The 114971-nt window shown below is 41.1% G+C and overlaps 1 protein-coding gene across 1 annotated transcript; it reads right to left on the reverse strand.

Moving 5' to 3' along the window:
• Positions 1–38151: 38151 nt before the first annotated feature.
• Positions 38152–97636, reverse strand: LOC139381339 (V-type proton ATPase subunit B, brain isoform-like). Its single transcript, XM_071124793.1, has 14 exons — positions 97334–97636; positions 61567–61622; positions 60890–60988; positions 60712–60805; positions 60066–60143; positions 59234–59373; positions 56532–56633; positions 55592–55689; positions 55296–55419; positions 48578–48728; positions 47818–47900; positions 47494–47598; positions 45870–45999; positions 38152–44293 (listed from the first exon to the last, which is right to left on the reverse strand). The coding sequence occupies exons 1-14, from the start codon at positions 97437–97439 to the stop codon at positions 44151–44153; spliced, it is 1509 nt and encodes a 502-aa protein (XP_070980894.1). The 5' UTR covers positions 97440–97636; the 3' UTR covers positions 38152–44150.
• Between the last annotated feature and the right edge of the window lie 17335 nt (positions 97637–114971).

The following is a 114971-nucleotide window of genomic DNA, read 5'->3' on the forward strand; positions in this document are numbered from 1 at the left end:
AGAAGGTAGAGAGGAGGGAGTGGAAGGATGATAGGTCCTCCGGAAGTTAAGGGTGCGTTCCTAAATTCACTCTGGCTATCTACTCTGATTTCAGAGCACTTTCGTCTGAGTGTGCCAGAGCACAGAATAACTGAATTCATGAACGCGCAACACCCACTGAATATGACCGGTGTCAGTAAAAAGTAATTAAAACAGTTGACAGCAGCACAGTTACAGTCATTAACGCTCTAGTTCACATGAAAACAGCTTAACCAGCTCTGCTAGGCCAAGGAAAATGGTCAGAGGGAGGTCTCTCATTTGTGTCTGGAAGTAGCTAGTAAGCTAGTTAATTTTAGCCAATTAGCTTGGGTGCTTTACTGCAGTTATGAGGTCAGAACGCTCAGATCAACCCTACGCCTCGTCCATAGCGTCCAGTATGTGCTATGAATGCTCCGAGAGCGAAACGGTCTGAATTTACACATTATACATTAATTAATACCTTTGTAAGGCCGGTTAATACTTGCCTTTGTATAATGATTTAACTCTCATCGCTTGTGGGACATTTATTTTGAAGGCAAGTATAAATAACAACTGCACGAGGACAGACATTGACAGACAGGCTAACACACACGTTAGTTACAAATAGCAGCTAGCTAGAAATTGCGCAAAAATGTGTTTTTCAAAGATTTAAAAGAAGAGGAAAGTAGACAGTGAATGTAGGGTGTTCAAACAAGAGCGGAAATCAAAATGTGTATTTATTGAGGTATCAGGGAAAGCTGTGTGCTTAGTGTGCAAAGAGAGCATCTCTGTCTTGAAAGACTACAACTTGTCTCGACACTTCCAGACGAAGCATGCAGAGAAATATAGGAATATGTCTTCTGAGCAGAGGGAAGGTGCATCGAAATAGTTGCTTTCTCAGTTGCAAAAGCAGCAAGGACTTCTCACAAAACTGCATTCAACAAACAACAGAATTGCAAGAGCTAGCTTTGTACTGTCCCACAAAATTGCTAATCCTTGGCCCTAGATGAGAGCAGTAATGCATGTGACACGGCGCAGTTGCTGATATTCCTACAAGGCATAACACAAGACTTTTAAATTACAGAGAAGCTTGCTTCAGTGCAGTCAATGAAGAGCACGACCACAGGGAAAGATTTATTGGAGGAGGTTAATAAATGTGTGGCAAAGCTGGGACTGAGTTTTGGAAAGTTATCTAGTGTGACCACAGACGGGTTCCCAAACTTGACAGGAAAAAACATTGGCCTTTTGAAAAGGAAACAAGATTTTATTTATTTAACCTTTATCAAACTAAGCAAGTCAGTTAAGAACAAATTCTTATTTACAATGACAGCCTACCAAAAGGCCTGGGCTGGGTGTACTGGGGCTGGGATTAAAAATACTTAAAAATATATAGATATAGGACAAAACACACATCACGACAAGAGAGACAACACTACACTACATAAAAAGAGATCTAAGACAACAACATAGCAAGGCAGCGACACATGACAACACACCATGGTAGCAACACAACATGGTACAAACATTATTGGTCACAGACAACAGCACAAAGGACAAGAAGGTAGAGACAACAATACATCACACAAAGCAACCACATCTGTCAGTAAGAGTGTCCATGATTGAGTCTTTGAATGAAGAGATTGAGATAAAACTGTCCAGTTTGAGTGTTTGTTGCAGTTCGTTCCAGTCACTAGCTGCAGCGGACTGAAAAGAGGAGCGACCCAGGGATGTGTGTGCTTTGGCGACTTTTAACAGAATGTGACTGGCAGAACAGGTGTTGTATGTGGAGGATGAGGGCTGCAGTAGATATCTCAGATAGGGGGGAGTGAGGCTAAGAGGGTTTAAAAAATAAGCATCAACCAGTGGGTTTTGCAACAGGTATACAGAGATGACCAGTTTAAAGAGGAGTATAGAGTGAAGTGATGTGTCCTATAAGGAGCATTGGTGGCAAATCTGATGGCCGAATGGTAAAGAACATCTAGCCGCTCGAGAGCACCCTTACCTGCCGATCTATAAATGATGTCTAGCATGGGTAGGATGGTCATCTGAATCAGGGTTAGCTTGTCAGCTGGGGTGAAAGAGGAGCGATTAGGATAGAGGAAACCAAGTCTAGATTTAACTATAGCCTGCAACTTTGATATGTGCTGAGAGAAGGACAGTGTTACGTTTAGTCATACTCCCAAGTACTTGTATGAGGTGACTACCTCAAGCTCTAAACCCTCAGAGGCAGTAATTCTTCTTACCAAACCACATGACCTTTGTTTTGGTGTTCAAAAAAATGTTAACAGTGGACAAAGCTTGTTGGACATGAAGAACGCTTTGTTGTAGAGCATTTAACACAGAATCCGGGGAGGGGCCAGCTGAGTATTAGACTGTATCTGCATATAAATGGATGAGAGAGCTTCCTACTGCCTGAGCAATATTGTTGATGTAAATTGAGAAGAGCGTGGGACCTAGTAGCTGAGCTGAAACCAATTTTTGTTTTCCTGCGTTGCATTATTCATCAGGAGGTGCTCTGTAAATGTGTTCTGAAAATGAGCCATGTTGGGGATACAGTCTCTAAAGTGGTAAACTTCATAAGAGCAAAATCTTTAAACCACAGACAGTTTGTCTCACTGTTGGAAGAGACAGAGTCGGGTCATGCAGATCTCCCCTACCACACAAACGTGAGATGGCTGAGTTTGGGGAAGGTGCTTAAAAGGGTGTGGGACCTGAAGTCTGAGATTGCTGAGTTTTTTCAAATGAAAGGAAAACATGTGGATTTCCCTCAACTGCAAGATAAAGAATGGTTGGCTGATCTTGCCTTCACCGTGGACATCACGGCCCTAATGAATGAACTGAATTCTGAACTACAAGGGAAGGGCCTTTTTGCACAACATAATTTGTACACATCATTTTTGTACATCCTTGTCAAAGCCTTCAAAAATGACTCCTCCTGACCCGTTAAGTAGAAGCCAACAATCTCACCCAGTTTCCGACATTACTCGTTTGTACCCTATCAGATGGCCAGCGGGGGAAGTATACATCGCTGCTGTGTGCTTTGAACGGTGAGTTTTCTCGTCGTTTTGAGGATTTCAAAGTGTTGGAAAATGACATGCTGTTGGTTTCCTCTCCTTTCACCTTCCATGTGGATTACGCTCCCACTGACCCATTACTTCAGTTTATCGTTCTTCAGTCTGATGCAGTGATTGGTGAATTATTCAAAACAATGTCACTGACCAGGTTCTATGCATCTCTCGATGAACAAAACTTTCCAAAGATTAGGAGTCATGCTCAGAAGATTTGTACTGTTTGGGTCAACCTATGTATGTGAACAGACATTTTCAGTGACAAAATATAACAAGTCAAGGCACAGATCATCTCTTACTGGCTCTCACCTCTCAGCAATCCTGCGCATAGCGACTTCAGAAACTATACCTGACTTCACTGCTCTAGTCAATGCCCATCAGAGACTTCACTCCTCAAAACTGATTGAGTAGTTTAAATGTAATGTTAAGCTCTCTCTCTTGTGCTTTTGTACATACCCGTTAACAATTGTTCTGTCCCCATCACAAGGTGCACCTGTGCGTATGACTGATTCAACCTTTGAACACATATTCTCAACATTAAACAACCGTGTACTATTGGATACTGGTGTACAATGTTACAGATCAAATGCATGTCTGGGTGACATGTCTGGTGAGTATGCAGGCCATGGAAGAACTGGGACATTTTCAGCTTCCAGGAATTGAATACAGATCCTTGCGACATGGGGCCGTGTATTATCATGCTGAAACATGAGGTGATGGCCGCGGATGAATGGCACGACAATGGGCTTCAGGGTCTCATCACAGTATCTCTGTGCGTTCAAATTGCCATCCATAAAATTCAATTGTGTTCATTGTCCGTAGCTTATGCCTGCACCATACCTTAACCCTACCGCCACCATGGGACACTCTGTTCACAACGTTGACATCAGCAAACTGCTCGCTCACACGACACCATACACGTGGTCTGCCTTTGTAAGGCCGGTTGGACGTACTGCCAAATTCTCTAAAATGACGTTGGAGGCGGGTTATGGTGGAGAAACCTCTGGCAACAGCACTGGTGGACATTCCTGCAGTCAGCATGCCAATTGCACGCTCCCTAAAAAACTTGAGACATCTGTGGCATTGTGTTGTGTGACAAAACTCCACATTTTAGAGGGCCCTTTTATTGACCCCAGAACAAGGTGCACCTGTGCGTATGACTGATTCAACCTTTGAACACAGCAGCATCACATATTATCAACATTAAAAACCCTTGTACTACTGGATACTGGTGTCCAATGTTACAGCTGAAATGCATCATTCATTTACAGATAAACACAGCCACCTCGTCTGAGATTAGGGAAATGGCCTGATTCCATTGTTTACTTGTTGGGAAACAGCCATGGTGCGTCATCATATGTGACTGACCGTCTTGATTTGGTCTTATGTAGCAAAATTTGAGGTAATTCCGCTTTGAAAGTTGATTAACTTGTAACCCCACTTTTGAGAAAATGGTCCTTGAATGTTTTTGTAAACCCACTGGAGAGCTCTTCTTCGTCTACACCCATTCAGTATTGTTCACACTGTCTTAAGCCAGCCCCACCCATCTCTTTAAGAATTCACACATGAGGTCATGTGCTAAACAGTGAGTAGTGTAGTAAAGATTAAGACTAAAAGTGGTAAAAGTAGTAGCATCAATAAGGATAAATTCCAGGTGAACAGAAAGTGTCCAGATAAAAATATTTTATAAATATTAGATGACGCTTACCCAGACACACTTATCTAAATCGATGAGTCATGTGAAATAAATGTTATATCCCCCAGCAACATCTTGCTAAGTGGATGGGTCTGTACAGAAAGTGTAAATGGTACAGCGAAATGGTTCCTTGCATAGTACCAATATCAAAAATAGACACTGTCAATATAAAGAAAAAAATAAGAAGTGTTAATGCCAGTAGAGAAAGAACAAAATAATATACAGTATCTACAAGAACAATATTAATAACGACATCAGTGATATTGGTGATAGACGAGGCAGTTATATGCATACAATCAGGGGTAAAGTGGCTGAGCAGCAGGATACAAAAATGAATAGTAGCAGCAACGTATGGCGTGTGTGTTAGGAGAGAGTCATGTGAATAGAGGCACTACAGATAGTGCTGATGACTGGGAACTCGCCCCCAGTGTTGAACTGGTCCGTCTGAACAACGCATGAACAAGGGAATCCATATTCGGAGCCTGTTTCTGTCCTGCCCTTGACCATAGTGCTGGGCATGTGATGTCCATAGCTTCATCGTCCCAAAACTGCCCGATCTTCTCAAAACGATATGTTTTCCAGCTGTGTCCAGTCCAGGTGGTGCTTGTACAGGCAGACAATATATGTGAGGAAGGATGTCAGGGTTGTGCAGCAGCTGAGTCCAAACGCTCCTTGGCGACAACAACACCAGGCTCCAGATCATTGAAGCTGTAAAACAGGAAATAACACATTTTTTTTGAAGACGTTGCAAACTTGCATCACATCAATTCACCTCCCAAGTTTAGATAAGATGGAATAACCTCATACAATGCAATGAAAATTATATTCACCTGAAGTACTGGTACTGCTTGATCTGTGGCAGCGGCCAGAAGTATGGAGTCAGGTGTTGTTGCCAGCCATAGCTTTCCACCAGCACCATACCATCCTCCAGTCCAACCAGCTGTGGGATGTTGACCCCTGTCACAGTGATGCCCTTCACAACACCAGCAATCTCAGACAAAGTCTTCACTCTGGTCTATCTGAAGTGCTGCTTAATGAGGCCAAAGCACCATTCTGGGGGCACACTTGGTGTGGCCTGTGATCAGGAAGTGAAGGTCCTGACTGTGGCGGTGTTTGTGTATGGTCCGCCAGGCACAATATCAGAGCACAAACTTGTTTGTGTTTTGGCCACTTGCAGTTTTCACGATTCAGGTCAACATGTGTTTTCTCAACTCTGTAGTTGGTGAAGAAATGGTGCATGCAGCTGATGACTTGATGACTGCACTGCTGCTTTTGCTGGATGACATGCCTTCATCAATCAAGTAGTTGACTTGTTGTGGTATTCCTTCACAGCAGACACCAAACAAGCCACACTTGCAAGGAGTTAAAAGTAGGTGGGACCTGGCTGCATAGGGTACGAAGGATAGTGCACTTGCAAACAACAAAAGAACATCAAGATACATTTAAATTAATTGGGTCTATCTATATATCTATCTATCTATGTCCTTAATCAGTATAAAGGAGGAAATGTTGCTTACTTGTTTAGCAAAAACAAAGTTGTAATGCATCCTGATGTCTTTGCTTGATGGTTCAGTAGGGCCCCCAGAGACAACTGCAGGTCTTGACAGGTGGTATTGCAGTCAGAAACCATATTCTAGTAGACAGACCGCTCACTCTGAACAAGTGCTTGCTTTTCCAGCTCTTTTTTTGATGGGAGGCATTAGACCATTATCCTTGTATGACTTGTGGAGGAGAGTCAGACATGTTCTACTGATTCCAGATTTTGCATTATTATACAATAGATAGTCGTAATAACCGTCGGACACACCCGGCTAACTTGATGGGTCATGTAATCATCTGGCGAAGTAGAGTATTTTCTTTAGGCATGTAGCTAGCTAGCAAGCTAAACAATTAACCATATTCCCAATCCATAGAGTACTAGCAATATAAATCGATTCTCATAGCTAGCTAAAGTTAACCAAATAGGTTCACTGTTAGCTAGTTAGCTATCTAACATTAGGCTATAACTAGCAATGAAAATGGCGCTCTGAGATAATATTACTTCACAGATCATCATCGTAATGTTAGCTAGCGAGCCAGCCACCTAACGTCAGCTAGCTTGCTAACAGTAATCTTTAACTTGGGGTCTAAAGTTTAGACATGTAACTAGCTAGCTACCTAAACGATTAACCATAATCCAAATTCAGAGTACTAGCAAATGCAAATTGATTTTCATAGCAAGCTAAAGTTAACCAAATAAGTTCAATGTTAGCTACCTAACGTTAGGCTATAACTAGCAACACAAATGGCTTTGTGAGATTATATTACTACACAGATCATACATATAATGTTAGATAGCCAGCCACCTAACGTCAGCTAGCTAACAGTAAGCTTGAACTTGCAATGAAAATAACTTTGACAAAATTAGAAATGTATAATATCTGATAACTGTAGCTAGACTCTTACCCGTATACCTGGATGAATGCTTCACGGCAAACTGAAACCTGTCATTAAATAAGACTTCCTGTGTGGTTTCCGTTTTGTTTGTGCAGCTTGCTTGGCCCGTTGTGTCAAGTGACTCTGGTTCACATCATCTGATTCGTTTTCAGAGTCAGAGTGAGTCAGCATGGTATGATCGTCCTCCTGAAAGTAGTCCATCACAACTTTTTCCTACTCATCTTCGTCGATAGCGCCTGATAAATTCAGGGAAACAATGCTATTGAGAGCAGTAGCAACACATTTGCAGTTTTTCATGGCTAACGTTATATCTTTTGAAAAAACTGCAGTAAAAAGGATTATCTACACATAATGAGCAGCTCATTTTATAGACAGCAGACGCTTGCAGACCAATCCGAAACTCATCTCTCGGTATGTCCAGCCCATACATTATCTCAGCCAATCATGGCTAGCGGGAAGGTTCCTCTCTTGTTCTGTGGCTAAACCAACTAGGCTTGTAATTTAACAACTTTATTCGTATTTACAGATGGCATACATTTGTTATTAAAGGCACATGGAAATTAAACATTTCAAGAAGGCATTTCTGACAAAAAAACACATTTTGATAAAAAATGTAAATTAACGTTCAAATGCGTCCCCTGTGAAGTCATGACTTGCGACACGCCTAGTTTCCCGAAAGTAGTCACATGTTAGTGTCTAAGCAATGAGTCAGTAGGAAAAAAGGTTCAGGATCAGGTGCCTGCAAAATGTGATTGGGAACCATCATATTAATAATCACAGTTGAGGAGACATATCGAGCTGACAGAAATACCCACCCACAGCTGCTAAGTCAATTATGGGTGCCTAGAGAGAGCTCACCACTTGTTCAAAGTTCTCTGGCTTTGCCCGGAGGTGTCTCTCCAGATCCAGGTTCTCCTGCAGGGCCTCGTACTTCTCGATACTGAATGCAGAAAAGATCTAATCAGAACTTATAAAATCTGCACGTGTTTCTGTTGAAAGCGCACCCGTTTCACTTACATAGTTTTTTTTACACATCTAGTCTGGTTTTGTGGTTGGCCCTAATATTATCTCTGACCCTAACCTTAAATCTGACCTTATTCACAACCTTTAACCTTAGTCTTTACCCTTAACCTTAGCACCACATCTTCAAACAAAGCTTAACTGCAAACTGGTAACCTGAAATATACATTCTGCAATTTGCATGCAGTGTAAAAGGTTATGGAAAGTCGTGAAACTCAAGCCTGCCAAATTACCAAATGAATCGTGATTTTATTTTTTGATAATTTTCTGTACGAAATATGCCTCCAGTCATTAAGGATCACCCAGCACTCACAGCACAGTGAGGGGGTTCAGGCTTCACTTGACTCTTCTTCTTACAGTCAAATGTAACCCTACTCAAGGTTGCTTCGCAAAAAAAAAGCTACAGAGAGAAGGCCGTCCTAATTGCTTTGCAGAAGACTCTCTGACCTCTGTTGTACTTCGCCAAGAGCTTCTTTAGTTGGACTGTCTGCAATCAAAACTGTATTAACTACAGTGACGAGCAGCAACTACAGTGAAGAGAAAAATGAGAGAGTAAATTTGATTGTGCTGTTAATTGATTTCACAAATAATTCAAAAGCGATACTATTTTGTAGAACACTGTAGATGGAAAGCATCCATTTATTTATTTAGCTAATTGTACGAATGTGCATAGGGCCTACTCTATGACAACATAATAGAGACATCTAGATTATGCTGTTTCACCAAGAGGATCAACACGGATTTTCAATTTCAGAGATGGATTTTGAAACTTGTAGCAACAAAAAGTATTTTTAAACCACCCCCAAATCTATCAAATCTATCAAATCTATATTCTCTGATGTCCCTTAGTTCCGCTCTTATAACCTCAAGGTCAATGGCAGCTTGCTTTTTCTACGTGTGCTTCCCCACTCTCCTCCTCCTCCCTTTCTTCATCCTCCAGGCTGATCGCAGCGATGGTCTCTGGCCCCAGGTGGGCCAAGTACAACATACTCTTCCTCTTTAAGGAGCGGTTCTGCCGGTACAAATGGAGGGAGGAAGAGGTCTGGATGACCTGATTCAGGGATGTGTGAATGACCATACGGATGTCCAGCAAGAACAGAGCCAAAGAATGTCAGGGCACATCTCATAAAAGTGACTGATGCCCTCCCAGTCACCCCATCCCAATCCCACGGCTAAAGCCCCTCGCCATTCTCACCAATAATCACCAGTGAATCTAATTAATTATGACAAACAAGGAATAATAATGATTCAACATCCTTTCCTAATCTGTCCAGAACTCATATTAATTGTACAATGGGTTTCCAAGTCACAAGCTTATCGCACTCTCTCTTCCTCACCCAACCTTGGCCCCCCAAACCGAGCTTAACACCACCTCCCATCCTTGTCCTCTCTTACCCACCCAGGCCAAGTTCATCCCAACCTCCCGTCTTTCCCCCCTCCCTGCTTCTCAGACACATTTACACCCCTCTATACATCTACTTACTCATCCATTCACACACAATATATACCCTATGCCTCCGCACACCCATTCTCTCCCACCCTCCTACACATATTCATATATTTATCCTCCTTCAGTCAACCATTCATATGCACAGCCACATATACAGTACACACACACACACACACACACACACACACACATCCATAAAATAACTATCAACAGACATGCTATATTTCCTCTTTTATATTGTATTTTCAATGTCCATGTACAGTACCAGTCAAAAGATTGGACACACCTACTCATTCAAGGGATTTTCTTTATTTTTACTATTTTCTACATTGTAGAATAATAGTGAAGACATCAAAACTATGAAATAACACATATGAAATCATGTAGTACCCAAAAAAGTGTTAAACAAATTAAAACATATTTTATATTTGAGATTCTTCAAAGTTGCCACCATTTGCCTTGATGACAGCTTTGTGCACTTGATGACAGCTTTGTGCACTCTTGAAATCCTCTCAACCAGCTTCATGAGGTAGTCACCTGGAATGCATTTCAATTAACAGGTGTGCCTTATTAAAAGTTAATTTGTGCAACTTCTTTCATTCTTAATTAAGGATCCGCCCCTTTCTTCAATTTTCGCCTGAAATGACATACTCAAATCTAACTGCCTGTAGCTCAGGCCCTGAAGCAAGGATATGCATATTCTTGGTACCAATTGAAATCAAACACTTTGAAGTTTGTGAAAATGTGAAAGGAATGTAGGAGAATATTGCACAATAGATCTGGGAAAAGATAATACAAAGAAAAAAAAAACGTTATTTTGTATTTTTTTGTACCATCATCTTGGATATGCAAGAGAAATGCCATAATGTATTATTCCAGCCCAGATGCAATATACATTTTGGCCACTAGATAGCAGCAGTGTATGTGCAAAGTTTTAGGCTGATCCAATGAAACATTGCATTTCTGTTCAAAATTTTGTATCAAGACTGCCCAAATATGCCTAATTTGTTATTAAAAACTTTTTATGTTCAAAATTGTGCACTCTCCTCAAACAATAGCATGGTATTCATTCACTGTAATAGCTACTGTAAATTGGACAGTGCAGTTAGAGTAACAAGAATTTAACCTCTTGAGTGTAGGGGGCAGTATTTTGATGTTTGGATGAAAAACGTACCCATATTAAACTGCATATTTCTCAGGCCCAGAATCTACAATATGCATATAATTGTCAGATTAGGATAAAAAACACTCTAAAGTTTCCAAAACTGTCAAAATATTGTCTGGGAGTATAACATAACTGATATTGCAGGTGAAAACCTGAGGAAAATCAAACTAGGAAGTGGCTTCTATTTTGAAAGCTCCATGTTCCATAAACTGCCTATGCTCCATTTAAAGGGATATCAACCAGATTCCTTTTCCTATGGCTTCCCCATGGTGTGAACAGTCTTTAGACATAGTTTCAGGCCTTTATTTAGAAAAATGAGCGAGAAAGATCACATCGCGTCATTGCATGGCTGTGTGCCAGCAGCGTTTTGTATGCGCAAACAGCCTGGAGCATCCATTTTCTCTCTCTCTCTAAAGAAACTACATTCCCGGTTGATATATTATCAATTATATATTGTAAGAATAACCTGAGGATTGATTCTAAAAACGTTTGACATGTTTCTACGAGCATTACGGATACTATTTGGAATTTGTGTCTGCGATGTCGTGACCACTCGAGCCTGTTGATTTCTGAACATAAGGCGCCAGCAAAATGGAGGTATTTTGGATATAAAAAATAATCCTTATGGAACAAAAGGAACATTTATTGTGTAACTGGGAGTCTCGTGAGTGCAAACATCTGAATATCATCAAAGGTAAGCAATTTTATTTATTGCTTTTCTGACTTTTGTGACCAATCTACTTGGCTGCTAGCTTTTTGTAATATTTTGCCAACTGAGAGAGATGTGCTTACATAAACGCTTGGTATGCTTTCGCCGAAAAGCTTTATTGAAATCTGACATGCCAGGTAGATTAACAACAAGCTAAGCTGTGTTTTGCTGTATTGCACTTGTGATTTCATGAAAATTAAATATTTTTAGTGATTTAATTAGAATTTGGCGCTTTGCAATTCAGCGTTGGTTTACAAAATCCCGCTAACTGATGGGTGCATCAAGAAGTTTTTAAGCTTTCTGCCATCATCAGATATATCTATGTCCTGGGATATTTTCCTGTTACTTACAACCTCATGCTAATTGCATTAGCCTACGTTAGCACAACCGTCCCGTGGAAGGGACACCGATCCCAAAGAAGTTTATGCGTTTGAGCCAATCAGTTGTGTTGTGGCAAGGTATGGGTGGTATACAGAAGATGGTCTTTTACCAAATAGGGCTAAGTCAATATTATGGCAAGAACTGCTCAAATAAGCAAAAATAAATGACAGCCCATCATTACTTTAAGACATGAAAGTCAGTCAATCCAGAACATTTCAAGAACTTTGAGAGTTTCTTCAAGTTCAGTCACAAAAACCATGATGATGGAAATGGCTCTCATGAGGACCGCCACAAAAAAAGGAAGACCCAGAGTTACCTTTGCTGCAAAGGATAAGTTTATTAGAGTTAACTGCACCTCAGAAATTGCAGCCCAAATAAACGTTTCACAGAGTTCAAGAAACAGACACATCTCAACATTAACTGTTCAGAGGAGACTGCTTGAAACAGGCCTTCATGGTCGAATTACTGCAAAGAAACCAATACTGAAGGACACCAACAATAAGAAGAGATTTACTTGGGCCAAGAAACACGAGCAATGGACGTTAGACTGGTGGAAATCTGTCATTTGTTCTGTCATTTGGTCTGATTCCAACCGCTGTGTCTTTGTGAGACGCAGAGTTTATTTATTTATTTTATTTAACCTTTATTTAACCAGGAAGGGCTCATTGAGATTTAAAATCTATTTTCAAGAGTGTCCTGGCTAAGATAGGCAGCACCAAGTCATTACACATTTACAGATAGACAACATGACAACAAGTAATCTAGTAAAAACGATAGAATTCACAAGAGTATAACAACATCATAAAACAGCAAATTAAACACATTGACAGGTCAGGGAACCAGCCTCGAAATCCTTCATCAGTGATTTAAAAGCACCAATCGGGACAAGGCACTCCAAGCCGATGGCGCAGAGGACATTAAAGCCCTTTTACCAAATTCAGTTCGGACATTTGGAACAGTTAGCAGGATAAAGTCCTGCGAACGAAGAGAGTACCCACCACATTTCTGAACAATAAAAATGTCCAAATAAAATGGTAGTAAACCCAAAATGGCTTTGTAAATAGAAGCATACCAGGGTGTCATGACGTTGGCCTGGGGATAGGCAGTCATAAAATACCTCTTCCTCCCTTTTTCCTCTCTCTACCCTTCTGATGTGACATTTGAAAACCCATTGGTTAACATAGAGATTCTGGGAACATCAGAAGGTGGGGGAAATTAACTATATTCTGGTAATCCGACCAATTGAACATATGCGGTGGTACTTAATGAATATTATGTATGTTTGGTTGCCATCTGAGACATTCTCATCGATGATAGGATGACATAAACTCTACAGTGGAAAGTCTACACATCACAGTTATCGGATTCACATGGAATTGTTGTTCAATTTAAATGTTTGAATATAAAATTATTGGTGAAAAGATTAAATGTAATTTTAGCTTCCAAATGAGAGATTCTGCTCAATCAGTGACCCGCCCCTGTGAAGAGACATGGGCTGTAAACTGTGAAACACACCCTTCTCCCTCCACTATATAAGCCCTTGACTACAATATAACCTCTGTTCCAAGTACGTGAGGTCTGCAGCCTCTGCGTTAAAAGGACTAACATGTCAACTACAGAACTAAGCCAACCTCAGCGTGAGCTTTGGTTGCGAATGGTATGAACTTCGAACTCTTATTCACTACAGAAGTGATACCTCCTAGCCGTTGAGTTAGCAACAGCAGCTGCAAACACGGGCTAGGAAAGAACAGACAGAGTATCCCGACCACACAACGACGTTACTACAACGTATCCAATTGACCACCAGAGACATTCTTCAAAGGACAAAGGACTCGGTTTGGCAACACGGCCTTCCATCTACCACCAACCTACTGAAGCACAGCTCAGAGTAAATATTTATTGCATTATCCTTTTCCAAATGGGTAGTAATTTAGAATTCATAAGACAAAGGGAGATAGCACAGCTTCTCCATTTGTCCCTCAGTCTTCCCGCTCTTTCACTCAAACCCAGCCCCTTTTCTTTTGTGTAACCAGCTGTCCTATCTGTTTCTCCCGCTAGGGACGTGTCCTTTATGACGTAATTTGTAATCAAGGTATGATTCATTCTTTGTATATGTAACTCTGTGTGATTAGTTAGGTATTTAGTAAATAAATAATTAAACCCAATTTTGTATTGCTGATTCAACTTGTTAGCCAGGGTTTGTGAAGATAACCAAGAATTTACAACTTTCAGATGAGACTGAATAAAGGTGACGATTAATATTGACTGCTATTGATGTAAAATATTACTAGGTCTTGAAGAGTTTATTCGGAAGATAACAGCTCTATCAATATTATTTTGTGGTGCCCCAACTCTCTAGTTAATTACATTTACATGATTAGCTCAATCAGGTAATATTAATTACGGAGAAAGGATTTTATAGAATAGCATGTCATATCACTTAATCCGGCATAGCCAAAGACACGACAAGGGACTGAGCCTACTAGTGACTAGAGAAGGCCAGCCAACCCTGGTATATAAAGTGGAGTGGTGCGTAAGGGTTTTGCAGTTTAAAATAAATCTCAATGCTCCATAGTAAAGGGTGTCTAGTAAAGGCATACATGTAGCTGATACTAGCCTCCTTCTGGCTTCAAAAGAAAAACATGCCTTATTCCTAAAATAAAATCCTAACTTCAGCCTAGTTTTTTTGTAAGTTGTTGAATATGCAGTTTAAAAGAGAGGCCGTCATCAATTAAAATTCCAAGATTGTTGTGGGGGCTGTGTTTCTGGATCTAAGGAAGGCTTTTGATACTGTTAACCATGAGATTCTCATCACAAAATTGTCCAAGTTCAACTTTTCCCCTGATGCCTTGAGATGGATGAAATCATACCTTGAAGGCAGAACTCAGTGTGTCAGAGTGAGCAATGAGCTGTCGCCCACTCGTAGCTATGATGTGGGCGTGCCCCAAGGGTCAATACTGGGGCCCCTCCTGTTCAGCCTGTACATTAATGATCTGCCTTCTGTCTGTACTGGGTCTGAAGTTCAAATGTATGCAGATGATACAGTGATATATGTGCATGCAAAGAGCAAACAACAAGCTGCACAAGAACTCACTACTGTAATGGTCCAGGTTACAAAGTGGCTCAGTGACTCGTGTTTGCATCTCAATGTGAAAAAAACTGTTTGCATGTTCTTCACAAAGAGGGCAACAGATGCTACTGAGCCAGATGTCTATGTGTCAGGGGAGAAGCTCCAGGTGGTATCCGATTTTAAGTACCTTGGCATCATACTTGATTCCAACCTCTCTTTTAAAAAGCATGTGAAAAAAGTAATTCAAATAACCAAATTCAACCTAGCTAATTTCCGATTTATACGAAATTGTTTGACTACAGAGGTAGCAAAACTGTACTTCGAAACTATGATACTCCCCCACTTAACATACTGCTTGACTAGTTGGGCCCAAGCTTGCTGTACAACATTAAAACCTATTCAGTCTGTCTACAAACAGGCTCTCAAAGTGCTTGATAGGAAGCCCAATAGCCATCATCATTGTCACATTCTTAGAAAGCATGAGCTCTTGAGTTGGGAAAATCTTGTGCAATACACCGACGCATGTCTTGTATTCAAGATCCTTAATGGCCTGGCTCCCCCTCCACTCAACATTTTTGTTAAACAGAAAACCCAGACATATGGCAGCAGATCCACAAGGTCTGCCATGAGAGGTGACTGTATAGTTCCCTTAAGGAAAAGCACCTTTAGTAAATCTGCATTCTCTGTGAGAGCTTCCCATGTCTGGAATACACTGCCATCAGACACACATAACTGCACCACATATCACACTTTCACAAAATGCTTGAAGACATGGCTAAAGGTCAATCAGATTTGTGAACATGGTCCCTAGCTGTGTGTTGCCGCTTTCCATGTTGTCTGTTGTCTGTAGCTTGTGAGGTGTGGAAACACTTTGTTGCTTTTATGAATTTTGTCTTGCTGCTTTTTGTTTTATGTTGCTCTGTCTGTATGCTACGTCTTGCTTGTCCTATGTTGCTCTGTATGCTATGTCTTGCTTGTCCTATGTTGCTATGTCTTGCTTGTTCTATGCTGCTATTGTCTATATTGTAATTGTTTTTAATAACCTGCCCAGGGACTGCGGTTGAAAAGTAGCCGGCTGGCTAAAACCGGCACTTTTACTGAAACGTTGATTAATGTGCACTGTCCCTGTAAAAATAAAAATAAACTCAAACTCAAACTCAAGATATTTATTTGAGGTTACAGTCTCAATCTCATTTCTCTGTAAGGTAGTAATAGTTGAAAGGTTCAAAGGTCTATTTCTTGCATTAGAAAACACCATTAGCTTAGTTTGGTCAGTATTGAGGATAAGCTTCAATTGACACAGGGTATGTTGAACAGTATAAAAAGCAGTGTACAAGTTCTGGAAAGCTTTTGTGAGAGATGAGGCACAACAATAAATAACAGTATCATCAGCATTAAAGTGAAGTTGCATATTTTGCAAATTTTTGTCTAAATGATTTATATAAATAGTGAATAAGAGGAGACCAAGTACAGAGCCCTGGGGCACACCATTACAGACAGACAATTTAACCAACATGAGACCATCACATTGAGTGCACTGAGTTCTATCAGACAGATAGTTAGCAAACCATGCAACTGCATGCTTCGAAAGACCTACACTTGACGATCGCTGCCTGAATATAGCATGATCAACTGTATCAAAAGCCTTAAAGAGATCCATAAAAGTGAGACACAGTGCTGTTTTTTGTCAAGGGCTTCAGTAATATAATTTAAAACCTTCATGGCTGCTGTAAATGTGCTATGCTTCTTCTTGAAGCCCGATTGGTACATTGATAAAATATAAAAACTATTTGAACTGTTCCCTCACAAGGGTTTCAAGTATTTTCGCCATCGGTGACAGCTTTGAGAGTGGCCTATAATTATTTAAAAGAGTTGGATCTCGCTTTTTTAAAAGTGGTATGACAAATGCTGATTTCCAGATCTCTGGAATTTCATTACATTCCAGGGTTAGATTGAACATATATGTAAGTGGTTCAGCTATGAAATCAGCTGCCAGATTTAAAAAGAGGGGATCAAGAAACTTTCTCTGATCTAAGGATTTCAGGGCTTTATGTACAGTACCTCCTGCACTGAGAATGGCAAAAAACTAAAAGTTTGATCAGCTCTCACTGGTTCCTCCACACAGGGTTGTACAGAGACAGAGGACACTGAATCAAACAGCCTACCAGATGATACAAAGTGCTCATTGAAACAATTCAGCATTTCAGTTTTGTCATATACAGCAACAAAGTCCTTCAATACACATGACAGTAATTCATTAACATTACTGTTTCCAGACATAGACTTCCAAAACTTTCTTGGCTCATATTCAGACTTGGCCATCCTGAGAAGAAAGAACACTTGTTTCGTAACTGCCAAAAAATAAGCCAATCAGCATCAGAACATGATTTGCATGCTTTAGCCCAGGCTAGATTACATTTGTGTATAATACAAGACAGCTCAGAAGAAAACCATGGATTATCCCACCCTTTAACCCTGAACCTGCGGAATGGGGCATGTTTGTTAACTATTTGGCAGTTTCCACATCAGGAATAAGCTCAATCTTGCTCCAGTCAAATTAAAACAAATCATGAAAGAAAGCCTGCTCATTAAAACTCTTGCCTGCTCATTTCTCTTACGAATAAAGCGTGGGTTTGTCTTAGGAACCTTAGTATTTCTAACAGCAACAACAGCACAAGGGTCACTTAAATCATTACAAAATAACACCAACCGCAGAATATTTATGTGAAACATTTGTCAATATCAAATTAATCAGGGTAGATTTCTCTGGACATTTGAGATTTGGGCGAGTGGGTGAGTTAATCAACGGGGTAAGATTCATACAAAACATTTTTAAATCATCAGACACCGGCTTTAATCAACACCACTTGAGATCACCAATCAAGATCATTTCACTGTAAAGAAGTTTAGACATAAGGTGCGTCAAAGAAGAAAATGCATCACCGAGAGCAGAGGGGGGTCTATAACTGCCAATCACAGTTATAGAGAGACTCTTTGAAACCTCAATATTCAAAGCAAGACATTCCAGCTGTTTACAAATAGTTTCAGACTTTGCCACACTTATTTATTTAGTCTTTACATATATAGCCACACCCCCACCTTAACTCGATCAGTGCGATACACATTGTAACCATTTATACAAATATCCTTATCAAGAACAGGCTTGCTGAGCCAGGTTTCAGAACACACAATTACATCAGAATCAGTTGATTTAGCCAAAATACAAACCCCATCCATTTTTGACAACAGGCTGCGTACATTTATTTGAAAAATACCAAAACAAGATCTAGATTTAAAATGCGAGGGGGTTTGGAGACATTACTTATCAGGGCCAGGGTTAGGTTGCACGTTACTTGATATCAACAAAAGAAGAATAACTAGGCACCTCTGTTTAATAACCTTGCACGGCTTCTCTTTTTTAAGAGACCTACTGCAAGTGAATTCTACAAGTGAGTTTCCAGACAATACAAAACAGTCATTTAAAACCATTAGACTTTGGTAGTGACAAGTTCATACTGTTCACATCATGCCACAAATGCATCGACAAGTGGACGGGGTGAAAAAGAGCGAGCCCGCAGACAAAATGTCTGCTGGACAGGAGAGCACATTGTCAGATGTACTCACCGAGTGACAATGTTCGTTTTCTCCAGAGTTCAGTAAAGTCAGGCACAAAGCAAAACCGTGAAAATTGTCATTTTCTCTGAGAGATGTAAGAAATAGAGGCCAAGGAAAGATAAGGGGAGAGAGGGACAGTGTGTATGTATGAGTCTGTATGTGAGTGTGTGCGCATGTGAGTAGATTGGGTGTGGGGGTCGATTGAGAAAACGGGTTGGGGATTGTTGAGCTGCCTCTGACAGCCAGGCTGAGAGCGCTCTTCTTGGACCGGACACTCCTCGGAGGGAAAGCTGAAGGAAGAATTTAGGCCAGTCAGAGATAGGCTTACTTTTGTAAACTTCAAGTAAAGAAGTGTAAATAGCAAGACAAATTCACATTTTCAATGTCTCCCTGGCCGAGTCTGAAATACCTACATGTTTCAAACAGACCACCATAGTCAAGAAAGCGAAGGTAACCTGCCTAAATGATTACCGTCCTGTGGCACTCATGTCAGTAGCAATGAAGTGCTTTGAAAGGCTGGTCATGGCTCACCTCAACACCATCATGCCAGAAACCCTAGACCCACTCCAATTCGCATACCGATCCAACAGATCCACAAATTACGCAATCTCAATCGCACTCCATACTGCGCTTTCCCACCTGGACAAATGGAACACCTATGTGAGAATGCTGTTCATTGACTACACCTCAGCGTTCAACACCATGGTGCCCACAAAGCTCATCACTAAGCTAAGGACCCCGGGACTAAACACCTCCCTCTGCAACAAGATCCTGGACTTCCTGGAAGGCCGCCCCCAGGTGGTAAAGGTAGGCAACAACACATCTGCCACGCTGATCCTCAATACTGGGGAATCTCAGGGATGCGTGCTTAGTCCACTCCTGTACCCCCTGTCCACCCACGACTGTGTGGCTAAGCACAACTCCAAAGCCATCATTAAGATTGCTGACGACACAACAGTGGTAGGCTTGATCACCGACAACGATGAGACGGCCTATAGGGGGGAGGTCGAGATCTGGCAGTGTGGTGCCAGGACAACAACCTCTCCCTCAATGTGAGCAAGACAAAGGAGCTGATCGTGGACAGGCACCCATTATTTTTATTTGATTTTATTTAACCTTTATTTAACTAGTCAAGTCAGTTAAGAACAAATTCTTATTTACAATGACGGCCTCCAGTGGGGACAGGGAACTGGGATTAAAAATATAAAATAAATACAATATACAGTTGAAGTCGGAAGTTTATATACAACTTAGCCAAATACATTTCAACACAGTTTTTCACAGTTCCTGACATATAATAAAAATTCCCTGTCTTAGGTCATTTTATTTTTAGAATGAGAAATGTCAGAATAATAGTATAGAGAATTATATATTTCAGCTTTTATTTCCTTCATCACACTCCCAGTGGGTCAAAGTTTACATACACTCAGTTAGTATTTGGTAGCATTGCCTTTAAATTCTTTAACTTGGGTCAAACATTTCAGGTAGCCTTCCACAAGCTTCCCAAAATAAGTTAGGTGAATTTTGTCCCATTCCTCCTGACAGAGCTGGTGTAACTGAGTCATGTTTTTAGGCCTCCTTGCTCACACACGCTTTTTCAGTTCTGCCCACAAATGTTCTATGAGGTTGAGGTCAGGGCTTTGTGATGGCCACTTCAATACCTTGACTGAGTTGTCCTTAAGCTCGTCGCCAAACCCACTGGATACAGGTTATCTACAAGTCTCTGCTAGGTAAATCCCCGCCTTATCTCAGCTCACTGGTCACCATAGCAGCACCCACTCGTAGCACGCGCTCCAGCAGGTATATCTCACTGGTCACCCCCAAAGCCAATTCCTGGTTTGGTCGTCTTTCCTTCCAGTTCTCTGCTGTCCATGACTGGAAAGAACTGCAAAAATCTCTGAAGCTGGAGACTCACATCTCCCTCACTAGCTTTAAGCACCAGCTGCCAGAGCAGCTCACAAATCACTGCACCTGTACACTGTATTTATTTATTTATCTTTCTCCTTTGCACCCCAGTATCTGTACTTGCACATTAATCTTCTGCCGATCTACCATTCCAGTGTTTAATTGTTATATTGTAATTACTTCGGAACCATGGCCTATTTATTTCCTTAACTTACCTCATTTGCACTCACTGTATATAGACTTTTTGTTTTCTTTTGTTCTACTGTATTATTGACTGTATGTTTTGTTTATTCCATGTGTAACTCTATGTTGTTGTATGTGTCAAATTGCTAGGCTTTATATTGGCCAGGTCGCAGATGCAAATGAGAACTTGTTCTCAACTAGCCTACCTGGTTAAATAAAGGTGAAATAAAAAATTAATTAAAAAAGCAATTTTGCCACAACTTTGGAAGTATGCTAGGGGTCATTGTCCATTTGGAAGACCCATTTGCAACCAAGCTTTAACATCCTGACTGATGTCTTGAGATGTTGCTTCAATATATCCACATCATTTTCCTGCCTCATGATGCCATCTATTTTGTGAAGTGCACCAGTCCCTCCTGCAGCAAAGCACCCCCACAACATGATGTTGCCAACCCGTGCTTCATGGTTGGGATGGTGTTCTTCGGCTTGCAAGCCTCCCCCTTTTTCCTCCAAACATAACGATGGCCATTATGGCCAAACAGTTCTATTTTTGTTCCATCAGACCAGAAGACATTTCTCCAAAAAGTACAATCTTTGTCCCCATGTGCAGTTGCAAACCGTAGTCTGGCTTTTTTTATGGCGGTTTTGGAGCAGTGGCTTCTTCATTGCTGAGCGGCCTTTCAGGTTATCTCGATATAGGACTCGTTTTACTGTGGATATAGATACTTTTGTACCTGTTTCCTCCAACATTTTTACAAGGTCCTTTGCTGTTGTTCTGGGATTGATTTGCACTTTTCGCACCAAAGTACGTTAATCTCTAGGAGACAGAACGCGTCTCCTTCCTGAGTGGTATGATGGCTGCGTGGTCCCATGGTGTTTATACTTGCCTACTATTGTTTGTACAGATGAACGTGGTACCTTCAGGCATTTGGAAATTGCCCTCAAGGATGAACCAGACTTTTGGAGGTCTACAATTATTTTCTGAGGTCTTGTCTGATTTCTTTGGATTTTCCCAAGATGTCAAGCAAAGAGGCACTGCGTTTGAAAGTAGGCCTTGAAATATATCCACAGGTACACCTTCTAAAGCCATGACATCATTTTCTGGAATTTTCCAAGCTGTTTACAGGCACAGTAAACTTAGTGTATGTAAACTTCTGACCCACTGGAATTGTGATACAGTGAATTATAAGTGAAGTAATCTGTCTGTAAACAATTGTTGGAAAAATGACTTGTGTCATGCACAAAGTAGATGTCCTAATCAACTTGACAAAACTATAGTTTGTTAACAAGACATTTGTGGAGTGGTTGAAAAACAAGTTTTGTTGACTATGTAAACTTCCGACTTCAACAGTAAATATAGGACAAAACACACATCACAACAAGAGACAACACTACATAAAGAGAGACCTAAGACGACAACATAGCAAGGCAGCAACACATGACAACACAGCATGGTAGCAACACAACATAACAACAACATGATAGCAACACAACATGGTAGCAGCACAACACATGGGACAAACATTATATGGCACAGACAACAGCACAAAGGGCAAGAAGGTAGAGACAATACATCACGCAAAACAGCCATAACTGTCAGTAAGAGTGTCCTTGATTGAGTCTTTGAATGAAGAGCTTAAGATAAAACTGTCCAGTTTGAGTGTTTGTTGCAGCTTGTTCCAGTCGCTAGCTGCATCGAACTGAAAAGAGGACCCAGGGATGTTTATGCTTTGTGGACCTTTAACAGAATGTGACTGGCAGGACAGGTGTTGTGTGTGTGGAGGATAAGGGCTGCAGTAGATATCTCAGATAAGGGGGAGTGAGGCCTAAGAGGGTTTTAAAAATAAGCATCAACCAGTGGGTTTTGCAACAGGTATACAGAGATGACCAGTTTAAAGAGGAGTATAGAGTGCAGTGATGTGTCCTATAAGGAGTATTGGTGGCAAATCTGATGGCCGAATGGTAAAGAACATCTAGCCGCTCGAGAGTACCCTTACCTCCCGAATGATAAATTATGTGTCTGTAATCTAGCATGGGTAGGATGGTCATCTGAATCAGTGTTAGTTTGTCAGCTGGGGTGAAAGAGGAGCGATTACGATAGAGGAAACCAAGTCTAGATTTTACTTTGGCCTGCAGTTTTGATATGTGCTGAGAGAAGGACAGTGCCCCATCTAGCCATACTCCCAAGTACTTGTAACTCCCTCAAGCTCTAAACCCTCAGAGGTAGTAATAACACCTGTGAGAGGAGTGGCATTCTTCTTACCAAACCACATGACCTTTGTTTTGGAGGTGTTCAGAACAAGGTTAACGGTGGAGAAAGCTTGTTGGACACTAAGAAAGCTTTGATGTAGAGCATTTAACACAATATCCGGGGAGGGGCCAGCTGAGTATATGACTGTATCATCGGCATATAAATGGGTGAGAGAGCTTCTTACTGCCTGAGCAATGTTGTTGATGTAAATTGAGAAGAACGTGGGGCCTAGGATCGAGTCTTGGGGTACTCCCTTGGTGCCAGGCAGTGGCTGAGACAGCAGATTTTCGGACTTTATACACTGCACTCTTTGAGAGAGGTAGTTAGCAAACCAGCCCAAAGACCCCTCAGAGACACCAATACTCCTTAGCTGGCCCACAAGAATGGAATGGTCTACCGTATCAAAAGCTTTGGCCAAGTCAATAAAAATAGTAGCACAATATTGCTTAGAATCAAGGGCAATGGTGACATCATGAAGGACCTTTAAGGTTGCAGTGACACTTCCATAACCTGAGTGGAAACCACATTGCATACCCGAGAGAATACTATTGTCACGTCGTGTATGTAGGTGGCAGGGAAGTCAAGCGCAGGTAGAACTGGAGTATTTAATAACTCAAAACACAAACTCCAAAACCAAAGTCCATGATAAAATAAATGTGGGTACAAGAAACCCGTTGCACACCAATCCATAAAACATGAACATAACAATAAACAATCTCTGACAAGGACATGAGGGGAAACACAGGGTTAAATACACAACAGATAATGAATGGGATTGGAACCAGGTGTGTAAGAAGACCAGACAAAACCAATGGAAAATGAAACATAGATCAATGATGGCTAGAGGACTGGTGACGTCGACCGCCGAGCACCGCCCGAACAAGGAGAGGCATCGACTTCGGCAGAAGTCGTGACAACTATAGACATCAAGGAAGCCAGTCAGTTGATTATTGACAAGTTTTTCTAACACTTTGATAAACAGGGCAAAATAGAAATAGGCCTATAACAGTTAGGATCAGCTTGATCTCCCCCTTTAAACAAAGGATGATCCGTGGCTGCCTACCAAGCAATGGGAACCTCGCCAGAAAGGAGAGACAGGCTTGGCGATGACAGGGCCAGCAAACTTAGAGGAAGGTGTCTAAACTATCTGACCCAGATGTGTTTTTGGGGTCAAGTTTAAGGAGCTCATTTAGCACCTCGGACTCAGTGACTGCCTGCAGGGAGAAACTTTGTAGCGGGGCAGGGATATAAGTGGGAGAAGCATCGGGGATAGTCACATTAGAAGGGGTGGGAGATGAGAAAATGTTGGACGGCAAGGAGACATGTCTGAGTCAAATAGGTATCCTGACTTAATGAAGTTGTGATTAAAGAGCTCAGCCATGTGCTTCTTGTCGGTAACAACCATATCATCAACATTAAGGGATGGGCAGCTGTGAGGAGGAGGGTTTATTCTCCAGGTCTTTAACCATTTTCCAGAACTTCTTTGGGTTAGACCCACAGAGAGAGAACTGCTCCTTAAAGTAACTAACTTTGGCCCTCAAGATAATCTGAGTGCACTTATTTCTCATTTGCCTGATCGATAGCCAGTCAGCCTGAGTATGCGTGTGCCGAGCCTTTTGCCAAATGCAATTCTTGAGGTGGAGTAACTCTGCAAGATCCCGGTCGAACCAGGAGCTGAACCTATTTTTAATTCTCAATATAACAAAAAGAAGGTCCAAGCGTCTTCTACAGAGGGGATTGAGCTTTTTTTTTTTTTTAGCAAGCATCTATGACAAATTAGGTCAGGTCGTTTCACTAAGCAGCCATTACAAACACAAGCTGTAAAACAGTGATCACTAAGGTCATTACAGAAAACACCAGACTGATACCTATCAGGAGTATTTGTGAGGATAACATCGAGGAGAGTAGCCTTTTCTGGGTGTTTGGAGTCATACCTTGTGGAATTGGTAATAATCTGAGAAAGATTTAGGGAGTCCCATTGCTTTAGGGCTTGGTCAGGTGGTTTAAGCATGTTCCAGTTTAGATCACGTATCAATTTAGACTCAGTTTAAGGGGCCAGGAGAGAGCTTAGGGCAGGTATTGTATGGTACAGGCCGGTGCTGATGGAGGACGATAGCACCCAGCAACAGTGAACAAAGAGCTATTTGAAAGTTTAATGCTTAAAACCAGCAAATTAAATTGTTTGGGGACAGACTTGGTAATCCTTGGTAAAGATTGCCAATCCCCCACCTTTGGAAGATCTGTCTTGCCGAAAAAGGTTATAACCAGCAAGGTTAACATCAGTATTCAAAACACTCTTCCTGAACAACTTCTCAGTAATGACCAACACATCTGGATTGGAGCTGTGAACCCACACTTTCAATTGATCCATTTTAGGTAATAAGCTTCTAGTGTTAACGTGCAGAAAACCCAGGCTTTTAACATCAATGGGACTGAAGTAGAGCGGGTCAAGAATATCAAGTCACTTGGTGTCCACATCACCAACAAACTATCATGGTTCAAACACACCACGACAGTTGTGAAGAGGGCACGACAACGCCTTTTCCCCTTCAGGAGACTGAAAAGAATTGGCATGGGTCCACAGATCCTCAAAACGTTCTGCACCATTGAGAGCTTCCTGACCGGTTTCATTACAGCCTGGTATGGCAACTGTTCTGCATCTGACCATAAGGCGCTACAGAGGGTAGTGCGTACAGCCCAGTACATCCCTGGGACCAAGCTTCCTGACATCTAGGACCTATATACTAGGCGGTGTCAGAGGAAGGCCCAAAAATTGACTCCAGTCACCCAAGTCATAGACTGTTCTCTCTGCTACCGCAGGGCCAAGTCTAACAGCATCTACCCCCAAGCCGTAAGACTGCTGAACAACTAAACTAAATAAAATGGCCACCCGGAATATTTACATTGACCCCCCCTACCCCCTTTTATTTACACTGCTGCTACTCGCTGTATATTATCTATGCATAGTCACTTTACAAATGACCTCGATTAACCTGTACCCCCGCACATTGACATGGACTCTGTACCAGTACCCCCTGTTTATAGCCTCGTTATTGTCATCTATATGTCTTTTTTTTTACTTTAGTTTATTTCGTAAATATTTTCTTAAATCTATTTCTCAAACTGCATTGTTGGTTAAGGACTTGCAAGTAAGACTTTCACAGTAAGGTTGTATACCTGTTGTATTCAGCATGTGACAAATAAAATTGTATTTTATTTTATTTGAATGGAAAATTCAAATGCTTATCTAAAAATGTTAAGTGTGCAGGCTACAGAGAGAAACAAAATGCTGCAGTTTGAGGCCATGTGACAAAAAGTGATGCGGGCACTGGAGATGGAGGTGTGTACTCGTGCTTCTGGGCAGGTGTAATCAAGTTGATGTTTGTATGTGTATGTTTTGTATTGTGTATAAAATATCAAATAAAATCTTCCAAAAATGAAAAAAAAAGAAATGTGGCTACTTACATGTTGTATCAACACACAGTACCATAGCAAACACTTTTTTGTCGATAGCTCTGCTTCCATGTGTCCATTTCCTCCTCTTTATCAGATAAGTCATACCCAGTAGGCAGACACCAGCAAGGTAATTGGAGGACTAAATTGTGGTCTGTAATGGCCTTTTTAACAGAGAGTGAGAGAGAAATAGATGCAGAGGAGGCTGACTGAACTCTTTCACATAGAAAGAACCTGGTGCTTTGGATTTACTGTCTTTGGCATTTCTCATCTTTCTGATGGTATGTCAATAGTATTCAATTATGGTCAAACTATTATAGTTATATTATAGTAAACTGTCATGATGTTCTGGTTCCTAAAGCTCATATTGCACAGAACGGGCCCGGCATCACGAGGGTGCTAAAGGGGGATTAGCCCCCTCAGTTCAAAATTGAGCCCCCTCAGTTTAATTTTATTGTCCCTATATCAAAATAGCAAATAGTTTAAATGATTGAGCGACAGCTTGGCTCAAAAACAAATCTGCATCTCCAATGCGCTGTGTCAGCACAATGGACAGGGCACGGTGTGGTGTGTGTAAGGGGGCTATGGAAAGCAACTTGGCAGTCAAGTATGATTCCTTTGGGTTTCCAAAAAAAGCGGGAAAATACGCTTTCAGTTCTTATCGCTGTGGTAGGCTAAGTGAACAACATGATATGCCTGGTTTGGTCTTCATTTACAAGGGAGCGGTCAAGTTTACCTTTGAAGCTGCTTCACTCAATTCTGTCTCGGGGCCCCACCACTACCGAGTGTAGTTAGCTTCTTAGCAAACTGTAAAAAGCTTTAGTGTTATTAGCCGTAGCCTATTTAGCTAGCTCGAACCAGCTAATCTGTCACGGTAGATATCAGAAATCGGCTTCGCCAAAGTACCCAAACAAAGGAGAAGAAGGACAGCGATGAGCAGCAGAAGCAGCATCAAACCACCGCCTAGCACAGCAGTGATGATGCTGCCGAGTTCAGCTAGTTCCGTGTGCAGAGCATACCCACCCCCACAAGTGCTGTCAGTATAATGGCTCCACAGCCACCTCCACCTCCGACTGTTCCTGAAGCAGGGGAGCGAACCCAAGTTAACCTAGAATCCTACCATAGCCGCAGGTTTTCCAGTTCTTTTTTCTCTCCAAAATCTTTAATTTAATAGCAACTGGTTCATAGGAAGAGAGTGGCTGGAATACTCGGTTACTGCAGATGTGGCATGTTTCCCATGTTGAAAATTCTGTGTTGGGTCCAATGCTAACACAGACAAGGCCTTGACCCAAGATGGGTATTCTACCTGGAAGAATGCTATTGATAGTACCAAAAGAGTTGATGCACCACCAACAGCTCCAAGCAAACGACAACGTTATGTAAGTAACAAATCTCCAGCAATACGTGGTGGACAGTACAGTAGGCCAGCAGGACATAGGAGAAGAGACTGAGTGTTCTTCGGCACTTTGGATGCGTCATTGGTGAAATGTCAGAACGATTCTGCAAACCCAAGAACCAACTGGTTGGAGGCCCTGTGTGCCCTTGACCCAGAGAGATATTACTTTCTAGATGTGAACAAGGTGAAATCACTGCTGGATCTAAGCAAAATAGATTTGGTGGAAGCGGAGTTAGAGTTGCTCGCCAGTTTTTGCAGACTGAAATCACCCGCTCTGGGACAAATGGACCCAACTTGAGGAGAAATAGACCCCACTTGATATCCTGATACAATTTTTGGAGCCTCTCTCCGCTTTGCAGACTGTGCTTACTGCACTGATACATGGACTGACTTTTGGGGCGTTCACATCTACATGGAATAACATATTTTCAATTTTCAGAAACGTGTTCAGTCAGCACAGAAGAAGCATGCTACACCCAAGGAAAGCTCACCTAAACCAACTGACATTTGAGGGGGATCTTACAAGAAGATTTTGGGGAGAATGGAATGATCGATTACTCAGGAAGGTCCACAGAGCATCAAGGAGGCTGCATTGAAAAGGTAAGATTGAAACAATCTAGCTGGTTGGTTTTTATCAAAATCTTGCTTTATTGTGTAGGGCGCTGTCCACGGTTATGATAATGCAGAGCTGAGATTTTGTGCCATCGAACCCGTCACTTCTTGGTCAAAAACATTTGAACTTTTATGTTTATAGTGGTATAGTGTGATATAAGCAAAATTCTATATATTCCAATGCAATAACCCAAATGACACTCCTGGGTATAACTACAAATCTGTATTTTTCATCATAGAAATAGATACATTCTATTATGGTTTTCTTGGTAGCCTATTGGTTATCATTGCTGTAAATGGAACTGTACGTATTTATGATAGGCTGGCAATGCTTAATTGATTACGTGGGTCGAATTTGATTCACAGAAGTGTATTGTGCCATATCACAACATGTTGCTTATCTCATGACCGAGCAGCATGATTTTCCATGTTTGAAGGGGGGCTGTATAGGCCTATATGTATAGGCCTATAAAGGATGCACAAGCAATAATCAGGTGTGAAATAACAGCCATGGCATTAGAAAGAGCCAGGGGAAAAGGCCTTTCTCACATTAATTCATGAAACAAATGTATTTACATCCCCCATTCCTATGGCACTTTGGACTTTGTGTCCTTTTTCTTTTCAAATTCCATACAATTTCATCAATTCAACCTAAGTCACCCATATTGAACTACCAGTATGAGACGTTCAAATTCTAAAGTTCTATCATCAAGATGGCCATATGTGTCAATTATGGATACTACTACTAAGTAAAGACTAATGAAGCCTAAGGAAAGAAAAGGGGTGCAGATGATGCACATTTCTTGATGTCATTTCAGACGGAGAGTGTGGTGAGAGAGAAAAAAGCAGAGCTATAATAGAAGCATTTATTAATGACATCCCAGTCAGGGCAGATTGCAGCAATTCCATTTTCCGATGGTGCTCTTCGAAGTGCATCTTTTAAAAATGCAATCAACAATACATAACACAGAATCACAGTCTTTGATAAATTCGTTCTCATCAATAGCAGATTATTATGAAATTACATACTCAAAGAAATCAGTCTGGCTTGCAGGCAGGCTATCCGAGGCGCTTCAGAGGTCACCATTACAAAATCATGGCCCCCTCATCTTCTTTGATTAAACATCAACACTAAATGCTGTTGTGATTTGACTGGTGGTAAATTGTAAGTACCCGCTATTATTGATTTTTAATTTAAAATGTTGGAGAGATTTTGATATAACTTTTTTTTCCTTGGGTGTTGTTAGCAGTCAGAATTACCAGCGTTGGGCTCAAGAAAATGAAACAAATGACTCACAGAAGTCAGTTTGGCTGTCTTTTTACATGAGACCTACCAAAATATGTTGTGTTCAATTTAAATGTAAATGAGCTGACAATGCTGTCATCTTCAAAATGGCACTGTCTTTGGATTCAAACACATTTAATTCATTTTCTGTTATTTATTTTTCACACTATATCCTAATACCTTCCATATTGGAAAAAATAATGAATTAGTTGGATCTCACAGTATCCCATTAAGATGTCTACCACCTCACACATACTCCTTGTATTGGGAAAAACTGTTTGTCAGACTAAAGTGGTGTGCAGAGCACTATGACAAAACCATAGAAGGAAGGCTGTGCCTACGGAGATCTATGCCTGATTTAATCATCAAGCTCTTGATTAGTGAATCAGGTGAGCTAGTTCAAGGCTACAACAAAATAGTGAAACATCTGGGGATACCCGAGGAGGGGTTTGAGAGGCACTACAAAGGTAGTGCCTAAATATAAGGGAAGCTCATCATTTGACATGAAAATACATTTCACGGGAAAACAGTACAATATTTCCAGGTGGTTGTAATTGACAACAATGCATTTGTAATCATGTGTTCTAAATTCTTTACTCTGTGTTTAGGCCGTCCTTTAGACTTGTATGTCCCCTGCGTGAACAATAGAGGATTATACAGTGACACAGTATTCAAGGTTCTCTGATATTTTAGTTCATTCTGGAAGATTCATTTTATGATGTTCCAGTAAAGCACATTTATCACAGTAAGAAAAGAGATGTCTTCATTTTTCTCTTGCATTGTTTTCACCAGAGAGAGAAGAGAACAAAGACCCCTTTACAAGGCTGGTCTGACCCATATTGGAGCGCTTTTATAATGCTGTTCTCTCCATGGTTGTTGTAAGCAACATCTTTTTCTCTCCCCTTTTTTTTTAATTGAAGGAGGGCTTTGATTCATCTGCTAGACCTTCTCTTATCCTTCTCTCCCTCTTTCTGTCTTCCTATGTGGTTATCCAAACCTGTAAGACCACAACAACCAGATTCAAATGGTAAGCCAATTAATTAATCATACAAAAACACGTGAGCGCTCATACACACATGCGCTCATACACACATGCGCAAGTACACACACACACACACACGTGTAAATCTACAAAGAACTCACACATTGTATAACATGCTGCTACAAGGTTAAATGTTTGCAATTTATATATATATATATATATTTCTTTGGTGAAGCTCAAATTGGACTGGACTGTTAGGAGGAGGAGAAGGAGTAGGAGAAGGAGAATGTGTTGTACAGAACTGCCAGGCTTCTGTCCAAAAAAATGTGTTGGTAATGATTAGACATAGAAGTTTGGCAAGCATTTCACAACAATAATTGTGCACTGGATTACAGGACCAATTTTACCACAGAAAGTGTTAGTAAATTAGGACCAATATTTGGTTTAAGGGAAGAATTGTGAGCATACAAAAGTTAGAATTGGAAGAAAACAAAGGGCAATGCTCATTAGGCTGATCTACCTTGGAGGCCATGGCTTCCACACTGTGTCTGCATGTCCTCTCTATGTCCAGGTTCTCTTGAATGCTGTTGACCTCTTCAATGACCATGTGGGACACTGTTGGAGAGCGACAGAAACAACACTGTTAATCATCTCCAAACCAGCATAAACATCGCGCATCGCAGTTTTCCTTTATCCGTGATTAATTGACACAGGGAATGGCGCTGCAATGGCTAGCAGCCGTTTTACGGGTTCCTGACCAATTCTGCTATTTTGTGTTTTTTTTTTTAGCTGATCTTAACTGTTTTAGTACATAATGTTTCCGCCATCGTTTTCTATGGCCGAAAATAGCTTCTGGACATCAGATCAGCAATCACTAACCTAGATTTGAATGAGGATTTCTACTTCAACGAGTCGGAATCACAGCACACGCTCACCCCGGACCAGGCCGTAATGTCCAAGACCGGGAAAATGCGGCTTAAACGAAGCCATGGGGGGGGGACCCTGATGAAACTACAGTATGTCCGCTAGTACATAAACCGCTGCAACCCTCCAGTCTATTGGCGGACGTACAATCACTGCAAAACAAACAGTACGAGCGCCGTTCGAGACTATCCTATCAAGAGATTTTTCATCTATATTTTTTGTGGGCTGTTTATTTACCCCCACAAACAGATGTTGGCACTAAGACCGCACTCAACGAGCTGGCCAAATGCAAACAAGAAAATGTTCATCCAGAGGCGATGCTCCTAGTGGTCAGTGATTTTAATACAGGGAAACGGAAATCCGTTGTACCTAATTTCTACCAGCATGCAACTAGAGGCGAAAAAACTCCAGATCATTTTTTACTCAACACAGAAACATATAAAAAGCTATCCCTCGCCCTCCATTTGGCAAATCTGACCATAACTCTATCCTCCTGATTCCTGACTACAAACAAAAACTCAAACAGGAAGTACCAGTGACATGCTCAATATGGAAGTGGTCCGATGAAGCAGATGCTAAGCTACGGGACTGTTTCCATAGCACAGACTGGAATATGTTCTGGGATTCATCCGATGGCATTACGTTTCCCACATCAGTCCCCGGCTTCATTAATAAGTGCATCAACGACGTCATCCCCACAGTGACTATCAAATCAAAATCAAATCAAATGTATTTATATAGCCCTTCGTACATCAGCTGATATCTCAAAGTGCTGTATAGAAACCCAGCCTAAAACCCCAAACAGCAAGCAATGCAGGTGTAGAAACACGGTGGCTAGGGAAAACTCCCTAGAAAGGCCAAAACCTAGGAAGAAACCTAGAGAGGAACCAGGCTATGAGGGGTGGCCAGTCCTCTTCTGGCTATGCAGGGTGGAGATTATAACAGAACATGGCCAAGATGTTCAAATGTTCATAAATGACAAGCATGGTCAAATAATAATAATCACAGTAGTTGTCGAGGGTGCAGCTAGTCAGCACCTCAGGTGTAAATGTCAGTTGGCTTTTCATAGCCGATCATTAAGAGTATCTCCACCTCTCCTGCTGTCTCTAGAGAGATGAAAACAGCAGGTCTGGGACAGGTAGCACGTCCGGTGAACAGGTCAGGGTTCCATAGCCGCAGGCAGAACAGTTGAAACTGGAGCAGCAGCACGGCCAGGTGGACTGGGGACAGCAAGGAGTCATCATGCCAGGTAGTCCTGAGGCATGGTCCTGGGGCTCAGGTCCTCCGAGAGAGAGAAAGAAAGAGAGAAAGAGAGAATTAGAGAGAGCATACTTAAATTCACACAGGACACCAGATAAGACAGGAGAAGTACTCCAGATATAACAAACTGACCCTAGCCCCCCGACACATAAACTACTGCAGCATAAATACTGGAGGCTGAGACAGGAAGGGTCAGGAGACACTGTGGCCCCATCAGATGATAGGACAGGGCCAAACAGGAAGGACATAACCCCACCCACTTTGACAAAGCACAGCCTCCATACCACTAGAGGGATATCTTCTACCACCAACTTACCATGCTGAGACAAGGCAGAGTATAGCCCACAAAGATCTCCGCCACGGCACAACCCAAGGGGGGGGGGGGGGCGCCAACCCAGACAGGAAGATCACGTCAGTGACTCAACCCACTCAAGTGACGCACCCCTCCTAAGAGCACCAGTAAGCCAGTGACTCAGCCCCTGTAATAGGGTTAGAGGCAGAGAATCCCAGTGGAAAGAGGGGAACCGGCCAGGCAGAGACTGCAAGGGTGTGTGAAGGTGAACGGAAAGAGGAACCGTTGCTCCAGAGTCTTTCCGTTCACCTTCACACTCCTGGGCCAGACTACACTCTATCATATGACCCACTGAAGAGATGAGTCTTCAGTAAAGACTTAAAAGTTGAGACCGAGTCTGCGTCTCTCACATGGGTAGGCAGACCATTCCATAAAAATGGAGCTCTATAGGAGAAAGCCCTGCCTCCAGCTGTTTGCTTAGACATTTTAGGGACAATTAGGAGGCCTGCGTCTTGTGACCGTATCGTACGTGTAGGTATGTACGGCAGGACCAAATCGGAAAGATAGCCCATGTAATGCTTTGTAGGTTAGCAGTAAAACCTTGAAATCAGCCCAACAGGTGTCCTGTTGAGCTGAGTGCTGAAGCGTGTAGCGCGTAAAAATAGTCTGTCCTCGTTTGCAACACATACTACCGATTCCAAATGGCCTCTGTAAGCAACGTCAGCACAAGAACTGCTCGTTGGGAGCTTCATGAAATGGGTTTCCATGGCTGAACAGACGCACTCAAGCCTAAGATCACCATATGTAATGCCAAGCGTCGACTGGAGTGGTGCAAAGCTAGCCGCCATTGGACTCTGGAGCAAGTGGAAACACGTTCTCTGGAGTGATGAATCACGCTTCACCAACTGGCAGTACAAGGAGAATGCCCCAAATGAATAGGGCCAACTGTATAGCTTGGTGGAGAAGGAATAATGGTCTGTTTTTCATGGTTCAGGCTAGGCCCCTTAGTTCCAGTGAATGGAAAGTTTAATGCTACAGCATACAATGGCATTCTAGATGATTCTGTGCTTCTAACTTTGTGGGGAAGGCCCTTTCCTGTTTCAGCATGACAATGCCCCTGTGCACAAATCGAGGTCCATACAAAAATGGTTTGTCAAGATCGGCGTGGAAGAACTTGACTGGCCTGCACAGATCCTTGACCTCAACCCCATGAAACACATTTGGGATGAACTGGAACGCTGACTGCGAGCCAGGCCTAATCGCCCAACATCATGACCTGACCTCACTAATGAATGGAAGCAAGTCGGTACAGCAATGTAGTGGAAAACCTTCCCAGAAGAGTGAAGGCTGATATAGCAGCAAAGGGGGGAACAACTCCAAATTAATGCCCATGATTTTGGAATGGGATGTTTGACGAGCAGGTGTGAGTAAAACCTTTAAACAGGTTAACTTTCACAAGACCGCATGGTGGCCCGACGGAGCTCTAGTGGAGAGGGTCGAGAGCTTCAAGTTCTGCGGTGTCCACATCACCAAGGATCTATCATGGTCCACACACACCAACACAGTCATGATGAGGGCACGACAACACCTCTTCCCCCTCAGGAGGTTGAAAGGATTTGTCATGGGACCTCAGATCCTCAAAACGTTCTACAGCTACACCTTTGAGAGCATCTTGACCTGCTGCATCACCGATTGCTATGGCAACTGCTTGCCATCCGACTGCAAGGCGCTACAGAGGGTAGTGCTACGGCCCAGTACATCACTGGGGCCGAGCTCCCTGCCATTCAGGACATTTATACCAGTGATGAAAAGTACTTAAGTAGAAATACTTTAAAGTACTACTTAAGTTTATTTTTTACTATTTCTATTTTTGACAACTTTTACTTTTCCTCCACAAACATGTACTTTTTACTCCATACATTTTCCCTGACAGCCAAAAGTACTCGTTACATTTTAAATGCTCAGGCAGGACAGCAATTCATGCATCTACTGTATCAGGTCCTATTTATGCATCTCTCAATATAACGCTTTGTCATCCCTACAGCCTCTTATCTGGCGGACTCACTAAACACAACTAGTGTGTTGGTAAATTATGTCAAAGGGTTGGAATATGCCCCTGTCTGTCCGTAAAAATAAAAAATTAAACAATTGCGCGGTCTTGTTTGCTTTAATGTTAGGAATTTGATCTATAGAATTTACTTTTACTTTGTAGTTGTACTCAAGTATGACAATTTAGTACTTTTTCCACCACTGCTCTATACAAGGCAGTGTCAGGGGAAGGCCCAAAAAATTGTCAAACCACCCAAGTCATAGGCTGTTCTCTCTGCTACCGCAACAAGTCCGGAAACAACCGGACACTGAACAGCTTCTAACCCCAAGCCATGAGACTCCTAAATAGTTACCCAGACTATTCTCTTTCAGACTTTTTGCAGAAACTCTTTTGACTCATCACACACGCTGCCTGCTACTGTTTATTATCTGCCACTTGATTCCAAGTTATATGTACTGTATCTACATCAATTACCCCGTACCCCCATACATCACCACGGAACTCTGGTATCCCATGTACAATACCAGTCAAAAGTCTGGACACACCTACTCATTCAAGGGTTTTTCTTTATATTTACTATTTTCTACATCAAAACTATGAAATAACACATGTGGATCATGTAGTAACCAAAAAAAGTTTTAAAAACCTCTAAATATATTTGATATTCTTCAAAGTAGCCATCCTTTGCCTTGATGGCAGCTTTGCACACTCTTGGCATTTCTCAACCATACTCATGAGGAATGCTTTTCCAACAGTCTTGAAGGAGTTCCCACATATGCTGAGCCCTTGGTGGCTGCTTTTCCTTCACTCTGCGGACCAACTCATCCTAAACCATCTCAATTGGGTTGAGGTCGGTGGATTGTGGAGGCCAGGTCATCTGATGTAGCACTCCATCACTCTCCTTGGTCAAATAGCCGTTACACAGGAGGTGTGTTTTGGGTCAATGTCCTGTTGAAAAACAAATTATTATTATTAGGTGCAAACCAGATGGGATGGCGTATCGCTGCGGTAGCCATACTGGTTAAGTGTGCCTTAAATTCTAAATACATCACAGACAGTGTCACCAGCAAAGCACCCCCACACCAACTCACCACCACACATGCAGAGATCATCCGTTCACCTGCTTCGCGTCTCACAAAGACACGGCGGATGGATCAAAAATCTCAAATATGATTTGATTCTTGGCCAAACAAGTTTCTTCTTCTTATTGGTGTCCTTTAGTAGTGGTTTCTCTGCAGCAATTCGACCATGAAGGCCTGATTCATGCAGTCTCCTCTGAACAGTTGATGTTGAGATGTGTCTGTTACTTGAACTCTGTGAAGCATTTATTTGGGCTGCAATCTGAGGTGTAGTTAACTCAAATGAACTTATCCTCTGCAGCAGAGGTAACTCTGGGTCTTCCTTTCCTCATGAGAGCCAGTTTCATTATAGTGCTTGATGGTTTTTGCTAGTGCACTTGAAGAAACTTTCAAAGGTCTTGAAATGTTCCGGATATGTTCATTGTTTTATTTTACCTTTATTTAACTAGGCAAGTCAGTTAAGAACAAATTCTCATTTTCAATGACGGCCTAGAAACAGTGGGTTAACTGCCTTGTTCAGGGGCAGAACCACAGATGTTTACCTTGTCAGCTCAGGGATTTGATCTTGCAACCTTTCGGTTACTAGTCCAACGCTCTAAGCACTAGGCTACCTGCCGCCCGGATTGACTGACCTTCATGTCTTAAAGTAATGATGGACTGTCATTTATCTTTGCTTATTTGAGCTGTTCTTGCCATAATATGGACTTGGTCTTTTACCAAATAGTGCTATCTTCAGTATACCACCCCTACCTTGTCACAACACAACTGATTGGCTGAAACGCATTAAGAAGGAAAGAAATTCCACAAATGTATTTTTAACAAGGTACACATGTTAATTCCAGTTTACCTCATGAAGCTGTCATCAAGACAAAGGGTGGCTACTTTGAAAAATCTCAAATCTCAAATATACTTGTATTTGTTTAACACTTTTTTGGTTACTACATGAGTCCATATGTGTTATTTCATCGTTTTGATGTCTTCACTATTATTCTACAATGTAGAAAATAGTAAAAAATAAAGAAAAACCCTTGACTGTGTGTCCAAACTTTTGACTGGCACTGTATATAGCCAAGTTATCGTTACTCATTATGTATTTATTATTTATTCTATTGTTAATAGAGAAGTTTTAGTTATCTATTATTTCTCTATCTCTTTGCATTGTTGGGAAGGGCCCGTAAGTAAGCATTTCACTGTTAATGTACGAAGCATGTGACGAGAACAATTTGATTGAATTGAAGCCCAAGAATTACATCTATTTTTTTATTTTGATCAATAGCAGAGCTACACTACAGCGGTAGGCCTACAGTAGCTTGGTTGTTGGCATACTGTAGACAACACAAATGTTGCCATGTTGTCTGATCCTAAGGTTCACCTTATTGGAACTCATCTCTTTATGTTTCAATCTTGAATATCATACAGATACAATTTTTTTTTTTTTTTTTTTACATGTCTTTGGTTGGTCATGTTCAGTTGCTTTCACAAATAGCTTTACATCTCAAGGACAGAGGTAACGCTGAAGGATGAGACGACTAGGACTTTTACGCTTTGTGCACTTCTTATGAGCTCTTTACAAAACAAGCAGAAACACAAGCATTTCTGTAGGCTCGCTTACTGTGAAATCTGAAACTTTACTAAGAAAGTACTTGACAAACTTGACAATATAAGTATGTGTGTTTGCATTTTTCTGTTATGTCAAAGCTTTGCCGTGAACCACATATGTTCTCTTTTCAATTGAAAAGGTGAACTAATATTACCACTGCGACTGAGGTGTTAACTATTCTGCTTTCTGTGAAAGCCACAACATCAGCGGAACTACTTGAACACATTTGAGACTACTTGAGACCACTATACAAAAGGTCAAAGAAAACAACCTCCTTGCAACAATGGGTGCATTTTATTACAACGTAATTAATGTCATTGTGTGATCAAGGTCAGAAAGGCAAATTATTATAGAAACATAATAGATCTTATCACCAGAATGGTTCTAAACTGTTGATGGAAATCAAAGAACAAGAGATTGAATCTATGATGAATTATTCAAGTTATTTAGGGAACATTTTTTAGACCCTGATGTTAGACTTTTTAAAACATTGAAGTATAAAATCTCACTTTAGCCAGTTAGAGTTGTTGTAAAAACAGAAACATTCAGAGACACACTTAATACTATAAACATTGACATAATGTGCAGGCGTAATCACAAACCCCAGTGAACGAGTCTTACTGCCACTTAACTAATTAAACATTTTGGTCGAAGGGGAAAAATAGGAATTAAGGTCGTTAACACGGGCCGTTCCCTTCCCAATGACACCTAAATTAAAACTTGATGAACGTCTGTGCCTGCGATATCAAAGTTCCTCCTGCAACCTCTCCACGTCATTCATTCATTCAACAGCACTTAGCTGCCAGTTTCATCCCAGCCTCTCTCTTGCACTTCTCTTTCACAGATTCCATAATGCCCAACTCACTCAACACCAGAAAAGGACGTCTTGAACTAAATTACACATTAATTATAATTGCTGGTAGACATGGTAAATAAACAGGCCTGGAAGTGCGGGGTGACAGGGGTTCTGACACGTCAGATTTGGCAGTCTTAATTGTAAGTTTCGGCCTCACCATCGTCAGTCCCGTCTTTTTTTTTCTCCCCTCTTTTCCCTCCTATCGGGGAAGACAGTGATTACCCCTGTGCCGACGCGCTGCATAATGGTATCAGCGCAGACAGAGAAGTGAATTAAATTGTATCTGCAGCCGTACAGAATCCTTGATGAGGGGGCAGATGCCTTTGTGGTGTTATCATTATAGTACAATGGTCATGTTGTCATCAACCTTGCCATCGTCAATTGAAAAGACATGATTGTGTGTTGGGGGCTTTTTTTCTCTCCCTCTGTAGCCCCAGTGTTTCGTCGTGAATAGGAGCAATTTTCTAAGAGCTATGAAATCACGTAATAGGTCCTAATATGCAGCTGCTTGGCATAGCAAGGCAGCCTCTTAAAGTGGAAGTCAAACACAATATGTGTTTTTTTGACTGGAGAAACACTGGATGTATGAGCAAAGGCCACATTTATTCAGATAAAAATCCCTCGACTGTAACGATTACAAAGAACTATTTCAAATATCTTCGATATTTTTCTAAAACTCCAGAGATCAAAATCACTGGCTTGAGTGATGCATTTTTTGGTTTTAAGAAAAACTGCCCCTGCAAAATAACACAGAAATACATTGTATTTCAAGCACATTTGTATGTGTATGTGAAAAAGGAAAAGTAAACGCCACAAGGAGAAGTGGCAGAGATGCTTTAGGTGTCATTTTGCATTCTGAACACTAACATCTACAAAAGAGAATCCAGTTAGTGTATGTTTCTCTATTAAACTAAAGATGAATACGTTTTGCATTGACAAAAGTGGCAAAAGGGGCAGCAAGAGTAAATAACTCTGTGCTAGGGTGTGCTTTTTACCAAAGGTAAACGTCAAACATACACAGTTTGTCCAGCACAGCGAGTCCAGGTTTCAAAGGTCACAGCAGCAGAGATTGTGTGGTTGATAGTTGGCATAGTTGGCAGAGAATGCTATCAGTAAACACTACACAACAGAACTGAATGTGTTAACAGTCACAACATTCCCTCCTATACAATCACGGACTAGTTTCCAATATGATGCAAATGTTGTCAGGGGGGAAACAATATCAGTCTGATATGTAAGAATGCCGTGTTAATATTAGCTCAAATCATCTTTGTCAATCATTTTTAAGACTGCCTCGTCTCTTGCTGCCGGCATCGGTCGACACCGATACGACCAAAAGCACAAAAGAGAACAAAAAACACTGACAATCTCTTTTTCATTTGTGACCTACTTTCACTGAGCCAGTCAATGCAAGATCAGACTCCACTTAAACTCATTCTGAGTTAGATATTCAGAGGGAGAGAAGCTGAGGTCATGAGGATGATGGGCTATGTAATAAATCTTCCCAATTTGAATGAACCTTATGTGAACCTTAACAAGTGCTATATAAACCGCTGCCGTATGGCTTTAAAGTGAAATGAGAAAAGCAATATCATCCAAAGTCAAGACTACATTGATGGTCCTAAGGCACAATGCATACGCTCTTAGAAAAAAAAGGTGCTTTCTAGAAACTTATGGGTTCGTCAGATGTCCCCATAGGAGAACCCTTTGAATAACCCTTTTTGGCTGCAGATAGAAAGAACCCTTTTGGTTCCAGGTAGAACCCTTTCGATAGAGGGTTCTACATGGAATCCAAAAGGGTTCCAACTGGAAGCAAAAAGGGTTCTCCTATGGGGACAGCCGAAGAACCCTTGAAGTATTTCAAATGTATTTATTTTTTAAATTGAGGATAACTCTGACTTACATGTAACATTATCAGCATTGGTTGCTTAGTAGGTACCCTACTGTGAAGCACTGTGCAGTCATATTTCAAGCTACACACCAGGTCAAGTACTATTTCCTTTAGGGTACAACATTCAGGTCACATGTGCTTACTCAACACTGCTGCTCTAACACATCATGTTGGCTAGCACCCTACCCCCAAACTCATCCTCTCTCTGAATGCAGTGATTCATTTTTGCTGGGATTTCACACTCATAAAACATATAATAAAAAGTAATAATAAAATAAGCAGTAGGCTGTGTAAGTGCAATTTCATAGTTAAAGTACAAGCGTTAAAGTGCAGAATTGCATTCGGAATAAAATTATACTTGGCCCTATTTTTGTTTTTACCTTAGGTAGTTTGTACCTGCAGCCAGAGAGAATGAGCTGGAATTTGGGGTTGAGTGGGTGAATAATGGGGTGAATAATGTGCATTCACCGTGTTCCAAATAGGTGATTCAGAGGGCACCTCAGACAGACTACATTGACATCATACGTTCAGTAGTAAGTAGTAGCTAGTATGTATGTGTATATATACAATATAATTAATAAAATATTTAACCAGTCGCCTTCCTCAATTTAAGTGGATGATGACGCAATCTTTGCAAGATGGAGGGAATCTGATTTCATTGGTCCACAACGCAAGGCTCAGTAATTTCATTCAGGGTAAGTGGAGTTAGCCTACCACGGAGCAGGTTAGTTCTGAAAGATGTGGAATGTTGTCCAACTCCTCTTCAATGGCTGTGCGAAGTTGCCGGATATTGGTGGGAACTGGAACACGCTGTTGTACACATCAATCCAGAGCATCCCAAACATGCTCAATGGGTCTGCTGAGTATGCAGGCCATGGAAAAACGGGGACATTTTCAGCTTCCAGGAATGGTGTACAGAACCTTGCGAAATGGGGCCATGCATTATCCTGCTGAAACGAGGCCATGCATTATCCTGCTGAAACATGAGTTGATGGCGGTGGATGAACGGCACGACAATGCCTCAGGATCTAATCACGGTTTCTCTGTGCATTCAAATTGCCATCAATAAAATGCAATTGTGTTTGTTGTCCGTAGATTATGCCTACACATACCATAACTGCACGACCACAAAGTTGACATTAGCAAACCGCTCACCCACTGGATGCCATAGAGTTGAAATAGGGATTAATCTGTGAAGAGCAGACTTCAGCAGCGTGCCAGTATCCATCGAAGGTGAATATTTGCCCACTGAAGTCAGTTACAACATCGAACTGTAGTCAGGTCAAGACCCTGGTGAAGATCACACGCAGGCAGATGAGAATCCCTGAGATGATTTCTGACAGTTTGTGGAGAAATTCTTTGGTTGTGCAAACCCAGTTTCATCAGCTGTCCGGGTGGCTGGTCTCAGACGATCCAGCAGGTGAAGAAGCTTGAGGTCCTGGGCTGGCGTGGTTACAGGTTGTCTGCTGTTGTGAGGCCAGTAGGATCTGGTTTATGGTAAAGAAATTAACATTAAATTCTCTGGCAACAGATCTGGTGGACATTGCTGTAGTCAGCATGCCAATTGCACGCTCCCTCAAAACCTGAGACATCTGTGGCATTGTGTTGTGGGACAAAACTGGACATTTTGGAGTGGCCTATTATTGTCCACAGCACAAGGGGCACCTGTGTAATGATCATTCTGTTTAATCAGCTAGATATGCCACACCTGTCAGGTGGAATGATTATCTTGGCAAATGAGAAATACTCACTAAAAGGGATGTAAACAAATTTGTGCACAAAATTTGAGATATGCTTTTTGTGCGCAAAAATTTGGGGGATCTTTTATTTCAGCTCTATGAAACATTAGACTAACACTTTACATATTGCGTTTATATTTTTGTTCAGTATAGTTTTATTTGATTTAGTTCCTCTGGGGTCACTATTGCAAGAAATTCTAAAATTACAGTAGTGAGTAGGCTACACATTACTGCACGTGCAACAGGAAATTGATACCTTGAGACACCTGTGCCAGAGATACTGTATATAATGTTGAGATGGTCTCGTCTCCGCAATGGGAGTCATTGTCCAAAACACAGCAAGGCAGGTGTTCTGCTTATAGCTGTATTTCCACGTGGACAGATTTTAATGGGAGTGGACCCTCTTGCTAGGCCTCTTCCTTTCTGCCTATGTACAAGACTCACCTTTGGTCATATTTTACAACCTCAGGTCTGATCTAGGATACAAGTGCATGTTTTTGTTAATTTGGGCCTATATTACAGTCTATGACTCAGACACTTAATATAAAAAAATATTACTCGAGTTTGGATTTCGATTTGGCTTTTTTGCTGACAGTCACTACTAAGCCCTACTACAAGTGCGCGAGACCCATCAACCTTAAAAGGGTCAATCTGCTGTTGCTATATCCATTTTGGGATTCTTAAATTCATATATACCCATTGATTCTTGAAAGGTATGACTTATAAATGCCTCATGAGCTTCGTTAATTGGTCTTAACCCATCATATGTGTAAACAAACACCGTATAGCCTCAACATGGTTTAGACTATAATTGCATTATGATGGATGGACAGCCCGCCCTTGCAACCATAGCTCCATCTATGAATTTGACAGTGGTCACATTTCTAAAGCCCCATGCCTAAGCTATGTACCAAATCAGTGGCAGGGTAGCGGCTGTTTGAGCTGAAGATTGCCCCTTTAAATAACATTGATTTTATATGCAATGTCAGGTGGGATTATAAACATGTCATATCCTTCGTAGTTCTAACATAATTTATTTATGGACAGGAAAACAGAAGAGCCATAACATAGATGATTTCGGCAAACGAACAAGAGAATTAACAACGAAACTGGGGAATGTTTAGTACTCTTTTTACAGCGCATATATATAGCAATAATAAACCATGTAAACAATTATCTATCAATAGTAATTAGAGGCCAATAAATAAGCAATTACAGTCTACAAAGTTCGACATCTACAATATAAATCCATTTCAAGTAGCCCAAAAGTTTGTCCAATATCGAAACCCTTACCTGAAGCCTATCCAAGTAAACATTTAAGTACCAATGAGGTTCAGTGTAATAAATTAAACTATGTCATGTCACTTTCAGACCTCCTGGGTGTTTGATGAAGTCCTACAATTTGACAGTAATTGCCCCACCATATGAAATAAGTGATTGAAGTGCTATCTTCAGGGTGACAGTAACAAACATATTGGACAAATTTAAACCATTGAAATGTGAAAGAGAACACACAACTTCCTTTGAGATCTAAATGTATAGGATGTTTTACCTTCTTGGAAAGTTTCATTTACTTTAGGTGGGGACAACATTCAATGAACAAAATCCAACAGTAACATATCCCAATAAATAACAGGATCATTTTTTGATTTAAGGGTAAGCTTAAATCTCTAAATAAAAGGAGATAATCAGACACAATCCATACGGGACTCTGGACACAGATACAGTACAATACATTACAGAGGGAGCTGAGATTACTGCTCTGATCTCTGAGTTGAGGGGAGCTCAGTGACGAGCTGCAGACTCCCTGGGGTAGAACTCAGCCAGGGTGCTCTGGGGAATCCGCTTCAGCATTTCTTTGGGAAAGATTCGGAGCAGCTGCCAGCCAATGTCCAGGGTCTCATACACAGTCCTGTTGTCGTAAGGGCCTGAGGGGTGAGGTTACATCGTTTTAGATATTGAATGCTATGACATTTGACAATATTCCATGTGATGACCAATTGCAAATTTAGTATTTTACTCAGAGGTTTTATTTAAGAGTATGAATACAACAATATTCCCCAGTGATTCAGTGATATTTTTCAGAACACTTGTGGGTTCCATGGTCAACGTCAGGTCATCGAGCTTAACATGTCTTAAATGCCCCCCCCCCCCCCCCCAACAATACATCACAGCTTTCGCTGTCGGAAAGAGATCATTTATAGGCTAGATATTAAGTCAATAATCATATCGTGTCACAACAGGATTACAAGCATTAGGTCCCTGTGAAACACAGCCTACAATTGTGCAATCCCTGCTTTGTAATCTCATTATCTGAAGGACAAGACTGAACGGCAGGCACTTGTTTTTCGCCCAAAAGACGGCCCCATTTGTCTGTTTCAGCTGAGAGAGAAGACGCAAAAGTCTGACATGATACTTGCATTTCATATTACTACTATGGAGCAAGGTTTTCCATTTGAGGTTTCAATTCACGTCAGTAGACTCAATACTAATGACATTCTCATTTTAATGGATCGCATTAGGCTTTGACTCATGTTAAAAAAAGGAATTCAGGCTCACTATACACTAAACTGGATAGATTTGCTCACAAATCCTTCCTTTAGCAATCTCATCAATCCAAGGCCAAGTGTGAGAATAGGTTTGGCATAATGCTTTGACGACATGCACATATTATGAATGTCACCAAGGTGCTGAGTGAAAAAAATACATCTATATATCTGACATGAAGTTTGCCATTGGTTTTTGTTTCCCTCTGCTGATAAAAATGATCATGCCCGAAGGCATTGAAAATGTACCTTTACTAACAAAGACCTGAAGGAAAGAAGAATGAACAGCATGCAGCATTCATAGGTCCTTTGCTAGGAGCCAAGAGGAGGCAGATCTCAGTCAAATATATTTCAAAACCCAGCGATGCAACATTTTATGATAATATCGGCAATTAATGACATGCAAAACAAAATGGTTTATTAAGAAACATCTAACAAACCTTAAATAGCTGAAGTGTGATTCAACATGCAAACAAAATATTATTAATCCAATAATACTACAATATGTTTCAGTCATTGGGCAAAATCAATCTCCATTTTAATATCACACTTGAATGATGCCGCTATGCAGGCAGAATTTTGGGGTAATAAGGTCAAAGACCTCAGGCAACACATGATCAGTCAATGCTTTAAAGGAATTTGTGGAATAAAGGTAAGACAAACATAAGATACAGGAGAAGCCATGGTGGCAAATGTATAATATCTAATGCAACATGTAAATAAAATCTCCAGACAAGATCTCTGAACAAGTGTGTCAATGACCTGGCCAAGCATAATGCCTCTCACTTAACGGTGTGAAAAACACCCATTCATTATGTTACCAAATACTGGACCCCGGGAGAATGCCATGCCATCGTTTTCACCTTTTGATTTAAATTATGCCATACAACTACATTTTTACTAGGCATGCTCTCTGGTTGTGGTGCTACGGTCATAAGTTGAGTCTCATCTGTCTCACCCTGAGCGATGAAGTTCTTCTCAAACTTCTGCAGGAACTCCAGGTAGAGCAGATCATCGGAGGTGAGGGCCTCCTCTCCTACCACGGCCTTCATGGCCTGCACGTCCTTACCAATGGCATAGCAGGCATACTGAGGTGGACAAAGGCATGGGAAGAGGTAGATCAAGACATGGAGATTCAAATCAAATCAAATTCTATTTGTCACATAAGCCAAATACAACAGACCTTACGTGAAATGCTTACTAACAAGCCCTTAACCAACAATGCAGTTAAGAAATATATTTACTAAATAAACTGAAATACACAAAAACAAAATAACAATAACGAGGCTATATACAGGGGGTACCGGTACAGAGTCAACGTGTGGGGGTACAGGTTAGTCGAGGTAATATGTACATGTAGGTAAGGGTAAAGTGACTATGCATAGATCATAACAGAGTCAATGCAAATAGTCTGGGTAGCCATTTGACTAGATGTTCAGGAGTCTTATGGCTTAGGAGAAAAGCTGTTAAGAAGCCTCTTGGACCTAGACTTGGCGTTCCAGTAGCTCTTGCCGTGCTGTAGCAGAGAGAACAGTCTATGACGACTAGGGTGGCTTGAGTCTGACAATTTTTAGGGCCTTTCTCTGACACCGCCTGGTATAGAGGTCCTGGATGGCAGGAAGCTTAGCCCCAGTGCTGTACTGGGCCGTACGCACTACCCTCTGTAGCGCCTTGTGATCGGAGGCCAAGCAGTTGCCATACCAGGCGGTGATGCAACCATGCTCTCGATGGTGCAGCTGTAGAACTTTGAGGATCTGATGACCCATGCCAAATCTTTTCAGTCTCCTGAGGGGAATAGGTGTTGCTGTGCACTCATCACGACTGTCTTGGTGTGCTTGGACCATGATAGTTTCTTGGTGATGTAGACACCAAGGAACGTGAAGCTCTCAACCTGCTCCACTACAGCCCCGTCGATGAGAATATGGGCGTGCTTGGCCCTCCTTTTCCTGTAGTCCACCATCATCTCCTTTGTCTTGGTCACGTTGAGGGAGAGGTTGTTGCCAGGTCTCTGATCAGGCCTACCACTGTTGTGTTGTGTCGTCGGCAAACTTAATAGTGGTGTTGGAGTTGTGCTTGGCCACACAGTCATGGGTGAACAGGGAGTACAGGAGGGGACTAAGCACACACCCCTGAGGGCCCCCCGTGTTGAGGATCAGCATGGCAGATATGTTGCTGCTTACCCTTACCACCTGGGGGTGGCCCATCAGGAAGTTCAGGATCCAGTTGCAGAGGGAGGTGTTTAGTCCCAAGGTCCTTTGCTTGGTGATGAGCTTTGAGGGCACTATGGTGTTGAATGCTAAGCTGTAGTCAATGAACAGCATTCTCATGTAGGTGTTCCTTTTGTCCAGGTAGGAAAGGGCAGTGTTGAGTGGAATAGAGATTGCGTCATCTGTGGATCTGTTGGGGCTGTATGCCAACTGGAGTGGGTCTAGGGTTTCTGGGATGATGGTGTTGATGTGAGCCATTGAGAGAGAAGCATGGAGGGAGGTCAGTGAATTAAAGGTGCTGTATGCGACAAATGCTTAATGTGTATTGTAGTTCATTAGAAATTAGGCTTCGTTATAGAAGATCTTGACAACTACCAACTGATTGGAGACATCAGCATGGTCTTTACGGGTCATTCCTTCACCGATGGCAGACTTCATCAATCGAGACAGAGAGGGCAGCACATTGATGGGTGGGTAAATCTGAAAGGAAAGCATGAAATAATAGAATAATAATAGTCGATTCAATGTTCAACAAAGTAGTAGTAAACAAATGATCATTGGGCAACAATTGGACAATTGTCAGGAGAGAGAACTATAGTTCTCAAGATAGACTCCTCAATAGTCAGGTACAAAGGGTGGGTTTGAGCCATATTAGTGAGAATGTGAATACATGTCTATCATCAGTGAGTATGTCTGTACCTGTCTGTTGTGCAGCTGTCTGTCCACATAGACCTGTCCCTCAGTGATGTACCCTGTGAGATCAGGAATGGGGTGGGTGATATCTGGAAAACACAGTTAACATGGAGGTCAACATCAAGAGATAATATCCAGGGTTCAAGTCACGATAAATCAAGTGGCCTTTGAATGCACAGTAAAGCGAGCGTATGTTTGATAAAGCATGCACTGAGCACGCTCGTAAATCACTGTTCCCAAAATAAATGTCAATGAACCAGGCATACACTTTAAAATGTCTACAATTTAAGAGTAGAATGCCTATAGCTACTGAAATGCAGATCCAATGTAAAGTTTACAGCATTTCCCAGTTTAAGGACAATGAGTGTTTTGATCCACATCTTGGGAGGATAGTGCTCAAAAATATGCTCGCTCAAATTCTCTTTGACGTTAAAAGTGGGGGGACTCCCATTCAAATACAGATTGAAGGCCCATCAAGAGGTTACTATAGTAACGGCAAGCAACAGTTTGTTCCCTGTCAAAAAAAAAGAAAGAACGCAGCTCTTCGGTGACAAAACCGGAGAATAAACAAAACATTTTTTATTTAACCTTTATTTAACTAAGCAAGTCAGTTACATTGACGGCCTACACCGGCCAAACCCGGACAACGCTGGGCCAATATTGCTAATGTGACAAGTAAATAAATAAAAATAATACATTATATAAATACATTATTTCCTAAATAAATATTGGTTGTTTTTCTCTGAGAAAAACCGGCATGTCTTACCATCGTTGGGCATGGTGAGGATGGGGATCTGAGTGATGGAGCCGTTCCTGCCCTCCACTCTCCCAGCACGCTCGTAGATGGTGGCCAGATCAGTGTACATGTAACCGGGGAAACCACGACGACCAGGGACCTCCTCTCTGGCAGCAGACACCTGGGGAGACATGGGACAAAGAAGTGAGCCATAGGTGGAACCAGGTAATAGGAAATGGGACCCTGAACACAAACTACTGAACATTTCATTGTTAGAGCATGTGATTGAGTTAATGAATGTATTGTGTGCATTGGGATTTAACCTCTTTGATCTCTAGGGGCGCTATTTCATTTTTGGATAAAAAACGTTCCCGTTTTAAGCGCGATATTTTGTCACGAAAAGATGCTCGACTATGCATATTCTTGACAGTTTTTGAAAGAAAACACTCTGAAGTTTCAGAATCTGCAAAGATATTGTCTGTAAGTGCCCCAGAACTCATTCTACAGGCAAAACCAAGATGATGCGTCAACCAGGAAATGAGCAGAATTTCTGAAGCTCTGTTTTCCATTGTCTCCTTATATGGCTGTGATTGCGCAAGGAATGAGCCTACACTTTCTGTCGTTCCCCCAACGTGTTAGCAGCATTGTGACGTATTTGTAGGCATATCATTGGAAGATTGACCATAAGAGACTACATTTTCCAAGTGTCCGCCTGGTGTCCCTGCGTCGAAATTGGAGCGTAAAGCCAGGTGCAATTATTTTTCCATTTGAGAGCAAGGAGAAACCAGGCTTCCACTAAGGATATATCATTGAAGAGATATGTGGAAAAACACCTTGAGGATTGATTCTAAACCACGTTTGCCATGTTTCAGTCGATATTATGGAGTTAATTTGGAAAAAAGTTTGCGTTTTGAGGGCTGAATTTTCTTTTTTTTTTTTTTTGGTAGCCAAATGTGATGTACAAAACGGAGCTATTTCTAATACACAAAGAATCTTTTTGGAAAAACTGAGCATCTGCTATCTAACTGAGAGTCTCCTCATTGAAAACATCAGAAGTTCTTCAAAGGTAAGTTATTTTATTTGAAGGCTTTACTTGTTTTTGTGATAGTTGCCTGCTAAATGCTAACGCTAATGCTAACGCTAAATGCTACGCTAGCTAGCTACTGTTACACAAATGATTGTTTTCCTATGGTTGAAAAGCATATTTTGAAAATCTGAGATGACAGTGTTGTTAACAAAAGGCTAAGCTTGAGAGATTGCATATTTATTTCATTTCATTTGCGATTTTCATGAATAGTTAACGTTGCGTTATGGTAATGAGCTTAGGTCTATAAATAGAATCCCGGATCCGGGTTTGGTCGTCGCAACAGGTTAAAGTGGAATGGACAGCATTTTAGCAACATGAATTCTTATTCAAATCTGTTCATATACAGTTGAAGTCATAAGTTCACATACACTTAGGTTGGAGTCATTAAAACTCGTTTTTCAATCACCACAAATTTCTTGTTAACAAACCATAGTTTTGGCAAGTCGGTCAGGACATCTACTTTGTGCATGACAAGTATTTTTCCCAACAATTGTTTACAGACAGATTTTTTCACTTATAATTCACTGTATCACAATTCCAGTGGGTCAGAAGTTTACATACACTAAGTTGAGTGTGCCTTTAAACAGCTTGGAAAATTCCAGAAAATTATGTCATGGCTTTAGAAGCTTCAGATAGGCGAATTTACATTATTTGAGTCATTTGGAGGTGTACCTGTGGATGTATTTCAAGGCCTACTTTCAAATTCAGTGCCTCTTACGCAAGTATAAACATCATGGGACCACGCAGCTGTCATACTGCTCAGGAAGGAGATGCGTTTTGTCTCCTAGAGATGAACGTACTTTGGTGCGAAAAGTGCAAATCAATCCCAGAACAACACCAAAGTACCTTGTGAAAATGTTTGAGGAAACTGGTACAAAAGTATCTATATCCACAGTAAAATGAGTCCTATATTGACATAACCTGAAAGGCCACTCAGCAAGGAAGAAGCCACTGCTCCAAAACCGCCATAAAAAAAGCCAGACTACGGTTTGCAACTGCACATGAGGCCAAAGATCGTACTTTTTCGAGAAATGTCCTCTGGTCTGTTGGAACAAAAATAGAACTGTTTGGCCATAATGACCATCGTTATGTTTCGAGGAAAAGGGGGGAGGCTTGCAAGCCGAAGAACACCATCCCAACCGTGAAGCACGGGGGTGGCAGCATCATGTTGTGGGGGTGCTTTGCTGCAAGAGGGGTTGATGCGCTTCACAAAATAGATGGCATCATCAGAGGCAAGGACAATTATGTGGATATATTGAAGCAACATCTCAAGATATCAGTCAGGAAGTTAAAGCTTGGTCGCAAATGGATCTTCCAAATGGACAATGACCCCAAGCATACTTCCAAAGTTGTGACAAAATGGCTTAAGGACAACAAAGTCAAAGTATTGGAGTGGCCATCACAAAGCCCTGACCGCAATCCTATAGAACATTTGTGGGCAGAACTGAAAAAGCGTGTGTGAGCAAAGAGGCCTACAAACCTGACTCAGTTACACCAGCTCTGTCAGGAAGAAGGGGCCAAAATTCACCTAAATTATTGTGGGAAGCTTGTGGAAGACTACCTGAAATGTTTGACTCAAGTTAAACAAATTAAAGGCAATTCTACCAAATACTAATTGAGTGTATGTAAACTTCTGACCCACTGGGAAATTGATGGAAAAAATAAAAGCTGAAATAAATCATTCTCTCTACTATTATTCTGACATTTCACATTCTTAAAATGAAGTGGTGATCCTAACTTACCTAAGACAGGGAATTTTTACTAGGATTAAATGTCAGGAATTGTGAAAAACTGAGTTTAAATGTATTTGGCTAAGGTGTATTTAAACTTCCAACTTCAACTGTACACTCCCAGGAAGAATTACACTTAAAAAAAAAATCTAACAAGCAAGCGCTTAGACATTGTCATTTTCACAAGTAGTTAGAATGTTTAGGAATTACGTATACTAAGGCATTTGTGAAAATTCTATAGCAATATAGAGTGGGAAAGTGTCATGCGTTTGGACCATTAAGACACTGCAGTTAATCAAACCTAATAAAAGCACACGTCTCATCGAGGACCTGAGTCTATGCAGACTAGTGCGCCATAGCCAATCAGCGGTACAGTAGTCCTATATGCAAATAAGCAGTTTTCCACAAGGGCCTGCTATCATTCACTTTGAATTGGACTTTGTTTACATGCAATTGCAACAGTGCGACTTTAGATCATTAGAATGCTTAGAATCATTTGTCAAAAGCCACCAAACACACTTGAATGGATTTCTGCAAATACGTAGCTAAATACCACAAGAGTCCTCTTACATTTGGGAATTTTACAGTCCTACCGATCAAACAACCATAAAAAGGTAGACCATCTCTCCCTATATGCACTTCAACAACAAGATGACCAACTAATGCTAGTCAGAGCAATATGAGCAAAAATCTAACAAAGAAACATTAGATAAACCCTCTCAAACCTTTTAAGCTAGATGATTGTCAAAATTGCAATGATAAACAATGGGGAATAGTCTGCTCGTCCTTCTGCAAATTGTCTGCCAATGCACGCGTTGTCCCAACCAAGCACCCAAGCTAACTGGCTAAAGTTGGCTAGCTTAGTAGCTAGCTACTTCCAGACACACATGAGAAAACACCTCACTGACCATTTCACTCAGTCTAGCAGAGCTGGTTAGGCTGTTGACATGTTTTATAGTGTTCATGACTAACTTACTTTGCCTATGTTTTGCCTAGATGGCTAGCCAAAGTGAATTTGCAAACGCAAGAGATATGCTAAATGGATAACAGTCATTTCTTACTTGCTAACCAAATGACATGTGCATCTCTAGCTGTGTAGCCACCGAAAAACGATAAGGGGGATAAAAGTCAGTCACTCACCAACTCCTCCAATGACATGACGTCCTCCTAGCTAATGTTAGGCTCTGTGTTTTTAGTTTGCTACATATAGATACGCTAGCATATTAGCCACGTTATGACTGACATTGCCCTTGCTAGTTGGATTATGACATTCCCAGCCTTAGTTACCCCATGATGACAAAGCGGAAATAGAAATACCTTATTTACATAAGTATTCAGACCCTTTGATATGAAACTCGAAAATTGATCTCAGGTGCATCCGGTTTCTATTGATCATCCTTGAGATGTTTCTACAACTTCATTGGAGTCCACCTGTGGTAAATTCAATTGATTGGACATGATTAGGAAAGTCACACACCTGTCAATATAAGGTCCCACAGTTGACAGTGCATGTCAGAGCAAAAACCAAGCCATGAGGTCGAAGGAATTCTCCGTAGATCTTGGAGACAGGATTGTGTCAAGGCACAGATCTGGGGAAGGGTACCAAAGCAGTTCTGCAGCATTGAAGATCCAAAAACACAGTGGCCTCCATCATTCTTCCTGAATGCACTGTACATATGAAATGGGTAAAACAGTATGTAAACACAATTAAAATCCACATCCCAGTCAAGCTGCAGGGATGGTTGTCCATCTGGAAGGTTCTCCAGAGCTCTGTCAGAGTGACCATCTTGGTCACCTCCTGGACCAAGGCCCTTCTTCCCCGATTGCTCAATTTGGCAGGGAGGCCAGCTCTAGGAAGAGTCTTGGTGGTTCCAAACTTCTTCCATTTAAGAATGATTGAGGCCACTGGGTTCTTGGGGAACTTCAATGCCGCAGAAATGTTTTGGTACCCTTCCCAGATCTGTGCCTTGACACAATCCCGTCTGTCTCGGAGCTCTATAGACAATTCCTTCGACTTCATGGCTTGGTTTTTGCTCTGACATTCACTGTCAACTGTGGGACCTTATATAAACAGGTGTGTGCCTTTTCAAATCATGTCCAATCAATTGAATTTACCACAGGTGGACTCCAATCAAGTTGTAGAAACATCAAGGATGATCAATGGAAACAGGATGCACCTGAGCTCGATTATGAGTCTCATAGCAAAGGGTCTGAATACTTATGTAAATAAGGTATTTGTTTTCGCTTTGTCATTATTGGGTATTGTGTCGATTGTTCTGTTTTTTAAAATTCATTTAATCCATTTAAGAATAAGACTGTAATGTAACAAAATGTGGAAAACGTCAAGGGGTCTGAATACTTTCTGAAGGTAACGTATGTGGATGTGTAATGGAATTCTTTCTGTTTGTGCTTTTCTTATAACTAATTTCTGTGTTCTATTCATGTGCTGTTCTATAAACCAATGTCTGTGTTCATGCAAGTGGCTGACTGTACAAATCCTCACTATCAGTAGCTGCAATTTGTCAGTACAACCAGACCTTGTTTTGAGTACAAACGAAAGATCTCAGTTTCAAGGTCTCAGCTTAGAGAGAAGAGGTCTCGTGAGGTATTGGTCTGTCAATATGTTATGAACCAGTATTGGTCGGTCACATGAATGAAACAAAACGGTAATGATTAATTAATTATGCTAAATCATGCAAATCTAACTTGTCTGTGCATAGCCATATATAAGACAACTGCTGGGACTGCCCACAGACAGAGCTCCCGATTAACATGTGTACTATGCTTCATTTAGTTGGTTGGAAACTCTCCAGCGCGCTGACAAATAAAGGATGATTTATTTAAGATTGACTTCGAGTGTCCCTGTGTGAGAATTTCCACGACAGATGTTTTGTGAGTGAGCAGATGATGGTGGGGTGAATGTGTGTGTGAATAGAGACAAAAATAAATAAGTCAATGAGGATACAAGGTTACCTATGATAGTCTGTGTAGCTATTTATCAGTCTTATTGCTTGGGGATAGAAGCTGTTCAAGAGTCTGTTGGAGCCAGAGTTGATGCACAGGAACTGCCTGCCATGCAGAAGCAGAGAGAACAGTCTATGGCTTGGGTGGTTGGATTCTTAACGATTGTAAATAAGGTATTTCAGTTTTTATTTTTATTAAATTAGCAAACATTTCTAAAAACCTGTTTTCGCTATATCATTATGGGGTATTGTGTGTAAATTGATGAGGCAATTTTGTTTTCCCGATCCATTTTAAAATGAGACTAACGTAACAAATTGTGGAAAGAGTCAAGAGCTCTGAATACTTTCCAAATGCACTGTGCACACACACACAAACACCCTAACATCTCTGTATTTCTTTATTCCATTCTTTTACTTTCAGATGCGTGTATTGTTGGATATTAATGCACTGTTGGAGCTAGGAACACAAGCATTTCACTACACTTGCAATAACATCTGCTAAATATGTGTATGTGACCAATAACATCTGCTAAATATGTGTATGTGACCAATAACATCTGCTAAATATGTGTATGTGACCAATAACATCTGCTAAATATGTGTATGTGACCAATAACATCTGCTAAATATGTGTATGTGACCAATAACATCTGCTAAATATGTGTATGTGACCAATAACATCTGCTAAATATGTGTATGTGACCAATAACATCTGCTAAATATGTGACCAATAAATTGTGATTTGATTTGTGGAGGTTTTCAATATCACAACCATGTAGCCCGTACTGACCAAACTTTAACCGACATATTGAATTTGCTACCCATATTCAGAAGTTTGAGAGTTAAGGCTCCTCAAACGTTGACAGAATTATCGTGCAAGTCTGACACGTCACAAAAAAGAAAGTACGGGTCATTTTTTTCCCCCAGGAGTAAACAGCAGACCTCATTGAGTTAGTTTGGTTGCCCACCTCTCTCAGAGCTTCGGCGTATGAGCTCATGTCAGTCAGGATGACCAGGACATGCTTCTCACACTGGTAGGCCAGGTACTCAGCTGAGGTCAGAGCAAGGCGAGGGGTGATAATGCGCTCAATACTGAGAAAGGAAAGAACAAGGAAGGAATTCAATTTTAATTAACATAATAAAAAAGGTAGCAATATTATACAGACACTTTATTGCCGTGAATCCATGATTCCATAGATTATTTATTATAGGAAGGAGCTAGTGCATTACTGATTTGGCACAGAGCTTATGCAAATGAACTCACGTGGGGTCGTTGGCTAGGTTCAAGAACAGGCAAACATTGTCCATGGATCCATTCTCCTCAAAGTCGGACTTGAAGAAGCGAGCAGTTTCCATGTTCACCTGAAAAGACAGGTTTAAGATTACACACCAAGTTGATAGTAGAAGGCCTTGAACATTCTTCAACAAAAGCAGGAATATATTAGTCACCCAATGGCAGAAAAAAAAAAATGCATATCAGAAAAAGGAGCTCCTGTTTTCAAATATCACAACAAATTAGGGTAAATTCTTCCCAAATACTGTACAGAGGGCAATGTAGTGCAAATTATGCTGCAGCTTACTGGTTCAGCAGTTTTCAACTCAAGGTAACTTAATATGTTCTGATATGTGAAAACAGGGTTAAGTGTTAATACGCTGTCCTTTACACACGTGTCCTTTTCCTAAATTGTAATCTCCTTTACATATGCTTCAAAATGTCCTAATCCCTTTTCACACCAGTCTGCCCCTACGCATTGCATTTCCACTACCCTGTTACAGAGTTCGTGCTTATGTTACAAGGCCCTCAATGGTGTGTGAATTAGCCAGCAGGGAGAGGATAAGGGGGCCCAGAGGAGCAGAGGTGGGGGTCACTAACATCTCTGCCACAGGTCACAGAAGATTCCCCACCCGGTGTTAAATAGTCATGACCAGAGCAGCTGAACTAGAGAGAACTTGATACTGGCCGGCTGAATGTGTTCAAGACTGCTGAATAACAACCTGTCGACGTGGCCAGAACCTGCTCAACGGAGCAGACGTAACAGGGGACTTAAAACGCTAAGTCACCTGGTGAATGAGAGTGAAAAAAGGAGCTGGGGCAGTGTCACGTTGGGGTTAAGAGGAAGAATTAGCCACACACTAGAGGAAAAAAACAGACAAGAACAAGATTTAAAAAAAAATGTTTGTCTATCTGGTGCCGCTCGGCTCACCCCCATGGCGGCAAAGACGATGGCAAAGTTATCGTCGCTGTAGTCCATCACATCCTTGGATTTCTTCACCAGGCCAGCCTGACGACAAATCTGGGCAGCAATCTGAGAACCAAAACACAGGATTAAAAATGACGAGGTCTTGAAACATTGACGTTGATAAAACAGCCAGTCTATTCAAATGTTTGAACATCAGCGAGCGCCACATCCAGCCAGCTAGTTACTGGAGTCTTCTGTGTGTGTCGGCATGCGTGTGTGCCCAACTACGCTTGTGTCGGAGGTGCATAGTTGGATAAAAACTCAGTGATTAGGAATGTAAGAGGGGAGGAATTTCACGCTTATCACTTAATGTAATGGTTGCTGTCTGTTAAATCAGGGTTGGCCTCTCAGTGCACCCTGAGCTGAGACACCTGGCCCATTGAGATCCGCGGCACAAATGACCCCATGACATCTGTTTAATGAAACGAGAAGCATTTTATACCATTCCAGTGACACGAGAAGTCAACCAGCACCATTAGTCAGACAAGGCTGTTCACTGTTTTTACTACAGTAGGATTCTACAGTGGGCGCTCCATTCAACCACCCTCTTCTGATTATTTTATTCACTTCCAAAACAAAGTTGCTAATCAAGCGACCAGATTATCTTCATTTATTTACACTGCCCAAAATCACTGTTATTCTGTTGCTTCAGTGGGATTCTATGCAATTGATTGAGGCTCCCCCTCCGGTGAAATTTGATCGTGCATGTTTTAGTTTGGCAGTGTGCCCGGACGGTCATAAGGTCATAATGAGGCTGTTTACAAACAGAGATGACTGGTGAGAGGACAGCCACCTCAAGCGTTAACGACCTCATGGCTGGGCTACCAATCCTACATTAAATCAGCACTATTCACACGATCGCCTAATCTCCTCTCGCCACCATTGTCTTATTAGTTTAATTAGTTTACCAGTTCAACCAGGAGGCCTCGGCGGCCACCACGCTCTCTCCCCAAGGCATCAGAAAATAGCCTCCCTTCAGTCATGGGAAACCATGGACACGGTCTGATATGACAATATGAACTCATGAAACGATGCAGTATACTCTTAAACGTGTTTAAGACTATATACATGAACTATTGAAACTCATAACCTTGTTTTCAAAGTCATTGTGCAATAGCTCGGTGGTCCGGACTTTTTGGGTTAGTCCTTTAGCACTGATATTTCTTATCTTTTCCCTGAGATTTCAAGTGCTCATGGAGACTGGTGGAAACTAACACAAAATGAGGCTTGTAACATGTTGGAATGGAGAATGATTCGGACTTCCTTAACACTGCCCAGCACCTTGGGGCAGGGTAGCCTAGTGGGTAGAGCGTTGGACTAGTAACCGGAAAGTTGCAAGTTCAAACCCCCGAGCTGACAAGGTACAAACAAATCTGTCGTTTTGCCTCTGAACAGGCAGTTAACCCACTGTTCCTAGGCCATCATTGAAAATAAGAATTTGTTCTTAACTGACTTGCCTAGTTAAATAAAGATTAAAACATTTAAAAAATGTAAAAACCTTGCACCTATGATGTGCCATAACTCCCAAAATTGAGTCAGATGAACAACAGTCAAGCTGGCAAAGACAAGAGATTATTTTTCACCCCATTCCAAGTTCAGTCAAAGGTAAAACCCTGACAAAAACATGTTGGTTTTACTTTCAACAATAAATAAGCACTTTTACCAAGTTCGACTGTCCTCAAAGAGTTGACGAATGTCCTTTTCGCTTGCGTTCACGCCAAGTAAGTTAACTGTGGCACTTTTCCACAAAAAGTAAACTTTTCTAATGAATCCAATTTTAAATGACTGTCTGTGATAAGCAAATATTTTCAACTCTGTTCTCCAAATCCAAATTAAATACTCTATGACACCAGTGGAACTCTGGGAGGTTTGGTTGGTCCGTCCTATATTTTAGGCGGTGAGACAGGAAGTGAAGTCCAGATGGCTGCCATGTGCCCATAACTAACACACTGACACACGGAGACATGGATCTGACTCATGTTTAGAGGCAGGTTGGCAACTAATAGCAGTGTCGTATAATAACGTTATACGCTACCTTCAGGTTCTCTCTTTAGTAGGGTTAATGCAATGTGTTCAAACCATTGGAACTAAATAGGCTGTTAATACATGAGCCTAAAATGAAATGGGGAACAAGCATCTAGTTAACAGTGTCTCTGATATAGACTATCAAATGTGACAGGTGCGTGATTGTACAAACACTACAAGACATATGAAGTGAGTAAAATTAGTAGATGTGTGGATTTCTGGAATGCGGTGTGTGACGATAGACAGGGCGAAGCTCTGTGAAATAAGAAAACGCCCTCCACAATCAGTAAAATGTCAGTGGATTTCTGAGATGTCCTCCAGACCCACCCCCCCACACACACACACACACACACACACGGGGTGTTTGACAAATAAATTAAGCATAGAAGAATAGATTACAACATACCAAAACAGACAACACTAAATTAGAATCAACCTGGCTGCGATATTACAAATCGCTGAGGTGTCTAACAGAATGGACTGCCTCAGGTTTCAGATCAGATTAGTCCATCGGTAATGTTAGAAAACCCATCTCCAATGCTATTGACTGAGGCTATAATATGGCAAAATGCAGCCTAAGGCATATATAGCGTATGCGTTTGGGTGTCCTAGCCTTCGCAGAGCAAGCGTCTACATCGTACCTCGTTGTGGGGCAGGCCGGCTGCAGAGAAGATGGGAATCTTCTGACCTCGGGCGATGCTGTTCATCCCATCAATGGCAGAGATACCGGTCTGGATCATCTCTTCAGGGTAGATACGGCACTGAGGGTTGATGGGCTGGCCTGGGACAGGGCAGCGGTCACAGCAGAGGTTCAGAAACACATACCAGAGAGTTAGCCACTTTCAACCCAGGTATTGCCCAGGTAGTAGTCAAATTTGGGATATAAATGAGCTGGCCTTATAATAGTTTCAATTCAGACATTTACACTGTATGTGCAGTTGCACACATACGTAGCATAAACTATGGTTTAGCAAATAAAATGAAGTAAGTACACTTGAAGGAGATACATGAAATCCGCGAAAAGGTTATACATCCATACATGGTCCCGAGATGGAATAAATGGTCAGACCAGAGGTCAGGGTCAAAGACCTTATTGCCCTTAAGATGGAAGACTCATGACCCTCTTCAAGTCATCTATTCATTGGGATGCCATGCATACACAATGGCAAGCTGGACGTGAAAGGGATTCAGGGATGGGATCAACAGTCAATATAAACAGTGTTTGGCCTTGTAGCAGTGAGATACAACTAAAGACTGAACTCACACTATACAAGCTAATGTTAGCTTCACATCTAAGTCCACTAGCAGAGTAAAGATGGGATTGATCCGGTGAAAGCTCAGTATACTAAGAACATTGTCCAGGTACCATGTTTCTATTTCTGCACATCAGGGTCAATTGCATTTCAACACAGACAAGGTTATCTAAGAATATCTTTCGCTTCCTGAATGAACTGAATCATAGCTCCGTCCTACCCATGATGTCCAGATAGTCTTCAGCCAGCACAGTGGGGCCACGGTCAATGGGCTTGCCTGAGCCATTGAAAACACGTCCTAAAATGAAAGACATTCTCTATTAGTTTAATTTCATATTGCATGGATTGCCATCCACATAATAATCTCTGCCTCTGATTCGTTACAGAATATGAGCAGTTAATTCAGGTTTCAGACAATGGTAGAGATGCTGCATTTTATATTTCCAATTAATTTAGGCCCATTATTGAATTATACTAGCAACAGATGGTTCACTCAACTATTCAAATACACCTAACCTTGAGTCCCACTGAGGTGGTATGACTAGGAGATTTATAAAAAGTCATACAAGCCTCAAAGATTCTCTTCAATGTTTTGTTCCCCTAATTTGCTCACGGAGAATAGTCAATGCAGGACTCAAATTGAGGCATTAACAGAGGCGAGGTAAAAATGGAACAGAACAATGGTATTTAGCACACCAAGAGAGTAAAGCCTGCATGGTATTTTCTTCTGTGTGAGAAAGAGGGTGGGTGGAAACAGTTATACAGAGTGATGAAAACATTAGTCTTAATCAGTGGTGGATTTCATGCTTCCTCCTGCCTAGCGCCCACCGGATGCCACTCCGCTCGTTGTGAAAGGCTCAACTTACCCAGCATGTCCTCAGACACAGGTGTGCGCAGGATGTCACCGGTGAACTCACAGGCCGTCTTCTTGGCATCAATACCAGATGTCCCCTCAAACACCTGAAAATGACATTAAAACGGTATCTTTCAGTCGTTTGTGGTGTGCGTGTGTGTGTGTGTGTGTGTGTGTTGCGAGGGACTCACCTGTACGACAGCCTTGGTGCCAATCACCTCCAGCACCTGGCCACTCCTCCTGGTGCCATCAGGTAAAGTCAGGTGCACAATCTCTGCATACCTGGGAAACTGCCACATTAAAAAAGGTTGGAAAACTCCATTTAACAAGCATGTTTATTTCGGTCTTTCAAAACAGGAAACATACATGGCCAGCAATTAGGTTAACCCTGCAGAAAACAAGACTATCAATGTCACTAAGCAAGCCAGAACCACAGAACAAAAATCTTGCATAATTGCATCACATGCTCTAATAAGTTCTGGGGGCGGAGGGGGGAAAGATACAAATGTGATTTGCAGTCTACACCCCCCTTAACGAAAACTGCAAGTTTCACGCAAGTCTATGGCCAAATGTTCTATTCCCTTTCAAAATTCAAATGATGCGAGCATTGAGAAATTGTGATTTGTTCTAAATGATCAGCGACAAAAAATGTGCATACTGGAAAAAAGTTCCTCCTTAGTCATCACATCCCAGTCTGTTGACAGAAACTACAATACCATTCACGTTACGTGCGTCTGTCTGATTAAAGGCTTGCACACATCGCACCGAACGTGGACCTAGCATGGGTCGAGATGCTAAGTACTCGTTCAGGAAATGCTATTGCTGTGTCTGAGCCCTCATAGAAAATTAATTTTAAATCTTTAGTCACCTTCACATTATCCAGAATCACCAGGGGGCCATTCACTCCAGACACAGTAGAATATGCTGAAATAGAGAATAACAGTAAATAATATATTTTTTTTTAAACACACACACACACACACACACACACACACATATATATATATATATATATATTTTTATCCATCATATATTAAAAATATATATTTTTAAATGTTTTACAAGTAGTTGATCAAAACAATGACCATCAGTATAGGGGGAAAATTAAAAACTAAACTTTTGTAAAGGGGTTTAAATGCCTTTCATGCATTTCATGGCCAAATGTCAAGAAAAACATGATGCACTTTGAACATATGGGATAAAATAGAATTTACACAGGCCAAAGTTTACAATTTATTAAACAATACGCCAGACACGTAGAGGTGAATGTTACTTAATTACTGTGAATTTTGTATAATTATAAGTTAGGCCTGCCTAAGCACAATTCATCATTCATTCCCTGTACTCAAAGATTCACCCCCAGTGTCTCAGATTTGGCTAGTATGTTATGCTGGGAGCCAAAAAACCTATCTTTTGTCTGTGCAATAAACAATTAAATGATTAGCCTAATACTCAATCTTTAAAATGTATTCTACCCAACTCCATAACATCAGTTTTAGATGTATCAAGGAGAATTCAGCCCTCGTGTTTACTTGGTTCCGGGATCCTAACCCCTTTGTAAATACACATATTAGAACACTTACCACCTGAAGGGCCACATCCCTCCCCTAAGGGCGGGCCAGGAGCCCAACACCACGCCAGTGATCAAAGCCCTCCCAAACACACATGGTATGGTAGATAACAGACTTTCTACTACAGCACGGGTGGGCCGCTTTGGTTCTCTTTTGTTTATTTCCTGCTTCCAAAACACAAACACCTGCTCTCCTCATCAAAACCATCTCTTTGCCAACCAAGGCAGTGCAAACTAGGCGATCTTGCATTTTTTTTACAGAACACCCAATAATAATAAAAAATAATGTTTGCTGAATCTTTTCATCTGAAATAGGACTTTTAACTACCCAAACTCACCACACTGGGTATTAAGGAGCCCAAGCCATAACGGTCAAGGGAAAATATGCAGATGGGGGAATAGATGGAGGCGGGCCAGGAGGCTATGATTAAAGAGCGACTGCCCCTAAAAATAAACTTCTCGTTTTGAAAACAGTCTGTGGCATCAATACGAGTCATAAACACTTATTCTAGTGTCAAAATTGACTACAAAGTGTAAATAGGATCATTTGTCATAAAGTTATTCTTGTCCAAAAAAGAAGTTTGCAAGATGCCAGAAGGAAATTGTGTCACAGAATGAAGGGTACCGTAACAGTTTTCTTCTTCTTCTATGATATCATGGCAGTCCGCAAACAACCGTTTAAGTGCATGCCGCCACCTACTGTGCTGGAATGTACGATCAATCATGATCTGCCCAATTCTGAACTACCACAAAAATAAAATATAAACCTAATAAATCCCTACTAATTTCCACCACACCCTCCCCCAAAAAGCCCCTCCCCTCCCCCATTAAACGTTATCTATATCATGCTGAAACACTCATGTCCTCTAACAGTTTTCCTTAGGTTGGGTTTATTTTGATCCTGCCCACAGCTGGCAGCTGTAAGTAAGTAATCATAAATTGGGTGCAACCCAATTGTAATTCCCATGGTCAATTTGTTTTGACATTTGATTTCCCTAAGGGGCTAGTTAGGGACCGTAGGTTAATTACATGGGACAATATTGTAAAATGTAAATAGCCCCAAATTTCAATGACTTAATCTCAAACCAACTATTGCTTATAGAAATGAATATACAACTATTGAAATAATTTAATGAGACAACTAAAAGGGTGCGCAACATGAAAATATTGTCCAATTTACATTGTGTAATTTATTGACGGTCCATAAATAACTATAAATTGGCTAGCACTAGCTAGCCTAGGAGACTTCAAGACAAGACCTGGTTAGACTGTTTCAAGTAATCTAGAAGAGTGAGTGACTAAATGTGTACGGTTTTGGCAGAGTGAATGTACAAACTTTTGCTATGTGCGAACACACACAATAAATGACAACAGTGGTAGGCCTGATCACCGACAACAATGAGACAGCCTATAGGGAGGTGGTCAGAGACTTGGCTGTGTGGTGCAAGGACAACAACCTCTCCCTCAACGTGATCAAGACAAAAGGAGATGATTGTGGACTACAGGAAAAGGAGGACCGAGCACGACCTAATTCTCATCGACAGGGCTGTAGTGGAGCAGGTTGAGAGCTTCACGTTCCTTGGTGTCCACATCAACAAACTAACATGGCCCAAGCGCACCAAGAAAGTTGTGAAGAGGCCACAACAAAAAATATTCCCCCTCAGGAGACTGAAAAGATTTAGCATGGGTCCTCAGATCCTCGAAAGGTTATACAGCTGCACCATTGAGAGCACCATCACCACTTGGTATGGCAACTGTTTGGCCGTCGACCACAAAGCACTACAGAAGGTAGTGCGTACGGCCCAGGACATCACCAGGGCCAAGCTTCCTGCCATCCAGGACCTCTATACCAGGCGGTGTCAGAGGAAGGCCCTAAAAATTATCAAAGCCTCCATCCACCATTGACTGTTCTCTCTGCTACCGCATGGCAAGCGGTACCGGAGCGCCAAGTCTAGGTCCAAAAAGGCTTCTAAACAGCTTCTAACACCAAGGCATAAGACTCCTGAACATCTAATCAAATGGCTACCCAGACTATTTGCATTGAGCCTGTGGATTACTGAAGAAAACACGGGAACAAAACAGAGGTTTGTGAATATAAAAAGAGACTTTATCGAACAAAAGGAACATTTATTGAATAAATGAATGTCTTCTGAGTGCAACCATATGAAGATCATCAAAGGTAAGTGATTAATTCTCTCTCTATTTCTGACTTGTGTAACTATTCTACTTGGCTGGTTACTGTTTGCAATGATTTGTCTGCTGGGCTATGTTCTCAAATAATCGTAAGGTATGCTGTTGCCGTAAAGCATTTTTGAAATCTGACACCGTGGTTGGATTCAGAAAAAGTTATTCTTTAAACCTGTGTAAAATAGTTGTATCTTTTCTCAATTTTTATAATGAGTATTTCTGTATTTGAATTTGGCGCTCTGCAATCTCACTGGATGTTGGCCAGGTGGGAGGCTAGCGTCTCACATACCCTAGAGAGGTTATGTTACTTATATATATATATATATATATTTTTTTTTTTCTTTTTTTTTCTTTTACTGCATTGTTGGTAAGGGCAAGTAAGGAAGCATTTCATTTGTAAGGTGCTTTGATTTGAAACCACCAACAACTCTGGTTTGGCTTCAGTCATGGCCGCTGCATTGCTTAATGACCAAAACGAAAAACTAGGCCAAAATCAGGAAGTTCAGGCCCCCCTTTAAAGGCCCAAGTATAGAGAAACAGAAGAGCATAGGTGTGGTCCAAAACTTTGTCCTCTTACTTTCTTTGGGAAAACATTAGCTCTGCTGACATTAGAGCCAATTTGGTAGTGTCTGCAAAAACCGGGGGCCTCTGTCTGCTTCTCCTCGCACAGCTATAGCATGAGGAGGCGAAGTGAAGGGGAGTACATTGTTTTCACCAGGTCTTCCATCATGCCCTTGTGTTTCTTTTTTTCTGTGAACCGTCAATCTCTTGGCCAATATCAAAGCTGCAAGGAAATTAGAGCAGACTGGTTCTAACACAGAACACTAAAGCCTGGCGGGGTGCATCCACTTTGCCACTAATTAGGCAGTGGCCAACAAATAACCTGTCAATGCACTATAGCGCTATAGCCATTTCCCACACACACACCTGCATTTCAACCCCTATTACCCAGACAGGCTGTAAGACAGAGATGGGGAAGAGTGAGAGAGAGTGAGACAGAGAGTTTGAGAGACAAAGGGAGTGCTCAAGTGTGAAAAGGACCACCCCAACAGAGGGGCACTAGTTTCCCTTCCTTCTCCAAATAAACTGCCTCTGCTCGCACTACTCTAACAACTCCCTGCACCGGGAGTAAAGACATTTGTAGAGGCGTAAAGAGACTTAAAGATTCCAAAATCTACAATACAATTATGCAGCATCTCATCCTGATAGAAACTCAGCGCCTACCAGTGATTAAAGTCATTGATTAATTCCGTTTAGCCTCCCTCTACCCTAAGGCACAGGCCTTGAACGTAGGCTAATGAGTAGTCTAGGATTAATTAACATTGCTAAGTCTCAGTGAGAGACCACGATCCCCGTCTCAAAACTGTTTCATTTCAAATGATCTCCTAATGAGCTATGAATACTGGTTAGCTCTATTTCATAACTTGGCACAACTAAAAATCTGCAAGTAGGCCTATATGAATGAAATATAAGCATGCAGTGGTGATAATCATGATGTAGGCTAGCCTACATGATATCTTGACATATTAAATTATTAACTATGCCACACCATAATACAGCCTAGCATTTGAGTTTTGGTTATAACTACCTGGTTGATAAAAATAGAGGCAAATCTTTGATTATCCTTTTTTTTGTATTATTTAAGGTTAGGGCCCCTAACCCCATCTCTCTCTTACAGCCTGTCTGGGTAATAGGGGTTGAAATGCAGGTGTGTGTGTGTGTGTGTGGGAAGTGGCTATAGCGCTAATGATTCGTTTTTCTCAGACTAAAAACGTTGCATTCAAACCTTGCAATTAACCGTGCATCTAAAATCAGTAAAAATTCAACCTCATCTCAGATGGACTTCTACTTCATAGCCTAAAGCTCTTGAGTTCCCACTCGAATTTGTTCCCAAAACTAAAAATACAAAAACGTAACTGCAGAAATATGCAGAAGCACTGTCAATATCCCAAATAACGAGTAGTGCAGGCCATCACAAATATGTGTGATATACTCCTAGTCATCAGCACACCCTTATCTCCTATTGGCCCACAAGCTCAACAGTCAATTAAATAAAAGATTAGCCTCATGATTGACATGATTATACTTTCGCCTCTGACAAATCTTGCATCCAAATACCCCCTTAAAAAGCGGCTTAATGTATGTGTTGTACAGTTTTTTTTGTTTGCCCCTTTCTCCTCAGACAAATTGCAGAATGTATGTTGGTTGGTCGTGTTAGACCTATTATGGACTTAATAGCTACACTTACCCTACAAATTATCCATATATGGCTCAAAGGAGATACATATGGCTACTTACTGAAGGGTTATAATAATTATGATGCAAGAAAATTGTGGCTGTACAATTGTACATCAACCTCTTAAGATCTTTCCACAAGTCCACAAAGCTCTAATGGAAAATATTTGAAAACAGAAAATGGGAACATAAGCCCAATTTCAAGATAGCCCTATTTGCAGAGACCATCTTCACATTTATTGTGTGAAAAAATGACCATAGTTTAATCTGGTGGATAGTACCCTTTTAGAACACAATAAGTACTTCCAACAAAGCAAATAAAATGTTGTGGTGCATTGCACAGACACATTGTTGAAATTATGGTTTAGATTAGGCCCACCAGAACTTCCCTAATAATGAAAAAAAAAAACTCAGATGTCCTCTGAGACAGTTGCACACAGCTAAAAGAAATATAGTACCCACTCATTACACAAGATCATGATTAATCAATGCGCTACACATTCATATAATGTGAAGGAGCAACATTTCTCATTAGGTTTGAAAAACTTTCCCCACCCCTCTTTTGCTACTTGAGCTCAAGTGCAGCAGTCCCCTGGCTTGGCATGCAACGGCAGTGTGGGTCACCCTCCGGCCTGTTCAGCTGCCAGAGCCTTTGTGTACAAAGATGTTAATTGGTCCTAATCCGCCACTAGAAACTGTTTTGGTAGCCTGACCTCACACCCTGAAGGACACCTTGGTGTGAAATACTAAAGGGCCCATTCAAGTATCAGAGAAAAGAGGCACAGAGCATTCCAACACAATTGAATTTCCCAGCTAAAAAGAGGGGGCTCTGTGGGTGCTGGGATGGGGCGCAGCATCATTCGAACGCTGAATACATGGTACAAAGCGGTGGTAACAGTGACATGCGGCTCACAATCAAGTTCTACCCGACCACAAGCACGCACAGGGGGCTTCTCACAGGCCACCAGGAGATGGGAATGCTAATTGGCCCAAGCCTGAAACCAGGGAACCTCCTTAACTCAAACATGCAACTCTTAGCCAACAAACACACTCAACCAAAAAAGTTTGCTTAGATCAGCCTAAACCTAACAATCTCCTTGTTGCCACTCATCAGAAGAAATATGGCAGCATTTAAGACAAACAGTACAAATCATGTATAGTATCAGAATAGGCTTATTGGATGTTGGAATGAAAACATCCCTACTATCTTTAGGCAAATTAAAGGCTTGCCCATTGCCAAACAATGCTCTGGCTTATTCAAGTTGGATAGATAGGCTACTCTGAGATGGAGGTGTTGGATCGTCGGTGAATCTTCAATGGTGCAAAATCCAAGGCAAAGGAGACAAATGGACCAAGAGCACCAATCAATTTGTAATAGGGAGGCAATTTCAACTCAATTCTGATGTCCTTGATGGTAAACAAAAGTGTATATTCCTAGACTTTCAATGATCATTTACAGGACAAAGGAATTCAAGGAAGCACACCCCCAGAAATGTTCAAACTCAGAGCCTTTCATGTTTGTGCAACTACAAATCACGGAGCATGCAACAAATTATTAAATTGTCCAATAATCATGAAGCAACAAGCAAAGAATCTCAAAGCACTTGAAACTTGAAAGTAATTCACCAAGACAGGGTCTCTAAGCAGTGTTCACATTGGCAGTTTGAAGGGAATCAAAATCCAATTTGAATTGGTTATTTTTCCTGCATTCTGAACAGCCAAAAACCACATGTAATCTGATATTTCAAGCCACATTTCAAACCACCTTCACAGGTGGTTTAAAGTCTGATAAAAATCTGATTCCTGGCCATGTGCCTGGGCGGCAGGTAGCCTAGTGGTTAGAGCGTTGGACTAGTAACCGAAAGGTTGCAAAATCTAATCCCCGATTTATTTATTATTATTATTATTATTATTATCTGTTGTTCTGCTCCTGAACAAGGCAGTTAACCCACTGTTCCTAGGCCGTCATTGAAAATAAGATTTTTTTTTCTTAACTGACATGCCAAGTTAAATAAAAAATTAAATAAAAATGTAACTTGTGTCTGAATGGTCAAATCTGATTTATTTGCCCTCAGGTGTTTTTTTTAGACTAATGACAAAAAAAAGAAATGTCCTGTCACTGTCAACTGCGTTTATTTTCAGCAAACTTAATGTGTAAATATTTATATGAACATAACAAGATTCAACAACTGAGACAAACTGAACAAGTTCCACAGACTTCTGACTAACAGAAACGGAATAGTGTGTCTCTGAACAAAGACGGGGTCAAAATCAAAAGTCAGTCAGTATCTGGTGTGGCCACCAGCTGCAATAAGTACCGCAGTGCATCTCCTCCTCATAGACTGCACCAGATTTTCCAGTTCTTGCTTGAGATTTTACCCCACTCTTCCACCAAGGCACTTGCAATTTCCCGGACATTTCTGGGGGGATTGGTCCTAGCCCTCACCCTCCGATCCAACAGGTCCCAGACGTGCTCAATGGGATTGAGATCCGGGCTCTTCGCTGGCCATGGCAGAACACTGACATTCCTGTCTTGCAGGAAATCACACACAGAACAAGCAGTATGGCTGGTGGCATTGTCATGCTGGAGGGTCATGTCAGGGTGAGCCTGCAGGAAGGGTACCAGATGAGGGAGGAGGATGTCTTCCCTGTAACGCAGGGACGATGCTTTCACCAGGTGCGTTCACAGGGGAGGACTTGCGTTCCACCGCTCATCTGAAGTAATTCTAATTCTCCGGTTGGAACGTTATTCAAGATATATGTAAACAACATTCTAAAGATTGATTCAGTACATCGTTTGACATGTTTCTACTGACTGTTACGGAACTTTTGGACATTTCATCACGTTATAGTGGACGCCCTTTGTGACTTTGAAATTGTTTACCAAAGTAACTAATTGGACATAAATAACGGACATTTTCGAACAAATCAAGCATTTATTGTGGACCTGGGATTTCTAGGGCTGCATTCTGATGAAGCTCATCAAAGGAAACATTTATCATGTATTTACTGGTTTCTGTTGACTCCAACATGGAGGCTAATTTGGCTACTGTTCTGAGCGCCGTCTCAGATTATTGCAAGGGTTGCTTTTTTTGTAAACTTTTTTTAAAATCTGACACAGCGGTTGCATTAAGGAGAGGTATATCTATAATTCCATGTGTATAACTTGTATTGTCATCTACATTTTTGATGAGTATTTCTGTTGAAACGATGTGGCTATGCAAAATCACTTGATGTTTTTGGAACTAGTGAATCTAACGTGCCAATGTAAACTCGGATTTTTTTATATAAATATGAACTTTATCAAACAAAACATGCATGTATTGTGTAACATGAAGTCCTATGAGTGTCATCTGATGAAGGTAATTCAAGGTTAGTGATTAATTTTATCTTTATTTATGCTTTTTGTGAATGCTATATTTTTCTGGAAAATGGCTGTGCTTATTGTGGTTTGGTGGAGACCTAACATAATCGTTTGTAGTGCTTTCGCTGAAAAGCTTATTTGAAATCGTACACTTTGGTAGGATTAACAACGAGAATAGCTTTAAAATTATATAAGACACATGTATGTTTTAGGAATAGTAATTATGAGATTTCTGTGGTTTGAATTTGGGGCCCTCTATTTCCACTGGTAGTTGTCATATTGATCCCGATATCGGGATTGCAGCCATAACAGGTTAACCCCTTGCCTAGCTAATGTTAGCCAGCTAGCTAACATTGCCACCTAGCTAGAATTTGTAACATAGTATGTTTTGCAAATTTGTAACATATAATACGAATTGTAATTTGTAATATTTCACATAAAATGGTTAATGGACAACCACAAATGAATACATGCCATACTAAATGGAGTGTCTTAGATTTTACACAGAATAATACAAAATGCTCTTCGACCAAGTTGTGTCAGTTGTTTACAAGCTACCTAGCTAGCTAGTCGACTGCTGTGGCGGGCCAAAAATTGTTTTGAAAGTTGGATCATCTTATCCTTTGAGGCTTTAAAAGTGGTTCTTACACTGATTTTAAACATTCAAAGCAACTAGGAAACGTTCATGGCAGGCATTGTTGTCACCCTAGCTTGGTACATCACTTTGAGTGATAGGACGCCCGAGCACCACCAATCAGAATGCCCATACACCCGTCGTTACTATGACAACTAGCTATGACACAAACTAAATTGAATTTGGTCACTTGTAACTTGCCATTTGTACAGTCAGTAGACCATAACGGATTTGAAAAACAAAACTGATTTGAGCATTAAGGCCTGCAGTGTGAACAAACTTTACAACACTATACAGTCACAGTTGTAACTGTTTGCTATACGCAGTGGTTCTCAAAACTTTCATTGGGGACCTCCAGACGTTTCACAATTTTGTTGTAGGCCTCAACAAGCTCACCTGATTTACCAAGTCAAAGGCTTGATGATTAGTTGGGGGCAAGCTGAATCAGGTGTGCTACCTCTGGAATAGATCAAATACATGGCTGGGGTTCCCCGGGGAGAGGTTTGAGAACCACTGCGCTATAGGAACCTCAAATACAAATCTGGACTTTGAAAGCAATTCCACTGCTTTTTCACACTTCCCCTTTAATTAGGGACTGATATAAACCTGAGGCACCAGGTGACTATAATTAGTTATCAGGTAGAAAAGAAAACCAGCAGCAGAGATGGAAGAGGAGGCGAGACATCCCACTCCCTAATTTTTTGTGGTTCATATACAGTCCATGAACTAAGCGGGCCAGACCCAGCTGCTAATGCATGTGTGCCTATGGGAGAGTCGCCATGTTAAACAGACCGGAACTGACATTATTTTCAATGTTAAACGGCCTGAATGGGACATCTTCCTTTATACACCATATTTTCGAGCAGTACTCCGGACCTCGTAGTGTAAAATTGTTCCCATATCATTATTACAGAGAATCAGAAAAATACTACCCTCTGCCTTTGGCTACTTAGCTTATTCAAGCCTGCCTCAATAAAACAGTGCCCCTTTAAGACAAAAAAAAAAAAGCTCTGACGTCAAAGATGTCTAGAAATGTACACGTTTTGTGCTCTTAATCACTCCCTTATCGTTGACTTCAAATGATCTATGAATTCGGCTAATAACTAACTAGCAAAGGATAAACAAAATGTGCACAAGTGGCTACATGCAGCTTTCGCTTTGATCTCAAAACAAGGCATCACCTCAAGACCGCTCATGCAGTAAACACAGTCCAGTTCAAAGTAAATGACACAGATCCATATATGGCAATGGTCTATTTGCATAAATCTCTGATTGCTCATGCTGCACTGGTCTGTGTAGAGTACGGGCTGAGTAGTGCGTGTCAATGCAATAGAATCTTACTCCGATGCATTCAGCCTACAAAAATATCTCTTGCATAGTTCGTTTTGTTTCAGTATGTTGCATTGAAAGTGGCTAATATTGTGTTGATTTGATCACAATTGCCACAGTAAAGGGAGATGTTGATAGTCCTAACAGGGAAAACACTAGAACAGTGGTCTCCAACCTTAAAGATTACTGAGTCAAAATGCAAGCCAAGATCTACCGCTCAGATTATTATTTGTATTTTTTTTTTTAAATACATTTTAGTCATTTAGCTGTTGCTCTTATCCAGAGTGACTTACAGTTAGTGCATTCATCTTAACAAGCATAGAAAGTAAATGTTTCCTAAATAATGTAGTTATCAGTAGAGTCAGAGCTAGAAGGGGGAGGTGAAGTGCAGGTGTTATATTTTATTTATTTTTCATGTATTTTTTTGTTGGGGGGGGGGGGGGGGGGGGTGTTGAGGTGAGGAGGATTATTTAAGATGTGACTATTTAAAAATTAAGCTTATGCAATACATTAACACCACATATGAGCTTTGCTTCAATTGCCCTGCTAATGCACTGTTGTCAACCTTTAAAAATATATATATATTTCAAAATTTGGAGACAGGCGATATAATCACACCGGTAATAGACTTGTAACATTACTTGTGGAGCACAGCTGAGTGATTATGCATTCAAAATGCTTTTTATTTTACTGGGCTGATGGTGCCTGCATCTGATGGTCAGTATCAGCTGACCGAGAGAGCAGCAGACTGAGGGTCTGCCTCTCAACATCCCTCCGCTCTCCCTTTCCTCCACCGACACTGACCAAAAAGGGACATCTTCCAGATGGACAGCAAAACTTGAGTCGCGCCGCATTATTTCTCCTTCATGCACAAATTCATGTTGTTACTCCTATTAACAGAGAAAGTGAAATATAACATTAAAAAAGTCCCAAGCTACTAATAATAACGCAAGCCTATAGATACACTTTCCTACTAATTCATTACTTCTTCAGTGCTTGTTGTAGTGCTGAGAGGAAATAGGAACGCACATTTTATGGCTTATAAAAGTTGACAGTGCTGAGTAAGAACTTAAACAAACTCGTTGAGTCTCTCTCTAGTAATGGTTTTAAACTTTTTCAAATCTCACAGTATCAACTTTGCTGTAGCTTTCTTTTATGCCTGCTACGTTACTGCAGACACGTTCATCTGAGCCAGCGGCAAGCGTATAGTGCACTTGATTTGCTCTCTGGGCCCACCGGGAAGACGGAGTTTGTACCTTCAGACACATGAAATGGCTCAAAATAGAAACAGTTCGCCTACCCGACGTGCAGGTCAGCTGAATCGTGCGCCAACAGCCCAAGAAGAACACCAAAAAAACAAGGCTTTATCGTTGGATTTATTACAGAAATGTTTGCCGACTAGGAATGCCTTGGAGATCAACTAGGTTGATGATCACTGCTGTGGAAACTTGAGTGAAGTTCAATCTTGTGCTTCTCTCTGTGGACTTTTTCTGAGCAGCAGTCCTGGGGGAGATGAGTGGCAGCTTAGAGGGAACATTGGACAAGAGTCAAGACGGTCCTTGCAAAACTGAATTAAAGTAACCTTCAGTAAAATCTCAATGGCTTCTAAAAACCAGTGTAAGAGAGATCACAAACGAAAACCAATTAATAAAAATATGTTATAATGGTACAAGGACAGTTTAGAAGGATTATTTTTTACATGAATATGACATTGAATAGCCTAAATCAGCCTGCTTTCTGAAATCATTAAAGGCTATAAAAGCCTGCATACAGGCATTGGTACGTTGACTAATTTCTTGAAACGGCAGAACTTCAAACTAGAAAGTATCACGTTTCTGAGAAGCCAAATTCCAAACAAAATAGAACGTCCACCCTTGTATGATGGATGGGGAGGAAAAGGTTTCATTTTAAGTATCTTGAAATATTCCAACTCATCATACAAAAATGTAAGCGTGCAAATGATTAAGACATTCATCAAATAGTATGAATAGGTTTAATTAATGAATAGCCTAGGTCTGAGGCATTCACCAAAAATGTGGATGCTGCCAACCTTGCTCTTTCAAGTTTCTAACGCTTGGCTCTTCTAACAATGCTCCTTATAGTGATGACAACCCCATCAAATGGGCAGGCTTTTAACCCTGAAAGTAGATGGACCCAATATGTAAAGAGAACTCCCCACCTGACTGCATTGATTGGGGCATGTGTAATCAGGCTTGAAAACGGGGTAGAATTGGCTGGCAGGGTGGGAACACTAATCTGTGGGATATTTTTGCTGGCAGGGTGCATACTGATCGGGACACCTATTCAAAGAGACAGCTGGTTAAACCCACAGCCTCTGCAAAAGGTGGCAGAGTGGTGCAGTTATTATAAATTGAAAGAACAATGACACCACAGTAACAGTTTAGAGCCATTTGCTGGGGCGAGGAGCATTTCGTCACTCTTGGTAACCTGCCTACAGGGGTTCCTACTTTAAAAGTTGCAGCGTACTGCGGCGCAGCTTGCATAGTGCCGCAGAATTCTATGGCACGTTATTTAAGTGTGAACCACTGGTACCAGTAATGCTAATTAGTGTTGGTTTGACCACCAGAGGGCATCTTTAAGAAGCATTTGATAGCCTTCCATAAATGGCTGTACTAGAGAATGCTGGCACGCAGGAGACTGGGGTTCAACTCCCCGAGGGGGAGGAGGGAGTAGGCTATCCTTGTAAATAAGAACTGATTCCATGTGTTATTTCATAGTTATGTCTTCACTATAATTCTACAATGTAGAAAATAGTACAAAAATAAAGAAAAACTCTAGAATGAGTAGGTATTCAAACTTTTGACTGTTTCTTTATTAAGAACAAATTCTTATTTACAAGGACAGCCTACTCCTTCCTCACCATCGGGGAATTGAACCCCGGTGTCCCACTTGCCTGCAGGACATGGGGATTTTTTAGCTAAATCGCCCAGTAATGTACTCTCGACCGTCACGTTGTACAGAGCCATATTTTCAGTTCCATCCTAACAGAAACCCAGAGGATTTTTCTTGGAATCGAAACATCATAATATTAATCAGATTTAACCTTTTGTGACTAGGGGACAGTATTTTCATTTTTGGAAAAATAACGTTCCCGTAGTAAATGGGATATTTTGTCAGGACAAGATGCTAGAATATGCATATAATTGACAGCTTAGGATAGAAAACACTCTAAAGTTTCCAAAAATGTAAAAAATATTGTCTGTGAGTATAACAGAACTGATATTGCAGGCAAAAGCCTGAGAAAAATCAAATCCGGAAGTGATTCATGTTTTGAAAGCTCTGCGTTCCAATGCGTCCATATTGAGCAGTGAATGGGCTATCAACCAGATTACTTTTTCTCCGTGTTCCCCAAGGTGTCTACAGCATTGTGACATAGTTTTACGCATTTATGTTGAAGAATACCCATAAGCGGCTACATTGCGCAAGTGGTCACCTGATGGCTCTGAGTGATTCTCGCGTAAAATACAGAGGAAGCCATTATTCCAATCGGTCCTACTGAAAAACCAATTGATCCGGTGGATATATTATCGAATAGATATTTGAAAAACACCTTGAGGGTGGATTATAAACAACGTTTGCCATGTTTCTGTCGATATTATGGAGCTAATCTGGAATATTTTGCGCCGTTTTCGTGACTGCAATTTCCGGGCGACTTCTCAGTCAAACGTGTAGAACAAATGCTTGTCTAGCTTTGGCTGTAAAGCATATTTTGAAAATCTGAGATGACAGGGTGGTTAACAAAAGGCCAAGCTGTGCCTCAATATATTTCACTTGTGATTTTCATGAATAGGAATATTTTCTAGGAATATTTATGTCCGTTGCGTTATGCTAATTAGTGTCAGTCGATGATTACGCTCCCGGACCCGAGGTTAACCTCTTACCCCCCTACTTTTTTCAATTTCCGCCTGGAAATGTTTACATGAGTCTTCAATATTCCCAGGTAAGAAGTTTTAGGTTGTAGTTTTTATAGGAATTATAGGACTATTTCTCTCTATACGATTTGTATTTCATATACCTTTGACTATTGGATGTTCTTATAGGCACTTTAGTATTGCCAGTGTAACAGTATAGCTTCCGTCCCTCTCCTTGCCCCTACCTGGGCTCGAACCAGGAAAACATCGACAACAGCCACCCACGAAGCATCGTTACCCATCGCTCCACAAAAGCTGCGGCCCTTGCAGAGCAAGGGGAACAACTACTCCAAGTCTCAGAGCGAGTGACGTTTGAAATGCTATTAGCGCTCACCCCGCTAACTAGCTAGCCATTTCACATCGGTTACACCAGCCTAATCTAGGGAGTTGATAGGCTTGAAGTCATAAACAGCTCAATGCTTGAAGCACAGCGAAAAGCTGCTGGCAAACACACAAAAGTGCTGTTTGAATGAATGCTTACGAGCCTGCTGCTGCCTACCATCGCTCAGTCAGACTGCTCTATCAAATCAGACTTAATTATAACATAATAACACACAGAAATACGAGCCTTTGGTCATTGATATGGTTGAATACGGAAATTATCATTTCGAAAACAAAACGTTTATTCTTTCAGTGAAATATTCTGTATTTTATCTAACAGGTGCTGTTACATTGTACAACCTTCAATGTTATATCATAATTATGTACAATTCTGGCAAATTACGGTCTTTGTTAGGAATAAATGGACTTCACACAGTTCGCAACAAGCCAGGAGGTCCAAACTGCTGCATATCCCCTGACTGCTTGCTTGCGTGCCGTACGCAAGAGAAGTGACACAATTTCCCTAATTATAAGAAATTCATGTTAGCAGGCATTATTAACTAAATATAATATATATTTAAAAATATATACTTGTGTCTTGATTTTAAAGAAAGGCATTGATGTTTATGGTTAGGTTTGGTGCAACGACAGTGCTAAATCATCACCCGTTTGGCGAAGTAGGCTGTGATTCGATGATAAATTAACGGGCACCGCATCGATTATATGCAACGCAGGACACGCTAGATAAACTAATATCAACCATGTGTAGTTAACTAGTGATTATGTTAAGATTGATTGTTTTTTATAAGATAAGATAAGTTTAATGCTAGCTAGCAACTTACCTTGGCTTCTTGCTTCCCTCGCGTAACAGGGTCCTCGTGGAGTGCAATGTAAGGCAGGTGGTTAGAGCATTGGACTAGTAACCGGAAGGTTGCAAAAACAAAATCACAGAGCTGACAAGGTAAAAATCTGTTGTTCTGCCCCTGAAAAAGGCAGTTAACCCACCGTTCCTAGGACGTCATTGAAAATAAGAATGTGTTCTTAACTGACTTGCCTAGTTAAATATTAGGTGTAATTTTTTTTTTACAATTATTTTTTTTTTTTAAATTTAATATCGGTGTCCACCACATGTTCACCAAATCGGTGTCCAAAAAAATACCGGTTTCTGAATATGAAAACTTTTTTTTTATTTTTTATTTTTTTTAAATCGGCCCTAATTAAAATCGGCCATTCCAATTAAAATCGGTCAACCTCTATTCTATACCCTAATTTTCTAATTCTAGTCTAACCAGTAACCAAACGGAGATTCAGTGAAAATAAAATCGCATTGATTTATCAAGACCAGTTCCCATGCTCGTCTCAGAGTAGCGCGAAACGGTGCTAAAAATAGTTGTAGGCTATCGCTTTAAATCCTCTTGCTTATACCTTCAATATAGTCTAAGTAAGACCTACACTACTTTTAACAGCACATTACTCAACACTATTGAAACTCATGTTGCCTACGGTAGGCCTACAGTATATTGAAAAATATGAAGTGACTCTGCCATTAATTACATAGAAGATATTTCTGTAATTCAGTGATATTTATTCCCATAGTAATTCGTTATGGATCCATAACTCAATAAACACCCACGACTGCGTGGCCACGCACGCCTCCAACTCAATCATCAAGTTTGCGGACGACACAACAGTGGTCGGCTTGATTACCAACAACGACGAGACGGCCTACAGGGAGGAGGTGAGGGCCCTCGGAGTGTGGTGTCAGGAAAATAATCTCACGCTCAACGTCAACAAAACTAAGGAGACGATTGTGGACTTCAGGAAACAGCAGAGGGAACACCCCCCTATCCACATCGATGGAACAGTAGTGGAAAGGGTAGTAAGTGAAGTTCCTCGGGGGAACACATCACAGACAAACTGAATTGGTCCACCCACACAGACAGCATCGTGAAGAAGGCGCAGCAGCGCCTCTTCAACCTCAGGAGGCTGAAGAAATTCGGCTTGTCACCAAAAGCACTCACAAACTTCTACAGATGCACAATCGAGAGCATCCTGTCGGGCTGTATCACCGCCTGGTACGGCAACTGCTCCGCCCACAACCGTAAGGCTCTCCAGAGGGTAGTGAGGTCTGCACAATGCATCACCGGGGGCAAACTACCTGCCCTCCAGGACACCTACACCACCCGATGTCACAGGAAGGCCATAAAGATCATCAAGGACAACAACCACCCGAGCCACTGCCTGTTCACCCCGCTATCATCCAGAAGGCGAGGTCAGTACAGGTGCATCAAAGCTGGGACCGAGAGACTGAAAAACAGCTTCTATCTCAAGGCCATCAAGCTGTTAAACAGCCACCACTAACATTGAGGGGCTGCTGCCAACACACTGACTCAACTCCAACCACTTTAATAATGGGAATTGATGGGAAATGATGTAAAATATATCACTAGCCACTTAAAACAATGCTACCTAATATAATGTTTACATACCCTACATTATTCATCTCATATGTATACGTATATACTGTACTCTATCATCTACTGCATCTTTATGTAATACATGTATCACTAGCCACTTTAACTATGGCACTTTGTTTACATACTCATCTCATATCTATATACTGCACTCAATACCATCTACTGTATCTTGCCTATGCCGCTCTGTACCATCACTCATCCATATATCTTTATGTACATATTCTTTATCCCCTCACACTTGTGTCTATAAGGTAGTAGTTTTGGAATTGTTAGCTAGATTACTTGTTGGTTATTACTGCATTGTCGGAACTAGAAGCACAAGCATTTCGCTACACTCGCATTAACATCTGCTAACCATGTGTATGTGACAAATAAAATTTGATTTGATTTTGAAAAAAAAAAAAAAGCATAAAGATGCCATTATTAGTTACATGGTTTTAGTTTGAACGTGCAGACTGGCACTAACACAGGGAACGTTCCCTGAGTCAGCGCCATTATTAGTGTAATGCCCTTTAAAGTGCTGCCAGTGTGGAGGTCCTCCCCCTCCCTTCCCTATGGGCTAGGTCAGTCTTCTGTGCGCGGCTCTGCGGCCCATCCCGTGCCCCCTGCCCCCCTGCCTTGAACGTTGCACGCGTTCAGTGGATACAGCTGGAGAATTGCAAGGCAGTCCCCATTGTGCGCCACTCGGGAGCCATGACCAAAATATATTGTCCTGCTAATAACAGGGTTAATAATATATTTGTGAGAATATACAACAGGCTTTTATATCATTCTAAATCAATAATAAAAAAGGTCATTGTTGAACATGAAGTGAGACATTGTTACCATAGGTCTCCCAGTTGTTACCAATTTGTAAATAAAGCCAGTTTGTTATTTAGAATGATTTATTTCTGTTTTTAGAGGGAGAAAAACCAAAAACCGGGTATGCCAGAAACCGGTGTACAGCATCCAGTTGAAGCTATCAACTGCATTTTCTATCAGGAGTGCAAAAGAAGTCCATGTGGAGTGAGCATGGAGAGAGATCCGTTCCAAAACTTCTCACATTGCTGGTATACTGGTTGACAAGACATAATAATTTTGGTGGGGTTCAGGTGAGACATTGAAATTGGGGCATTGTTATGGGCCATCCACTTTGAAGCTATCTGAAGAAGAAAAATGAAGAAATGCCAGAAGATTGAGTGCTGGGAAAGGGAGGGGGTTGGTCAACTGTGCACGTAATTGATTATAATAATAATAATAATAATAATAATAATAATAATGTTGATTGAGGTCTATACACTGCTACTGATCTGTAATTATAACCCTGATGAGAAAGTTTGTTAATTATAAAGGTGAATGTATTGTATGTTAATATAAATGTACATTCTGCCAGTGTTGATGTGTGTTAAGTTCAGGGTTTTACATTGAGTGATTGACATTCCTCAGTGATTCACATTGGTTCTATCTAAATTTGGGTTGGATAATTAAATTGGTGTTTTAATTATGATTTGGAAACTGAATGATTTTTTTTTTTAAATGACTGATTTGAGTAAGTTTTGTATGATAACTATATGAGTGGAGCAATGAATGTATTATGGATTGATTGTTGTTATACTAATGACATGGGTAAAGAAGTTGTGTACTATGTTGAGACTATTCTCAGCATGCCGTGGTGAATGGAGGGGTGAACTCTGATCCGGAGTTCACTAGTCTGAGTAAGCATTTTTAGGTCCTATATAAGATCTGTTTGTTCATTTTCAGTTAGGCTGCTCATCCCAACAGTGAAGACTGTCGAGATGACCGGTTTCAATATTGCAAAAATGTATCGATATTAAATAAAGATGATTGTTTGAAGACATGACAAAGTCTCTCACTTGAATTGCATATTCCACCAGTGTTCCAGTTCCCACCAATATCCACCAACTTCACACAGTCATTGAAGACAAGTGAGACAACATTCCACAGGCCACAATCAACAGCCTGATCAACTCTATGCAAAGGTGTGTCACGCTGCATGAGGCAAGTATTGGTCACACCAGACTCTGACTGGTTTTCTGATCCACGCCCCTACTTTTTTTAAGGTATCTGACCAACAGATGCATTTCTGGTTTCCCAGTCATGTGAAATCCATAGATTAGGGCTTCAATTTAATACTTTCAATTAATTGATTCCTTATATGAACTGTAACTCAGTAACATCTTTGAAATTGTTGTGTGTAGAGGAGTGAGGAAAAAAAAGATTTAATCCATTTTGAATTCAGGATGTAACAACAAAATGTTGTTCACATTAAAGTTTCTGGTAAACATATACTATATAAAATAAAAATCTGTCACGTTTTTATTTATTCAAACAGGCAAGTTAGTTATGAACAAATTCTTATTGACAATGACAGCCTATCCTGGCCAAACCCTCCCCTAACCCGGACAACGCTGGGCCAATTATGTGCCGCTCCATGGGACTGCCGATCACGGCCTGTACAGCCGGGATCGAACCCGGGTCTGTAGTGACACCTAGAGCACTGCGATGAAGTGCCTTAGACCGCTGCGCCACTCAGGATTCCTAAAAGGCATAGTGGAGTCTTTTGTTATGACATATAGGAAGCTAGCTAGCTTGCTTGCTAAACAAAGAACCATAATCGCAACTCTAATACCGCGTTGAAAATAACTGGGTACGAGAGAGAGGGACAAAACTGACTGGGGGGGAGAAAAACAAAAAAATAAATACAATTTGAACTGTCATCCAACTCGGGACCTCTGGGGGGGGGGGGGGGGGGGGGGGGGGGTCCTACACAGATCGTAAACATTTCCTAGCGAGCCAGCCAGCTACCAGCCAGCTTCCCCACCATTGTCATCAGAAGACACTATAATGTCTGGATCAATGAAAATGTCAACTAAATCAGGGGTTTCCTCATTGGCTGATTCATTTTCAGAGTCAGCGAGAGTAAGCATGGCACGACATCCTCTAGAAACTACTCCAACATTTTTCCCACTGAACTTTGTCGATAGCGCCATTAACTTCAGGGCAGCAGTGTTGAGAGCAGTAGCAAACCGTTCAGTTCTTCATGATATCTTTCAAAAAAAGCTGCGGAAGACCAGATTATCCACACATACTTAGCAGCTCATGTTATAGACAGAAGCATGCTACATGGCAGACCAATCTGAACTCATCTCGACATCTCCAGCCCATCCATCATCTCAGCCAATCATGGCTTGCAGGAAGGTTCCTGTATTTTTCTGTGGGTAAACCAACTGGGCTCGTTATTGAACTATTTTATTCGTATTAACAGATGGCATACAAGTTTGTTAACCTCTCTGTGATATGTGGGACGCTAGGGTACCACCTGGCCAAAAGCCAGGGGAAATGCAGAGCACCAAATTCAAATAATTTACTATAAAATCAAACTTCTTGGTGACAGGGGGCAGTATTTTCACATCCTGATGTAATGCATGCCCAAATTCAAATGCCTGAAGATAAAGATATCTACTAAAAATATGCATTTGGATTAAAAAAAAAAAACTCTGAAGTTTCTAAAACTGTTTTAATCATGTCTGCGTATAACAGAACTTATTTAGCAGGCGAAAACCGAGGACACACCATTCAGACTTGAAAAAATATATAATAATTCATTGGGAATCCAGATTTCTAAGGGACCTTCTTGCAATTCCTATCTCTTCCACTGGATGTCAACAGTCTTTAGAAATTGGTTGAGGTTATTCCTTTGTGTAATGAAGAAGTACGGCCATCTTGAACGAGGGTCACTTGAAGTGTACTGTTAGATAGAGGCGCATGACCAGAAAGCATGCTTCAGTTTATTTTCCTCCTGTATTGAACACAGATCATCCCGTCTTCAATTTGAATCGATTATTTACGTTAAAAAATACCTAAAGTTGTATTACAAAAGTAGTTAGAAATGTTTTGGCAAAGCTTACAACTTACAGGTACAACTTGAGATATATATTTTTTTTTTTGTCACGTTGCGCAAGTTGGAACCAGTGTTTTTCTGGATAAAATGCGCCAAATAAATTGACGTTTTGGATAGGGCAGCAGCATATATATAGATGGAATTAATCGAACAAAAAGGACCATTTGTGATGTTTATGGGATATATTGGAGTGCCAACAAAAGAAGCTCGTCAAAGGCATTAATTATATTTTTATTTCTGTGTTTTGTGTCGTGCCTGCAGGGTTGAAATATGCTTTTCTCTCTTTGTTTACTATGGTGCTATCCTCAGATAATAGCATTCTTTGCTTTTGCCAAAAAGCCTTTTTGAAATCTGACATGTTGGCTGGATTCACAACAAGTGTAGCTTTAATTTGGTATCTTGCGTGTGTGATTTCATGAAAGTTAGATTTTTATAGTAATTTATTTGAATTTGGTGCTCTGCATTTGCCCTGTCTTTTGGCCAGGTGGGATACTAGCGTCCCACATATCCCAGAGAGGTTAAATCACACATGCAAGATATTGGGCATGCATTTCATCCGGATGTGAAAATACTGCCCTGTCACTAAGAAGTTAACCTCTCTGGGGTAGGTGGGACGCTACCGTCCCACCAGGTCAACATCCGATGAAATGGCAGGGCTCAAATTCTAAATAGACCATTCATAATATTAAACATTTATGGAAATACATGCATCTTACATCATTTAAAAGATGAACTTCTTGTCCACCTGTCTGGGAACAGCCAATGAAATTGCAGGGCGCCAAATTCAATCAACAGAAATCTCATATCAAATTTCTCAAACATACAAGTATTAGGCGCCATTTTAAAGATAACATTCTCGTTAATCCAGCCACAGTGACTGATTTTAAAAATGCTTTATAGCGAAAGCTCCACAAACGATTATGGTTAGGTCACCATCAAGTCACAGAAAAACACAGCCATTTTTCCAGCCAGAGTTGTCACAAAAAGCAGAAATATAGATCAAATGAATCACTAACCTTTGATGATCTTCATCAGATGACACTCATAGGACTTCATGTTACACAATACATGTATGTTTTGTTCGATAAAGTGAATATTTATTTCCAAAAATCTCATTTTACTTTGGCGTGTTATGTTCAGTAGTTCCAAAACAAACGGTGATTTTGCAGAGAGCCACATCAATTTACAGAAACACTCATAATAAACATTGATAGATACAACTATTATACATGGAACTTTAGATAAACTTCTCCTTAATGCAACCGCTGTGTCAGATTTTTTTTTAACTTTAGGAAAAAGCATAATCTGAGTACGGCGCTGAGAGCCCAAACCAGCCAAAGACATATCCGCCGTGTTGGAGTCAACAGAAGTCAGAAATAGCATTATAAATATTCACTTACCTTTGATGATCTTCATCAGAATGCACTCCCAGGAATCCCAGTTCCACAATAAATGTTTGATTTGTTCGATAAAGTTCAGCATTTATGTCCAAACACCTTTTGTTGGGGCGTTTAGTAAACAAATCAAAACTCACTAGGCGCGGGCAGGTCCAGCGGAAATGTCGGACAAATTCCAAGAAGTTATATTACTGGTCGTAGAAACATATCAAACGATGTATAGAATCAATCTTTAGGATGTTATCATAAATCTTCAATAATGTCCCAACCGGAGAATTCCTTTGTCTGTAGAAAAGCAATGGAACGAGAGGTAACTTTCTCATGACCGCGCGTCACGAGCCTGTGGCTCTCTGCCAGACACCTGACTCAATTCCCTCTCATTCAGCGCCCTTCATAGTAGAAGCATCAAACAACGTTCTAAAGACTTGACATCTAGTGGAAGCCTTAGGAAGTGCAACATGACCAATATCCCACTGTATCTTCAATAGGGGCTGAGTTGAAAAACTACAAACCTCAGATTTCCCACTTCCTGGTTGGATTTTCTTCCTCAGGTTGTCTGCCTGCCATATGAGATCTGTTATACTCAGACATCATTCAAGCAGTTTTAGAAACTTCTATCCAATAATATATGCATATATTATCATCTGGGACTGAGTAGGAGGCAGTTTACTCTGGGCACACCTTTCATCCAAAAGTGAAAATGCTGCCGCCTAGCCCAAACAGGTTAGCAGTTATGTCAGATTTCAAAAAGGCCAGCCAAAAAAAAGGCCAAAAAGGCCACACACAAGTATTACTAGCATTTTCCAACCAAGCATTAGTGTCACGAAAGTCAGAAATGATAATAAAATAAATTGCTTATCTTTGAAGATCTTCCTCTGGTGGCAATGCCAATTGTCCTAACTACACAGTGAATGTTCATTTTGTTTGATAAAATCCATTTTTATAGCCTAACACGAAACATTTGTAAACCGCTTGCATCGTGGTTTCCGTCTCATTCAACTTTAAACGAAACATTTGTGGTAATTACACACAAAACAAACGTTTATCCAGTCATGGTTGGTTTCATTGCAATCCTCTGGTTGTTACTAACACAATCATACTGGATGGTTCTTTTCCCGGGACGTATTGACCGAAACAAACCGATTTTAAGACACCAATCAATGACCTCATTGCACACCAATGTTAGGACCGGTCTATCGTTGATCGACTGTATTTTGGCCCAATGACCACTGATCATCTTGAAATCTAGCTTGGAAGATAGCCAATGAGCTGAGGTAAACGGCAATATGTAATGGTTATACGTTCAAAGACCAGCCTTTGTCGCAAACTCTGCCGTAAAAAAGAGGTTCATTCGCCATTGCAAATCCTACTTGACGGAGCCACGAGTGTTACGCATAGCAGTACATAGTCAATAGCATTTTCAGCATATTTCAATTATGGCAAATAAATCAGGAAAAGCTAAAACAAGGTCTCGGTATACAGATTTAACCCAAATTACAGAGGAAATTGATAGAGAAAGCAAGACCGAGTTGCTTCAAGAAGATTAATCTTTCAGCGAAGCCAGTTTTGACTCCCAGGTGGAAGACATGTTTCTGCACAGAGAGGATGCCATTGTGGACTGGTAATGTCATTGTTTGAAATTAATAATATAAAATATTATTCATTTTGTATTTTTTTGAGATTTTATTTTATTTGAAATGTATAAAAATATCATCAGTAATGAAATGTGTTAAGTACACATTGGCTATACAGTGTGTGTGTGATATATATATATTTTTTTAAATTGATTTTACATAAACATGGAATGGAACAGCACTTCACCATAGGGATTATGTTCCCTGTACTCTATATAATACATATGTTTATTTTACGTGTTGATACAGGGTTCATACTGTGAAAGTATTGTTACTGATTTTTTTAAATCTTTCACAGTGGCAGTGATTTTGATTATGAACCACCAATGTCTAGGTGTCCATCTCCCTCTGAAGCTGGTTCATCCACCCGGACCCCTGCTGTCTCCGGCTCCACACCTACCCGGCCATCTAGAGATGTGAAGTCAGTGACAAAGAATCGGAGGTGGGGAAGAGAGAAACCTGCAGACAGAGGGCCAGAGGGTCGTTGGCACTCTGTATTAGAAGATGATGTGGAACCAATTTCATCAGTTTTTAGACCCAAAAGGCAGCCAGGACCTCAACTAGACATGACTGCAAAGTACAGCTCCCTTCAACTGTTTTTCACCTCGTCAGTTGTTGATTCCCTGGTGTCGAACACCAATAAGTGTTGGGCTAAGAAGCAGGCAGGAAAGAAAGGGGCATGGAAGCTTTTTCTGCTACCTTTCAATGGTCTTTTACATGGGGCTGGTGAAGTTGAAAACTCTAAGGGACTACTGGAAAACGTCAGCTCTCTATCAACTGCCTTTCCCCATCACTGTCATGTCTTGTAAAAGGTTTCTGACTATCTCACGGGAGCTTCACATCAGTGACCCAGAAGTTGATGGGGAGAATGACAAGAGAGGCACAGCAAGGTTTGATAGGCACTGCAAAATCAAACCTCTCTACCCCAACATCGTTGAGGCATGCAAGACCTACTTTCAGCCCGCCCAGAACCTGTCCATAGATGAGAGGATGGTAGCTTCAAAGGCAGAATTGGCCTCAAACAATAAATGCTTGAAAAAACAACAAAAAATGGGGTTACAAACGGTTTGTTTTGGCTGATTCTGTGTATGCATACACATACAATTTCTTTGATTATGAGAGGAAAAACAGTTTTGCTACCAGTAATGGACTTAGTTATGATTCCGTTATGGAGTTATTGGATTTTCAACTGCTGGGGAAGGGTCACAAACTGTTTGTGGACGACTTCTACACAAGCCCTATCCTGTTTACAGAGCTGAGGAAGTGGGATGTGTGGGCTTGTGGCACGATTCGGACCAACAGAGTGGGCTTTCCAAAAACAAAGGTGAACGGCATGCCTAAGCGGGTTGAGCGGGGTACCATGCAATGGATTCGTGAAGATGGCCTGCTCTTTGTAAAGTGGATGGATACCAGAGGTGGTCATGTGCTCCAGTATCCACAAGTCCTTCAGTGGCGATCACGTCGTCAGGCGTGTAAAGGACGGTACCGGGGCATGGACCACAAAAGATGTCCCAATTCCAGCTGCTGTAAAGGACTACAACAAGGGCATGGGAGATGTGGACCTGTCAGATGCACTGATAGGCTACTACAATGTTCTCCACAAGACCATGAAATGGTACAATACTTTTTTCTATCATTTCATTGACATTGCTGTGGTGAATGCCTTCATCCTCCAGAAGGAAATGCCTGAGAGCTGTGGACAGAGCTGTGGACAGAATTTATTTGCAAATTATGGTGGAAAATAAGTGTGGGACACCTGGGAGACTTCATGCTCAATATCATGTAGCTCGCTCATTCTTGAAGTTATCTGTCTGAAACTTTGCTAAACTATTGTTGCCCTCTTATGTTCTTCATTCAAATTGTAACCAGTATCCCATCTGAATGTTTGGCTGTTCTTGGTCATTTGAAAGATGATGCAACAATGATAAAATAAACTGTTTTTTCCTTGTATTATCTTCTACTATTATCTATTGTGTTATATTCTCCTACATTCAATTCACATTTCCACAAAATGTAGAGTGTTTCCCTTCAAGTGATACCAAGAATATGCATATCCTTGCTTCTGGGCCTGAGCTACAAGCAGTTAGATTAGAGTATGTCTTCAGGCGGGAATTGAGAAGGGGGGGATACCCCGAAGAAGTTACTGTTTTTGACAATTACTGTCTACGACACTGCAAATATTACAACTAATCATCTAGCCGATGCCCCGTTCTAAAATATCCATTAAATGGTTGAAATTGGCAGCCAGGATATAGCCTAGCCAACTGCAATTTAGGTGAATTGACTCATGTTAGCAGTAGGGCAATTCCATGGTAACGAAATCACGCTGACTCAGATTTTTCACTTTACAATGTGTACCAGACAACAATTGATTTTAAAAGTTGAACAAACCATAGAAATCTATGCACAATGACTACTTTTAACAATTTCCACAGAAAATTGTATAACACATTTACAGGAAGAACTGTGCAGATACAAAGTTTGGTTTCTGTTACCTACAGGCCAAAATTGAATACAGGATTATATGAAAGAACAGAGAGAAATCACATCCCCATGTTATTATTTCAAGGGACAGTTAATGGGGTCACCATCCATCTGTGATATGCCTCCATCTCGCAGGCCTTTTAGCAGTGGTGTATTGGGAAAAGGCTGCCTTTCAGAGATCTATTCTCCACCACAGTGTGAAAATAGGCCTGGCCATCATCCTGCTGTCTCTGATGCCGGCTAAAGGCAGTACACAAACAAGCTTAGAACCCTATTTCTCTACACCTGCGAAAACATCTGCTAAATATGTGTATGTGACCAATATTTTTTTTGGGGGGGCTCCACAGCAACCATTTGTGTGTGCCATAAGAACCTGCAAAATTCTAGAACTATCAACCAGAGCTGGGGTAGTTTTGCTTTACATGGCAGTCAATACGAATAGAACTAATGACCAGAAAACACCTAAAATTGTTGAAAAATGAATGGTTTGGGAAGGAATTTGCTTTTTAATGCTTGAATCATGATAAGCTGTAGACCATACTATTTACCAAGAAATTAGATCTATATTTTTCGTAGCCGTATATTTACCCCCTACAAACCGATGCTGGCACTAAGATCGCACTCAACGAGCTGTATAGGCCCATAAGCAAATAAGAAAATGGTCATCCAGAAGCAGCGCTCCTAGCGGCCAGTGATTTTAATACAGGAAAACGGCAATTTGTCTTACCTATTTCTAGAGACAAAAAAAACTGTAGATCACATTTACTCCACACAGACAAAGCTCACCCTTGCCCTCCATTTCTCAAATCTAACCATAACAGTATTCCTGCTTACAAGAAAAAAATCAAACAGGAAGTACCAGTGATGCGCTCAATACGGTTGCGGTCTGATGAAGTGGATGCTAAGCTACATGACTGTTTTGCTAGCACAGACTGGAATATGTTATGTGATTCATCCATGACATTGAAGAGTTTAACACATCAGTCACCGGCTTCATTAGTGCGTCGACAACATAATCCCGACAGTGACCGTACGTACATATCCCAAACAGAAGCCAAGGATTACAGTATTTTTTTGGTTATTTTAAAAAGGCTAGAAATTCCCCTTTCAAGGAACAGAACACTAACACGGACACTTAACCTCTCTGGGATATGTGGGACGGTAGCGTCCCACCTGGCCAAAAGCCAGTGAAAATGCAGAGCTCCAAATTCAAATAAATTACTATAAAAATCTAACTTTCATGAAATCACACCTGCAAGATACCAAATTAAAGCTACACTTTTTGTGAATCCAGCCAACATGTCAGATTTCAAAAAGGCTTTTCGGCGAAAGCAAACGATGCTATCTGAGGATAGCACCATAGTAAACAGAGAGAAAAGCATATTTCAACCCTGCAGGCGCGACACAAAACGCAGAAATAAAGATATAATTCATGCCTTACCTTTGACGAGCTTCTTTTGTTGGCACTCCAATATGTCCCATAAACATCACAAATGGTCCTTTTTGTTCGATTAATTCCGTCGATATATATCCAAAATGTCCATTTATTTGGCTCGTTCCAGAAAAACACCGGTTCCAACTTGCGCAACGTGACTACAAAATATGTCAAAGGTTACCTGTGAACTTTGCCAAAACATTTCAAACTACTTTTTTAATACAGCTTTAGGTATTTTTTAACGTAAATAATCGATAAAATTGAAGACGGGATGATCTGTGTTCAATACAGGAGGGAAAAAAAAAACTAGCTAGCTTTCTGGTCACGCGCCTCTATCTAACAGTACACTTCAAGTTACCCTCGTTCTGGATGGCAGTACTTCTTCATTACACAGAGGAAAAACCTCAACCAATTTCTAAAGACTGTTGACATCCAGTGGAAGCGATAGGAACTGCAAGAAGGCCCCTTAGAAATCTGGATTCCCAATAAAATCCATTGAAAAGAGTGACCTAAAATCAGAATGGTTTGTCCTCTGTTTTCGCCTGCTAAATAAGTTCTGTTATACTCACAGACATGATTCAATAAGTTTTAAACCTCAGAGTGTTTTCTATCCAAATCTACTAATAATATGCATATCTTACCTTCTGGGGATGAGTAGCAGGCAGTTGAATTTGGGCACGCTTTTCATCCAAAATTCCGAATGCTGCCCCCTATCCTAGAGAGGCTTTAATGATGCTTGTTGGATGTGGTAGTGCTTGAAAACCATCACGGATTACAAAGGGAAAGGGCCAGACGGGTTTCCAGGATGCGTACTCAGAGCATGTGATGTCTAACTGAAAAGTGTCTTCACTAACTTCTTCAACCTCTCCCTGACCCAGTCTAATACTCAGGGGTCGAATCTGTGTTTTAATCCATTTCACCTGTGTTTTATATTAAATGTTTTTTTTGGTTCAATAGTGATCAGTGACGTGCAACTACAGTTTTCCTTCACAAAAAAATATTATTGTAACACATTCCGCTGAAAATAGCTTCCTTTTCATCAGATGACAGAATTGTAATGCTATTTGTCTAGCAGTCACACAAGTAAATGAGTTAACAATGAGCAATTACATTTTAAAAACGATGAATACCCATCATATTTCTAAATGTTTATCATAGAAAGAATGTAGCCAGCTACATTTCCTAATGTTTTGTTTGAAGTGAACCTTACAATTCCCCGGAGAAAAGTAGGCTATGCCGAGAAAAGTAGCTACACATCTGTCAGAGTGCTGCCATTGGTGAATTATGCTCCGAGTGGAGAAGTGCAACTGAAGTACAAGATGAGTGATGTCGAGCAGAAATGACAATAACAAGCATTTTAGATCTGCATTTTCAATATGCAGCAAGATATTTAAGAGTTTAAAAAATAAATAAAAAAAATAAAAAAACAGAAAATGCATGTGTATAACACGACACCTGAATACCTACGCTAAGCAGACAACCATAGTCTATGTGCCCAAGAAAGCCAATGTAATATGTCTAAATGACTATTGCCCCGTAGCACTAACATCGGCTGGCCACGGCTCACATCAACACCATCATCCCAGACACCCTGGACCCACTCCAATAAGCATACCGCCCCAACAGATCCACAGATGATGCAATCTCTATTGCACTTTCCCACTTGGACAAAAATAACATCATTAACCTAAAGACCCTGGGATTGAACACCTCCCTCTGCAACTGTATTCTGGACTTCGTGACAGGATGCCCACAAGTGGTGAATGTAGGCAACACATCCACTACACTGACCCTAACACTGGGGCCCCTCAGGGGTGCAAGCTTAATAACCTTCTGTACTCCCTGTTCACCCGCGATTGTGTGGCCACGCATAACACCAACATTAAGTTTGCCAACAACACGACGTGGTAGGCCTGATCACCGAAGACAATGAGACTGCGTATAAGGAGATCAGAGACCTGGCAGTGCGGTGGCAGGACTACAACATCTCCCTCAACGTCAGCAAGACAAAGCAGCTGATCAAATCAAATCAAATTTTATTTGTCACATACACATGGTTAGCAGATGTTAATGCGAGTGTAGCGAAATGCTTGTGCTTCTAGTTCCGACAATGCAGTAATAACAAGTAATCTAACTAACAATTCCAAACTACTGTCTTGTACACAGTGTAAGGGGATAAAGAATATGTACATAAGGATATATGAATGAGTGATGGTACAGAGCAGCATAGGCAAGATACAGTAGATGGTATCGGGTACAGTATGTACAAATGAGATGAGTATGTAAACAAAGTGGCATAGTATAGTATAAAGTGGCTAGTGATACATGTATTACATAAGGATACCGTCGATGATATAGAGTACAGTATATACGTATGCGTATGAGATGAATAATGTAGGGTAAGTAACATTTATATAAGGTAGCATTGTTTAAAGTGGCTAGTGATATATTTACATCATTTCCCATCAATTCCCATTATTAAAGTGGCTGGAGTTGAGTCAGTGTCAGTGTGTTGGCAGCAGCCACTCAGTGTTAGTGGTGGCTGTTTAACAGTCTGATGGCCTTGAGATAGAAGCTGTTTTTCAGTCTCTCGGTCCCAGCTTTGATGCACCTGTACTGACCTCGCCTTCTGGATGATAGCGGGGTGAACAGGCAGTGGCTCGGGTGGTTGATGTCCTTGATGATCTTTATGGCCTTCCTGTGACATCGGGTGGTGTAGGTGTCCTGGAGGGCAGGTAGTTTGCCCCCGGTGATGCGTTGTGCAGACCTCACTACCCTCTGGAGAGCCTTACGGTTGAGGGCGGTGCAGTTGCCATACCAGGCGGTGATACAGCCCGCCAGGATGCTCTCGATTGTGCATCTGTAGAAGTTTGTGAGTGCTTTTGGTGACAAGCCGAATTTCTTCAGCCTCCTGAGGTTGAAGAGGCGCTGCTGCGCCTTCTTCACGATGCTGTCTGTGTGAGTGGACCAATTCAGTTTGTCTGTGATGTGTATGCCGAGGAACTTAAAACTTGCTACCCTCTCCACTACTGTTCCATCGATGTGGATAGGGGGGTGTTCCCTCTGCTGTTTCCTGAAGTCCACAATCATCTCCTTAGTTTTGTTGACGTTGAGTGTGAGGTTGCAACAGGAAATGGAGGGCCCGAGCACGCCCCCATTCACGTCGATGGGCTGTAGTCGAGGGGGGCGAGAGCTTCAAGTTCCTCGGTGTCGACATCACTAAGGATCTATTATGATCCAAACACACCAACACAGTCATGAAGAGGGCACGACAACGGCTCTTCCCCCCCCAGGAAGCTGAAGTGATCCCTCAGATCCTCAAAAAGTTATACAGTTGTGCTATTGAGAGCATCTTGACTTGCTGCATCACCGCTTGGTATGGCAACTGCTTGGCATCCAACTATAAAGCGCTATAGAGTGTAGTGCGGACAGCCCAGGCGGTGTCAGAGGAAGGCCCTAAAAATTGTCAAAGACTCCAGCCACCCAAGTTATCTTCTTTGGGATAGGGGGCAGCATTTTCACTTTTGGATGAATAGCGTGCCCAGAGTGAACTGCCTCCTACTCTGTCCCAGATGCTAATATATGCATATTAGTAGTAATATTGGATAGAAAACACTGAAGTTTCTAAAACTGTTTGAATGATGTCTGTGAGTATAACAGAACTCATGTGGCAGGCAAAAACCTGAGGAAAAAATCCTAACAGGAAGTGGGAAATCTGAGGTTTGTAGTTTTTGAACTCACCCCTATCGAATACACAGTGGGATATGGGTTATTTTGCACTTCTTAAGGCTTCCACTAGATGTCAACCGTCTTTAGAACTTTGTTTCAGGCTGCTCGTGTGATGGGGGGCCGGATGGGAGCTGTTTGACTAAGGGGTCTGCCTGCAGCCTCGTTCTCAGTCATGTGCTTTCACATGAGAGGTATCTCTCGTTCCATTGCTTTTCTACAGACAATGGAATTCTCTGGTTGGAACATTTATGATAAAAACATCCTAAAGATTGAGTCTATACTTAGTTTGACAAGTTTCTTTGGCCTGTAATATAATTTTGAACTTTTCGTCCAACTGGATCTGAAAGTGATTTTGGATTTGTTTACCAAACGCTCTAACAAAAGAAGCTATTGGACATAAATGATGGACATTATCAAACAAAAACAGGAACTGCGATTCCTGGGAGTGCATTCTGATGAAGATCAAAGGTAAGTGAATATTTATAATGTTATTTATGCATAATGTTGACTACCCAACATGGTGGAGATTTCTCTGGCTGGTTTGGGCTCTGAGCGCCATTCTCAGATTATGCTTTTTCCGTAAAGTTTTTTTTAAATCTGACACAGCAGTTGCATTAAGGAGAAGTGTATCTAAAGTTCATTGCATAACACTTTAATTTTCATCAACATTTCTAATGAGTATTTCTGTGAATTTGTGGCTCTCTGCAATATCACTGCATGTTTTGGAATTACTGAACGTAACACGCCAATGTAAAATACGATTTTGGGATATAAATATGAACTTTACCGAACAAAACATACATGTATTGTGTAACATGAAGTCCTATGAGTGTCATCTGATGAAGATCCTCAAAGGTTAGTGATTCATTTTCTCTCTATTTGTACTTTTTGCGACTCCTCTCTTTGGCTGGAAAAATGGCTGGGTTTTTCTGTGAGTTGGTAGTGACGTAACATAATCGTTTGTGGAGCTTTCGCTGTAAAGCATTTTTGGAATCAGACACTGTGGCTGGATTAACGAGAATTTTATCTTTAAAATGGTGGCTAATACTTGTATGTTTGAGAAATTTGATTTATGAGATTCCTGATGATTTGTATTTGGCGCCCTGCAATTTCCTTGGCTGTTGGCGAGGGGTTCCGCTAGCGGAACGGGGTTCAGGTTAAAGACTGTTCTCGCTGCTTAAGCATGGCAAGCAGTACCGATGCAAGTCTGCAACCAACAGGACCCTGAACAGTTTCTACCCCCATGCCATAAGTCTGCTAACTTCATTGACCCTTTTAGTATAAACATTTTTTTTGTATAAACTGACTCATCATATGCTGCTGCTACTGTTAACATTCTAACTTTATTCCTAGAAATATGTACATACAGTGCATTGGGCTAATTCAGAGCCCCTGACTTTTTCCACATTTTGTTACGTTACAGCCTTATTCCAAAATGGATTAAATACATACAAATTCTCAACCTACACACAATACCCCATAATGACAAAGCAAAAAACATTGTTTTAATAAAAAAAAATAAAAAAACAAGAAACAGAAACATTAAATTAGATAAGTATTCAGACCCTTTGCTATGAGACTAGAAATTGAGCTCAGGTGCATCCTGTTTCCATTAATCATCCTTGAGATGTTTCTACACCTGTGGTAAATTCAATTGATTTGACATGATTTGGAAAGGCACACACCTGTCTATATAAGGGCCCACAGTTGATGTCAGAACAAAAACGAAGTAATAAGGTCGAAGGAGTTGTCAGTAGAGTTCCGAGACCGGATTGCGTCGATGCACAGTTCTGGTGAAGGGTACCAAAAATGTTTGCAGCATTGAAGGTCCCCAAGAACACAGTGGCTTCCATTCTGAAATCTAAAGGATTGTCTGGTCTGATGAAACCAAGATTGAACTCTTTGGCCTGAATGCCAAGCGTCACATCTGGAAGAAACCTGGCACCTGGCACCACAGTGAAGCATGGTGGTGGCAACATCATGCTGTGGGGATGTTTTTTTCAGCGGCAGGGACTGGAAAACTAGTCAGGATCGAGAGAAAGATTAACAGAGCAAAGTAGAGATCCTTCATGAAAACCTGCTCCAGAGCGCTCAGGACCTCAGACTGAGGGCGAAGGTTCACCTTCCAACAGGACAACGACCCTAAGCACACAGCCAAGACAACGCAGGAGTGGCTTCAGGACAAGTCTCTGAATCTCCTTGAGTGGCCCAGCCAGAGCACGGACTTGAACCCGATCGAACACCTCTGGAGATACTGAAAACAGCAGTGCAGTGACACTCCCCATCCAACCTGATAGAGCTTGAGAAGATCTGCAGAGAAGAATGTGAGAAAATCCCCAAATACAGGTGTGACAAGCTTATAGCATCATACCAAAGAAGCCTTGATTGTAATTGCTGCAAAGGTGTTTCAACAGAGCAAAGGGTCTGAATACAAGGACCCTTTGCACACAACAACTGCCTCCCACGAAGCATCTTTGCCCATCGCGCCACAAAAGCAGCGACCCTTGCAGAGCAAGGGGATCCACTACTTCAAAGTCTCAGAGCGAGTGAGGTCACCGATTGATACGCTATTAGCGCGCACCACCACTAGCTAGCCATTTCACGTCGGTCGTCGGTTACACTAGCATGACAACTGATTCAAATAATCAAAGCTTGATTATGAGTTGGTTATGAGTCAGTTGTGTAGTGCTAGGGCGAAAACCAAAAACGTGATATCTAATGACTACCAGCAGCAGGCCTGCAACAAAGATTGTTTATAATGTTTATTTCACTAGGTAGGCCAGTTGAGAACAAGTTCTCATTTACAACTGCCCAAGATAAAGCAAAGCAGTGCGACAAACGTACAGTCAATAACACAATAGGAAAAAAATCTATGTACAGTGATAACTAGACCAAGATAGACCACAGCGTGTAATTCCCAATAGGAACAAATGAGTCAGTGGTCAGAACAAGCAATAGCTATATCCTATTGCCGCGTTCTAATCTGCATCTGCATATTCTGTAAGGAATGCCTACTCTGAGGTGACCGTGTGCAATACCTCAGTTCACCTTCACACTCCTAAACTGCAAAATAAAAAAGTGTGCTAAGAGTGAAGTCTACAAAACTTAGTCCGTTCTGTTTATAACAGATTCTAGTTTTGGGAACAGAAAACTGTATTGAGATTAAACTGTTTAATTGAGGAGTAGATTTGCTGAATGTCGGTCAAAATCCATCTCGTTCCATCTTCTCAAACTGCACGCCAGTTGGCTTCCTCACTACCATATTTGGTAGTGAGTGGAAACGCCAAACGGATGCGTCACATTTGTACATCCAGTGAAACATCGGTCTCAATGTTGTCTGTGCCTTCAGCCTCACGTGATTATGTCTTAGTGGGATAATCAATTTATTTGTCAGTCTATAACTCCATCTTCCTAGCAATAATTTCCACACCACAAACCAATACAATTAGTTAGCTACATAGTTACAATTTCCATGACATACACCAATCTTCTGTACATTATAGAGTAAAGGCGTTGATTTCGTGACACGCTATATTTTGCTATCGCACGGTTATTCATTCTGTCAGGAGCAGTCAGCTGATTTCACTATGCTAGCTAGTTAGCTTATTTTGTCTTTACCTAGCTAGCTTATGTTCGCATAACGCTTGATGATTAACAAATATAGTAAATAGTTAAACGCATAGTTATATTTATAAAGTGTACGCTAATATTAAACTGGTAGATTACACTTTTACATAAAAGACAAGCAAAGATTATAAATGGGACTGTTGCAAAACAGCTCCGCACACAGGTTAGCTAGCTTGCTAATATTAGTTTGCAAGCTAGCCATTTCACACCTTCAAGCATTTTACTTATGTCGATGCAGTGACAGTCGGTTCAATAGTAATGCAAAATGTATTTTATCGAATATTTCACATACACTGTAAGTATTTGTTTTCGCGCAAACAATCCAGTAGTTAGCAAGCTATGGAGAATCAAGCATCTGGCTCGGTAGCTAGCTACGTACTCAGCCTTGGTTGAGAGATGTAGTTTCTGGTCACAGCTTGTGTGTGTGTCCTTGCCGCAGCAGGACCGTTGATGTCCATTGTCCTGTTTCCCACCAAGGTTGCCATACTTAAATAAACCCTCTACCTGAACTACAGTATAGCTGGTGTGCTAGTAGCTAAGGGTAATAAGTAAAAGATACTGGTAACAAGCTAGCTATTTCTGTATGGTATTAAATGACACTGCGGCGGCTAGTCATATGACATTGGAAGCCACGACAGAGGGCGCGTTCACATGACCGTTGCGGGTGCCTGCGCGCGCCTCTGTATCACAGGCACATTTTTTTTTTTATAAACGCTACGTAGTGTACATGGGATACAGACCGATCGGTCTGCACTAAATAATGATATTAACACGACTCTCAACCGAAGAATTGGAGGACATTTTTAAACACACACTTGATAGATTTTATAATGCCAAATTAAAATGTGATTATCTGTAATTTAACCAAAATATAAACGCAACATGAAACAATTTCAAAGATGTTACTGAGTTACTGCTCATATAAGGAAATCAGTCAATTGAAATGAGTTCATTAGTCCCTAACCTATGGATTTCACACGACTGGGCAGGGGTGCAGCCATGGGTGGGCCTTGGCGGGCATAGGCCCACTCACTTGGGAGCCAGGCCCAACCAATCAGAATGAGTTTTTCCCCACAAAAACACTATGGACTTTTTAGGTGAGTGCTGAGCTGCCCTGTGATAAGCAATGGCCACTTTTTACCCCCACAAAAACACTTTATTACAGACAGAAATGTGGTTTTGACTGTTGGACCTACTGCCAAATTCTCAAAAATTATGTTGGAGGCAGCTATGCATTGCGTTGTGTGAAAAACTGTACACCGCCACTATGGGGCTTTCTGTTCACAACGTTGACATCAGCAAATCGTTCATCCATACATACATCAGCAGTTCTGAGGTCGGTTGGACGTACTGCCAAAGCCTCTAAAACAATGTCAGACGCGGCTTATGGTAGAGAAATTAACATTAAATGATCTGGCAACAGATCTGGTGGACATTCCTGCAGTCAGCATGCCAATTGCTTGCTCCCTCAAAACTTGAGACATCTGTGGCATTGTGTTGTCTGACAGAACTGCACATTTTAGAGTGGTCTTTTATTGTCCCCAGGACAAGGTGCACTTGTGTAATGATCATACTGTTTAATCAGCTTCTTGATATGCCACACCTGTCAGTTGGATGGATTATCTTGGCAAAGGAGAAATTATCACTAACAGGGATGTAAACAAATTTGTGCACAAAATTTGAGAGAAATAAGATTTTTGTGCATATGGATTTCTTTTAGCTTATGAAACATGGGATCAACACTTTACATGTTGCGTTTATATTTTTGTTCAGTGTAGGTTGTCTTTACCAGCACCTATGTGGATTACATTTTGGTATGGTATCAAGAAATTGACATTCTCCCAGCATGCCCATAGCCGTGGGAAGTAGGGATGTGCAAGGTGCTGCAGCACCCCCCTGAAATTATTATTATTTGAATTGTATTGTTGTTATTATTATTATTTTCTTCACAAAAGTAGTCCACTGGTCCTTTACTAGTCCTGTACTAGAGGACCAATATAGCAGTCTGTAGAGCGAGCCCCCATCAAATTCAGCACCACGCCTTCTATGAGCATGTCCACCTTTTGGCTATAGTGGTACTTCCGGCACAGCCAAAAGAGGACTGGCCACCCCACATAGCCTGGTTCCTCTCTAGGTTTCTTCCTAGGTTTTGGCCTTTCTAGGGAGTTTTTCCTAGCCACCGTGCTTCTACACCTGCATTGCTTGCTGTTTGGGGTTTTAGGCTGAGTTTCTGTACAGCACTTTGAGATATCAGCTGATGTACGAAGGGCTATATAAATAAATGTGATTTGATTTGAATTTAACCTGCCCATTAGACAAGATTAGGCTGCCGCCTATGACGAGGGGGGCCTCCAACAACACATAAAACCTCACACAATTCTGCTCAAAAACAATTAAAATTTCTATCAACCAGTGGCATTTGGGCTTTTTAGGTGAGTGCTGAGCCGCCCTGTGATAAGCAGTGCCCACTAAGCAGGTGCGAAAAATAACGCTTGTCCATTCCCAGCGCGCCTCTCCAGGTTGGAGAGACGCATCGCTCCAGCAACATTCCATCAAAAAATAATCTAACATAAATCATGTAGAAAATACTGTCGCCTAAGGTATAAATACTTTGTGTTCTTTCTGTGTTCTACAGGCTGTAGATAAAGTGTATGACAATGTAATAAGACATCATTTTTACACCATGCACGTTTCTCTGATCAAATAGCCTAACAGGCTGACTAATTTAATGCAAAATAAATTTAGAAATCTATGTTGTTCAATAATTCCACCCACACTGCTCTCGCGCACCAATGAGGAGTCTGCGTTGCCAAGGGCTAAAATAGAAGTCAGTTATATTTCTGATGCAGATTGCCCTACAAGTCCTGCCTCTCCCATCTCCTCATTGGTTTATAGAAGCAGGTACCCATGTGTCATCTCCTCATTGGTTATACCCACATGGGTGACTGAAAGACGAACGAGGTCGGTGGCGGTAGCACCTAATTTATGAAAGTTGCCAATCGCAATATAAAGTCCAGAGAAGAAAAAGCCTAGAAGGAGGAGAGATGACTAGAAACGATTCGGTTGACCGTTTTATGTGTGGATTAATTGTCGGAGTAGAGGACCTTGTGCATTTCAGGTAAAATAACAACTCAATGTTTAAATCCCAGGACAAATTAGCTAGCAACAGCAAGTTAGCTAAATAGGACAAATTAGCTAGCAAGTGCAAGCTAGCTAGCTAAATTGCCATAAATGTTTAATGCTTTTCGACCTGTCCCTATTAATCCACACATAAAACGGTCAACCGTTTTATTTTGTTGCCTAGCCTACAGCAGTAGAACGGCCAGGATCGGGCAAGGGTACTTGTATATTGAGGGCATACAGTTTAAAAGGTCATTGAAAGTAGGCTACTTCAGTTAGAATACCTTTATTCAAATCAAATGTATTTATATAGCCCCTTCCTTTATTGAACCGTACTTCCAAGTCGTCACTGGCCAGGCCATCATTGTCGATAAGAATTTGTTCTTAATTGACTTGCTTGGATAAATAAAGGTTCAATTTAAAAATTACATTTAAAAACAGTGCTACAAAATATCCAAATGGGATGACTTCTCACCGCCAGTGTGGCAGTAAAGCCTCACTGAACGTTCAATGTCTATTTTAGGCATGTGAAAATTATTATTATTTTTTTTTTTTGCTTTTCCCTATGATGTTTTGTTTTTTCAGGTACTATATTAGAAAATTATGAGAGAACAGCAATGCCCACTAGAATCTCATGAGTCATGAATGAAAATCATGACTTCTCACCTTATAATTTAGTTTGATATAATGTATGGCAAAAGAGAGGCTTTGTCTGTATATTCCACATAACCTATTGCTACCGTACACGAGTTAGTGATCTATCAAAATCGGTGATCTGCTAGTGCGTTGTGACCTTAGGTTGAGTATTTGCTCCAGATTTCTGAAACCACATGTGCCACATGTGCGTTATCACTTATTTTGAGTGCCAGGTAAAAACATCACTGATCCTGTTTCACTTAAAGCAGCACATCCAGCACAATAGGTTAAAAGTGAACGTTTGCAGATGGTTTTGAACCTCTGCTTCCTACTCAACCGACACACACTTACATTTTAGTAGACACTCTTATCCAGAGCGATTTACAGGAGCAATTAGGGTTAAGTGTCTTGCTCAAGGGCACATCAACAGATTTTTCACCTAGTCGAGTCAGGGATTCAAACCAGCAATCTTTCGGTTACAGGCCCAGCGCTCTTAACTGCCCACCTCCCCCCACACACACACTCTCATTCACTCACTCCAGCTCTCTGATGGCAGAAAAAGCACTACAAATTGAAGTGGGTAAGCTTTACAGTGGGGAATCTGACGACACAACCCATTCCCGTAGTCCCTGGAGAGCCTATCCAAAAGTTTTAGACTGCATGCAAAAAATAGCACTTAATACTACTGAAGGGCTCCCGCCCACAGGAGCACTGCCCTCATTTATCAGATATGATTTCACGCAAACACCTTTACTACCTACCTAAGCTACCTGGAATCTTCATACTGTAGATGCAAGTATAGCTCAGTGTTACTTTAAAGATGAGGCCACTGCACATTTGGTGTTAGATAACCAACACTTTGTGGTAATTGATATATAAGATCACAACATTTAGAGTAAGTTGATATGTTAAAACTAACACTAAACGCTTTTTAGCAAATTTCCTGATATTCTACACATTTTGCCATGAGTCTGAATGTAAAATGTGCAATGGATCAAACAATAAAGGCATAATGGCTGTTAGTGACCACACTTGTATTAGTTCATTTGACAAATTTGTATTGACATGACTACACAAAATATCTATAATCTTGTACCTCAAGGCCAATTGACATACACGAAATTCCTTAAATATTTATAGCTGTAAAGATGTGCGCTGAGCGTCGGGAAGCAAGTTCAGGGAGTGAGTGACATCAATAAACGAAACATAAAACAAAACAAGAAATACGAACAATGCACAGACATGAAACAGAAACAATGACGCCTGAGGAAGGAACCAAAGGGAGTGACATATATAGGGAAGGTAATCAGGGAAGTGATGACAGGTGTGCGCCATAACGAGTAGCCTGGTGACCTAGAGGCTAGAGAGAGAGCATACATGATGGTTCCCCCTCCCAGGCGTGTTTGGCTCCAGCCGCAGGACGCCAACCAAAGGGACGATCCCGGGGATCAGAAACGGACCGGTCACCCTGCTGAGGCAGGGGAGCCTGGCGATCGGGCTGAGGCATGGGAGCCTGACGAACCACCTGAGGCAGAGGTGCCTGGCGATCTGTCTGAGGCATGAGAGCCTGTAGCGGCTCCCGGACCCCACCGAAACAAAAAAACACTCCCTGATGCTTCCCTTAGGTGAGGCATCATTCTGTAACGATGTGCACTGAGAGTCAGGAAGCAAGTTCAGTGAGTGAGTGATTTAATCAATAAATGAAAAATGAACAACGCACACACATGAAACTGAAACAGAAACAATGATGCCTGGGGAAGGAACCACAGGGAGTGACATATATAGGGAAGGTAAGTTGAGTGAAGGTCAGTATCGTTCTTCTCTGTGCAGGCTGATATTTTTTCTGCGTTCTCCCCTTGCGCTGCTTAGAGCGAACGTTGTTTATAGCCAACCCCAGTGGTTCTAACTTTCTTACAAAGTGTGATGTGTGGGGGACACCATATAAGAATATATGCAGTGGTCACCTTTTGGTCCAAATTGTCCAAATTTGAGAACATTTTAAACAAACTATGTAGGTATTAGGGCAATTCCAGCGGAATGTCAACCTGAGATTTTTTTTTTATTCATAAAAATGAAACCACGTTCCTAATTATCCTCAAGGAACAATACCCCACAATGACAAGGTGAAAACAGGTTTAGACATTTTTGCAAATGTATTACAAATTTTAAAAAACATAAATACCTTATTTACATAAGTATCCAGACCCTTTGCTATGAGACTCAAAATTGAGCTCAGGTGCATCCTGTTTCCATTGATAATCCTTGAGATGTTTCTACAACTTGATTGGTCTCCACCTATGGTCAATTCAATTGATTAGAAATGATTTGGAAAGGCACACACTTGTCTCTATAGGGTCCCACAGTCGACAGTGCATGTTAGAACAAAAACCAAGCCATGGGGTTGAAGGAATTGTTGTAGAACTCCGGGACAGGATTGTGTCAAGGAACAGATCTGGGGAAGGGTACCAAGAAATGTCTGCAGCATTGAAGGTCCCCAAGAACACAGTGCCCTCCATCATTCTTAAGTGGAAGGAGTTTGGAATCAGCAAAAGACAACCATCAGGCCTTTCTGGTAGAGTGGCCAGATGTAAGTCATTCCTCAGTAAAAGAAACATGACAGCCCACTTGGAGTTCGCCAAAAGGCACCTAAAGGCTCTCAGACCATGAGAAACAATATTCTCTAGTCTGATGAAACCTGCTCCTACGGTGAAGCATGTTGGTGACAGCATCATGCTGTGGGGTTGTTCTTCAGCGGCAGGGAAATGGAGACTAGTCAGGATTGAGGGAAATATGAACAGAGAAAAGTACAGAGATCATTGATGAAAACTTGTTAGAGTGCTCAAAACCTCAGACTGGGGCGACGATTCATCTTCCAACAGAACAATGACCCTAAGCATACAGCCAAGACAATGGAGGAGTGGCTTCGGGGCAAGTCTCCAAATGTCCTTGAGTGGGCCAGCCAGAGCCCAGACTTGAACTTGATCGAACCTCTCTGGGGCCACCTGAAAATAGCTGTGAAGCGACGCTCCCCATCCAGCCTGACAGAGCTTAAAGGGATCTGCAGAGAAGAATGGGAGAAACTCCTTAAATATAGGTGTGCCAAGCTTGTAGCGTCATACCCAAGAAGAAGCAAGGCTGTGTAATCGCTGCCAAATGTGCTTCAACAAAGTATCGAGTAAAGGGTCTGAATAATTATGTAAATGTAATATTTCAGTTCATTATTTTTAATACGTTTGCAAACATTTCTAAAAACCTGTTTTTGCTTTGTCATTATGTGATATTGTAGGTAGACTGATAAGGAGAAAAAACAATTTAATACATTTTAGAATAAGGCTGTAATGTAACAAAATATGGAAAAAGTGAACATGCTCTATTCAGATGTGGTGCCTGGCTTTAGCCTCTGCAGTATGCAGTTCAAGCTACCTTTATTTAGTTCTAAGGTATTTTGGCTTCTGCTGACATTTAAACATTTTCCAGATGTCAACAAATTGTTCTGCCGAGCCTTTCCTTCAAAATGGTTATCCATGTTTTGACCTAAGACTTAAACTCAGACATTTTCTAATATGTTCAGTCTCCCCAAAAATGTAAATGTCATGTAACTTCCATAATGTCTGTTATTTGCTTTATTTCTCCAACATCACAATATTTAGAAGTCTACTTTTTGGGGTATACACTATCCTCAAGGCGGTGGAGGCACCTCAAAAGGACAAAGGGGAGGACTATCCTCCTCAGTGAATTTCATAAAAATGTAAATTGTGAAACATTGGAAAAATATATCCTTTTTAGATAAAACTATACTGTATATATTCACGCCACCAAAATAATTGATTAAAACACACTGTTTTGCAATGAAGGTCCACAGTAGCCTCAACAGCACTCTGTAGGCTAGCACCATGATGTAGCCGGAAGACAGGTAGCTTCCGTCCTCCTCTTGGTACATTGGCTTCATTACAAAACCTAGGAGGCTCTTGGTTCTCACCCCCTTCCATAGACTTACACAGTAATTATGACAACTTCTGGAGGACGTCCATGTTGTCCACCCAATCAAAGGATCGGAGAATGAAGCATAAGCTGTGCATAAATGTGGTGAGTAGTTGACTCAAAGAGAGAGAAAGACAATAGTTGAACAGTATTCAACAAATCAATTTCTTCAAAAATGAAGGAGAAGCAAGAGAGAGAGTCATTTTTTTCACTTAGCAGTAAATGCAGCTGGATAGATTAGTTACTCAAACACCCGGCTCCAACAGAGGGATGCTATGATAGCTAGCTGGCTATGACTATCCAACACAACACTGGAACTCTTCCAAGTTAAGGTAAGCATTTGGTTTTATTAATTTGTCTCCGGAGCCCGCTGGTGTAACTGCTTACAATAGCGGATTTACTAACGCATTAGTTCCATTATCTATGTTGACTAAGACGTTACTTTAGCTAATATGGGGACAACAATGTAGGCAATGTGTAGCAGTTATAACATGGGTTGGTTTGAAGGTTTTTAGCCTGGTCACACAGCTGATGTGTTGTTCATTGAAGTCTACAAACGAAGGGAAAAGGTTAGAGGAGGGGAGTGCATAGAGGCTAGAATGAATACAACGTGGCTGTGACCCCACTACTCAACATAGTCTCATAGTGCAAACAGGTTAACAGCTTGTCAAAGGTAGGCAGGTCACTTAACAGGCTGGGAAGGCTAGAACATCCTCTAGATTTGACGCACTACAGGACCTGAGGTCACTAGTTCTTGGCTAGTCTTATGTGGCATGAGAGGGTTGGAGCTTTGATAAGGCCTGTACTTTCTAATCCCCATACATACAGTACCAGTCAAAAGTTTGGACACACCTACTCATTCAGGAATGTTTCTTTATTTTTACTATTTTCTACATTGTAGAATAGTGAACACATCAAAACCATGAAATAACAGATATTGAATCATGTAGTAACCAAAAAAGTGTTAATCAAATCCAAATATATTTTATATATATATTTTTTTTTACATTTGAAATTCTTCAAAGTTGCCACCCTTTTCCTTGAGCTTTGCACACGCTTGGCATTCTCTCAACCAGCTTCACCTGGGATACCAATAGTCTTGAAGGAGTTCCCACATATGCTGAGCACTTGTTGGCTGCTTTTCCTTCACTCTGCAGTCCAACTCATCCCAAACCATCTCAACTGGGTTGAGGTTGGGTAATTGTGGAGGCCAGGTCATCTGACGTAGCACTGCATCACGCTCTTTCTCGGTCAAATAGACCTTACACAGCCTAGAGGTGTGTTTTGGGTCATTATCCTGTTGAAAAACAAATGACAGTCCCACTAAGCGCAAACCAGATGGGATGGTGTATCACTGCAGAATGCTGTGGGAGCTATGTTGGTTAAGTGTGCCTTGAATTCCAAATAAAATCACAGTGTCACCATCAAAGCACCATCACACTTCCTCCTCCATGCTTCACGGTGGGAACTACACATGCAGAGATCATCTGTTCACCTGCTCTGCGTCTCACAAAGACATGGCAATTGGAATCAAAAAGTCTCTTCTTATTGCTGTCCTTTAGTATTGGCTTCTTTGCAGCAATTTGACCACAAAGGCCTGATTCACACAGTCTCCTCTGAACGGTTTATGTTGAGATGTGTCTGTTACTTGAACTCCGTGAAGCATTTATTTGGGCTGCAATTTCTGAGGCTGGTAAATCTAATGAACTGTTCTTCTGCAGCAGAGGTAACTCTGGGTCTTCCTTTCCTGTGGCGGTCCTCATGAGAGCCCGTTCCATCATAGCACTTGATGGTTTTTGCGACTGCACTTGAAGAAACTTTCAAAGTTCTTGAAATTCATGTTTTAAAGTAATGGACTGTCATTTCTCTTTGCTTATTTGAGCTGTTCTTACCATAATATGACTTGGTCTTTTACCAAATAGGGCCATCTCCTGTATACCACCACTACCTTGTCACAATGCAACTGATTGGTTCAAACGCATTAAGAAGGAAAGAAATTCCGCAAATTAACAAGACACACCTATTAATTGAAATGCATTCCAGGTGACTACCTTATGAAGCTGGTTGAGAGAATGTCAAGAGTGTGCAAAGTTCAAGGCAAATGGTGGCTACTTTGAAGAATCTCAAATATAAAATATATTTTGATTTGTTACACTTTTGGTTACTACATGATTCCATATGTGTTATTTCATAGTTTTAATGTGGTCACTATTGTTCTACAATGTAGAAAGTAGTCAAAATAAAGTAAAACCCTTGAATGAGTAGGTGTGTCCAAACTTTTGACTGGTACTGTATGTACAAATAGGAAAAGGAAAGAGGTGGACAAAACAAACAGACTGGATGCAGTTTTTATTTCCTCCCAAAGTCTTAGTTTTAAAGACTGTTGGGAGAAATGTGTTGGTGGTCTCAAGCTATGACACTCCCCCCAACAAATCCACCGGCTCCCTATCCCCCCATTTACAAAACCTCCCGACCTTCTGTCTAATTGGACTGCAGGAGAAGAGAGAGAATGGGTGGGGGTAGAAAAGGGGGTGGACATAAATGTGACTGTTCTCTCTCCTGGGAGATTCCCAAGACACAGTGGGGAAGGTAAGATTTTCTGCCTATGCTCATACTTCTGATAGACAAAAGACCGTCAGTTTCCAATGCCACTGAAGCATTACTTTACTCATCCACAGAAGAGAGAGGGATGGATGGAATGGAAATGTGTCTTCAAATTTTACTTCCGACCCAAGGCAAACATGCCCCGAAAAACGATATAACTGTATGGCATGTGGAATCTGAACAGGGTCTTGTGTTCCCGTGGTAGCCCAGACTTCAGGCATGTGCACACTGCCCAGATATGACTTTACCATCGAGCCCGTGCCCCTTTGTTTTTCCAGTCTCAAAATTGCCCTTTCTGGTGGTGGTATAATTTCCCATTTTTTTATTTAAAAAAATGTTGTTTTGAACCCACTGCCCACAAGTCGACTTTAAATTCTCATCTATGCTTCAGAACCAAAATGCTGCGTGTCTTTATTGTTGACCAATGACCAGTCATCAGCATTGGCTTGCAAAGGCAGTGCATATATCCAGATTTGTGACCTGAAATAACTTGTTTAATTTCTTCCAGTTTTGCCTGACAAAAACAAAGTAGAGGCAGCCTTCCTGTAGAGTGCTTATTGCCAACCCTGTTCTCTCACAAATATGGTGAAAAGGTCATAAGAATATGTTACATCTTTATCTTATAATGTGGGAGGCAGTGTGATGTTAGAGCTGCTTATCTTTAGACATGTAGCCACCCAAACTACCCACTCGACACACACTTGTTGAGTCAACGTTATTAAATAAAATTACATTGAACCAATGTGGAATAGACAATTCATTGAAATTTGTGTCCAGTGGGTAGGCTGAAATATGAAAATGGTCCATCAAAATGCCACACAGCCTATTGTTCTGGCAAAGATGAGTCAGTAGTAGATTGCTAAACTGTATTTTATATGGATGATAAATGTAGGCCCACTCTGTATTTGCCAGACAAAACTGGAAATGAAATTAAACAAGTTCTTCTTTCTGGTCACTAATCTACTAATCTGGATATGTGTGCCACCTTTGCGTGTAAATTAGTGACGACTCGTTATTCAGGGCAGGTGGGGCAGACTCTGTTTTGAGCCCCACCTGTTTAGCTAAGAAAACAACAACATATATATACAGTTGAAGTCGGAAGTTTACATACACTTAGGTTGGAGTCAATTAAACTAGTTTTTCAACCACTCCACAAATTCCTTAACAAACTATAGTTTTGGCAAGTCGGTTAGGACATCTACTTTGTGCATGACATAAGCAATTTTCCCAACAACTGTTTACAGACAGAGTATTTCACAGAAATTCACTGGATCACAATTCCAGTGGGTCAGAGGTTCACATACACTAAGTTGACTGTGCCTTTAAACAGCTTAGAAAATTTCAGAAAATTATGTCATGGCTTTAGAAGTTTCTGATAGGTTAATTGACATAATTGGAGTAAATTGGAGGTGTACCTGTGGATGTATTTCAAGGCCTACCTTCGAACTCAGTTCCTATTTGCTTGACATCAAGGTCCTTTGCTGTTGTTCTGGGATTGATTTGCACTTTTCGCACCAAAGTACGTTCATCTCTAGGAGACAGAACGTGTCTCCTTCCTGTGCGGTATGACGGCTGTGTGTGTTTATACCTGCATACTATTGTTTGTGTAGTTGAACGTAGTACCTTCAGGCGTTTGGAAATTGCTCTCAAGGATGAACCAGACTTGTGGAGGTCTACAATTTTTTTTGGTCTTGGCTGATTTCTTTTGATTTTCACATGATGTCAAGCAATGAGGCACTGAGTTCGAAGGTAGGCCTTGAAATACATCCACAGGTACACCTCCAATTTACTCCAATTATGTCAATTAACCTATCAGAAACTTCTAAAGCCATGACATCATTTTCTGAAATTTTCTAAGCTGTTTAAAGGCACAGTTAACTTAGTGTATGTGAACCTCTGACCCACTGGAATTGTGATCCAGTGAATTTCTGTGAAATACTCTGTCTGTAAACAGTTGTTGGGAAAATGACTTGTTTTATGCACAAAGTAGATGTCCTATCCGACTTGCCAAAACTATAGTTTGTTAACAAGAAATTTGTGGAGTGGTTGAAAAACACATTTTAATGACTCCAACCATAATGTATGTAAACTTCTGACTTCAACTGTATATATTTTTATGTTTTTTTGTTTTGTTGTTGCCTGTTTTGCCTTTTATTTTGGCATTAATTCATGACACGTCAGTTTGAAAATAATGTAAAGGCATATTTATTGAGTGAATAAAGCCACGTGCAAACATGCTTTCTGCAGTAAGGCAGCTCCAAAATTCAGGTGTTTCAGCCTAGCTCAGTGTTTTCTGTCATCGAGGGGCAGCCAGCAGAAAATACATAGTGTAGGCATTGGTAATCTTCTCTAGTTGCACTGTGATTGGTTCAGTGTTCTGTCACTCATGGGGACACTACGTAACCGCAGAATCTACAGGGAGAGCTTGGCAGTTCCAGCCCCCTTGGGTGCTGCCATAGATTTACATTAGTGCCCATCCAAGATGGCTCAAGGTCATTGGCCACAGATAAAATTATGTCAAATCATATATCTACCGTAGCTTTGATTGGAACGATCCTTTCAACATCATGCTTTCAAAATCTTAGCTAGCAAGCTAGACAAGCAGTCATCATCATGAATCACGTTGACAATAGATAAAACGGTGCTCATTGGCCATTGGACATAAACATTACACAACAAGCTGGAAATCTCAAATTCAACAATGTGTGGTTTGGAAGGAATCAATGTCTAACTGCAAACGTTGCAAAGCAATCACTATTTTGCTTCTCCTGCCTGCTATTTGGTGGACAGGGTGTGTGTGGTCCAAGTCTGGTTTTAAGGATTTAAAACATCTTTCTAAAAGGGTCTCTTTCCCAAGCTTAAAAGTATAAACATTTACACGAACACAATGGGCCAGAAAAGGTTGGAAACATTGTCCATGCTGTCAATCCAGCATGACTTCTGCCGCATTCAAAACAATTGGAAACTCGGAACTGGGAAATCTCAGACTTCATTGAGTTCAAGACAACTGGAAACTCCTACTGGGAAAATACATTTTGAACAGTCATCCAACTCGGAATCCCAAGTCGGGAACTCTGGCCTCTTTCTAGAGCTCCAACCTGAAGATCACTGACGTCATGATTCCACCTTGTTTATTTCTGAGTTCTCAGTTGTCTTGAAAGCACCATAAATCTAGAGAATGCCAGACTTTGATGACAAAATTTGCCCACAAGAAGGATCGCCGCACCACCTTCCTGTTCAAGTGAGCACAGCACCACAACAATGGTGAGTCCAAAAATGTATTATTTGCTGCTGCATAAATGATGTAATATGCCAGGGAGATATGTATACTGTAGCTGAGAAAGTAATACTAAGTGTATGTTGTGTAGTAAGCTGTTAGTACTCCATGTGCCTCACCCTAATAATTTGGTCCCTTTCCCCCTCAGAACTTAACCTACTGTTCTGACTATGTGGTGCACATGTAGCCTGTAGCCTGTTTTAGAGAAATCATTTAATATTATAAGTACTTTCTTTGTCTGCTTCTACTTTGTGTATTATACTTTTTCTTGACAACGAGGAGATACTATATAATGTTGTTGGCTCTGTAACCATGTTTGCCAGTGACAGTCTCTTACTATTAAATGGTTTGTTTTCAACAAAAAGTTCACTAATAGACTGATGTAATTCCAGTTGATATTGCAAGTTGTTTTTTTTGCGCAGTGCGCAAGTGGATCCTCATGATTTTATTTTCCTTCCTTTTAAGACCACATGGGCCTAATAAAATACTTCAAATGGTAGGCTAACTGAGTCTCTCTCTCTCTCTCTCTCTCTCTCTCTCTCTCTCTCTCTCTCTCTCTCTCTCTCTCTCTCTCTGTCTCTGTCTCTCTCTCTGTCTCTCTCTCTGTCTGTCTCTCTGTCTGTCTCTCTGTCTCTCTCTCTGTCTCTCTCTCTGTCTCTCTCTCTGTCTCTCTCTCTGTCTCTCTCTCTGTCTCTCTCTCTGTCTCTCTCTCTGTCTCTCTCTCTGTCTCTCTTTCTGTGTCTCTGTGGTGACTTAAAGAAGAGTTAAGGCCTCAACATCTTGCTGAATTTATCTGAACTAACATCAGTCTGAATTTCTGTCGGTGTCCATTTTGAAAGCGCTGAACAAAAAGGCCTACCTCGTCGTAGCTCGTTTGCTTGCACTTGCTTATACTAGAGTTAAGCGTTAATGATATAAGAATAAACATGATGAATTTACTGCACATAAATGTAATAATGTTTGTATGGTTCAAAAGTCAAAACTCATTTTGGCGTTTGTTATTACTGAAGGAGAATGTGGTTCTTATCGACTTACACAAATCCACAAGGAGTGAGTAGTAACTACTGTACATTTGTTAAAGCAAGTCAGGCATATCAGCTATGTTTTAAAAAAGGCAGTAAATGAGGCTGAATGATCTGTTTTCGCTGCCAGACAAGACTCTGCTTATAGCCAGGTGTAGCGGTGGTAAGGATTCACTCCATGGTACTGAAAAGAAAGCTCTGCTGTTGGGACAGCTTTATGTAGGCCCTAACTGTTTGTGGGCACCGTTTGTCACGGTTATAGTGCAATTAATGTGTTGTGTAATGGCTTTGCTGGCATGCACAGAAAAAAAATTGTTTGCCCCACCAAGATTTACATGCTTAAATCGCCACAGGTGCAACTGCTGATGAATGGTCATTGGTCAACAATCAAGAGCGGCACGTTTTGGTTCTGAAGTATAGATGAGAAGTTAACGACAACTTGTGGTCAGTGGGTTCAGAACAAGAACAACGGCAAAAAAAAAAATCTCCAAAATGGGTAAATTACCACCACCGAAAATGTCACTATGGAGACTGTGGACAAAAAGGCACGTGGTCTGCATAAGTATTGCTCCGGACTCCAGAGAAGTGACATGATGGCCTATATCCTTACTTGATAATGGCTGTTAACATGAAAGACTCCAAATGCAGGTGTAAAATGCTATTTATTTCTGTAGCCTGTCTTTGCATTTTGAAAATGCATGACGTTTATGGCTGTAATGACAAGTTACATTTGCGCAGCGATCGTGCATACATCTTCGTGTGTGCACACCTGCATGTGCTTGCGTGGATGTCACAAGTTTTATATCACTCCTTTTTGGGGGTTTTGGGTCAAATATGTTAGAAAACCACTGGGATACATGATAGTGTCACCAAATGGAGTTTGGTTGGATATAGTAATGGCAGGCTACATTATTTCCTACATAATTCTATTTTGACTGTAATTGTGTTGTTAATGGTTAATAAGTGCAGAATTTATTCCAGTTCAAAATACTTTACTCATCAGATTGTGCTGCTTTCCCATCTTCTTGTAACACGGCTGCGGTTGTGGGATTTATTTTGGTAGGGTGCCTTTTTATGTCCCCCAAAAGGTCTGTGCATGGCCCTGACAGACTTAATAGGAGTTTCAGCATCAGCACTCCAAGTTCAAATATCTAAATGAACATAGACTGTTCTCGTATCATTAGATTTCCTTGTCGGAAATATTGCACGGTAACACATGGCTAAAATGCTAATTTTGATACATACATTTTTTAAATCAAATTCCCTCTGCACACAGGGAAATACACTGAACAAAAATATAAATGCAACATGTAAAGTGTTGGTCCCATGTTTCAAGAGCTGAAATAAAAGATCCCAGAAATGTTCCATGTGCACAATAAGCTTATTTACATCCCTGTTAGTGAGCATTTCTCATTTGCCAAGGTAATCCATCCAACTGACAGGTGTAGCAGATCAAGAAGCTGATTAAATAGCATGATCATTACACAAGTGCACCTTGTCCTGGGGACAATAAAAGACCACCCTAAAATGTGCAGTTCTGTCAGACAACACAATGCCACAGATGTCTCAAGTTTTGAGGGAGCAAGCAATTGGCATGCTGACTGCAGGAATGTCCACCAGATCTGTTGCCATATCATTTAATGCTAATTTCTCTACCATAAACCGCCTCCGACATTGTTTTAGAGAATTTGGCAGTACGTCCAACCGACCTCAGAACTGCTGACCGTGTATGTGTGGATGAACGATTTGCTGATGTCAACGTTGTGAACAGAAAGCCCAATGGTGGCGGTGTGATAATGGTATGGGCAGTCAAAAGCTATGGACAACGAACACAATTGCATTTTATCGATTTTAATGCACAGAGATACCATGAGATCCTGAGACCCATTGTTGAGCCATTCATCCACCACCATCACCTCATGTTTCAGCATGATAATGCACAGCCCCATGTCGTAAGGATCTGTACACAATTCCTGGAAACTGAAAATGTCCCAGTTCTTCCATGGCCTGCACACTCACCAGCCATGTCACCTATTGACCATGTTTGGGATGCTCTGTATCAACGTGTACGACAGCATGTTCCAGTTCCCACCAATATCCAGCAACTTCGTAACAGCCATGGAAGAGGAGAGGGACAAAATTCTACAGGCCACAATCAACAGCCTGATCAACTCTATGCAAAAGAGATGCATTAGGCAAATGGTGGTCACTGCAGATACTGACTGGTTTTCTGATCCACGCCCCTACCTTTTTTAAGGTATCTGTGACCAACAGATATGAAATCCATAGATTAGGGCCTAATGAATCTATTTCAATTGACTGATTTCCTTATATGAACTGTAACTCATTAAAATCCAAAAAACTGTTACATGTTGCGTTTACATTTTTGTTCCGTGTAAATGTCCAAAGTGGAACCAGAACTTCCGCCATATTGGATTATTTCTTCTTCATTTATGAATCACTGGTAGAAATTCCATGTCATTTTGTATCCATGCTCTTTGTACTGGTCCATATTTAAATTGTTGATTTGACAAAGAGGCCCATAGAATTTTTGAATATATGACAGTTTGACACCAGTTTGATACAAGTGCAACTTAATGAACTTGGCTAACACTAATACATTTCTTATATTGAATTTCTAATACAATCATATTTTTATGTTATTTCCATTGACTCAAACATTAAGCTGTACGACACACAGTCGTACACTACATATAGTATGGTAGAGTGGTAGCCATTCCAGGAGCATTATGCCATTAATCCACATGGTGGGCTGTGTGCTTATTTGTTTGGAAACCCTTTATGACCTTTATTGTTGCGATCATCACATTCATCCCCATTTTTTTTGTGCCCAGACTTCCATGGTTTTGACCACTGCAACTGCTTTTTCAAGAGACAATTCCCCTCCTTGTGACATTTTTTTTGTTGCTTTGAATGGTTTAGCTCAATTCTTTTCATAGGCCAGAGTGGGATTTTTTCCTATTCCATAGAAAACACTACTATTGAAAAGGCCTCCAAGGGTTCTTATGTACAGACATTGCAAAGGTCATTTTCGCGGCATAGCTTGGCTTCCAGACAAAGTTTTTCCAGTGTCAATTTTGACAGTTCTATACAGTAGCTCTCTTAATTAACAATTGTCATTTTTCAACGAAGCCCATCTAGTACCGAAACTTTACAGAGTTGAGTCAAACCATATTTTCAATATCACTTCCCTAGCCTCCTTCGCTGCCTCAATCACATTTTTGAATGTGTGTACATTTTCCCATGAGCTAGAGGTTATGGTTAGGGTTTCTGTTAGGGTTAGAGTAAGATAGCAAACAAAAACACTCCCCTCAAACACGCATGCTACTATTTAACACGACCCTGGTTATTATTTT

The sequence above is a fragment of the Oncorhynchus clarkii genome, chromosome 23 (genome assembly GCF_045791955.1).
Source record: "Oncorhynchus clarkii lewisi isolate Uvic-CL-2024 chromosome 23, UVic_Ocla_1.0, whole genome shotgun sequence".
NCBI classification, from domain to species: domain Eukaryota; kingdom Metazoa; phylum Chordata; class Actinopteri; order Salmoniformes; family Salmonidae; genus Oncorhynchus; species Oncorhynchus clarkii.

Excerpts from the sequence above, each read along its gene's own strand:
- LOC139381339 (XM_071124793.1), bottom strand. The coding sequence starts at position 97,439 with ATGGCAACCTTGGTGGGAAACAGGACAATGGACATCAACGGTCCTGCT. Across the intron at positions 55,420-55,591 it reads AACCTAGCCAACGACCCCAC|TATTGAGCGCATTATCACCC; the intron begins GTGAGTTCATTT and ends TTCCTTTCTCAG. Across the intron at positions 47,599-47,817 it reads GACAGCTGCACAACAGACAG|ATTTACCCACCCATCAATGT; the intron begins GTACAGACATAC and ends CTTTCCTTTCAG.